This window comes from Xenopus laevis, chromosome 9_10S (assembly GCF_017654675.1).
Source record: "Xenopus laevis strain J_2021 chromosome 9_10S, Xenopus_laevis_v10.1, whole genome shotgun sequence".
Classification (NCBI taxonomy): Eukaryota; Metazoa; Chordata; class Amphibia; order Anura; family Pipidae; genus Xenopus; species Xenopus laevis.
The window spans coordinates 32,686,757-32,830,935 of record NC_054388.1 but is presented as its reverse complement, the minus strand read 5'-3'; the positions used below and the strand labels follow the sequence as shown (position 1 = coordinate 32,830,935).

The following is a 144,179-nucleotide window of genomic DNA, read 5'->3' as shown; positions in this document are numbered from 1 at the left end:
TCACTATTTCATGAGATATTCCTTGGCATCAATTAAATGCTGCATTCATGTTCTCTAAGATACATAACGATGAGTCAATCAATTTGCCTTCATTTATCATTTTTCCTAGTAAAAATCAGTACAGAACCTGAGCACTGTCTGAAATGGCCAAACTTTTAGCTTTTATTTCTTTTGTATTAATAGGGGCATATTTATCAAGGGCCGAATTTTGAATTGAAAAAACGTCGAAATTCGATTTCAAAAAGACCAACTGAAATGAAGTCAAAGGTTTTTTTTGGGTCGAATAGGTCCGTTTTCGATCGAATAGGTCCGTATTCGGTCGAATTCGAATCGTACGAATCAAATTAAAAGTGCCTTCGATCGAATTCGATTCAAAGTTTTCCCACCAAAAAATTTTTTTTTCAAAGTCCTCCAATTGACTCCAAGTAGGTTTTAGGTGGTCCCCCATAGGGTAAAATGGCAATTTGGTAGGTTTAAGATGGCAAATGGTTGAAGTCGAACTTTTAAAGAGACAGTACATGAAAAATTTTGATATTTGAATTTTTACATTTTTTTCAAATTCGAATCGGATTTGGACTATTCCCGATTTGAAGTACACAAAAAATATCTGGAATTCGAATTTTTTTCATTCGAAAATTCACCTCCACCTTTTGCTAAATCTACCCCTAAATGTCATGTCCCTGGCACTTTTCTGCTTTATCATTAAAGTGGAGGTAAGAAAGAGAAACAAGGAAAGACAAAATGAAGTGAAAATGCTTGTTATGCTAATAAATAGTGTGTAAGTCCACCAGTATTCAGACTGCACTAATCAGATTCTGTTGACCCACTTTTGCAGTACAAGTTACTCACAAGCTTTATAGTAACCTGCATGTAAGATCTGGTTCGTTGTAAAAACATCCTCTTACCTTGTAGAAGTTACTGTAGATTCCTGGGTTTCTCTGTCTCAAAGTCAGAAGTCATGTATTTCAGTATCCGTGTCTCATCTATCAGCTTTCCTGTAGCTTCTAAATGACACTTATTCCACTAAGCTTCTAGCACAGCCCATCACTAATGGAGTCAATATTTTATTTATGCTTGTAAATAACTTCTTTCATAACAGAAATGAATTTATTTGAGATTCTCCTTACTATCAGACAAATCAGCATACCAGATTGAAAAAAAACCATTATTTTAACTATAATTAATACAGTATATATTATTTGATTAATAAAGCTGGACATGCATGTAATGCTTCTGTCATTTTGCAAGGTCACCAAACAAGTTCATATCTCACCTGGTCCAATGATAGATCCCAATGAGGGCCTATACAGACCTGATGGGCAAGGGCTACATCACTGAGTTGATAAACAACTCATTCATTAGGGATTTTTTAACATGCCTGATACAGTATCTGGAAACTTTCAGCCATATATCAGTATTAATGGAGAAGGAAAGGTTAACACAAAGTAACTTTATCAGAAAGGTCTATATAAATACACCAGTAAACCCTCGAAATAATGCTGCTCAGAGTTGTCTGTCAAAAGAAACACAGTATTTCTTTCTTCTATTGTTTATACATGGGCTTCTGTTTCAGACTTCCTATTTTCATCTTAAACCTTCAGGGCAGGGCTTGAGCATGCTCAGTTTACTCCTCTCCCCCTCCATCCTCTCCTCCCTGCTATAATCTGAACTCAGAGCTATGCGTAAACAGGGAGAGACTCAGGCAGGAAGTGATGTCAAAGTAAGCTAATATGGCAGCTGCTATCCTAAACAAACAGAGACAGTGTCTAGAGTTGTTTATGGAAAAGCATTCTAATGAATAAAAAATAATAAAAATGGCATTCTAGATTGCACTGTTGTGTCTAATCTATTGGCAATAAACTCCTTTGGTATTAGGTTCCTTCTCCTTTTTTTAAGAAGCTCTCAGTTTGTCCCCATAAATAAGCAAGTTAGCCATTGACTGGTGTTGGGTCAACATTTCAAATAAAAACACTTTGATTAGAAAATAACTGTGGTCCTTTAATCAGGGTTTCCTGTTCAGTTCAATATAAAAATGAAATAAGGGTTACTCCTAGGCAGTGATTTAAGTTGAATGAATGTTTTTTCCCCGCTTAACATTGTAGAAAATGGTCATAGGGAAAGAATTGTAAATAAGTAGGAGAGGGATTAAAGCCTGCCACAAATTCATAAGTATTTCTAAGCAAACAGGGGGTACAATCATCTCTGGGATTGGCTCTATCACAAGTAATTTGTCCCAATACATAGATTTTTCCTTGAAAATATATGTGTGCACATTACTATTATTAGATATACTCTGAATACCATTAATATTATAAATGGACAGACATGGAAGAAGGGCTATATAATGACATGTGATGTAATGTCACTATATACATAAGTCTAGATCATAACAAAAGTTGTAGAGCACTACTTAAATAATGACCCAGGGATAAACCAATTCCAAAAAGAATGTAAACTTGAAGGCATTGCATTTATCTTAAAGAACAACTATTTTTGGTATGAGGGCTAGCGATGGGCGAATCTGGCCCATTTTGCTTCACCGAAAATTCTGGAAATGGTGAAAAAGTCTGCGAAATGCAGGGACAATTATTTGACTGCGCTACACATTTTATCACCCATTAGGCTATACGGGTGTCATTTTAGTGGCAAAACTCGGTGAAAAAATTCACTCATCACTAATGAGGGCTATTTCTATCTCTAGGTGACTGAAACAGTTATGGGAAGTAAATTCACCCCAAGCTATGCCTATCTTTTTATGGGCTACTGGGAGTCTTCAGTTATAACTCTACTATCTCCAGCATTCAATTTGGTCACCTGGAGGTGCTACATCAATGACTGTCTGATTATATGGAACGGCTCCACTGAGGATTTTGAAAAGTTGATAGCTCCTATTAATAGTAATAATTATAATTTAAAGTTTACATACCACTATAGCCCAGTGGAAGTAAACTTCCTAGATCTTAATATTTATGTTTCAAATGGGGAACTTATGACATGACTATATCGGAAGGAAGCCAGTGGATACATAATCATAGACAATTAAAAAGGAACAGCTCAAAAAAAGATTATATTAAATATTCTGAATGATTAGAGGAGCAATTAAAGCCAAAGGGGTATTATACAAATGTGACTTAAAGATGGATAGAGACTCTTTGCTAGTGAAAACAATAAAGGAATAAAGAGAATATAACCAGGTTCAGAAAAGATGGTTACAAAGCTGCCGGCATATTCAGGAAACATAGCACGTGTTAAGAATGGATACAGACCGGAAAGATGGGATATGGGATCGGCCAGCAGTAACATTTAAACACCCTAGCACATTTAGACAACAGCAAGAACCTAGTTTTTTTGAGAAAATAAAAAGCAGTAAAACCATCTACTACAAAAGAATTTGTCAGATGTGGTAACTGTAGTGTTACAAAGCAACAAAGGGTAAGAAACAAAAAAATAAAAGAACTCCTTCAAATCCAATCAAACTGGAAAAGAATATAAGCTCAATGGGCTAATAACAGGCAACACCATTAATGTGGTGTATCTTCTAGAATGCCCTTGCAGCTTCCAGTATGCGGGCAGGACTAAAAGACTGGGAGAGCATGTACAGAACATCAGGAAAGTTTTCAGTACACATTGGGGAAAATGTAATAAAATTAATAAGACTTTGTAAACAAAAATTTGCATCTGGCAATGTAATATTTTTCGTTAGGCTGTTATTGCATTGGGAATCTTACTTGCGCATTGCAAACCATTAACACCTGTTCTGCAGTTTCTTATTTATTTAATTATTCTTAAGCCAAGTGGACCAAAGGACCTTTACCCTCCTACACATAAAAAAAGGAATTAACTTGAAGGATGAAAAAATTATTTTGTCTCTTTATAGGTCACTGGTTAGCCTCACCTTGAGTATGCAGTGCATATCCTTAAGAAGGATAATAATAAACAGTGCAGAGAAGTGCAACTAAACAGATGGAGGATTTAAACTATAATGGGAAGACTGTCAAGGCTGGTGTTGCTTTCTCTGGAGAAAAGGTGTTTGCAAGGTGACATGATTACATACCTCCCAACTTTTTTAAAATAGAGGGACAAAAAGATTTGAAAATGTTTTGACCATGCCCATATTTGTGGCCACCCCCTAATTACCATGTTCATTTTACAAAATTTGGCAGGTTATGAAAGTTTGAACACATTTCTGTGGTTTTTATGCCTCATTACAGTTTTGCTAATGAAGGTGTGTAGTCCTTTAAGCTGTCACAGTTTCCCCAAGAGACCTGCTTATCTTAGATTGTTACAATTGTTTCTTTGCTTATCTTAAACTGTTACAAAAGCATCTAAGTGCACCTGCCACGAATTCTGGGCTCTCTGCCAAAAGCAATTTAGGTTTTAGAAACATTGTATCTTTTTCTGGCTGTTCAGTGCAGAAGATCACAGAGAAAGTCAGGACATTTCAGTAACAATTTGGGACTGCGGGTTGAACTGTCAAAATCCTGACTGTCCCACGCAAAACGGGACCGCTGGGAGATATGCGATTACAATTTACAAGTACATTAGAAGGTATTCTACACAGACCAGGGATGGTTCCCATAAAAAAAGATCAGTGCACCAGAGGCCACCCCTTTAGACTTTCATTTTGAAGCAACATACAGTAGGTGTTTCCCCATGGTCAGGGCACTGAAGCTTTGAAATTTCCTGCTGGGTGGTGTTGTGATGGATTGGATGATTTATTGTAGAAGCATACTGTAATTTCAAAAGCTGTTGTGATCTTAAAGAGATAATGTCATGGGAAAATGCATGTGTTAATAATGCTGCTCCAGCAGAATTGTGCACTGAAATCCATTTTTTAAAAGAGCAAACAGAACACAAGTCATGTGTTCTGATAAACTTCAGTCACTCTTTACTGCTGTGCTGCAAGTTGGAGTGATATCACCCCCTCCCACCCCACCACCCCAGCAGCCAAACAACAGAACAATGGGAAGGTAACCAGATAGCAGCTCCATTACACAAGATAACAGCTGCCTGGCAGATCTAAGAACAGCACTCAATAGTAAAAGCCAAGTCCCACTGAGACTGTTTCAAACGCATTAAGTAGGAGATATAACAGCCTGCCAGAAAGTTGTTCCATCTTAAAGTGCAGGCACAAGTCACATGACTGGGGGCAGCTGGGAAACTGACAATATGTCTAGCCCTATGTCAGATTTCAAAATTGAATATAAAACAAGCTCTTTTGTGAATTGGATTTCAGTGCAGAAGTCTGCTGGAGTAGAACTATTAACTGATGTGTTTTTTAAAAAAAAATGTTTTCCCATGTCAGTATCACTTTAAGATCGACAGCAAGCAGTGTTGGACTGGCCCGGCGGGACACCGGCAAAAAATCCGGTGGGCCCCGACCCTCATGGGACCCTGCCAGGCCAGACCCACTCTCCCGATATGACGCTGTTCAGGCATGAATTGAAAAACTTCGAATTCGAATATCAAACTTTGAATTTGGCAATAGTACGATCGAATAAAAAATGTTCGATCAAACGATTAAATCGGCAGGTTTAATTTGCCGTAGTATTGAAGTCAAAGTTTTTTTAAAGAGACAGTACTTCGATTATAGAATGGTCGAATATTCGAATGATTTTTACTTCAAATTGAAGTCGAAGTAAATTCAAAGTCGTAGTATCCTATTTGATGGTCGAAGTATGCAAAAAATTACTTTGATTTTAAAAAGCCTTAAGCTTGACAACAGGCCTATATTGGGGCCTAAAATATTTCATGTCAGAGATCGAAAAGTTATGTGAAGGAAATAAAGTTTTTTTTTTAAATTGAAATGGAAATTGCGGATGGTGCCATGCTGATTCTTATTCAAAACCAAAAAAGTTATCCCAAAACTCCATATTATATTAAAAATATAGTCTTTATTTAAAAATCATGCTAAAAAGATAGGTATACAGAACACATGGTATTCCGTCCGTGCTGATTCTTACCCTAAATATTATGCCAGCAGAGATATTCCCTGCACTCATCATTATATTACTGTAAAATGTTACTGTACAGTATAGTGACCCTTTAACTCACCAGGACTATGTGTTATTTGAGGAGCTAATAAGCGAAGGCAGAGGATGACAAATATAATTCTTAAACCCTTTAAATAAACATTTACAGAAAGACTTTTCTTTTGCTCTTGGCCACAGTTGAAGACTGTCACATGTCATTATATTTTAAGGTCTGTGTGCACCTTCCAGACTGCCATAGAAGCTGTTGTACGTTTTCCCACAAGTCCCCCACCCATCTCCTCAAAGCTCAGCACTGGTTATGAAACTGCCCAACCTTTATCATACTTGTTTGGTACATAGTCTGAACCTGTCACTAATGACAAAACCAAGCACAATGTTAAAAAATGCAGCCAACACCATCATACAGATCTTTCTGTAGATTCTCTGCTTGGAGCTGCACCAGCGATTTAATTTGATTGTATACAAGGATTTTCTTGTATCTGCAGTGTCGGACTGGCCCACCGGGATACCAGGAAAACTCCCGGTGGTCCCAGGTGTCAGTGGGCCTTTTGCTTCTAACTATGTGGCCAATTTCATGGTCATTCCCTATTTCTTTATGGGGAAAAATGCTTAATAATGGAATAATAGACTAAGTAAATATAAAAGACTAGGAGAATAAAGAGATTGAGTGAGGAGAGGAGGAATAATAGTTTGGAAAGTGGGCCCACGGTCTAATGTTTTCTGGTGGGCCCCTGGCATCCCAGTCCGACACTGACAGCAATATATGTGAGTTTATAGAGGGGGTTATATAGGTATGTTCATATCTGTGCACTGGGGTTAATTTGGAGAGAGTTTTGTCAACCCAACTTAACTACATTAACTGTCTACAATAGAAACCCTGGACTAGAGGATTCATGTCATTTGCTCTGCAGCCCTTTCATAGGAAATAAGTAGACAGGAAGGAAGCAGACACTGACAAAATGATTTCATGCAAATGTAAAGAGAGTTTATTATATTTTAAAAGTTTGCTTGTTATATTTATTCAATATTACAAACTTTTTTAAGGCATTACATACCATAGATACATATATAGGTTAGATTATGTCGCAAAAAAGAATTTAAGGGGCTCAAACACTAACCCCTATATGTAATAAATAAGGTCAAGGTAATAAGTCATTAACAGATAATAATTAACATTAACAGATAATTTAACATTATTCCTCTGTCCCTTGAACAACTTTAATATAGCTTTTTGAAATCAGAAAGTATTTAGCAACTCCATCCGCCTGTTTATTTATGTTGGCTGCAGTAATATTCATCTTAACTATTTGCCGACACCAACCCATTCCTTCTCAGGACTACTGTGTTCAATGAAGGTTTATTCAATATTAAGGGGCATATTTATCAAGGGTCGAAGTGTAAATTCGAATTTTAAAAAAAATTGAAAATTCGAATATCAAAATTTATCATGTACTTAAAAAATTCAACATCGCCCATTTGAAGTTTTTTTTTATTTGAAATTTGACCCTTGAAAAAATCTGACCCTAAGTATTCATTGCTTGGGACAGAAAAACCTTCAATGTTTATTATGTTTAAATGCATAAAGGGTATAGCTGGAAGCAAGATTCATAGCAGTATAGATGACCTTAAGGAGATCCTAACAAATTTGTAATTTCCATATTGTGGTGCAATTTTTTTTTTTGCAAGGTTTGGGAGAATGCCGGGCCCCAGAATCCACTTTAGATGATGGTCAAATATAACAGTTTCCTTACTATACTGCACATTATACTGTGCCCCCCAGACACAGTTTTTTGTTGACTGACACCATTGCACAAGGGTATGAGTACAAGAGAAGGAAATAACAATAGGTATGATTTTTAAGAGAACAGTATATGTCTGCAAAAGTTTAGCTAGTGAATTGAATCAAAGGCAATATATCATCCAGATCTTTGGGTGCCACTTAAAAAAGACAGTCGTGTGCTCATAAAATCAGAAAGAGCTTTCCTAGCCTGTGTGCCAACCAGTACATATATGATGGGGTTTATGCAGCTGTTACTAAAGGCTATGCTGGACACAAGTGGCATCACCCAGTACATTTTATACATCAGTATGACATTCTCACTATAAAGAGCAGCTAGCAAAATAATCTGAGCTGTGATCAGTGGGGTCCATGTTAAGAAAAAGAACAGGACTATCATAATTATAATTCTATATAGTCTGGGGCTCTTCACGGACTGAGATTTCCCCCCTTGCTGAGCAATGATTAGATTGGAAACCAGAATGACGGCCAATGGGATAAAGTAACCAAGAACTATACACGGGATAACAATGCAGCCTGTTGAAAATGCCATATCCCTGGGAATAGGGGTGGAGCTGACCTGAGCAGTATGGCGGTGTGAGCTCGCAACTTGCCTCCTCAACACCTAATGAAAATAGCGGGGGGATCACGCTAAACTGACCCCCAACCTCCCACCCTGAAAGTAGGGAGAATAGGGGAGCCAACCGGCCGGTTGTAAATGTAAAGTTTTTCGAGCTCACGGCACAATCGGACAACCTGCGCAAGATAGTGAGAGGGGAACGTAGCAAGTGAGGAACAGAGAGCGGCCAAGGGAAACCGCAAAGGTAAAACCTATTCCAGACTTACCTCACCTCCGACGCCAAGCTAAGCTGGGCTGAGAACATCCCCCCCCACGACGAACAGACGAGGGGGGCAGGAGGGATCCCTCACACTCCCGCACGCACCCAGTCGGGCAGTAGACGCGGAGGCAGAGAAGAGACTGCCGTCTGAAGAGGGCAGAAAGCAGTGGGGAAGGAAGCGTCCTCCATACCACGTGGACGCCGACAGCGCATTGGCGCTGCTACAACGCTGCCATAACAGTACTACAGAGAGGTACCAAGGGCTGGGTTAAAAGGCTGATTGTTAAATATATTCTTGTAAATATAGAATATTAAAAGGGTATCCACACTGTGTCCCATATACCCATCATATACTACCTCTGAAGCAGAATCGCACTGAAGAGAACATTTATTTGTGGCATATTGACTGTTTTAACGCATATGTAAACGCAGTATATGTAAATGCAGTGAGTTTAAGCAGCAGTACATCTTGAAAGGCTCCGAATCCAAGTGGATCCCACATTTCCCACTGACTGCCTAACTTGAAAAGATTATTGGGGGCTGTGGAGGTGGTTGCAACTAAGGAACAGGGGTTCTGAGCAGGGTGCTAAAGTCTATAATTCTGTAAGCTGACCTCCTGGACTATTTGGTGCTAGCTGGCCTGGCGCTTGGGGGGATTATCGGTTACTGATTGCTATAGGCTGCTATCAATACATCTCGACATTTACTGCTGAACATATATTCCCCACTGCTTAGGTCGCCCAAATATTCATTTACTCAGCTCAGTTATGTTAAATCAAGACTGCTGCAACTGAGAGCAAGATACCCCCCTGGATACCCCTGGAAGGAGTGCTGCGATATATTCTGATGTGGAGAGTGGCCGGTATTGGCTGGGCACTGCTATCCACGGTTACCTAATATTATTTGCTGCCTAGGGAGCAAAAAATCTGCAGGAGGAAAAAAAAAAAAAAAGTGCTGCTCCATACTAAAGCGACTGGGAAAATGGGAAGAAGCTAAAAGCAGAATCGCGAGGAGGCGGATAGTGTAAAAGAGAAGTCAAAAATGCCTGTTAAAAGCCCCCAGGTAACACAAAAAGAGATAACAGCACTATTTAGCCGAAAGACAAAAGAACAAATAGAATCAAAAAGAAGGACATCAATTCAAGAAGCAAGAGGGGAACGCTTAGGAGCCACTAACAGGGCCTCCGCAGATTCGGAAAGTAAGTGAAGATGAAGGAGAGATTGAAGATATACAGGAAAAAATTGCTAATCTACCAACAAAAGCAGAAATTAGAGAAATGCTGATTGAGGTGACAACGCCTATAAGAGAAGATATAAGGGGAATTAAACAGGATCTGGAGGAATTTGCTACTCGGATTGAAGACACAGAGAATAAGGTTTTGGAAATACAGACCAACCAAAAGTCTATCTTTACAAAAATACAACAACAAGATAATGACTATTTTGAAGTACTTAGAAGCATTGAAGACTTGGAAAACAGGAACAGGCGAAAAAATCTGAGAGTCAGAGACATTCCAGAAACAATACAGGATGAACACATAAAATCCTTTTTGCAACAAATATTTAATAATATACTAACAAGGATATAGATAAAGCAATCGAAATACAGATAGAAAGAGCCCACCGGATTCCAAAACCGAAGACGATACCCCCAAATCTACCTAGAGATATCCTGTGTTGTCTTCTGAGTTATGCTATTAAAGAAGAAATACTGCAGAAGGCCAAAGCTGTAGATCATATAGTGTATGAAGAAAACACTATTATTCTTTATCAGGATTTGGCCAAATCAACACTGCGAAAGAGAAGAGCCTTGAAACCAGTAACAGATGCCCTAAGAGAGAAAAAAATCCTATATAGATGGGGGTTCCCGTTTTCATTAACAGTTCAAAAAGATGGGACCTGGGCGGTATTTAGAACCCCGAAAGATCTGGATATTTTTTTGAAAAAAATGAATCTACCCCAAATGGAACTGATGGATTGGCCAGAAGGAAACCAGCGAAAGTGGGAGCTAACATGGAGCCAACAGACTGATTGGACTAAGACTGCAGGACCACTGAAGAAACCAGCAAGAAAAGAAAAATAAAGGAGAAACCCCATGCAGAACTAATATAATGAAAAAAAAAAAAATATATACATTTTGCTGAAAACTTAATTTGCAGGCTTTCCCCCTCTCCTCTCCCCTCCCTGGGTCCCTTCTCCTCCGCCTTCCCCCCCTTCCCCTCCCCCCCATCCCCTCCCCACGTCCTTTTTTTACCTGGACACCCCCTAAAAATTATCAAGCATATAGATGAAATGTGAAATGTGCTACATATCTTTTTGGTGACTGAATGTAATAATGATGGTGGGGGGGGTCGGGGAGGATGGGGGAGGGGGTGTGTGGGGGTGGGGGGGGCGGGAGAGGGGGACAGGTATGGGATGGGAGAAGAATCATGCTAGATTAGATTAGAAGGAGAGAGAGGAGGGCGAGTGAAGGTAAAACAACACCCTCCGGATGCTCAGGCAACTAAAACCACCCAAAAACAGTGGTAATACCACTGGAGCCGCAAAGGGCAACAGCCAATCATGGGGAAATACACCCAAGATATTGGCGCGGCTGAACAAATTTTCTTTTTTCCCTTTCTCTTTTTTTTTTTTTGTTTTTTTTTTTTTTTCCCCTGGAGCGGAGCTCCGGATATCCCATACCCCAAAGGGCAATTTACACCACGATACGCACAAACATTACAACTGGGCAACCAAATATGCACTAGAGAAAACGAGGAAAGTAGGCCATGATCTGCACAAGAAGTAAGAGTAATTAATTTATTATGGAATTTAAGGTCTTATCATTAAACGTTAACGGGATTAACGAACCCATTAAAAGAGCAAAGGTTTTCTACGAGTGTAAGAAAAATGAGGCTAGAATAGTAATGCTACAGGAGACCCACTTTAAGCAAAATCATCTACCACAATTAAATTTAAAGAATTATCACAATATATATATGAGTAATAACCCAGATAAAAAAGCGACAGGAGTGATGACCCCAATACACAAAGACTTACCATTTAAATTAAAAGAATACAAGACGGACAAGGAAGGCAGATATGTAATAGTGATTGGGAGTTTGGCGAACCAAAAATGTACAATTGCTAATGTGTATGCTCCAAATAGTAAACAGACCCACTTCTTAAAAATGTTTTTACAAGACTTGGAAAAATATAGGGAAGGGCTAATAATAATGGGTGGAGATCTAAATATAACAATGAACCCCCTGATAGACTCCTCCTCGGGTAAAACTAATATCTCATATAAAAGTTTAAAAATGGTAAAAAGAGCATTAGCAGAGGCCCAGTTAGTCGATATATGGAGGATTATTAACCCGCAAAAAAGAGACTACACATATTTTTCAAAAAAATATCAAGTTTATTCTCGTATTGACTATATTATGGTATCACAACAATGGACCCATCTATTTACACAACCAAAAATAGCAACATCTATAATATCAGACCACTCGCCAGTAATAGTTAGCTATACGATACCAGGAAATGGCAAAATAGAATATAATTGGAGATTAAATGAATATTTATTACATAATGAAAAAAATAGAGAAACAATATGTAAACTGATAAAACAGATAATAAAGAACAACAACACCCCAGAGGTTTCACCGGCTACCCTATGGGAAACGTTAAAATGTGTGTTAAGGGGTTAGCTATAAGAAATATAAAAAATAAGATATACTATGATACGAAGGGGATTGCAGAAACATTTAGAGAGTACTACCAATCTCTTTATAACATAAAAAAAAAGAACTATACGTTGAAGAATCTAGAGGAGATGGAAAACTTTATTAAAGAAGCTGAATTGAAACCCTTGTCACCAGAAGATGCATTAGAGTTGGAGGCACCCTTTCTAGTTAAAGAAATAGAGGAGGCAATCGAAAATTTGCAGATAGGAAAAAGCCCTGGCCCAGATGGGTACATAGCATCATTTTATAAAATATTTAAGACAGACTTAATACCTTTATTAGACAAATATTTTAATCACATCTCTAGTGATGGGCGAATTTGCGCCGTTTCGCTTCGCCGAAAAATTTGCGTATTTCGCGCGAAATTCGCGAAATGGCGAAAAATTCGCGAAACAGCGCCGGCGTCTCGTTTTTGACGCCGGCGCCCGTTTTTCCGACGCCGGCGCCCGTTTTTTGCGCCGGCGCCCGTTTTTGACGCCGGCGACTTTTTTCGAACGCCGGCGAATTTTTACCGCGAATTTTCACGGGCGTTTCGCGAATTTATTCGCTCGGCGCGAATCGCGCAAATTCGCCGCGAATTCGCGCATGGCGAATAAATTCGCCCATCACTACACATCTCAAAAAGCAATGGCTTTCACAAACAAGCTCAAGAAGCACTAATAACCATAATACCCAAACAGGACAAAGATCCTCAATTATGCTCAAGCTATAGGCCCATCTCACTGATAAATCTAGATATGAAGCTTTATGCCCAGATACTGGGAAAAAGATTGAAACAATACTTACCGCAGTTGATACACAACGATCAAGCAGGATTCATTCCTAAAAGAGAAGCAAAGGATAATATAGCAAAAACAATATCTTTGATACAACATGCAAAAAAATCCCAGATTCCAATGTGTCTATTTTCAATAGACGCTGAAAAAGCGTTCAATAGAATATCATGGACATTTATGGAAATTACACTGGAAAAATTTGGGTTTGGGGAAAGGTTTAGACATAAGATAATGGCCCTATATGATAAGCCTTCCGCTAAATTAAAAATTAACGGAACCCTCTCTCAGACGGTTATGATACATAATGGCACCCGTCAAGGATGCCCACTATAACCTACATTGTTTTTATTAGTGATGGAAACTCTATTAGCGCATATAAGAAACAACAGGGATATTGCAGGGCTGCAAGTAAAGAGCAAAGAATATAAAAGTGCAGCATTTGCAGATGACCTTCTATTATTCACAACAAACCCTAGGGTTACACTACCAAATGCAATGCATCTGTTTAACCGATTTGGGGAAGTATCAAATTTTAAAATTAATCTTTCCAAGTCAGAGATCTTGAATATAAACTTGGATAAAGAGACTGCGAATCAGATTAAAGAAAATTTTTCATTCAAGTGGTCAAACTCTTACATAAAATATTTAGGGATAAAACTGAGTGGGGATCTTGACAGAATGTACCAAGATAATTATGTCCCATTGTTAATAACTCTTCAAAAAACAATTGATAAGTGGAAAAACATCAGGATCTCATGGCTTGGAAGAATTCAAGCTATTAAAATGATGGTAATGCCCAAAGCATTATTCCTCCTACAAACTTTACCAATAGTTCTACCCCAATCCTTTTTCAAATCAATTAAAGCCCTCTTCACAAAATTTATATGGGGAGGGAAAAACCCAAGACTAAGCTTCAAGATCCTAACAAAAACCAAAGAAGAGGGAGGACAAGGAGTTCCCGACCCATATCTATACTACATAGCAATTCACTTAGCCAGAATACTGAATTGGACTTCTAGGAAAGAGAAAAAAGACTGGTGTAATCTAGAACAGGTTTGGGGCAGTATACCTATAGAAAATTTGCTATGGGATGATAAATGGAGGGCAAATAAACAAATAACACAACATCCCCTAATTAATGCATCTTTGAAAATCTGGCACAGAACTTAACTGGAATTTCATTTGACAAACACCCCATATATACTACAACCACTATGCAATAACCCAAACTTCCCCCCTGGAATGGAAAAGGGAGCACTCACGAGGTGGGAGAAAAAAGATGAAAGACTTACTAGAATGCAGGATATGATGAGAGAGGGAAAGTTGATCCCACTAGAGGAGATACAATCAATATGGGGAACACACCCTAGAGATAGATGGGGATACTGCCAACTCAACCACTATAGGAATTTGAATAGAAATAAGAACTGGGACAGAACATCAACATGGTGGGAACAACTAATAGAAGAAGATCAAGATATAATTAAACCAGTATCAAAATTATATAATAGATTACTAATTAGTGAAGGAATTACAACGTGGCCGTTTTGCAGACAATGGGAGGAAGAATTGGGTAAAACCATTCCATATGAGGTCTGGAAAAAGATCTTTAAAAATGGCTTTAAAATAACAAAGGTTATGAAAAGCAGAGAAGCGATATACAAAATGGTAACTAGATGGCACTATACACCTGTTAAACTTAACAAAATGAATTCAGAGACATCAAAGATATGCTGGAGATGTAATCAACAGGAAGGCTCACATGTACATATATGGGTGACATGCCCCATACTTAAAGCTTTCTGGGATTATGTGTTAACATGCATTTATAAAATAACTGAGGTAAAGATTAAGAAGGAGGAGTACACATTAATCCTTCTAAATATAAACCTTGAGAGCTACAAACTATTAGAGAACCCACTTATCTTCCAGTTGATACAAGCGGCTAAATCTATAATTACTAAGACCTGGAAAGCGAAAGATGCGCCTGTACTTATGAACTGGGTCAAAGCTGTAGAGGAGATTAGGGAAATGGAGGAAATTACAGCGATAAAATATAATGATAGCGCTACCTATTGGAAGATTTGGCAGCCTTGGATAAGATATAGACAACTGATGGGAGCAGAAGGTGGTAGATAGATCCCAGATCTGAGGAAGGTAGATACCCATCTATATATAAAAAATAGGATATAGGAAAAGAGGATATGGAAAATGTGTAATGGTTTGCTAATACCTGCTAATGTGAGGTGTAAAATTGCCCTCCCCCAATACCTTTTCCTTTTTTTTTTTTTTTTTTTTCTTTTCTTATGTACCCCGATGTATGAAAATTGCTAAATAAAGAATAATAAAAAAAAAAAAAAAAAAAAATGCCGTATCCCTGAGCTCCCTGAGGTTAACGGTACAATATATTGTTATTGTAGCATTCTTAATTTTCTGAAAAGTATATATGGGATTTAATTTTGTCATTGGAAATGAAATAATGATTCCTGGCATGGCATGTTTGGTTTCACTGCTATTTACCACTCCACTAAAATTGTAGCTATACTCTTTTGATACATGGTAGTATTCCAGGCTGTCATTTAAATCTCTTTTATGAATATTGTGAGCATAGGAAGGTTTAGCAATGACTATTCTGCAATGCATTTTGTCACCGTACTGAATCTCATCACTTAATAGTAACACTGGAAGACTGACCAAAGCTGTTAGTATCCAAATAGCAGCGCAGATCCAGCAACAAAACCTTACAGAGAAATTCTTATGGTGCCATATTGGTTTGGCCACTGATAAGACACGGTCAATAGTCAGAGCTGTGATGATGAAAACACTTACATACATATTACACGTGGAAGTATAATTAGAGATTTTACATAAATATGATCCAAATTGCCAGTTCTCTGTGAAAATATAATGAGCATAAATCCCAAGAAGGAGGGAAAAGCAAAAATCAGCCACAGCCAAATTTAGAAACCAGATTTGACTATTTTTTCTCTTCATGATGAATCCGGTAACAGCGATGACGACAGCATTGCCCACTAATCCTAGGATGCAGGAAAGTGTAATCAACATGAAAGATGTATAACAAACTGCTTCTAAGACTTCAGGTGAGTAAGGAGTGTAATTGCAAAGCTCTTTTGGGACTTCCATCACTTCCATTACTTCCATTGGGTCTTCCATCACTTCTACCTCGTATTCAAATAATTCTATTAATATCATCTCTGTTATGTTCATCACCTCCATTATCAGAACCTGAATCAGATCAGAAATGAGTGGTGAGTGAGACCCAGTAACCAGCACTGGGTTAAATTCCATTTGTTATACAATATGTATTCAGAATTGATCTGTAAACCACAAGGATATCAATCAACTATATAGAGCAACACCTTCATGGGAAGTGTTCAGCATTCATTAAACCAAAAGTATTATCCCTACAGTAACAAACAGATAAATTAAATTTTATCTGAAAAGAGGGCCCCCTAATATATATTGTACATTATCCTCCATTTGATTGTTGTTATTTTTTATTGTCTATTTTCATAGTTTATTTTTCTATTCAGGCCCTTTCCTATTTATATAACAGTCTTTCATTTAACCACACCCTGGTAATTTGAATCATAGCAACCAGAAAACTGCTGAAATTCCAAACTGGAGAGCGACAAGAGAAATAACTAAAAAAACACAAATATGAAAAATGAAGACAAGTTGCAGATTACTTTAGATTATTACATCATACTAAATACTATTTTTATTATAAATGATTTACGACATATTAATGTGTGTGTATATATATATATATATATATATATATATATATATATATATATATATATATATATATATATATATATATATATATATACAGTAGTTATATCGTTAAATTGGGTTTTTAAATATATGTAGATATTATGTCTGTCCAAGAAATCATCGAAGTCATTCTTAAAGGCATTAACTGAATCAGCCATCACAACATCACCCGGCAGTGAATTCCACAATCTCATGGTCCTCACTGTGAAGAACCACCTACGTTGCTTGAAATTTCATTTTTCTTCTAGTCTGAAGGGGTGGCCTCTGGTACAGTGATCCACTTTATGGGTAAAAAGGTCCCCTGCTATTTGTCTATAATGTCCTCTAATGTACTTGAAAATAGGGATGTAGCGAACGTCGGAAAAAAAGTTCGCGAACATATTCGCGAACTTGCGCAAAAACGCGAGCGGTTCGCGAACGGTTCGCGAACCCCATAGACTTCAATGGGAAGGCGAACTTTAACATCTAAAAAAAAAATTTCTGGCCAGAAAAATGATTTTAAAGTTGTTTAAAGGGTGCAACGACCTGGACAGTGGCATGCCAGAGGGGGATCAAGGGCAAAAATGTATCTGAAAAATCTGCCTGTGTGTGCTTGGAAGAGATAGTGTAGGGGGAGAGCTGTTAGTGATTTCAGGGACAGATGATAGTAAGTTTGCTGGCTAGTAATCTGCTTGATACTGCTCTGTATTGGAGGGACAGAAGTCTGCAGGGATTTGAGGGACATTTTAGCTTAGGTAGCTTTGCTGGCTAGTAATCTACTGTTCTCTTTAAACAACTGCCATACGTTGACCTTGTAGGCATTGTTTGCCCAGATTTTTTGGACGCAGCCACTGAAGCACAGTTGCCAGAAAAAATATGCCATATAAATGCTGAAAATAGTAATTTTTCGCCATACGTTGACCTTGTAGACATTGTTTGCCCAGTTTTTTTGGTTGCAGCCACTGAAGCACAGTTGCCAGAAAAAATATGCCATATAAATGCTGAAAATAGTCATTTTTTGCCATACGTTGACCTTGTAGGCATTGTTTGCCCAGTTTTTTTGGTCGCAGCCACTGAAGCACAGTTGCCAGAAAAAATATGCCATATAAATGCTGAAAATAGTCATTTTTTGCCATATACGTTGAGTCAACGTATGGCAAAAAATGACTATTTTCAGCATTTATATGGCATATTTTTTCTGGCCTCTGTGCTTCAGTGGCTGCGGCCAAAAAAACTGGGCAAACAATGCCTACAAGGTCAACGTATACACTACTACAGCGGTGGATACGGATTACGTAAAATATATGAATGCTGCTTGAAAAAAAGTAACTCAAGTGGTTTTTCTAGAGACGATAATATTATCAATATTTAGACAAAATGTGAACAAGCTCACACAGCTAGATGGCGGGTTGAAGAAAACACTGTGCAAATAATGCCTACAAGGTCAACGTATACACTACTACAGCGGTGGATACGGATTACGTAAAATATATTATGGCTGCTTGAAAAAAGTCACTCCGGTGTTTTTTCTGGAGACGGTAATATTATGGATATTTAGACAGAATGTGAACAAGGTCACACAGCTAGATGGCAGGTTGAAGAAAACAGTGTGCAAATAATGCCTACAAGGTCAACGTATACACTACTACAGCGGTGGATACGGATTACGTAAAATATATTATGGCTGCTTGAAAAAAGTCACTCCGGTGTTTTTTCTGGAGACGGTAATATTATGGATATTTAGACAGAATGTGAACAAGGTCACACAGCTAGATGGCGGGTTGAAGAAAACAGTGTGCAAATAATGCCTACAAGGTCAACGTATACACTACTACAGCGGTGGATACGGATTACGTAAAATATATTATGGCTGCTTGAAAAAAGTCACTCCGGTGTTTTTTCTGGAGACGGTAATATTATGGATATTTAGACAGAATGTGAACAAGGTCACACAGCTAGATGGCGGGTTGAAGAAAACACTGTGCAAATAATGCCTACAAGGTCAACGTATACACTACTACAGCGGTGGATACGGATTACGTAAAATATATTATGGCTGCTTGAAAAAAGTCACTCCGGTGTTTTTTCTGGAGACGGTAATATTATGGATATTTAGACAGAATGTGAACAAGGTCACACAGCTAGATGGCGGGTTGAAGAAAACAGTGTGCAAATAATGCCTACAAGGTCAACGTATACACTACTACAGCGGTGGATACGGATTACGTAAAATATATTATGGCTGCTTGAAAAAAGTCACTCCGGTGTTTTTTCTGGAGACGGTAATATTATGGATATTTAGACAGAATGTGAACAAGGTCACACAGCTAGATGGCGGGTTGAAGAAAACAGTGTGCAAATAATGCCTACAAGGTCAACGTATACACTACTACAGCGGTGGATACGGATTACGTAAAATATATTATGGCTGCTTGAAAAAAGTCACTCCGGTGTTTTTTCTGGAGACGGTAATATTATGGATATTTAGACAGAATGTGAACAAGGTCACACAGCTAGATGGCGGGTTGAAGAAAACAGTGTGCAAATAATGCCTACAAGGTCAACGTATACACTACTACAGCGGTGGATACGGATTACGTAAAATATATTATGGCTGCTTGAAAAAAGTCACTCCGGTGTTTTTCTGGAGACGGTAATATTATGGATATTTAGACAGAATGTGAACAAGGTCACACAGCTAGATGGCGGGTTGAAGAAAACACTGTGCAAATAATGCCTACAGGGCAAATAATGCCTAAAAGGTCAACTTATACACTACTACAGCGGTAGTAAAATAAAAAAAAGTAAAATAAAAAAAAATGAATATTAAAAAAAAAAAATTAAAGTTGGTGCTGCTGAACTACTAGGAGCAGCAGATTAGCACACCAGTCCCACTCCCCAACACTGCTAGACTAATAGCACTGGGCTCTTATAGTAGTAGTAGTAGTAGTAGTAAAACAACAAAAAAATAAATAAAAGCAGTCCTTACAAGGACTACTGTTATTGCAGCAGTCAGCAGATGAGATCAGAAGCAGGACAGCTGCCCACTGCAGCTACATACAGAGCACTGCAGTAGAAGGTAGATTACTAGCCAGCAAAGCTACCTAAGCTAAAATGTCCCTCAAACCCCTGCAGACTTCTGTCCCTCCAATAACAGAGCAGTATCAAAACGATTACTAGCCAGCAAACTTTCAACTGTCCCTGAAATCACTAACAGGCAGCAGCTCTCTCCCTACACTATCTCTTCAGCACACACAGGCAGAGTGAAAAAAACGCTGCAGGGCTTCGGTTTTTATAGGGAAGGGGAGTGGTCCAGGGGAGAGCTTCCTGATTGGCTGCCATGTACCTGCTGGTCTGGGGTGAGAGGGCAAAAAAAAGCGCCAACAATGGCGAACCCAAAATGGCGAACGTCGCGCGACGTTCGCGAACTTCCGGCGAGCGCGAACACCCGATGTTCGCGCGAACAAGTTCGCCGGCGAACAGTTCGCGACATCTCTACTTGAAAACAACCCCAACCTTGACAGTCTTCCCTCATAATTTAAGTCTTCGATCCCTCTAACCAGTTTAGTGGAACATCTCTGCTCTCCAGCTCATTTATATCAAAGGAGAGCGAAAGGCAAATTAGAATTGAGGGTGCTAAAAGTTAGGCACCCCAAGTGATTATATTTACTTACCTGATACCCCTGGCCAGTCTTCCAATCAACACAAATCTGCACTGGCCAGGGTGCACATAAAAACAAACAGCAACAATCAACTTCCACACCCATACTATTAACTATACATATGCACAACATCCATATCCATCTCATAGGTTCTACTGTGTGCTCTCCCCTCTCTTTGGCTTTTTTTTTTGGAACAGTGTTTTCTCCCATTAACGTTAGTATTTATTCCCTCTTAATAACCTTTTATGAACTAGCACTTTTTAAAATTTTACTTGGGCAAAGCCAGACTCATTTTCCCAAAAACATGAATAATCCTTTGTTCTTCGTCTTTCATGCAGCATGGACTGAAAAAGTGACTCCCAGCAGTGACACAATCTACTCATCCAGTGTTCAATGGCTACAGATAATAATAGCACTACCAAAAAGAAAATCAAATAACTATGCCTAATGAGAGATGTCCATAGCTATCTTATGTCACTATTTCCTGAGATATTCCTTGGCATCAATTAAATGCTTCATTCATGTTCCCTAAGATACATAACGATTAGTCAATCAATTTGCCTTCATTTATCATTTTTCCTAGTAAAAATCAGTACAGAACCTGAGCACTGCCTGAAATGGCCAAACTTTTAGTTTGTATTTCTTCTGCATTAAGGGGCATATTTATCGAGGGTTGGATTTTGAATTGAAAAAACGTCGAAATTCGAATTCAAAAAGACCAACTGAAATTAAGTCAAAGGTTTTTTTTGGGTCAAATAGGTCCGTTTTTGATCGAATGGGTCTGTACTTGGTCGAATTCGAATCGTACGAATCAAAGGAATAGTGCCTTCGATAAAATTCGATTCAAAGTTTTCCCACCAAAAAACTTTTTTTTCAAAGTCCTCCACTTGACTGGAAGTAGGTTCAAGGAGGTCCCCCATAGGCTAAAATGGCAATTTGGCGGGTTTTAGATGGTTAATGGTTAAAGTCGAACTTTTTTAAATGATAAATTTTGATATTCAAATTTTTAAATTTTTTTCAAATTCAAATTGGATTTGGATTATTCCCTAGTCGAAGTACACAAAAAATATCTGGAATTCGAATGTTTTTCTTTCGAAAATTCACCTCCATCCTTGATTGGCACTTTTCTGCTTTATCATTAACGTGGAAGTAAGAAAGAGAAACGAGGAAAGAAAAAATGAAGTGAAAATGCTTGTTATGCTAATAAATAGTGTATAAATCCACCAGTATTCAGATTCTGTTGACCCACTTTTGCAGTACAAGTTACTCTTACTTTATAGTAACCTGCATGTAAGGTCTGGTTCGTTGTAGAAAACATCTTCTTACCTGGTAGAAGTTATTGTAGATTCCTGGGTTTCTCTGTCTCAAAGTCAGAAGTCATGTACTTCAGTATCTGTGTCTCATCTATCAGCTTTCCTGTAGCTTCTAAATGACACTTATTCCACTAAGCTTCTAGCACAGCCCATCACTAATGGAGTCAATATTTTATTTATGCTTGTAAATGACAACTTCATAACAGAAATGAATTTATTTGAGATTCTCCTTACTTTCAGACAAATCAGCATACCAGATTGAAAAAAACCCAGTATTTTAACTATAATTAATACAGCATATATTATTTGATTAATAAAGCTGGACATGCATGTAATGCTTCTGTCATTTTGCAAGGTCACCAAACTAGTTCATATCTCACCTGGTCCAATGATAGATCCCAATGAGGGCCTATATAGACCTGACGGGCAAGGGCTACATCACTGAGTTGATAAACAACTCATCCATTAAGGATTTTTTAACATGCCTGATACAGTATCTGGAAACTTTCAGCCATATATCAGTATTAAAGCAGAAGGAAAGGGTAAAACTAAGTAACTTATAAGAAAGGTCTATACAAATACACCAGTAAACCCTCCAATTAATGCTGCTCAGAGTTGTCTGTCAAAAGAAATACAGCATTTCTTTCTTCTATTGTTTATACATGGGCTTCTGGATCAGACTTCCTGTTTTCAGGTTAACTTCCAGGGCAGGGCTTGAGCATGCTCAGTTTGTTCCTCTCCCCCTCCATCCTCTCCTCCCATCCCTGCTGTAATCTGAGTTCAGAACTATGAGCAAACAGGGAGAGACTCAGACAGGAAGTGATGTCAAAGCAAGCTAATATGGCAGTTGCTATCCCAAACAAACAGAGACAGTGTCTAGAGCTATTTATGGAAAAGCATTCTAAAGAATAAAAATGACATTCTAGATTGCACTGTTGTGTCTAATCTATTGGCAATAAACTCCTTTGGTATTAGGTTCCTTCTCCTTTTTTTAAGAAGCCAGTTTGTCCCCATAAATAAGTTAGCTATTGACTGGTGTTGGGTCAACATTTCATATAAAAAAAACTAACTTTGATTAGAAAATAACTGTGGGTCCTTTAATCTGGGTTTCCTGTTCAGTTCAATATAAAAATTAAATTACGGTAGGCTTACTCCTAGGCAATGATTTAAGTTGAATGAATATTTTTTCCCCGCTTAACATTGTAGAAAATGGGCATAGGGAAAGAATTGTAAATAAGTAGGAGAGGGATTAAAGCCTGCCACAAATTCATAAGTATTTCTAAGCAAACAGGGGGTACAATCATCTCTGGGATTGGCTCTATCACAAGTAATTTCTCCCAATACATAGATTTTTACTTGCAAATATATGTGTGCACATTACTATCAAATATTAGCTATACTCTGGATACCATTAATATTATAAATGGACAGACATGGAAGAAGGGCTATATACTGGCAATATGTGATGTAATGTCACTATATACATAAGTCTAAATCATAACTTAGTAAAAGTTGTAGAGCGCTTCTTAAATAATGACCCAGGGATAAACCCATTCCAAAAAGAATTTAAACTTGAAGGCATTGCATTTATCTTAAAGAACAACTATTTTTGGTATGAGGGCTAGCGATGGGCTAATCTGGCCCATTTTGCTTCACCGAAAATTCTGGAAATGGAAAAAGTCTATGGGAGACAATTTTTTGACTGCGCTACACATTTTTTCACCCATTAGAGTATACGGGTGTCATTTTAGTGGCAAAACTAATGAGGGCTACTTCTATCTCCAGGTGACTGGAACAGTTATGGGAAGTAAATTCACCACAAGCTACTCCAATCTTTTTATGGGCTACTGGGAGTCTTCAGTTATAACTCCTCTACTATCTTCAGCATTCAATTTGGTCACCTGGAGGTGCTACATCGATGACTGTCTGATTATATGGAACGGCTCCACTGAGGATTTTGAACGGTTTATAGCTCCTGTTAATAGTAATAATTATAATTTAAAGTTTACATATCACTCTAGCCCAGTGGAAGTAAACTTCCTAGATCCTAATATTTATGTTTCAAATGGGGAACTTATGACATTAGGCTGTTATTGCATTGCAAATCTTAATTGCGCATTGCAAACCTTTAACACCTGCTCTGCAGTTTCTTTAAATATTTTTTCGCCAGAAATTGGTTTGCTATTTGCGAAATTAGCAAACTATAAAATTCACAATCGATATCCTACTTTGCAAACATTTATTCCCATTGTGAATTAATCGTGAATGATTTTTGTGCCACCAACATTACCGCATTGTTTTTCTGAACATTTCTCTAAAGTTTACCATTGTGACCCTAGTGGCTTACAATCTAAAGGAATCTCCCAATACATACTGGTGAGATGGCAGTAATGTTAATGTTAATCTCATGTGAAGACAACAAATGGATATAAACATTAAAAACATTATCACCACATGGGTTGAACGTGGGTATAGATATTAACTGCTTTCTAAATGGCTTAATAGTAGTGATGGGTGAATTTATTCGCCAGGCACGAATTTGCGGCAAATTTTTGTGAAAATTCGCCGGCGTCAAAAAAAATGGATGCCGGCATCAAAAACGAGACGCCGGTGCAGTTTTGTGAATTTTTCACTGTTTCGCAAAATTTCAGCAAATCGAAACGCCCCAAATTCACCCATCATTACTTAGGATGAAAGATTAATATATACCTTGATATACACCATGTCAGCGGTGGAACAGTTGTAAAACATTTTTAGATTGTATAGCTTCATTTACATTTGGATTTATTGTAACTGGTTATTTTACACATAAATCACAGAATATAGGTTTGGGCACAAAACTATAATAAAAAAATTATGACGTGCAGAGTATTGTAGATCAACAACGGTGTTCGCTGTCATATATAGAGAACATAAACTACATCAAATGGTCCAGGTTTGAAATTTGTTTCCATTTTAAGGGGGTTATTTATCAAAATCCGAATTTTTCGAATTTCTTAAAATAGGTCAGACCAAACTAGAATCCACGATTGGACCTTATTTAATCAGATCGGGGGGAAATTCTATAAAATGGAGCGAAACCCCTAATCGTATGATTTTTTTCATAGGTTTTTCCTGTATGGTAGGATTTTTTTGGCTTGTGGGGAAAAGCCTGGATTTTTTGGATTTTTGTCTGAAAAGTCCAAAATAGTCGGATTTCCGGGCTAATGCCAGTGCAGACCACAGAAACTTCCAAATAGGATAGGAACCGCTTCCATTGACTTATGAGTCTGAGATGGTGGATTTTCAGATTCAGACTTTTTGCAGCATTAGGGTCTAATAAATCTCCAAAGATTTGAGGCTTTTATTTTTCCAGTAAAATTCCGATTTTATAGGAAAGTAAATTGAATTTTTTGAGTTTTTAGCATTCGGACTTAAATAAATAATAATAAAGATATGAATTTATATTGTCACAAGGTACATGGACTTTGGAACCACGCTTTAACGTAATCCTATTAGCAATGTTTATTGTGTATATAAGTGTAAATAAAAAGGTATTTATTTTTTCTTTTAAATTAACCCTTTAAGTGCCAGCAGAATTTCACATTTTGGTTACGCGAAATGCCAGCCGTTTTTAAGCATTTTGTACTTGTTCAGATTAACAAGGTTTAATTGTAGGAAAACCTCCACGAAACTAGGAAAATTATATATTGTTTTTTTCGTTACAAATTGGGCTTCGACATGCAAGTGGAATTTTGTGACTTTTCAGGAGATTTAATGTATATTTTGGGTGAAATATGTAAAAAAAAAAAAATTTGTTAAAAAATTGTGTATATCTTGAGTTTTTTTTCCACAGAAAAGTTAATTTTACATGAATTTTTTTTCTGTTTCTAAAAGCCCAGATCCTGCCAAGTCCAACGATACCAAATATGTATCAGTAACCCACTTTCTTTGTCCAGGAGTAACCCCCAAACTAAAACAGCAGTTTGTATAATTTTACACCAGAACAAAGTAGATAAGCACACGTGACAGTTAATGCTGCATAACTTATATGTAAATCTAACTTATCCCTTCATGTTTGGTATTTTTAAAAACTACAGACCTTCAGGTTTCTAGGGGTGGTGTAGTTTTCACTCAAAATTCAAACACATTTTACCAGTGCATCATGATATTTAGAGCTTTTTTGTTGCATTTTTAGTTTTTTTCTAAAATGCAAACTAAGACGCAGGAACAAATGTAAATCTGACAAAATAACACCGTTCTAAATGCTATAACTACAGACAATTTGAAAGACAAACTTCTCTTGAATAAAACGATACCCCATATGTATGGATACACATAGAGACGCAGCCCCCAAATACCCCAAAACAGGAGCAACGCATAAGGGCAATTGCAGTTGAAAATCTGGGGCTGCGCTCTATGTGTACTACTTGCAGTTCTTCAGTCTAAACACCCCCAAACTGTGAAATAACCCCCACAAACCATATATGTCCGAAAAGTGCACTTCTTCAGCTATTCAAAGATGCAATTGTTGCTTTTCTACACGGAAAATTGTGGGCGCAGTCATTCGGAGAAGTCAGCGATTTGGTCTGAAATAAATGAAAAAAGAGTTCCAAAGTTAGATTTCTCCCTAAGTTTCCATGGCAACTAACAAAAACCTGCTCAATAACAATCTGCAGGTTCCCCTGAATAGAACGATACCCCATATGTATGGATAAACATAGAGACGCAGCCCCCAAACACCCTAAAACAGGAGCAACGCATAAGGGTAATTGCAGTTGAAAATCTGGGGGCTGCGCTCTATGTGTACTACTTTTAGTTTTTCAGTCTAAACACCCCCCAAACTGTAAAATAACCCCTACAAACCATATATGTCCGAAAAGTACACTTCTTCACCTATTCAAAGATGCCATTCTTGCTTTTCTACATGGAGGATTGTGTCCGCAGTCGTTCGTAGAAGTCAGCGATTTGGTCTGAAATAAAGGAAAAAAGAGTTACAAAGTTCAATTTCTCCCTAAGTTTCCATGGCAACTAAAAAAAACCTGCTCAATGACAATCTGCAAGTTCTCCTGAATAGAACGATACCCCATATGTATGGATAAACATAGAGAGGCAGCCCCCAAACACCCTAAAACAGGAGCAACGCATAAGGGTAATTGCAGTTGAAAATCTGGGGGCTGCGCTCTATGTGTACTACTTGTAGTTTTTCAGTCTAAACACCCCCCAAACTGTAAAATAACCCCTGCAAACCATATATGTCCGAAAAGTACACTTCTTCACCTATTCAAAGATGCCATTCTTGCTTTTCTACATGGAGGATTGGGTCCGCAGTCGTTCGTAGAAGTCAGCGATATGGTCTGAAATAAAGGAAAAAAGAATTACAAAGTTCGATTTCTCCCTAAGTTTCCATGGCAACTAAAAAAAACCTGCTCAATGACAATCTGCAAGTTCTCCTGAATAGAACAATACCCCATATGTATGGATAAACATAGAGACGCAGCCCCCAAACACCCCAAAACCGGAGCAACGCATAAGGCCAATTGCAGTTGAAAATCTGGGGGCTGCTCTCTATGTGCACTACTTGTAGTTTTTCAGTCTAAACACCCCCCAAACTGTAAAATAACCCCTACAAACCATATATGTCCGAAAAGTACACTTCTTCACCTATTCAAAGATGCCATTCTTGCTTTTCTACATGGAGGATTGGGTCCGCAGTCGTTCGTAGAAGTCAGCGATTTGGTCTGAAATAAAGGAAAAAAGAGTTACAAAGTTCGATTTCTCCCTAAGTTTCCATGGCAACTAAAAAAAACCTGCTCAATGACAATCTGCAAGTTCTCCTGAATAGAACAATACCCCATATGTATGGATAAACATAGAGACGCAGCACCCAAACACCCCAAAACAGGAGCAACGCATAAGGGCAATTGCAGTTGAAAATCTGGGGGCTGCGCTCTATGTGTACTACTTGTAGTTTTTCAGTCTAAACACCCCCCAAACTGTAAAATAACCCCTACAAACCATATATGTCTGAAAAGTACACTTCTTCACCTATTCAAAGATGCCAGTCTTGCTTTTCTACATGGAGGATTGGGTCCGCAGTCGTTCGTAGAAGTCAGCGATTTGGTCTGAAATAAAGGAAAAAAGAGTTACAAAGTTCAATTTCTCCCTAAGTTTCCATGGCAACTAAAAAAAACCTGCTCAATGACAATCTGCAAGTTCTCCTGAATAGAACAATACCCCATATGTATGGATAAACATAGAGACGCAGCCCCCAAACACCCCAAAACCGGAGCAACGCATAAGGCCAATTGCAGTTGAAAATCTGGGGGCTGCGCTCTATGTGTACTACTTGTAGTTTTTCAGTCTAAACACCCCCCAAACTGTAAAATAATCCCTGCAAACCATATATGTCCGAAAAGTACACTTCTTCACCTATTCAAAGATGCCATTCTTGCTTTTCTACATGGAGGATTGGGTCCGCAGTCGTTCGTAGAAGTCAGCGATTTGGTCTGAAATAAAGGAAAAAAGAGTTACAAAGTTCGATTTCTCCCTAAGTTTCCATGGCAACTAAAAAAAACCTGCTCAATGACAATCTGCAAGTTCCCCTGAATAGAACAATACCCCATATGTATGGATAAACATAGAGACGTAGCCCCCAAACACCCCAAAACAGGAGCAACGCATAAGGGCAATTGCAGTTGAAAATCTGGGGGCTGCTCTCTATGTGTACTACTTGCAGTTTTTCAGTCTAAACACCCCCCAAACTGTAAAATAACCCCTGCAAACCATATATGTCCGAAAAGTACACTTCTTCACCTATTCAAAGATGCCATTCTTGCTTTTCTACATGGAGGATTGTGTCTGCAGTCGTTCGTAGAAGTCAGCGATTTGGTCTGAAATAAAGGATAAGAGAGTTAAAAAGTTCGATTTCTCCCTAAGTTTCCATGGCAACTAAAAAAAACCTGCTCAATGACAATCTGCAAGTTCCCCTGAATAGAACGATACTCCATACGTATGGATACACATAGAGACGCAGCCACCGAACACCTCAAAACAGGCACAATGCATAAAATTGGGGCTGTGAATTTATGTGCAGTTCTCAACTCTTTTCATTCTAAACTGCCCCTTACCTGTGAAATAACCCCCACAAGCCATCTATTTCCTAAAAGAACACTTCTTCAGCTTTTCAAAGATGCCATTCTTTCTTTTCTACACAGAGAATTGTGGCCGCAGTTCTTTGTAGAAGACAGCGATTTGGTCTGAAATAAAGGAAAAGAGAGTTACAAAGTTCGATTTCTCCCTAAGTTTCCATGACAACTAACAAAAACCTGCTCAATGGCAATCTGCAAGTTCCCCTGAATAAAACGATACCCCATATGTATGGATACACATAGAGACGCAGCCACCCAACACCCCAACACAGGCACAATGCATAATATTCGGGCTGTGAAGTTATGTGAATGCATCCATATTTTATCCTAAACTGTCCCTAACCAATAAAATAACCCCCACAAACTATAGATATCTTGAAAATAAACACCTTCAACTATTCAGAGATGCCATTCCTGCTTTACTACGTGGATAATTGTGGCCACAATCCTTTGTAGAACTCAGTGCTTTGGTCTGAAATAAAGGAAAAGACAATTTACAAAGTTAGATTTATACCCAATAATTTTGGGACTACTCTGATGGATCTGCATCTGGGCCCCACTACCCCAAAAATATATTTCACTCACCCTTTTCGATTTAGTGGAGCGTCTGAGTTTCATCTGTCCTGTTGTGCAACGACTTCATCTGTCCTGTTGTGCTTCTTCCTACACTTCACCAATGACAAAATCTGTACCACATTTGCAAATATATTTACCAACAGAATCCATAGTACTCATGCAAAAAATGTAGGATAGGAAGGAGCATTACAATCCGCAGACTTGGCTGCAAAATACCTTTATTGTCACAACATGTTTCGGATCATCATGGATCCTCACTTGAAAAAGGATCCATGATGATCCGAAACATGCTGTGACAATAAAGGTATTTTGCAGCCAAGTCTGCAGATTGTAATGCTCCTTCCTATCCTACATTTTTTGCATGAGTAAAAGTTTGGCCTGGCTGGTGTGGCCTGAGTAGGAAAGTGAGCTACACAGGTGGAGATCGTTTGGACAAAACTTAATTTTTGCAAGAATCCATAGTACATTTGACCCATAAATTATGCAAGTGTCCTAAGAAGTGCACACCAGAAGTTTGTAAAAAAGCTGGTGCCCTACTGGTGGCAGACATGGCACGTGATAAAAGTACTATTCCTATTCACAGAGCCACTGCAACTTGTCCAACCTAATTACTGCATAAATATTCAATGTGCGCTACAAGTACAAAAAAAATGGATTGTTCCAACCACAACTTTTCGGGAAAAAGATTCTGAATGCCTACACTATAAACAATTCTAAATGGAAGACCATAGTGTTCCGCCACCCTGTGCTCAAAAACCGAAAACTGAAGACATGCTACCCACAAATCCAGAGATGCCTAAATCTACAAAAACAAATGCAAATGTTGCCCAGAAATACAGACAAAACTATAGATAAATGCGCTGATAGAGGAGCTTTTGAGGTGCCAGTAAAAAAAAAACTTGTGGCATCAGCATTAGAGATGCACATCATCCCATGTATTCATCACACACCACAAGTTCTATCGTGCGCCCTCTCGACCAACCAGCACCTCAGTTTGCTATTGCACCAGCGCAATACAAATGCTATCCATAAAACTACAACTGGCCTAAAGCACCATAGCTCAACACAAAAACTGAATGCATAGACTAAGAACAAACCTACATACAATTGTTTTTACTGCTACACTGCACAAAAAAATTGCTCACCCTGTGCCAAATTCTACACCATAAATCACTACCAAGATCACTACTATACAGAAAAAAAAATGCCAACTTTTGCATCGTCAAACTTTTTTTATCAATATCTATAGATTACCAATATCTATAACCTAGTTATAAGCCAAGTAGGTACCTGCCAAAATGTTCAATCTCAAGGGGGGCTTGAATCTGAAAAACCACTGCACAAAACAAAAGAAATGCACATCATTTTGCCAGCACATATAACCAGTTATTGCTAGTTCATGCATAAAAACCTAGAGCGTGAAATGTTAGAACTCGATGGGGGGCTTGAATCCAAAAAACCACTGCACAAAACACAAAAAAGCGCATCATTCTGCCAGCACACCTAACCAGTTATCGCTAGCGTGTGCATAAAAACCTAGAGCGTAAAATGTTAGATCTCAATAAGGGGCTTGAACCTGAAAATAAAGAAAAAAGAAGGACCGCTACTGCTCATCGCTCTTGCCTATATCCAGGTGCTCAGTCAAACAGTGTCCCCACTGTGGACGCTACAAAACTCGACAGACAGGCGGCACTTCTGGAATAGGTTTATTGGGGTTGCTGCTGTAAAAACCTAACGCGTTTCGGGAGTAGATCCCTTAGTCATAGGACCTATGACTAAGGGATCTACTCCCGAAACACGTTAGGTTTTTACAGCAGCAACCCCAATAAACCTATTCCAGAAGTGCCGTCTGTCTGCCGAGTCTTGAACCTGAAAAACCACTGCACAAAATACAAAAGAAAAAGCACATCGTTTTGCCAGCACACCTAACCAGTTTTTGCTAGCGTGTGCATAGACACCTAGCGTGTGAAATGTTATATCTCAAAAGGGGCTTGAACCTGAAAAACCACTGCACAATCACAACTTCAAAAAAACACGAAATAAAAAGCATCACTTTGCCAGCATGTGCATAAAAACAGAGCATGCCAAGTTTACTACATCCTTTTACCACCAACAAACCCAGAGAACCCTAACCTACCAACACAACTCATGGCCTCTCGTAGTGTACCACAGTGTGGTACACCTCAAAACAGGGTTGGAAACACAAAGCAGGCTTGCTAGGACACTTGGGACAAAAATATCGCACATCTTTTCGAACACCCCTGGAACGGCAAACCTTACAAGTTCTCTGGGCATATCTTTTATTAGGAGTTGGTGGAATTTGTGCAATGAAATGCTTACCCACCATTCGGGCAACATTGTCATTGCCAGGCATTTCTGGAACCTCCTGTACATCACCAAACAAAAGGGCAGGGAGCAGTTGCAGCAGATAATTGTATAAAGACAATTTTGGGCCTGGTACTGCCGCCTTGTAAACGACATAGGAATTATAAAGGGCCATTTGAATCATGTAAATTGCTGCTTTTTTGTACCAGGCCCTGGTTTTTCTGGTGGCATCATAGTAAGTTTGAATTTGGTCTGTTTTATCAACGCCACCCATATGCTTACTATATTCTTTACAACAGAGTGGCTTTGATTTTGCGGGCCTGCCACGTCTGTGTTGGACAACTACACTCTCATTGTGGATAGTAGTAAGCATACAAACATTTTTTGTGTCTGCAAATTTTAGTGCCAGGAGCTCATCACTTCTAAGAGCATAAACTTCTCCACGTTTTAATTTCTTTTGCACCAGTTCCTTAGGCAGTCCTTTGCGGTTTTGCCTAACGGTGCCACAGGCTGGGGTGTCCAACCAGTAAAGCGTTCTAAATAAGGGGACGCTAGTGTAGAAGTTATCCACGTATAAGTGGTAACCTCGGCCCAACAGTGGAGATATGAGCTCCCAGACAATTTTACCACTGGCAGTCAAATCAAGGGGACAACCGGGGGGGTCCAAATTAGTGTCCTTTCCCTCATAGAACATGAAAGAATTAGTATAGCCCGTGCTGCTTTCGCAGAGTTTGTAAAATTTCATCCCATAGCGAGAACGCTTACTAGGGATGTATTGGCGGAATCTTAGGCGCCCTTTGAAGAGCAAAAGGGACTCGTCCACACATATATTTTGGGAGGGGGTGTAGACCTCTGCGAAGCGCTGAGACAGGCTATCTATAAGGGGCCTCAATTTGTAAAGCCTGTCGTGACCGGGCTCATTAGGGGGAACAGCCGCTGCATTGTTGCTAAAATGAAGAAACCGCAGTAAAATTTGGTAGCGGTTTCTTGGCATAACGGCTGAAAAAAGAGGGATGGAAAGGACTGTAGTGGTATCCCAGTATGAAGCTAAGGTATTGCGTTCTACGAGTCCCATTGCCAATGTGAGCGCCAGGAATCTTTTGATTTCATTTACAGTAGTGGGATACCACGCCTGGGCTCTTGAATACCCTGGTAAAGGGTGGCTGGCAAGATACTGCTCAGCGTATAAATTTGTGTACTGGACCATGTCCTGTAGGATGGCCTCTGTGATAAAAAGATTGAAGAAATCTATAATTTGAAAGTTAGTGGTGTCCACCTTGACGCCCGCGACTGCAGTGAATGGGGGAATTTCGGGGGCATAATTACAGGGAGGCCCCCACATAGGCGCTCCAACTGCTGCATCATCACTACCCTCACCCTCTTCAACCTCCATGGGTGCATCTGGCACACTGCCACCAGCCTCTGCCTCTGCCTCTTCCTCTGCTTCTTCAGCAGTAAGCGTGCCGCCACTACTAGCCTCTGCGCTAATAGTGCTGCTATCACCAATCTCTGATTCCTCACTAGAGTCATCAGATGGGACATACTCAGAATCGGAATTGCTAAATTCCTCTGAGCTGGAGTCCTCGCAATACCTAGCCGCTTCCTCAGCAGTATAAAACCGTTTGGCCATTGTGCCAGAAATTTACAGACAACTACAAAGCTAAGAATCAATAGGCAAGTCAAACAAATAAAAAAAAAAGCTAATACAATCAACCACAAGAAAAAAAAAAAAAAGCAAGCCAGCAAGATGACTGAGACCCCTGCTAATATAAACAACCAGAAGAAAAAAAAAAAGCAAGGCTGCAAGATATGACCAACAGTTAACCCCTGCTAACAGAAACAACCAGAATAAAAAAAAAAAAAAAAGCAAGACAGCAAGATGACTGAGACCCCTGCTAATATAAACAACCAGAAGAAAAAAAAAAGCAAGGCTGCAAGATATGACCAAAAGTTAACCCCTGCTAACAGAAACAACCAGAAGAAAAAAAAAAAGCAAGGCAGCAAGATATGACCAACAGTTAACCCCTGCTAATATAAACAACCAGAAGAAGAAAAAAAAGCAAGGCAGCAAGATATGACCAACAGTTAACCCCTGCTAATATAAACAACCAGAAGAAAAAAAAAAGCAAGGCAGCAAGATATGACCAACAGTTAACCCCTGCTAACAGAAACAACCAGAAGAAGAAAAAAAAGCAAGGCAGCAAGATATGACCAATACAAACAAGCAGAAGGAAAAAACCTTGAGCTTGAACAAATGAACCTTATGGAATGCTATGGAATAAAGATATGGCACAGTTTACAATCCACGTAATCCCTGACTTTCTGGAACAATCACCTAAAATCAGAAAACAGAATAAGACCACTAAATGGTGTCACAGCAAAGGGAACTATCTTTTGGGGCACTAAACAAGCAATAAAGTGTGCAATAAACAGTGCAAAGAAAACTCCTGAAAAAATCACTAAAATGCAACACTACTCAAAGCAATAAAAGAACAGCGAATACACTAAAATCAGCGGTCAAGGGTCCTAGATTCTCTAGTGACCTACAAAGGGAACTTTTTCGGGGGAACTAAGCAAGCAGTAAAAACAGCTAAAGCAATAAAAAAAACTGTTATTGGAGTGAAATTGGTGGTCAGAACTATAGATCCACCAGCGTCACTGCAAATGGAAAGTTTTTTGGGGAACTAAACTAGCAGCAAAGAACAATGCAAAGGGTAAACGTAATAAAACCACCAAAAGCAATACAGTGAACAGTTATTTGGGTAGGGGAAAACTTTTCTAGAAAACTAAACCAGCAGTAAAGAAAAATATAAAGAATAAACGTAATAAAATCACTAAAAGCAATAAAATGAAGTTATTGGAGTGAAATCGGTGGTCAGAAATCTAGATCCACCAGCGTCACTGCAAACAGAAACGGATGAGAACAAAACAAGTAATAGCGCAATAAAAGTGCAATAAAATCACAAACCAATGATGAAAATGGCCAAAAAACAGTAAAACGCAATCAAATCAGAGCAGAAATAAAGTTTGAGCAACAAATAAAGACAAATGACTAAAGAAAGCAAAGTAAAAAATAAGTAGAGATAAAAAGTAAGAAAGTAAGTGTGTAAGTGTGAGTGTGTGTGTGAGTGTGTGTGTGTGAGTGTGTGAGTGTGGGAGTGTGAGTGTGAGCTTGGTGTTGCCTGTAAGTGTGCTAAGGCCAAAGACAGAAGAAAAAAAAAGAAAAAAAAAAGATTTTTTTTTTTTAGAGAGAATATGTAAAGTAAAGGGTGTAGAGAGGTGCAGTTCAGCTCACAATGTTGAATCCAGGCAATCCAGGCGACCAATCCAGCGATCAAAGCTCAGACAGGCAGCAGGGGGAACTCCAGCAACCATAAGTGCGCAGCAGGAGGGAAGGTGTGACAGTTGGGGGGAGTTATTTATAGGGGGAGCAGTGGAGACGTCATCAGTGTGCTCCTCGTGGTCTCCACTGCTCCCATTGGCTGCCTGGGACGATCGAGGAAGCGATCCGGTAAGTGAACCGCCTCTGCTCGTTGCCTAGGGGGATCTGTGCGTGTTAGAAGCGATGCGCCGGTTTTTTGTGTGCATCGCTTCCTGGCCTGGGGGAAATGCTGCAGAACGTAGAATCTACGTTCTGTGGCATTTCAAGTTACTTTGCCTCAGAACGTAGATTCTACGTTCTGTGGCACTTAAAGGGTTAAGATGTCATAGTTAAGTGTTGAGTGTTCAAAAACTACATCAAAAGAAGTGGTCTAAATACAATTATATATATATATATATATATATATATATATATATATATATATATATATATATATATATATATATATAATGATCAAAGGATGGACCAGCACTCCAGTTCAAATAAATAACGTGCTTTTATTTATCACCGTGCATCCAACGTTTCGGCCCGCATTGGGGCCTTTATCATTGGGGCCTTGATAAAGGCCCCAATGCGGGCCGAAACGTTGGATGCACGGTGATAAATAAAAGCACGTTATTTATTTGAACTGGAGTGCTGGTCCATCCTTTGATCATTATACAATACGTTTTTGACCAAGCACCCGTGAAAGTATAAGTGGTTGGAGTGCAGGTACCATTGGACATATTATATATATATATATATATATATATATATATATATATATATATATATATTCAGATGCAAGCTGCTGTACTCAGATTCGGATTTATTTCTGTGTCTGTGGGTGCAGCGTCAAGTAATATACAGAAATCTTACCATGGACCCACACTCCAGTTTGTAGTAAATCAAATTGCTTTTAGTATATACATCTTATACATCCAATGTTTCGGCCCACATTAGGGCATTTTTCAAGGATAAGTGTATAGAGTGATTAAGTGCATTTATACTCACTCTTCCCCATTTCCAAATTGGCACCAAAAATGACGTCACATATACCAAAGTCTTCCATCACCATTAGTCTTTTGTTAAAAAAAATGTTTTAATAAAGAAACATATATTCTCTCCAGTGGCGTAACTAGAGCCCTAAGGGCCCTGGTACGGAAATTTAAAACTGGGCCCTACCCCCCCCCCCCCCCAAGCATTGGGCTGGAATACAGCATTACTGGGTTGGAAGAGCAAGTAGTAGGGTGAGGATTAGAGTTGCAGGTGCTTGGTCAGCTCCAGTCTATGGAGTCCTGTTCTGTAAAGAGGGACTTGGTGGCATTGCGAAGAGGAGCTATGCGCCTTTTTCACATGGATGGCTGAATGGGGACAGCCATATGAGACTATTATCTCACTGCTACTAAAGGCACCATCTCTCCCTACTATACCTGCTATCCCACAGTCACACAGTCCCTTCCCAGAGACTAGTTTCCCCACTGTTACTAAAGGCACCATCTCTCCCTACTATACCTACTATCTCACAGTCACACGTCCTTCCCAGAGACTATTATCCCACTGTTACTATAGACACCATCTCTCCCTACTATACCTGCTATCCCACAGGCACAGTCCCTTCCCAGAGACTATTATCCCCACTGCTACTATAGGCACCATCTCTCCTTACTATACCTGCTATCCCACAGCCACACTCTCTTCCCAGAGACTATTATCCCACTGTTACTATAGGCACCATCTCTGCCTACTATACATGCTATCCCACAGTCACACTCCCTTCCCAGAGACTATTATCCCACTGTTACTATAGGCACCATCTCTCCCTACTATACCTGCTATCTCACAGTCACACTCCCATCCTAGAGACTAGTTTCCCCACTGTTACTATAGACACCATCTCTCCCTACTATACCTGCTATCCCACAGCCACACTCTCTTTCCAGAGACTATTATCCCACTGTTACTAAAGGCACCATCTCTCCTTATGTTTGCATGTTCCTAAATAGCATGTTTTATTGCCTTGATGGAAAAGGTGAACTGGATCAGTTATCAGATGCGTGACTAGGGTCACAATGCAGCACACACTGGTTTCACCTATCAAAAATCAAACACACTGGAATCATAGGGGGTTGTGCAACATATATGAAGTCACATACGTTGTTTAGACACAAAGTTGGTCCAATTGCTGATCAGCAATTCAGAAACTAACATGCTGTTTTGGCTAAGCAGATGAACCCCCCCCAAGTCAGGTCATGCATTGGGTGCCACAAATCTTCAGGACGATTGGCCAAACTGGCGTAATACATCTGACAAGTGAGAAACTGTATAAAAGAGTCAATGGTCTGGGTAAGTGGACACTCCATGTCCTTAGTGGTGGAGCGGTCCCTAATATTTATAAAGCTCCCCTGCATTTCTAAAGGTGTTGCTCAACTAAAACTTTATTGAGTCCAATGCTGGCAGTTGCAGTAGAATGACAGATAAAGAAATATAGACTGGACAGCTCTGATGCAAACCTGTGGGGTTGCAATGCACAGTCTTTACCTGCCCCTACATTTAACTGTAAAGCAGCTCAGTTTCAGCTCGCCACATTCAATCCCATTTATCATGGGAATCATCAAGAGGTTCTGCAGCAGCTTACCTCATCTATACCCACAACCGTTTTCCTGCAAATTGGAGGCAATGGGGGACTTGTAATCCTCATTGGTCTCACACACAAATTCCCACACACTGATCAGATCTGGCATTGTGAGGGGGTCTGCCTGTGGAGAACGTGGCAGGTCAGACCATAAGTGACCTGGGAAGTGAAGGGTTGGAAGGACTGATGTGCTCCACTCCTCAAGCCAACGCGTCAAAGCGATGCTCTGTCCTCTTCTGGGCAGACGCCGACTGCAGCAGGTGGGGCTTCCTTTCTCTCGCTGCCCACTTCCACTTCAATGGCTGGAGGGGTGGTGGTGCGAAGTGGATCAGACGGGGGAGGGGCCCACCCAGCCAGACACACATCAGCAAAAAAAAAGGCAAAAAAAAAATTGTATAAAATAAAAAAAAAGCCAGTGGAGGAATTAAATTCTGGAAGTGTCACGGCCCGCGGCACAGGATGTGGCGCAATCTCTGGGCTCTGACGAGCCCCGAGGGGGAGCGGACCCTGGTGCAACTGCACCCCTGCTCCCCTAGTAGTTTTGCCACTGATTCTCTCACCACAAATTGTCACTGGTGCACAGTGTTATAGTCCACTGAGACATGAAATCTCTCTTGGGACCTGTAAAGTTTGTGCAAATGGTATACTTAGTGTCAAAAATGACCGTTATATTTAATAACATTGTAACATTGTTATTCTGTATAAAACAAATAAAGTCGAGGTGAATACTAAAAAATGTTTCAGTAAAAGTACTGTAACCTCGTTTTCAATTTTTTTCATTTTTTTTCTTTTTGCATAGATCCATTATCTTATACCGTTTAGTCAGTGTCTCCCAACATTTAGAGTATTTACCATAGAAAACAACTAAGTACTAATTGACCTTTTAATACCCTGGGTGTAACACAATCCAATTCATGTATCCAATATGCTTCCCTCCTGAGTAGGGCCTTAGTGAAATCTCCCCCCAGGGTCTGGTAGAAATATGGTCAATGGGCATGCACCTAAAAGATGCTGGGCAATGTTTGCCTTCTGCCCAATGCTTGGCTACCAGTTGTTGGGCTATGTCCTGTTTCTTCTCTCTTTCAATCCTGGCAGGGTGCTCTAATACTTGCTCTGTGCATTCCCATACGTTCTTTAAGTTTGATTGTTTTACAACAATATATTAGGCCACTCGGACATTTAAGAATGTATACCACCATAGTCCTTGTGCAAGTCATTCTGTGCTTGATGGTACATTTCTTTCCGATTCGTGTGTAGTGATGGGCGAATTTGCGCCGTTTCGCTTCGTCGAAAAATTCGCGAAACGGCAAAAAATTCGCGCCCGTTTTTTACGCCGGCGTTAGGCGAATTTTCGCGGGCATTTCGCAAATTTATTCGCCTGCCGCGAATCGCGCAAATTCGCAGCGAATTCGCGCCTGGCGAATAAATTCGCCCATCACTATTCGTGTGTAAATATACCATTTGTATAAACTTTACAGGTCCTATGAGAGATTTGATTCAATGGACTATTACACAGCGCACCAATGACACCTTGTGGTGAGAGAATATATTTTTATTTGTAAAAAAAATTTTAACAAAGGATAAATGGTGAGGATAGACTTTGGTATGTGTGATGTCATTTTTGCTGCCAATTTTGAAATGGGGAAATGTGGGTATAAATGCAATTAATCACTCTATACACTTATCCTTGAAAAATGCCCTAATGTGGGCTGAAATGTCAGATGTATAATATGTATATAATAAAATCAATTTGATTTACCAAAAACTGAAGTGTGGGTCCATGAGAAGAAACATAATTTTACATAAATGTGTTCACAGGTAACTGATCATTTGGATCATATCATCAAAAAAGGTTGAAGGGCAAATGTGAAGTCCACCACAGCCAAGTTCCGCAATAAATAAGCAAGGGGTTTCCCTGCTAGAAGTAACCCATGCTGTGCCAGTGTTTTCTTGCTTTTCACGTGATATTTAGGTTGCCAAACGCCTCCTTCACTGAGCACCTGGGACTCGTACTGATTAGGAAGGCCAGGGTGTGCGAGGGTAATTTCTTCTTTTTCCAAATGTGAAGTCCACCACAGCCAAGTTCAGGGACCAGATTTTGCTTTTGTTTCTTTATGGTGAATCCAGTGACAGCAATTGTAAAGGCAGGTGAGCACAATCGTCACCAAAGCTGTATAGTGAATCCAGGTGAATAGGCCTGTAGTCACACACAAATTAAAAAAAAAATTCGACCAAACTTCCAAATCTGAATCCCCTTAACTTACCGATAATTTTTCTTGAAAAAAGTGCTGCGACAAAATTAGGCGTCAATTCTAATTATGCGACCTTTTTCAACTTCACAAAAAAAATTATTTGGTTTATCATTCAAAAACCAACCCCAAACTATTGAGAAATTTGAAGGTAAAAAAACATGTTCCAATAGTTAAAGGGACCAATTGCCATTGACTTCTATAAGATTTCTACAGGTTTTAGCTAGAGTATTTTTGGATTCATATTTTTAGCAGCTTCAGAGCATAATATATCTTGTAAAAAGTGTTTTTTTCCTCAGGAAAAAATCAAGGTTTAATTAATAGCCCCAGGAAGTTACATCAATGGTGTGACTGTTAACTTTTTCTAAAGAGTTTTGTGACTAAATATTGAATGAATTCTGTTACAAGAGATGCAAGTAAGCAGGACAAATGGCAATAGAGATAGCACACGTTTAACAGACTCCCCTAAGAACCAAGCACTCATTTTTTTTCTGTTCCATGTAGGAGGGTAAAGATTTTGCTAACCTTTAGGTCTTTTGTTCCCGTGGGCATAATTCAGACACCTTGATTGGGTCCTCAATTACACAAGGGAAGCGGCTTCCTTTGTCCTATGTGAAAATATTCTGCTGGCAGTTGAGTGACTGGCCAGTAGATGTCACTATTATATTTTATAAAAGGGTAAAGGTTTTCTTATACACCAGTGAAAGTGTTAGCCAACTAGGCTGGGTCCTTTTTCTCAGAGGGCAGGGGGAGTAGTTCCCCAGAGGTTATAAAAGGTATGTTGCCATGTGTTCTGCCTCTTTCCAGTGCACCCATTGGAAGTGGGGTGTTGCTGCTAGAGCCTGACATGGAGGTAGGCTTCAGAATAGGTGACGCAAGTGTCAGGTCAGTAAATGTAATTGGTCACTATAGGAGTGACAGATAAGTTCAGGAAAATTAGTGAGCAGCTAAGGCTCCACGAGGAGATTAGTGAAGGGTTAGCACCCTGCGGTGACAAGGAACCAGGTTAGTGACTCAAGTGGTTAAGCTCAGGGATAGAGAGATCCTTTGAGTGTAAAACCAGCTGTGAGGTACCTTCAATGGGGATTGTGCACCAAAGGCAGGTAAAGTTGCTTAATTCACAAAGCTGACTAACAAAGGATCAGGCAGTATCCGTGAGTTACATATTGTATCTAAATGACCTGCTGCCACTATTTGCTTCATGTACCATCTAAGCACATATCTTGATTATGTGACTGAGTATTGAGAAGTGTACCATTAGTTCAATAAATTGTTCTGCTGTTTTAAAGAAGCACTGACACCCACAGTTTATTTGATCAAGAGTGAATACTGTGTGTGCTTATACCAAGTGGTAATCCCTTCCTCCATACCATAAGCGGGGGCCCCACCTGAAGATAAAGAATCTAATCTATTTGTGCCTATCAGTAGTTGCTGGGAATTGGCCCCCTTGCCTGGGTACAGAAACCAGTGGATAGTAACTCAAGGGGAACTCAAGGGGAAGGTTTAAGAAGAACCTGACCCATCCACCTGTTACATCTATAAAATAATCATACAGTTCTGCGCCATTGTCAGGATGAAATGGTCTTACCCCCAGGTGTATGTAGGCACCCATAGGTTTTATATGTTCCTATGACTTTAAATCCCTATACTTCGTTATCTCCCTAAGTGCTGGGCAGATGCCCATGTATCTTCAAAAGATTTATGTTACACAGTTACATAGTAAGTAAGATTGAAAAAAGACACAGGTCCATCAAGTTCACCCCTTTCAACTATTTTAACCTGCCTAACTGCCAGTTGATCCAGAGGAAGGCAAAAAAAGCCCCATTTAAAGCCTCTCCAATTTGCCTCAGAGGGGGCAATCGGACTAGTCCCTGGATCAACTTGTACTATGAGCTATCTCCCATAACCCTGTATTCCCTCACTTGCTAAAAAGCCATCCAACCCCTTTTTAAAGCTATCTAATGTATCAGCCTGTACAACTGATTCAGGGAGAGAATTCCACATCTTCAAAGCTCTCACTGTAAAAAACCCTTCCGAATAATTAAGAGGAACCTCCTTTCTTCTAATCGGAATGGATGACCTCACGTCAGCTGGAAAGACTTATTGGAAAATAAAAAATATTATATATATATATATATATATATATATATTGGAAAATAAATCATATTATATGATCCACTTATATATTTATACATAGTTATCATATCACCCCTTAAGCACCTCTTCTCCAGCGAGAACATCCCCAATTTGGCCAGTCTTTCCTCATAGCTAAGATTTTCCATACCTTATACCAGCTTTGTTGCCCTTCTCTGTACCCTCTCTAATACAATAATGTCCTGTTTGAGTGATGGAGACCAAATCTGTACGGCATATTCTAGATGGGGCCTTACCAGTGCTCTATACAGTGGAAGAATGACCCCCTCCTCCCTTGACTCTATGCCCCTTTTAACACAGCTCTAGACCTTATTTGCCCTTGATGCTGCTGACTGGCATTGCTTGCTACAGCCAAGTTTATTATCTACAAGGACTCCAAGGTCCTTTTCCATAATGGATTTGCCTAGTACAATCCCAATAAGGGTAAGGACACACGAGGAGATTCAGGGAGATTTTGTCGCCTGGCTACTAATCGCCTTGTCTTTTGAGCAACTATCTCCCTGAACTGCCTCAGCGTTTTTCCCCATAGACTACAATGAAAAGTTGCCTGCGTTAATGCACACACGGCGATGCGTTTTCAATAGTTGGCTGAAATTGCCTCACTGAGGCAACTTTGGGCAACTATTGAAAATGCATCGCCGTGCGTGCATTAACGCAGGCAACATTTCATTGTAGCCTATGGGGAAAAACGCGTAGTCAGTTCAGGGAGATAGTTGCTCAAAAGACGAGGCTATTAGTAGCCAGGCGACAAAATCTCCCTGAATCTACTCGTGTGTCCTTACCCTAAGGGTATAAGTAGCTTGGATATTTTTACATCCCAGGTGAATGACTTTACATGTATCAACATTGAATCTCATTTGCCACTTAGTGGTCCAGATTGCCAGTCAAGATCCTGTTGCAAGGATCCTGAATTGAATTAATTGGGCTGGATAGTTTTGTGTCATCTGCAAACACTGATACATTACTTACAACACCCTCCGACACCCACCAACATTAATGAACAACTTAAAGTGGACCCAATACTGAGCCCTGAGGGACCCCACTAAGAACCTTACTCCAAGTAGAGAATGTACCATTAACAACCACCCTCTGTAGCCAGTTTCCCAACAGACCTTAGTTTAGAAAGCAGTCATTTGTGGGCCACTGTATCAAACGCTTTGGCAAAATCCTGCACCCCCACTGTCCAGCATCTTACTTACCTCATCATAAAAAGCAATCAAGTTTGTCTGACATGACCTATCTGACACGAGCACCCAATGGCACATCTCCTCTCTTCGGCACTGGAACTAAAATGGCTTGCTTTATTATTTACTGGACTTTTGACCCTGCCTGAACCTTGACCTTGCTTCTAATCTGCCTGCCTATTGGACTTTTGCCTGGATTTGGACTACAATTTCGCCTGACCCCTATTTGTACCACTAACTTGGACTTTGACCCTTGGGCTTCCTCCTTGGTCCAGACTACTCCCGCTGGGAGCCGATAGGCCCCCTGACACTATCCTTTTTAAAGCCATGCTGATTGCTGCTCATAATACCATTCACTAGGACAACATTTTGAATGTGATCCCTTAAAATGGACCTGTCATCCAGATATGAAAAGCTGTATAATAAAAGTACTTTTAAAATTAAACATAAAATAAAAAGTATTTTTTTAATTAAAGCATTCATAGCTGCTGTAAAGTCATTTGAAAACCTCAGCTGTCAATCAAATATTGCCTGTCCCTATGCCTTAGGCAATGGCATAGAATAAAATGTGAACATTGCCATTTACCCGGTTAATTCACTGAAAGTCCAAAAGCAACGGGCTAAGTTTAACAAAGTAAAGCGGAAATTACGGGAGGAAAAGATTGATTATGCTAAGCTTTACCCTGCCAAATTGCGGGTCACTATGGATGGGAAAGCACATTTCTGTGAATCGCCGCAGGAGGCTGCCACGTGGCTAGAAGGCCACGGCCCACAGTGGGAACGTCGCAACTAAAGCAGCAGACCTGGAGCGACTGGGTATAGAGAAGGGAGTTTGATGGGGCATTGTTCCTCGTCCATCATTCCTATTTTCTTCAATGCTGTTATAAATATGAAGAGGCAATCTAGAGGTGTCAAAACACAGCTACTTACAAACAGTGAAAGATTGGCTATGACTTCACTATGATCACGCACATCAGGAGCCACCAGAGGTCTTTCTCCTCTCACTTGTTTATGGGTTACCTGTGGTATCAGCCAGTATGGCTGAGCTGGTTAATGTTAACATCTGCGCCCCCATGCATCACTGGAAGGATCCCAGTTTACACTGTTCCCCTCACGTTTGGGGTGGTAATTTGGGTACTTTCTGCTTTATGGTTGTTTGTTTTTCTTAAGCAGGAAAGTAAAGGCGGGAAAGGACAGATGGACACAATATTGCACAGAGATTTTATATGGGTAATCCTCAACAGCAGCAATCATCTGAGCCTGGGCTTGTTTATAGTTAGGTTGAAATAGTTTGGATCAGGCAGATGGAGCAGAGAGCAATAAGTAAACAAATAACAATACAAGGGTATACCACGGTGCTAATCAGGAAAACACTACATTTCCAGCTCTTTACACTAAAGTCAGACCCCAAGGGTAAATTTGTATTTATACATTGTCGCATTAATGCCTCAGAATTTGTGCTAGCTAACATGTATATACCTCCTCCTTATGCTTATGAAAGTATTCACCAGTTGATAGAATTTGTAACCCCCATACCGCAAGCAAAAGTAATCTGTGCAGACTTCAACACAGTATTAAATCCTCAATTGGATAGATTGAACAAAAGAACCCCTCATACACACCTACCACCCACTAGACTGACCAGTTTAGACTAAATCTTTTTCTCAAAGGGACTCCTTACTGGCATAAACCAGGTGACCTATCTGCCGCGTGGCATATCAGATCATACCCCTTTACTCACCACTTGGGAAGCTCCCACAGCTAACATAGTCAAGAGGTGGTCTCTAAACCCAGTATGGCTGGATATAATAGATAAAGATGAACAAATAATAGCTGAAATCCAGGAATTCTTTGAATTCAACACTGACACAGAGAATCCATCAATGCTGTGTGCATAATGCGCATTTAATGCGTATACCAGGGGCATGTTGCATAGAGAAATCCCTCAGCAAGCCCCACTGTGGGGAAATCACTGCTTTCCAGGGATGGCCAAACTGGATAAATGTGGGATTGATGTGGCATAGCTGAGATAGGTGATGTATAGTGGGAGGGTGGAATGGTGCCCTTTGAGGAGTTGGCAGGCGTTTACCTGCACACCAATGGTTACAATATGCTCAAATTAAAATATGCTTATGTATACAAAATAGTAAACGTCCTATTCAAATTGTGAAGATTGGTTTGATAGAACAAGTTTCACAAAGTACATCCAAGGGCCTTATCTCTAAAATATACATGTATCTCCACACTAACGTGTTCGAGACCCCTCTGGCCTTAAAGCCAAATGGGAAGGTGACATGGACCAACTAGAGGATGTGGGATGAATTATTGGCCTCTCCGCTTTTCATTCTCCTTGGATTACAGGGATAGACTTATTTAACTGTATTTTATACACAGGGCTTATTATTATCCGGCTAGATTGCATCAAATATTCCCCCTGTGGTTTCTTCCAAATGCACCAGATGCCACGCAAAGCAAGCCTCTTTGGTACATATGTTATGGGAGTGTACAGCCCTATCAGCATTCTGGGCACAAGTGTTCAACACGTTGGACGAAACCTTAGAAGTACAACTCTCTAGGACCATAAAGGTTTGTTTATTTGGAGTGGGACTAAAAGACTTGCTTACATTCCTTCAAAGCCTGGAAAATGATAGCGAGGAAGTGGAAAGATTATCTGCCTCCTTCCGATCCACAATGGGTCATTGAAGTTAAAAATCTTTGTGCCCTGGAAACCCTTATTTATAAGGCTAGAGATAGTTCCCTTAAGCATGAGAAAATTTGGGGTAAATGGACAGACTGGTTTGTCTAATGGATATATTGTAAAACTGCATAATGTATGGAGTAAACTAAAGTGCCTGATATTGTCGCCTTGGGGAATCAATACAACATTTAACAGTTGTAACTGATTTATTGTTATATAATACTAATGTATATGTTCAACCCACAATATACTGTAACCTTGTGATGACTTATGTTGTTTTGTCAATAAAAATGCTTGAAAAGGCATATTTCCATGATATATATAAAAAAAGATATAGTAAAAAGATCGGAAACAAAGCTTGGTATTACTGGTGCACTTCCTTACCGCCAGGCGCCAGGCGCATTCACAATAAAGACTGTAATGCACCCAGGCGCATTTCAATAAAAGAGCTGTTTTGGCTGAAGTTCCTCAGTATTCTGACACCGCTAAAGCCTTTTATTACTTATTCTCATCAGGTTTTTGACTCTTGAGGGAAAGATCATCCTAGAAGGTTCGTGCCACAATGCCCTCTGTGCCTTCCCCAGTAAATGCTCCGCCTTCTGGTCCTCCAGCTGAAGAGCCCATGTAGTTGGGTGCCACACATCTGTCTCCTGAAGAAAGGACTCATAGGAGATCTTTGGGACTTTGTTTGTACTGCGGTCACAGCGGCCATGTTCTCAAGTCCTGTCCTGTGAGACCAAAGTGACATAACCCAACCACTGATTGGAGGTCCGTTCAACTGACTGCTTGGGGGCCCCAGTGCCAATCCTTATGCTTACCTGTTCCTCTTAAGTCTGTGCATGTGTTGTCTCTCACACAAATCCTTTCTCTTCTCCCAGAGTGCTATGCTGAATTCTCTGATGTCTTTGAGAAGAAAGGAGCTGAATCTCTTCCTCCGCATAGACCATATAATTCTCCTCTTGATCTTATTCCAGGTACTTTTCCTCCAAGGGAGAGAACCTTTCCCTTATCCGTTCCAGAGACTTTGGAAATGAGAGAAAATATCCAAGAGAACCTTGCCAGTCTTCATCAGGAAATCTTCTTCTCCCGAAGGTGCGGGGTTTTTTTTATTCAGAAGTAGGATGGTGGTCTCTGGCCATACCGTGGACTGAATAAAATTACGATTAAGAATCATTACCCTCTACTGTTAATTCCTGAACTCTTTGATAGGTTGAAAGGAGCCAAGGTTTTTTCTAAACTTGACCTTCGCAGAGTTTACAACTTGATCGTATTCGCCAGGGGGACGAGTGAAAGACCGCCTTCAATACTTGTGCTGGCCACTATGAATATATTGTGATGCACTTTGGCTAATGTAATGACTCAGTAGTCTTTTAGGATTTTATTAATGACATTTTTCTTGATTTGTTGCAGTTTTGTGTCGTGGATTACTTAGACGACATTTTGGTTTTTTCTCCCTCCCTTTCTGAACATGTGTTGCAAGTCAAGACTGTCCTTCAATGACTCAGAGCTTACAACATCTTTGCCAAGTTGGAGAAATAGGAATTTTTACAATTGAAGAGATCCTTTTTTAGGGTACTTCATTTCCTCCTCTGGTTTCGAGATGGATCCTGCTAAACTTTCTGCAGTCACTGATTGGCCCCCACCCAAGGGTCTGAAGGCTATCCATCACTTTTTGTGGTTTGCCAATTTCTACCAAAGGTTTATTAGGGGCTTTTCGCAAATTATGACTCCTATAACTGCCCTAACTTGTAAAGATTCTAAGTCTTCATGGTCTCCTGATGCTCAAGAAGCATTTGTATCTTTAAAGAAGGCCATCACTTCTGCTCCTGTGTTAATCCATCCAGATAATTCTAGACCTTTTACTCTCTTTTACTGCAGATAATTAACCTCTGGGCTAAAAGATAGGAGACTTGAGCCCATTAGAAAAATATCATGGTTACACCAAGTTTCCCCACAAATATTGGGAATATGTGTGCATGTATTTTAGTTTATTTATTCATTTATAAGTTCACTTGGGTTATGTAGTTGTTATGGTTATGACTTATCCTAGTAGCTCTTTATAGGAGCTGTAAGCACAGGTATTGTACTTGCCATGAGGAACATGTCTATTGCACTGGGTGTATTTTTTCTATTTCCACCATTGCTTTATCTGGATTCTTCAAGATTCCTTCTTTAAACACCATTTTTCTTTGTTTTTCTCTATTCTTTTTTCCTTGACTACTCTTTTCCTATATGCCCTTTCCATATCTCCTTCCCTGCTGTTTTCTTAATGTCCCCTTTTATTTCTCTATGTGGCAATCTCTTCTTTCGCCAAATTGCCATTTTCTGCTACTTTTCCTTCACTATTCATCCTCCATCATTCTATCCTCTTTTTATATGTACCTTTCTGTACACCTTTTTACACCTGTCTTTCCTGTACCATTCTCATTTTTCCATAAATTCCATTTTCTTTTCTATCCTTCTTCTCCCCCATGTTCTATTATCTCCTCTGTCCACTCTCCCTATATGCAAATCATGTTCCCTTAAACTTCTATTTGTCACGCTTCCCTCTTCTCTCACGCCCCAGTCTCTCATGTGTCATGTAGCAAAATGTTTTTTGTCGCAAATATGTTGTAGCGTGCCAATTTTGAGCAAACTACATTAGTGTCTATGGGTGTTTTTTTTGTGGCACCTGTTTCAGCTTTGGGGCTACCAATAAAAATTGGGAAACAAAATCGAATGCATTTTTCGCTCAGTATACTGTTGCACACGTCCTACATTATTAGTGGACTCCTATCCACTATGTACAACTGCTTTTATAATAGAAAAAAAGACTATCATGTTGCCAATTTCTGTCTGTGTTTTTTGACATTAAGGGTAGAACTACACACGTGTTTTGAATCCGATACGTTCCGTTCCGACACGGCGTGAGGGAGCGCTGGCATCACGTCGGATGCGCCAAATCTAAGGTAAGTAATAGGAATGTCGGACGTTGTTGCATCGTGCATCTGACGTGACATGACTATCCGATGCGAACGCTGCATGTTGCGTCTTCATCCAACAGTCATGCCGGATGCATGCTGTGACAACGTCCAACATTGCTATTACTTACCTTAGATACGCCATCCAAGGTGTCGCCTACGCTTCCTCCCGCGGAATGTAGGTATCTGATTCAAAACGCCCTGTAGTTCTACCCATACTCTGGTGAACTGAAAGCAAAAAGTACCATCTGTAGTTTATATATTACTACTAGCTTACAAACACAAACACAGCCTATACCAAATCTGATCACTAGTGGTGGGTGAATCTGTCCCGTTTGGCTTCACCCAAAAATTCGGGAAACTCTGAAAAAATTTGCTAGACACAATGAAGTCAATGGGTATCAAAATTATTTTCATGCTCGACAATTTTTACACGAGCAACGAATTTTCAAGGCAGTTTCGCAAAACAATTTGCAGGTGGGAAAATGCAGAAAGTCACCACAAATCCATGTCTGGGGAATAAATTTCGCCCATCAATACTGACCACCAACAAATAATATCTGGTATCCCACATCCCACATTTAAATGGCAAAATTTTTCATTCATCAGTTATACTGAAACTCAAATTATCCTAACAAATGGCTTCCTGTGACTAGTAAGTCCTGTCTGCTGTGGGGATCATACATTTAATTACTGTATGCGAGAAAACCCAATAGACAGGATGTGGGCATGTTGGGGGTTTTATCTCCCCCATCTTATCAGTTGAGAGGTGAGTTGTGGGGGGCAGTTGCGGAGGACTGGCATAACAGAGTACTGGGGGCAGCCGGAGAGGAAGCAGCCTGGGAGAAGTCAGAGGAGCCATGTGATGGGGGTTCTTTTGCATGTGAAGAAAGCAGGAGTGGGTCAGACTGGAATGAGAGGAGCAGGAGCCAACAGATGACCAACAAAACTATGATGGGTCTGGTGATAACACTGTAGACATTTGTAACTGTAAATACTATAAATATAGTTTTAGTGCAATTGTAAGTGTTTAGTGTAACAAACAATCCATTGATTTAAGGACAATTGGTAAAATCGGTGAACTCCAAACATAAAACTTCTGCCCCCTCATGTTCTAACATAAACTCCTCCTTTATATAAGCTTTTAAATCCTGCCTAACATACAGACATACCCCTCCTCCTTTTCTATTGCCTCTGTCCCTCCGAAACAAAGTATAGCCGCTGATATTAACTGCCCAGTCATGTGACTCATTCAGCCATGTTTCACCCACACCAATCACATAATATTTTCCCTCTACCACCAGCACCTCCAGCTCTCCCATTTTACCAGTCAGATTCCTTCATTTAATACTGGTACCATATTGAACATATGACATGTGGTCCTCCCTATCCTTAACACTTCCCCCGGCCAAATCTCCTCCCAAATTTTCCCTTCCTTTGCCCACTATCTAATTTAACCTGTCTTCCACTGAATCGTTTACTGAACCCCCCCCCCACGCCTAGTTTAAAATCTCCTCCAACCCTCTAGCCATCTTCTCCCCCAAAACAGCTGCACCATCATGAGAGATGTCCCTGTCAGTCTTAGACCCATTGTCAGAAGTTGTAACTTGCATAGCATGCTCCTTTTAGCCAGCACTCATCTGAATGCCTATATCACAGTAGCTCCCGGTTTGAATCAAAGTCTGCCTCTATTGCGCCCCCCTAGTTCCAGCTTTGCTCTACAGAGACCCGTGGTCGTTACTAAAACCTGTATACTTCTACCAAACAATTCATGTGCTGAGGAGCTTTACTGTTACAACCTGTTACTAGTGACATTTAACTTTTTTTTTAAAATAATAAATACACATTGTGGATCCCTTTACAAATAATATTGCATGTGTTCCTATCAGCACCTTAATAGCAACAATAATAGTTAAAGGCCACCCTGCTGGCTATTAACCTCTGTGGTATAGGAGAAGAAGCACATCAGTGATAACAGTGGCTGCAGGCTGTTATCTCCATGTCTAAAATGTTGTTTTTGGGACCCAGAACATTTATAATACAGTTCTACAGTATGACTTACAGATGGCAAGTGTGGTGGAACAGAGAAAAAAAGTAAATTGTTGGAATAAACGGTATGTAAATAATACTGCAAACTGGTTTATTTTATTGTGGCCAGTGGAGAGCTCCATTTCCCTATAGGCTCCACATTTATAATTAGTGAGTTGTGTTGCATATATAGGTTAATTATTCTTTAAACCTGTGTTTTTTCATTGGTGTCCTGCAGACAGCTCATTATCCCTGCCAGATTCACAGTATAACAATATTTATTTATGGTATAATGTCTCCCCTCTCTGTTAGCAGTGTCAGGAAATATAAAAAGTTCAAAAATTCACAAATAGATGCAAAATAGCAAAACGTTGCAAATAGATGGAAAAGTCAGTCCTTTAGTTCAATCTGCTCCTGCCGATCCTACTTCAGTTCTCCCAACTGTAGACTACTTCGCAATATATAGAAAAATGGATCAGCGCCTCTGGCATCAGAGACAAACAAACACCAAGGAAAAAGAAAAAAGAGAAAACAAAAAATATAGTGTAGTAATTTTGTAGTTTTGTAATTAGACACCAGGTGTTGTTATAGGGAAATGGTAATGTGCTGTGTTACTTCCCTTTTAACTCAAATATTTCACGTGCTCCTGTGCCGTGCTTAATCCCCCTCTCAAGTGCCCTTTAATTCTTCTCAGCATGCATGTAAATCCTTCCACCGATAATTGGCTGCAATGCCTACTTACAAGACCCTGATCTTTAGTCTGCTGTAATGATATCCACGCTCCTTTTCTCCTCCGTCCCTCCTTGTCCTCTCACATAGAAAAGAGACTTGTATAGTGTAATTTTGCTTTAATAAAACTTCTAATAAATTTAAAATGATTCACTCACATTTTCATTATTCTTTGTACACATTTTCATGAAAAAGGCTGTTTTGCGCAGGTTGCCCAGTTGTCTCCGTAATGGGAGTAGAAGAGCCGGCTTCGCCTTCTCCCTCGTGGCTGCTTTCCTGCTTTCCTGCAAATTTCTGTTCCATCACCAATGCCTTAGGGCGGTGGGGACGGAACAGAAGTTTGCAGGAAAGCAGGAAAGCAGCCACGAGGGAGAAGGGGAAGCCGGCTCTTCTACTCCCATTACGGACACAACTGGGCAACCTGCGCAACGCCTTAGGGCGGTGGGGACGGAACAGAAGTTTGCAGGAAAGCAGCAACCAGGAAGAAGCTTAGTGAATTTGCCCCTTAGGTGGGTGCTGTTTATAGTCACACAAATGATCAATAAGTGATTCCAACAAATAATCATCCAGTGCATACAAGCTTCAGAATGAGTAGCATTGCCTGACTTTGGTGCACAACCCCCATGCTCCAAGAATCTCGCTATCCCTGAGCCTATTCGAATGAGTCCCTAAGCTGGCAGCCTTGTCACTGCAGGGTACTAAGCCTCCTGGTCTCCTCCTCAGAGCCTCTGGCTCACTAAATAACTCACGATCCTGTCTTTTACTCCTAGATGACTATAACAAAATTTCCCTTGCATTTACTTCACCTATTCTGGAACCTGCCTTCCGCCCAGGTCCTATGGAGCACCATTGTACTTTCTCCATCAAGTGTGCAGCCCAAAGAGACTGAGCACATGGGCCTTTCCCCTTTTAGAAAATAGAAGAGTGACATCTACTGGCCGGTCACTGAACTGCCAGCACAATTCTTTTGCTTTTAAAACTGAGGCCCCAATATAGCTGACTAAGTTATGCCAAGGGGACCAAAGGACCTAAAGGTTAGCAAAACATTTACCCTCCTACACATAAAAAAGGAATTAACTTTCATTACTTTCATTGGGTTTTTCATCACTTTCACCTGGTCTTCTATTATTTTTATTGCCATCATCTCTGTTACGTTCATCACCTCCATTATCAGAACCTGAATCAGTTCAGAAATGAGTGGAGAGTGAGACCCAGTAACCATAACGGGGTTAAATTCCATTTGTTATACAATATGTATTCAGAATTTTTTTTATGTTTTTTTAATTATTTGCCACCTTCTTTTGACTCTTAGAAACTTTTAAATGGGGGTCACTGACCCTGGCAGCCAAAAAAACTATTGCTCTGGGAAGCTACAATTTGATTGTTGCTGTTATTTTTTATTGGTTATTTTTGTATTCAGGCCCTTCCCTATTCATATAACAGGCTTTCATTTAACCACACCCTGGTAATTTGAATCATAGCAACTGCTGAAATTGCAAACTGGAGAGTTGTTGAGCAACAAGAGAAATAACTAAAAAAACAAAAATAATAAAAAATGAAGACAAGTTGCAGATTGCAATAGAATATTATGCTCCATCATACTAGATGGACCAGTAACGTCAAATTTATTTTTTACAAAATTCATTAGTATACATTGAAATATAAACACCAACACACTTTAAAATTTTAAATTGCAACGCCTTTATTAAAAAATAACTTACTGAAACTCCACTTCCTGTCATCTTCAGAAACGGCGACACAGCGACCATCCATCCTGCAGCAGTTGATTTCTTCTCCCTGGCTATCTCTCCTGGCCACCCTATGTCTGCCGCGCTCTGCTCTGCCAGAAAGATTGACAGCCTGCTTCTTCTTCTCCTCCAGTCACTTCTTGATGCAGCCGTACTGGTCCTGGTGGTGATCATCTATGGGGCAGTTGTGGTTGGCACGAAACCCGCGTGCGCTGGCCTTCTCCCTGCACACTCGGTGTGCTGCTGCTGCTGACTGAGCCCTGCTGCCCCTTGTCTCCACTGAACCCTGTATTATGGAGGTCCCTGCTGGTGGTCTGCGACAGAGAGCACTTGTTGTTGCTCCCACTGACGGCCTGTCACTCCTGATCGCTGCTCCCATTAATAGTAGCGCCATGGAGAGCCTGTCCCGCAGTGCTGCTGCAGATTCCATTGCTGTACTTCTCCACCGATAACAGCTTCAGTTCAAGCGGCAGCGCCTGGGACAGCGCCACGCTGACAGGCTCTCCTGTCAGATCCATGGCGCTCTCCACCGATAACTGCCGGCCTGTCACTCCTGATCGCTGCTCCCATTAATAGTAGTGCCATGGAGAGCCTGTCCCATAGTGCTGCTGCAGATTCCATTGCCGTACTTCTCCACCGATAACAGCTTCAGTTCAAGCGGCAGCGCCTGGGACAGCGCCACGCTGACAGGCTCTCCTGTCAGATCCATGGCGCTCTCTGCCGCCCCCCACATGCTGCAGACCCCCTGTCAGCAAGAACTAATGAAAAAATATAATCTGAGCACGTTGATAAATAAAAGCGATGAAGAGTTCTGTATTGTCCTAATGAGAGCCTGTCAGCGTGGCGCTGTCCCAGGTGCTGCCGCTTGAACTGAAGCTATCGGTGGAGAAGTACGGCAATGGAATCTGCAGCAGCACTGCGGGACAGGCTCTCCATGGCGCTACTATTAATAAACGTGTGTCTTTTTTCAACTTAACTTACTATGATTTTATAAATGACACAAATTAACTGATTATAAAAGATAAGGTTTGCAACAAGACAAAGGACCAGTGCATACTACAAATTGTAGATAGAAATAAAGAGAGAATGGGAAGATATGGTACGGTAGGGGTAAGATGTAACAAAATAGTAAGGACTGGGAATGGCAATAGAGGTAATACGCCATGCACTAAGCCCATTATATTTGGATTTGGAACAAAAGATTAGCCAAATACTGAACTAAACCTATTTCACATATTCAAATTTGAACAAAGTCAAAAAACATTCATCGGGTGAAAAATTATCACCTTCAACTCTTCGGTGCTTTAAAGTCGTCGTGACCTTCAGGCTATAGATTTGGTTTGCTGAACACTTTAAGGTTTGGATAAATCAGAATCCTGAAAAAAAAATGGTTGTATTTTCCATGGAATAACGGATTTGATTTGCAAAAACTAATAATAGACTATTCTGTAAGTGAATGGCCTTGCCCACACTAGAGATGAAATTGTTGGTCAGAACAATAAACATATCAGATGTTCAAGTAAGTGTTTACTAAGTGTATTAAGGAGGAGTAAGAGGCATTCAGCCAAATCTTACTATAATTAACCTTATGTGTGTATCTATATATATATATATATATATATATATATATATATATATATATATATATATATATACAGTAGTTATATAGTTAATTTGGGTTGAAAAAAGAACAAATGAAACCCAGCATCCATACACACACACTGACCCCTCTGTACATTCACATAAACTATATATACCCATATCTTTACTAACAAAAGAGTTTAGTATCACAACAGCCTTTGATATTATGTCTGTCCAAGAAATCATCCAAGCCATTCTTAAAGGCATAAACTGAATCAGCCATCACAACATCACCCGGCAGTGCATTCCACAACCTCACTGACCTCACTGTAAAGAACCACCTACGTTGCTTCAAATGAAATTTTTCTTCTAGTCTGAAGGGGTGGCCTCTAGTACCGTGATCCTCTTTATGGGTAAAAAGGTCCCCTGCTATTTGTCTATAATGTCCTCTAATGTACTTGTAAAGTGTAATCATGTCCCCTCACAAGCGCCTTTATTCCAGAGAAAACAACCCCAACCTTGACAGTCTACCCTCATAATTTAAGTCTTCCATCCCTCTAACCAGTTTAGTGGCACTTAGTCTCTGCACTCTCTCCAGCTCATTTATATCAAAGGAGAACGAAAGGCAAATTAGACTTGGGGGTGCTAAAAGTTAGGCACCCCAAGTGATTTTATTTACTTACCTGATACCCCTGGCCAGTCTTCCAATCAACACAAATCTGCACTGGCCAGGGTGCACATAAAAACAAACATCAGCAATCCACTTCCACACCCATACAATGTCATTAACTATACATATGCACAACATCCATATCCATCTCTTTAGCTTTTCAGATTTCCTCATTACTCTACGTGTTCTCTGCTTTTTATTTATTTTTTGCTGTTTGTCTGATTTCTAGAACGGCATTCTGCATGTACTGACTAATTGTTGGAACAGTGTTTTCTCCCATTAACATTAGTATTTATTCCCTTTTAATAACCTTTTATGATCTAGCACTTTTTAAAATTCTACTTGTGCAAATCCAGACTTACATTCCCAAAAACATGAATAATCCTTTGTTCTTTGTGCTTCATGTGGCATTGACTGAAATAGTGACTCCCAGCGGTGACACAATCTACTCATCCTTGTAAGTCATCCAGTGTTCAATGGCTTCAAATAATAATAGCACTGCCAAAAAGAAAATCAAATAGCTATGCCTAATAAGAGATGTCCATAACAATCTTATGTCACTATTTCCTGAGATACTCCTGGGCACTGCCTGAAATTGCCAAACTTATAGCTTTTATTTCTTCTGCATTAAATGTCATGTCCCTGGTACTTTTCTTAAGTTGAGGTAAGAAAGAGAAACAAGAGGACTCTTAAAAAACAAAACGTTAAGTGAAAATGCTTGTTATGCTAATAAATAGTGTGTTAATCAACCGGACTGCACTAATTCCGATTCTGTTGACCCACTTTTGCAGTACAAGTTACTCACAAGCTTTATAGTAACCTGCATGTAAGGTCTGGTTCTTTGTAGAAAACATCCTCTTACCAGGGAGAAATTATTGTAGATTCCTGGGTTTCTCTGTCTCAAAGTCAGAAGTCATGTACTTCAGTATCTGTGTCTCATTTATCAGCTTTCCTGTAGCTTCTAAATTATACTTATTCCACTAAGCTTCTAGAACAGCCCATCACTAATGGAGTCAATATTTTATTTATGCTTGTAAATAACTTCTTTCATAACAGAAATGAATTTATTTGAGATCCTCCTTACTATCAGACAAATCATCATACCAGATTGGAAAAAAACCAGTATTTTAACTATAATTAAAGGACAAGGAAAGTCTAAAATAGAATAAGGCTAGAAATGCTGTATTTTGTATACTAAACATAAGCATGAACTTACTACACCACAAGCCTAATTAAGCAAATGATTTATGCTTTCAAAGTTGGCCACAGGGGACTGTCATCTTGTAACTTATCTTTGCCTGACCCTGACCCTGCACATGCTCAGTGTGGTCTGGGCTGTTTAGGGATTGTCATAAACAAAGCTGCTTGAGTTCTGCATGGCTGGGAAGTAAGGCAGGAGCTCCCACTGCTGTTCATAAGTATGATTGTTTGCCTGTTCAGCATTTAGAGACCATCTGACAATTCCTATCCACAGCAGTAAATGAAGGGAGAATTTCACTGCATACAGTTAGGTACACATTTTTTTATTAAAGTATATTGGAGAAAGTTTTCTTTTTCATTAAAGAAAGTAAAAATGGGATTTAATTTTTTTGCCTTTCCTTGTCCTTTAATACAGTATATATTATTTGATTAATAAAGCTGGACATGCATGTAATGCTTCTGTCATTTTACAAGGTCACCAAACAAGTTCATATCTCACCTGGTCCAATGATTGATCACAATGAGGGCCTATACAGACCTGACGGGCAAGGGCTACATCACTGAGCTGATAAACAACTCATTCATTAGGGATTTTTTAACATGCCTGATACAGTATCTGGAAACTTTCAGCCATATATCAGTATTAAAGGAGAAGCACAGGTTAAAATGAAGTAACTTTATCAGAAAGGTCTATATAAATACACCAGTAAACCCTCAAATTAATGCTGCTCAGAGTTGTCTGTCAAAAGAAACACAGCATTTCTTTCCTTCTATTGTGTATACATGGGCTTCTGGATCAGACTTCCTGTTTTCATCTTAAACCTCCAGGGCTAGGGCTTGAGCATGCTCAGTTTGCTCCTCTCCCCCTCCCTGCTGTAATCTGAGCTAAGAGCTATGAGCAAACAGGTAGAGACTCAGGCAGGAAGTGATGTCACAGCAATCTAATATGGCAGCTGCTATCCTAAACAAAAAGAGACAGTGTTTACTGTTTACTCAGGTATGGAAAAACATTCTAAAGAATAAAAATGGCATTCTAGATTGCACTGTTGTGGCTAATCTATTGGCAATAAACTCCTTTTGTGTTAGGTTCCTTCTCCTTTATTTAAGAAGCTGTCAGTTTGTCCCCATAAATGAGCAAGTTAGCTACTGACTGGTGTTGGGTCAACATTTCATATGGAGCACGTTAAAATCAGGGTTTCCTGTTCAGTTCAATATAAAAATGAAATTAGGCTTACTTCTAGACAGTGATTTAAGTTGAATGAATGTTTTTTACCCACTTAACATTGTAGAAAATGGGCATATGGAAAGAATTGTAAATAAGTAGCAGAGGGATTTCTTGGGGAAAAATATTCCCAAAAAATACCAGTAATAAGCCTGCCACAAATTCATAAAAGTATTTCAAAGCAAACAGGAGATCCAATCATCTCTGGGATTGGCTCTATCACAAGTAATTTGTCCCAATACATAGATTTTTCCTTGCAAACATATGTGTGCACATTACTATCAAATATTAGATATACTCTGAATACCATTAATATTATAAATGGAGAGACATGGAAGAAGGGCTATATACTGACAATATGTGATATAATGTCACTATATACATAAGTCTAGATCATAACCCAGGGATGAAACCCATTCCAAAAAGAATTTAAACTTGAAGGCATTGAATTCATCTTAAAGTGCAACTATTTTTGGGGGCCAGCGATGGGCGAATCTGGCCCGTGTTGCTTTGCCAAAAATTCGGGAAATTGTGAAAAATTCGGCAAAATGCACTGAAGTCTATGGGAAACAATTTTTTGACTGCGCTACACATTTTTTCACCCATTAGAGTCTATGGGTGTCTGGAACTGGAACAGTTATGGAAAGTAAATTCACCACAAGCTACTCCAATCTTTTAATGGGCTACTGGGAGTCTTCAGTTATAACTCCTCTACTATCTCCAGCATTCAATTTTGTCACCTGGAGGTGCTACATCGATGACTGTCTGATTATATGGAACAGCTCCCCTGAGGATTTTGAAAAGTATATAGCTCCTATTAATAGTAATAATTAGAATTTAAAGTTTACATATCACTATAGCCCAGTGGAAGTAAACTTCCTAGATATTAATATTTATGTTTCAAATGGGGAACTTATGACATGACTATATTGGAAGGAAACTGATTCCCTTCACTAGTTGTTATTATAGACAACGGTTTAAGCACATCCCTAAAGGTCAGTTTGGTAGATTAAAAAGGAACAGCTCAAAAAAATTATATTAAATATTGTGAATGATTAGAGGAGCAGTTAAAGACAATGGGGTATTATACAAATGTGATTTAAAAAGCCAGTGACCCAGTTGAAAAGATGGATAGAGATTCTATGCTACTTAAACAAACAATAAAGGAAGCTGTTCAAAAAAAGAATAATGTTCCATTTATAATCAGTTTCAGTAAAGACGGTTACAAAGTTTCTAACATAATTAGGAAACAATGGCACATGTTAATTATGGAAACAGACATGAAATATGTGATAGGGAATCGGCCAGCAGTAACATTTAAACACCCTAGCACACTTAGACAACAGCAAGCACCTAGTTTTTGTAGAGAAAAAAAACCCAGTAAACCATCATGGCTATCTACTACAAAAAGATTTGTCAGATATGAAAACTTTTAAACTTAGTGCGGTCAGCCCCATAGTTTGGAAACCTTCCCTTTAAAGAGATGAAAAGGCTATTTATTGCTACCATGAGCAGTCCATTAATTGCTACTTATAAAATCCGTTTTTTAAATTTAAATTTAAGTAAATTTCCTAGAGAAGCACAAACTGATCCCATGATGATCACTAGACAAATCTGTGTTCTGGTTTAAAGGGAAACTCCATGATGCAGGATCCTACTTTTTCTTGATTGTAATTGTATTTATGTATTCATTATTTAATTTTTTTATGGTATTAATCATTGCCTGCTCTATTATTGTTTTGTTTTATTGTGCAGAAATTCGCACCATTTGAATACATGTAATATGCAAAACATACATACATACAACTGTTATATATCTAACAATAAACACACACGTATCTCCAATACACAGGTAAAAGAGGACATGCACAATTTGTTTAGCATTTCCTTGCTATCCTGTTAGTGCAGACCCCATGGAGGAGACTCTGGTCAGTTTTGCTCTTCCGTACAATGGAACACACAGAAAATCCATCACATGGAAATGTAGTTTAAAATGCCTGTGTCTATAAGAGCCCTAAAGACCAAGGGGAATACTAAAACACAGGAAAATTCAAATCCACCATATCAAGTCTCACTGAAATAAGTAAAGGGGGAGTGCACCATCTACCTAGGCAACATATAATGTATGAAAGAGCTCACGCTTTTAAAATAACTGATTCTGATGAAAATCTTCTCTCTCTCTCTCTCTCTCTCTCTCTCTCTCCACTTTCCACTGCATCAAACGGGAGCCTTTAGCTAGTATGCCACTTCTGGACCAACCAGGCACAACTGCTATTTTGAGGTACTTGCTACTAAATCTTACATACAGTTGTAATCAATCACTGTTTTGGAAGAAATTATATTTGTACATGGCAAATAATTTACTAGTCAGTTCAATGTCCCTTCCCTTAGAGCTCTTATGTGCCCAGGTAGCGCTACCTGCCCCAAGGTATCTTTCCCTTTGAAAGTAGTAGCCGCTCCCATGTGGCAGGTACACGAGCAAGACCTGTTCTCACCCTGGTGAAACACACTGGCCAAAATATCCACAGGCAGGAGACAGAAACTAGCTCTCTCTAATGTTCAAATACTTCTCCAGCAGAGCAAAATGCAGCCTTTTCTTCTTTCCCTGGCCCTTCCAAGCTCTGTGGGAAACCCTGTACATTTGGCTCCAAAGTCAGGCATTCCCCCTCTCCCAAGGATGCACTGGGGCGCCCAGCCAATCTGATGGCTCTCCAGCCTGTAACTGGGCTGGATAATGTCACAGACAGAAAAGCAGGGGAAGGATTTGTCTGATCCCCTACATTATGCTCAAATATCTGTTCTGCAAAAAAATGCAACCAATACGAAATAGTACTTTCAATGCCCACCTCCAGGTCATTAATAAACTAGTTGAAAAGCAAAGGACCTAGTACAGAGCCCTGCGGTACTCCACTAACAACACTGGTCCAATTAGAAAATGTTACATTTACCATCACTCTTTGTAATCTATCCTTCAGCCGGTTATCTATCCAAGGACAAATACTATGTTAATTTAACAATTAACATTCTGTGTGGCAATGTATCAAAAGTTTTAGCAAAGTCCAAGTAGATCACATCCACTGCCATTGCAGAGTCGAGGTTCCTGCTCACCTCCTTATAAAAGGCAATTAGATTTGTTTGGCAAGATCAGTTACGCATAAAACCAGGCTGGCACAAACTCATAGTATTATGAATTGAAATGTCAAGTGCTCTAGACCGCCAACAGGAGATCTATTTTTCCATATAATGGATATAATCGGGCCAGAGGCTACCCTTTTGAACTAGAGGAAAATAACTTTTATTTGCTTTTATTAGTTTATGTGAGTGTGTTTGAAAGGGTGCGGTTGCAGTCATATGCCTGCAGTTTGCCATGGTTTTACCCACAATGCAGCATCTCTCTCCACTAATTTTCATGCAGTACTTTCGACTGATGCTCTGGGCTCCACGCGTGGAGAGAGACCCACAAAATTATCCTCTTTCATTTCTGCTGAAAGCCACAAGTGGAAAGTCCTGCCAGAATGTAATGGATGTTAGCATTCTTCTTTGTTAGAATACAAGCCCAATGGCAGAAAATAATATCAAATTTGTAACTGATAGCCACAGACCCCATGCAGCTGTCATGCAACCAACATAATATAGAAATAGCAGGTGAAATGTAATGTGATCAAACAGAATGATCAGAACAGATAGAAAAAAATCAGAGATGCAGTATGTCCAAGGCTTAAGTAAACAAACTAGTTTGTGGTTTTAAAGGTGCAAGTTGGCAACCATCTCCTCTGTTCTATGTCAGTTGAACTTCCTTGTGACTCAGTAAGTATGTTAATGACCCTTTATGTCTTTTTTTTCTAATGCCTGATATATAACCTGTATTTCCTGGCCATCCCCCGTCAACATGAAAATTCACTAATGATTAATCTCCTGCTACTCCCAGCCTGGACAGAAGATAGTTAATTTTAAGAACCCATAAAGCCCACCCCTCCTGGCTCACATCAGTCTTTTTCTTCTGTCCCAGCCTGGGCATAGTGTGAGAGGGTTAACAGTTTAAACTAACTCTCTTTTCTTTATTTTACAGGACAAGAAAGTACTCACTTATTTGCCAAGTTGTAGATTACCGGGTGCAGTTTTGTTTGGAGGTTCTTTCTCCACCCGAAGCCCCTGTTCCGTATTGACAACTGCGTTGTCAGGAAAGGGACCCTGTGCGGCCGGGGTATTATTGCTGCTGCTTTGCAGTGCCTGCTGGTGCTTTGCACACCCTGAATGGAAAGCTGTTTGGCGTCAATATGGATTTTCCTTGCTGCTGCTGCCTACATGTGCACTATGAGGATCTGGCTGCATCTAAAAGAGCCGCTCCAAACACTGCCGAGTGAGTACCATGCTTTGCACTTCGAAAAAATAAGAACCTCCAGAGTGTTATGCTTATTATGCATTCTCTTACTGTTTTAAGTGCCTCTGCTCCTTCTGAAGAGCCCAGTAAAAGTGGGTAAGTGAGATTCAGAAGCATTTAACAAGTCTGCAATGAAGGGCATAGAATTCGTAATACATTTTCATTGAATATCTTTCTAAGAAGGTGAATTGTTTCACATTATGCAGCCATTCCTCCTTGCCAGATCAGGAGTCTTTAATTAAGAGAGAGCAGTATCCCAAACTCTTAAAGAGACAGTGCTTCTGCTTAAGATCTCTCTGTGCCTATCAAGGTTTTCTCTATCTAGGAAATTTCCTTTAATATAGGGCCAGTAGCTAAGCTCAGTGACATGGTCAGCTATTAAAGAAAGCCTACAGCTGTACTCATTTGCCTTGTAGAAAAATCAAAGATGTACCTTTTATACAGCTTCAGAAGGGGGGCTGAGAGAGATCTTGCTATTTGACAAAATGCGTTTAATCCCCTTATTAAGACTGTTAAATGTACCCTCAACCTGGAGGAGTTTGACCAACTAACCACTTCTCTTCTTTTTCCAAGGGCTCAGACCTTGTGGCACAGCACCTGGTTTACGGCTGTGGAGCTTTGAGTTTGAATAACGGCTGTGATCCTTTGATGAATACTTAAGTGCCAGATTTTATTCAGGCAGAGTAGTTTAAAATCTCCAAAAGAGTTCTGGTTGAGAGATAAGTGTAAGAGCTGTATCATCTTTTTCAGGTGAGACGAGTGGATCTGATGGCAGACTCCAATGGCTAGATTAGCTAAGAAGGCGGCTTTGCCAATAGATGACATTTCAGCACTGAAACATCCCAGGAATTAAAGAAATGTTATATGTCTTCTGGATGGCCTATAGCCTACTGTAGCTCTGTGGCAGTTACAAGGCCCGTTCTATGTGGGCAAAGAATCTGGAACAAGTCATTGAGGATTACGTTCCCAGAAAAATAAATAAATAAATATTTAATAAAACTTAAAAGGTCTGGATGACTTCAGAATAAGTCTCTCTAGAGCTTGTCCAGCTGTCAGCTTGCTCTTTGTCATTGAAGTTGCAGCGCAGCGCCCTTTGGGTTAAAACATGGTTTGTAGATACTGGCTCCAGGAATTTCTTTGCAAGATGCCTTTTGTAGGGAAAGGATTATTTGGGAAAGCCTTAGGTGACATGGTCTCCAAGTATTCAGGGGGAAGAGTACTTTTCTTTCCCAAGCAAGACAGTTCCATGACAATTCCAGGAACATTTGTAGGTCTTCTCCAGAAGAAGGCAGGAGAATAATTTAGATTTTCATCTTGGCAGAACCATCCCAGTGGCTTAAAGGCTAAATCACTCGTTGTTTCCCAGAGGAGGCCCAAGTTCAAATCCCCTTGTGCAAACTTTCCCAGACCCTTGAGGGCTGTCATTTTCGATCAGGACAAGTTTCTTTCAGGTCCAGAGTTGGAGTCCCAAGATCTCCCAAACCTTCCTCAAAAGCTCATTTACAGTCAATCCGTCCAGCCTACCCCAGGTTGCTCACCTTTCATGAATCTTGGCTAGAAAGGTTCAAGATTCAGGCGTGAAAACTTATGTATCTTTCAATTATTTGTTCCTACTGCAATTCCTCAAGACGTAGGGGAAAAGGACATTTCTTGCCAGTGTTTCCAGGGCTGTTGTTAAGAGAGCAATTTCAGTGGTTCCATCTCCGAAAGAAGGAAGAGTTTTCAATTCTCTGCTATTTGCTACTGGAGACTTATGTCCCATATTAGACCTTGAGGAATGACAGATTCCCGAAGAGCCAAACTTTAACTTTAGATTAAAGATGTTTATTTGCATGTGTCCATTGCTTTAGAACATCACAGATTTCTACAATTTTGTCTCTAATGTCCATTGCTTTAGAACATCACAGATTTCTACAATTTTGTCTCTAAGACCAACATTACCAATTTTGCGGTCTTCTCATTGACCTTGCTACTTCTCCCAGAACTTTTACCTTCGTTCTTGTTGTGATAATAGCCAAGCTAAAGGGCAGGAGAACACAGAGATCTACCATTACCTGGATGATTTACTTAAGGGGTGTGTGATCCAGCCACATCACCATCCATCTGATAAAAAGGAAATTTTAGAGAAGTTTGGCTTGATCATAAGGGTAGCCAAAAGTCAGATGATACCATGCCAGAAAATGGCATACCTTGGAGCTCAAATTGACACCTGTCCTTCAGGTAACGCAATTTTGTGAGAGGTCATTCATATCTGCGAAGTAATTCGTGATCATTCTAGGCCTTCTGATTTCAACTATAAACTTGGTGAAATGGACCAAATGGAGGATGAGGTTTATTCAGTTATTTTCTCAGGCAGTATGATCCTATAGTTTGAAACTGGCAATTCGGATCAACACAAGAGTGCAAGAGACATCTAGCCTGGTGGAAAATACCCAGCAATCCCTGCAAGGAGTTTCCCCTCGGGAAACCAGCTTGAATAGAGGCGTTCACAGATTCCTCATGGAAAGGTAGAAGACCTTTTTCCTAGATACTGACCAATATCCTGGAGCTCAGTGTGGTTCTCCTAGGGACTGCAGTGAAGATCAGTCAAGGCAGCGGTTGCAGCTTATTTTAGGGGAACAAGGAGCAAGTTCTTGCTCAAAGTGACTGTCCCAATCATGGAATGGGTTTAGACCCACCTTCAAGATTTAACTGTTCTGTACATTCCAGGAGTGCAATATCTTGAGGCAGATTATCTCAGCCAGCATCTATTGGGACTGTCCGGAGCTGAATATGATGGCAATAGATCTGAACTCCAAGCTTCGGATCTTCCTCTTCAGAGTCCCTTGTGTGGGACTGTGGCAGGGGATGCCTTCTCCCAGAGTTGGGAGGGACTGTTTGTTTACATCTTTCCTCCAGTACGGATAATATTGAGAGTCCTGCAAAGGATCTTATTGTCAAGGATGGACATGATGACCATTCTTCTGCTTGGCCCAGAAGACCTTGGTATCTACTCCTGAGAAGACTGTCAATTGTGTTTGTTACTACTTCCACAAACCAGAGGTCTCCTTCTCCAGGGCAGTTGGAAGCATCCAAAACCAATCACCAACTGATGTGGAGGTTAAAAGGAGAATCCTAAGAATATGAATAGGAGTATGAATGTTGTGATCAGGTCAAACCCTTATCAATGCCAGTAAATTCAATACAAATTGTAAATATTATAAAACATGGCATATATTCTCTTAATGGGCTGTTGAGCTGCATCTCAATCCATAACACCATCTGCGATGGATATCCTGAAGTTTCTTAACACAGGGCTACAAAAGGGTCTGATTCTCAGCACTCTAAAAGACCAAGTCTCTGCATTGTTGGCGATTTGGAGAAGAGGTGGTCGAGAGATCCATTAGTAGATACGTTTTTCCAATCAAAACTCAAAATACGTCCACTGTTGAACTGGTCTATTTGTCCAACCATGGGTCTTCCTCTTGATCAGAGATCCCTCTCTACTGCACGACTGAGCATTTAGATCAAGTTCTTTGTGGTTGCTTACACCTAGTTAGCTGTGAAGTCAAACTTTTGACGTCAGCTCTTCGAGGGCCAGGCCCTTCGATAGATGCTCCTTACAGGATGTTCCATGAGGAGAAAATATTTCTCAGACTGTAATCAGTATTCTGCCTTAAGTTGTTTCTAAGTTCCACATTAATTAACCAATTGTATTGCTGTCCTTGGAGTCTCCAGCATCCTCTCGGGATGAGGATTCAAATATAGATATAGTCTTACAATGTTTTGAGATTTATTCAGAAGAAGAGAAGACTTCAGAAAGTCTAGAATACTGTTTGCTGTGCCAGCAGGAAGGAAAAAAGGGGAACTTGCCTCCAAGTCTACTCTTCCTGGATAGTCAAGACCATATCAAGGGCTTGTAAATAGCAGGGCAACTATTTGCCTAGGGGAGTAAGGTACATTAGACACTTGGTGTGGCAGTCTCTTTAGAGGCATCAGAGGCAGGAGTGTCTTCCGAAATGATCTGCAGTTACCCCTACTACGTTTCTTTTTAGACTCTACAGATTCGAGGTTTTGTCTTCATCTCAGGTCCTGTTTGGACAGTTAGTTCTCTTATTTTTTAGCCTGTTGGGCCATATAAATTGAAGTATAATTATTTTCCCTCCCTTGTGGTTTAATTGCTTGGGTATGACCCATTAGTGAATTTTCATGTTGACGGGGGATGGCCATGAAAAGAGAAAATTCATATCATACTTACCGGAATTTTCTTTTCCTGGCCATCCTCCCCGTCAACATGCCCTCCCTATGGTGACTTTATAAACAGACTGATGTGAGCCAGGAGGGGTGGGCTTTATGGGTTCTTAAAATTAACTATCTTCTGTCCAGGCTGGGAGTAGCAGGAGATTAACCATTAGTGAATTTTCATCTTGACGGGGAGGATGGCCAGGAAAAGAAAATTCCGGTAAGTATGATATGAATTTTCTCTTATCTATGTGTAACTGATATAGGCCTCGCATCTATCCCAGTGGCACAAGTCTGCCACTCACTACTGATTATTGCACCTTAGACAGTGAATGCCTGAAAGGGATCCAAATGTTGCTTTTATAATGTCTGAACTCACGCGCTGCTTTCTTCGTTCACAACCGAGTCGTGTCGTGTCGGATGTAATGTAGTTATTACCTGCGATTTTTCATTGAGTCCAATTATATTTTGCCACCTGCGATTGCATCTGACTTGTCGTCTGCGTTTCGTCGGCCCATGCCGATCCCAAAAAGAAAGCCTGTGAAGTTCAGCCCTTAAGGTGGAAAGACCTGCCTGCCTCCTGTGAGCAAAAACATTCCTGCTAACAGTTTATGCATAGGTACTTGGTTTCTCAAATGTCCTAACCCCTGTGTTATAGAAATCTGCTCAAGTAACACCACAGATTGCTTTATGCAACCATACGCTCATCCCCAAGTTATTTGTCTGGGTTCACCTTAAAGGGACAGTAACACCAAATTGTTTTACAACTTAATTCCCCCCCAAAACAGCTATAATAATAGGTAACGCTTACATCCCCTTTTTCAAATATTCAGCTTGCATTTCACTTCTAAAGTGTCCAATAGGAGAATGCCAAAAAGGCGACATTGGCTAAAATTCCTCTGAGCTGGAATTCAGCTTCACTCAGAGCTTTTTCTCAGCATCTGCATCTTAAATATATGCTCACATCATTAACCCCAAAGCTGTCTGAAGGAATAGAAACTTAAGCTGCAGACGCTGAAAAAAAGATTAGGTGCTTTAGATCATCGGTGCGAAGCTGACTTCTGGTACAGCACACACTGCCATAGCCTTTTCATCTTTCTCCAATGGGGCACTTTGGAAGGGAAAGTCAAGCCTAAGATTTGTAAAAATCCAAGGCAAAGTAAGACTTACCTATAATTATAGCTGTTTTGGGGGGAATCCAGTATTTAAAAAATTGGGTGTTACTGGTCCTTTAAATACAAGCACAAAGCACCACATTTGTGGCCAAACCACTTCAATGCCCTACATAAGAACTTTTGGAGGGTCAAATATGGAAAATGTCTTGTTCCCAAAGATTTTGCTTTGATTTAAATGGAGTCTATGGGAAATGGACTTCCTGTTGTTCAGAGCTTCCTGGGTAATAGGTTTCCAGATAATGGACCCCAGAACTGTTTTAACATTCATTTTTTGTTGGCCATTCAAAAAATGTCAGAAAAAAATAGGGAAACTGGAAGGATGCTGCTCCCACAGCTGATACTGATGAAGCTATAGTTCCAATTCCCTAAAGTCGCTTTCCCCTCTCTTCATGCCTTGCTCCCCACACCACAGTATTCCGCTACCATCGATCTCACTCCCCCCTCCTCAGGGGTCTATGGGAAGGACCTATCTTTCTTGTTCTAGTATGGCATTCGGACTTGTATTTGGATCAACATTGGACAAGATGTAAATGGTTGGAGTTTTTTCTTAAATCTATTCAATGCACCTAATGCCAGTATAACTGCTCTAGTTTAGACAGTTCCTCTGCCTCAGTGCTTCTGATTTAAAAATATATATTTCTGAGAGATTTCTGCAGCTGAATAAAATACCTTTTTCTTCTAAGGAAGACTTTGTGTTCTTAGGGTAAGGGCTATTTGTGAAACAGTTAAAATTATGCAGTTTCATCCTGTGGCAGTGGTGTGATTATAGAGGAAGCAGACCCTTCAGTCGCAGGGGGGCCTGGTGAAAAGGGGATCCTGGACTGAAAGAAAGCACCCTCACCTTCCCCAGCCACTCTCTTACCTGCGGTGAGGAAGTAGAGCGCAAGTCGGCACTGGGCAGTGAGTGGGCGGAGTCTGGGTGAAGGAATGAAGTGGGCAGGAGAATGGGGATCGGGGTACCCTGGCCCCTCTGAAGGTTTTTTTTGCAGGTGTGACCAGCGCACTCTAGTTATACCACTGTCCTTTCGACTTGATTTCCTGGGTATCTCACTTCTTTCTGTGCAAATTCCTTCACTTTGGTGCTGCAGCATCCTGAACTCCCAGGCCCAAGTCACTATGGAGAACCTTAAATAGGTCTGACTGTATCCTGACTGCATTTTGCTTAGGCCTTTAAGGCTGCATTAATTCTGCCTGTTGACTCTGGCTGCATTTATTTCATAATTTTGTCAGTACCAGTTCAAGTGCTTCCTTCTGAGATCATCCAGTTAATCTCCTTTTATATTTCAGCCTTTTACTTAAAGTTACATAGTTAAGTTGGTCGGGTGCTAGGACCGATCGGCCTAGGGGCATAATCATGTCCCTTCGCAAGCATCAAATGGTGAACTCCACTGATAAATATGATTCTAAAAAATCCCATAGGAATGAATAAAACTGTGGTGAGTTCTAGTTTTGATAATTCTGCCCCTTAGTGTATAACATTTATATTATTTCTGCCAAAGTGCATAACCTTGCATTTACTGTATCAGCCTCATTTTCCAGTTTGCTGCCCTGTTTTCCAATTTAGTCAAATCACTCTGCAAAGTGGCAGCATCCTGCATGGAACTTATAGTTCTGCACAATTTAGTATCATTAGCAAAATAGAAATAGTACTTTCAATGCCCACCTCCAGGTCATTAATAAACTAGTTGAAAAGCAAAGGACCTAGTACAGAGCCCTGTGGTACTCCACTAACAACACTGGTCCAATTAGAAAATGTTCCATTTACCATCACTCTTTGTAATCTATCCTTCAGCCGGTTATCTATCCAAGGACAAATACTATGTTAATTTAACAATTAACATTCTGTGTGGCAATGTATCAAAAGTTTTAGCAAAGTCCAAGTAGATCACATCCACTGCCATTGCAGATTCGAGGTTCCTGCTCACCTCCTTATAAAAGGCAATTAGATTTGTTTGGCAAGATCAGTTACGCATAAAACCAGGCTGGCACAAACTCATAGTATTATGAATTGAAATGTCAAGCACTCTAGACCGCCAACAGGAGATCTATTTTTCCATATAATGGATATAAACGGGCCAGAGGCTACCCTTTTGAACTAAAGGAAAATAACTTTTTTTTGCTTTTATTAGTTTATGTGAGTGTTTGAAAGGGTGCGGTTGCAGTCATACGCCTGCAGTTTGCCATGGTTTTACCCACAATGCAGCATCTCTCTCCACTAATTTTCATGCAGTACTTACGACTGATGATCTGGGCTCCACATGTGGAGAGAGACCCACAAAATTATCCTCTTTCATTTCTGCTGAATGCCACAAGTGGAAAGTTCTGCCAGAATGTAATGGATGTTAGCATTCTTCTTTGTTAGAATACAAGCCCAATGGCAGAAAATAATATCAAATTTATAACTGATAGCCACAGACCCCATGCAGCTGTCATGCAACCAACATAAAATAGAAATAGCAGGTGAAATGTAATGTGATCAAACAGAATGATCAGAACAGATAGAAAAAAAGCAGAGATACAGTATGTTCAAGGCTTAAGTAAACAAACTAGTTTGTGGTTTTAAAGGTGCAAGTTGGAAACCATCTCCTCTGTTCTATGTCAGTTGAACTTCCTTGTGACTCAGTAAGTATGTTGTCAGTTATAATCTTTTTCTCTTAAATAGATTGGAGGTTCTATCCCAGAGATTGATGATGTCAGTTGTGTACAAATGACTGGCCCAGTTCATGGACTCCAATTAATGAATAAGTGCAGCGTTTATGTAAATAGTACATATTGTACATATTACATAAAGAGTATGTTGTAATGATCATACGTTGCAATTCTGTTTATAAGAAGCCTGATGTACTATATTATTTATTAGAACTTTATAAACATCAGTGCTGACACACCCAGAAATGGGATGTTGTTCAATTAGTATTCATTGCATGTTTTTGAACCCACCGTCACGGGGTTGTTCACCTTTAGGTTAACTTTTAATATGCTATATGCTAAGAAACATATAAATCTTTGAATGCGGACAGTGGGAAATACAAACGCTATTAAGAAAAAAAAAGTTAGAGATCAGGTAAAGGAAAGGGAGGTCTTTATAATGTCGTTGTCTAAACTTGAACCCTTACCTTGTCCTTTAATTCACGCAGCTTTCCCCACAAATATGGTCCACCCACCACATTTTAGCAACTTGGCTGTTATATTATCACTACCAGCCACTTTATTATTCTTTGGTTTTATTATGGTTATTATGATTTCTTCAGACTCATTAAGACGGGTATTTTACCATGTGAATCTACTGACTCCACATTTGATTTTCCCTCACTTTAATTTTCTAGGTGGTTTTAAACATTTTTGAGGGCATCTGTTAACTATGTCCCCTTTTTCTAAAAGGGACTCACTGTCTTCTTTAAGGCAGATGGTATTTATTAGTTGTTTTTAAGTAACTTTCTAAACTCATTTTTTATATGATTCCTTTGTACCACTTCAACCAGCATCTGAACTTATAGACAGGCTTTTTTTCTTCTCAGCACCCTATGTAACAAACCAATCTGAATATTAAGATGGAATCTCTTCTTCTAATAATGGGCATCATGAAATCCTTGCTGTTCTGATATGTGACAATAATGATGTACCCACATTAGCATTCTTTCTACTCTTCATAGAAGAGGTCTATAATCTTCTCTGAATCGTCTGTGTGTGCATAGGCATAAATTACATTTACAATAAAGAATTGCCCTTTATTCTTATTCTGTCAAGCCTCTCATTAACAGATTTAACTTCCAAACTCAAATCCTACTTTAATACTGGCACCAAATCCTGCTGCATAATGGGCTTTCCTAAAACTGCAGCTGTTGTAACATAGGGTATAATCTTTTTTATAGATGGTCCTGCTGTATTTCTTGCAAGACTTTTAATTCTACTTGCTTTTTCAGTAATTCTAAAGCTATTTCTTGCATATTGCTGGCTTTCAGCATAGTCTGAACTTTCCAGTTGCCAAATTTCAAACCTGGTACTGATCTCTTATCCTGAAAACCTTGGCTTGTCCATCCTTCCATCCTGCAGCTTGGAAGACTAGGCTTTATCTTCAGGGTGTTCTTCCATAGACTATTGCTTTTGAGAGCCCCCCTTCTGCTCACAGGGGTCTTCTAACTTTGCTACTTGACTTGCCCGTCATTGACTATTCTTAGTTGTTCCACTGCTGCACTTGGAAACAACAAAAAATAAATGAAAAGCCAATAACTTAGTGCTGCAAATGGGGTGATCCTAAGCTGGCGTGTGGTTTGGCTAGTGTTAATACCTGCATTTCCCATTGCGAATATTTATATTGTTTTACACAATTATCCACCAAACATCAGTTCCGAGGGTAAAAAAAGTTTTTTTATATAAGCTTTATCCTCTTAGTTTATATAGGTATTCCATATGCTTTGGTTCGCTCACCGTTCAGATGTGGTGGTTCGGGTGCGATATGCCCCGAACCATATCGCACCCGAACCACCACATCTGAACGGTGAGCGAACCAAAGCATATGGAATACCTATATAAACTAAGAGGATAAAGCTTATATAAAAAAACTTTTTTTACCCTCGGAACTGATGTTTGGTGGATAATTGTGTAAAAGGGTTGTTGAATTTGTGCTAAGGAACCAGCATCAGGAGGATTGATTAAGCAATTATATTGAATAAGGAGTTTCCCAAACTTACATAAAAATGTCTGAAACATATACTGAATTGATGAAGGAGAGGCGAAGGAAAGCAGATGCAATGTTTAACCTTGATATATCAAACCTTACTCACCGCCCAGATATGAACTCTTATTGGAAATTAGGCAAACTTATGATAAAAGAATTAAAAATCTGGTGGGATACCATAACATTGGAAAAATATTTAACCTTAAAAATGGTGCCGAGAGGCCTGCGAATTAGAAAATTTCCAGCATATGAAGTAACTGATATGGATTTTTTGAAACGGTGGAATGAGGTGCTGTCGGAGTGTTCACTTAAATTGATGCAGCTGCTTGTGGAGAGAAACCAAAAAGTTTTGGAAGAGATTAACATGAACATATACGAGTTAGAAGAACAATTTAAGGCTCCACAGGCGGGTGCGAATAGAGAAAGTAGTGAATATGATAGATGGGAAATAAGTATTAAACAGAAGCTAGCTGACATAGAAACCGAATTGATTAATACTAAAACATCCAAATTTAACCGTGACAGTGCTGATTATGAACAGGATCGGGTGTATGTGAAAATAGACAGGAAGTATAAAGGAAAGCGGCCTAAGTCTATACTAAAGGGAGGTAATAAGAAAAAACATGTAAGTTTTAACAATGAAGACATGGAATGTACCGAAGTTTTTGAGCAGTCCAGTGTTTCCTCGTTGTCCTCTTCTTCCTCCCGTAGCGTACAGGACTGTCGGAACGAACGAGCGATGGAGGTTTTTTCTCGGGTAAAACAGAGCACACCGGAAAGCGACAGAACGAACGGGGGGATGAAACAATTACAAGCCGGCCGCCAAGATGCAAATCAACAAGGAGAGGCGGGAGCAAAGAAAGATACAGGAAATCGCAAGTACACACTGAGGGAACGAGGAACCGGCAAGGGCCAGAGAATGTACTGAACCTATCTGATGTGGACTTTACTACAGAACAATTGACTTTACTAGGTAAAGGCTTATCCTTTAGTCCTACCACGAATTTTGAACTGTTGAATACCATAATAGATATAAATAAATTTGTACGTAAATTAGTACTTCGAAAACACTTTTTGAATAGTGACAATACACAGGGTGTTATAGGAGAATGGAATAGTGAATCATCACAGGGTGAGCAAAATGTTGTGGGTATAACAAATTTGGGAATACAGGAAAATTTTGGCGAATCAAGTCTATTCACAGAACAGCGGGCTGCCTTTATATTGGAATCTTTAGAAACTGAAAGTGGGGAGGGAGCAAATAAGGTTGATGTGGATATGGAGTCAATTAGGAGAATTAAAAGCCAATCAGTTTTTTATCCGGTCAACAGCCGAGGTACACTGACTGATATTTTTCAAGAGCTTGTGGAACAGGATTTAACTAAACTTTGGCAGGAACAGAAGCGATTAAATGTGGGAAATTTATCAATTGGTCAGAGAAAAGCATTAAAGGAATTACAACTAAATAAATCCCTAGTATTTAAACAAGCTGATAAAGGGGGTCTCCTGGTGATACAAAATGCAAGAGATTACGAGCATGAAGCATTGAGACAATTGGGGGACCAAGTAACCTATGAGGTTCTTAAAGGGGACCCGGTGAAAAGATTTAAAAAGGAACTGGAAAGTATAGCACTATTTGGCAAACAGGTGGGCATTATTAATGATAGTATGTGGGGAGCAATAGTACCGGAATATCCGCGAATCCCCATATTCTATCATTTGCCCAAAATACACAAAGAGGAGAGGCCGCCAAAAGGCAGACCTATCGTCTCAGGCATAGGCTCACTGAATGAAGGTTTATCGGAATTGATTGATGTTATGTTACAACCCTTGGTCAAACGGTTAGGCTCATATATTAAGGATACACGAGATGTCTTACAGGTGCTGGAAGGTCTAGAGTGGCAATCGACGTATAGCTGGGGGACAGCTGATGTAGTATCACTATATTCCAGTATACCACATAATAAAGGTATGTTAGCGGTAAAGTATCATTTGGACAAATATAGTCAATATCCCGTACAGATAAAGGAATTTATTTTGGAAGCAATCTGGTTTTTATTGAATCATAACTATTTCTCTTTTAATGGAATATTCTATCTCCAGAGACGAGGGACGGCCATGGGGGCGCGGTTTGCGCCAACATATGCAAATTTATATCTAGGATGGTGGGAGGAGACCCACATACTTGGAGCTGATGCCCCATATTTGGAGTATATAGTTATGTATCGTCGTTTTATCGACGACCTGCTTTTTGTATGGAACGGAAGTGAAGGGGACTTTAATGATTTCCTACAGGGTCTGGGGAACGTGGAGCTCAATCTCGCATTCACAGGCTGCTTTAGTAGAAGTGATATAGTGTATCTTGACTTACGCATTTACACCGAGAAAGGAGGAATAGCCACAACAGTGCACACGAAACCAAGTGCAGGGAACTCTTTACTGCGAGCAGACTCATGTCATCCGAGTCACTTTAATAAAGGGATACCCAGGGGGCAATTTCTTAGACTGCGGAGAAATTGTAGTTCTGATGCTAATTTTTTGATGGAGTCCTGTAGATTGCGGGATAGGTTTTTGGCCAAAGGATACAATCTAATGACATTACAGGAAGCATTTAAGCATGCCTTGCTGGCTGATAGAAGCACTCTACTAAAGGATAATAGTAAAAAAACAAGGAGATTAGAAAGGGGTTCCCAAAGCGCTCAACCAGTAACTTTATGTACGAAATATAGTAAACAGTTCACTAGAATCAGGAGCATAGTAGATAAGTATTTACCAATACTACATGCGGATAGGGATTTCAAAGAAATCCTCCGTACAGGGTATAGAATGGTAGCAAGGAAAGCTCCCACAATTGGATCCATGTTAGCACCCAGTTTATACTCACGTGCACCAAAACCTAAAACATGGCTTCGGAGCACGGGCATGTTTAAATGTAACGCTACGAGATGTGTGACATGCTCAGTGGTCCATGTAGCGGATAATTTTGAGTGCAGTGTAACACATGAAAAATATAAAATAAATGAGTTTATAAACTGCAATACAAAGTCAGTCGTGTATCTTTTAACTTGTAGAGCCTGCTATAAACAATATGTAGGATGTACCATTAGGCCAATGAAAGAGAGAATACGGGAACACATTAACACCATAAAATCAGGTGGTGAAACTACAGTAGTATCTAGACATTTTAAAATGTGTAACAAGAGTAATGTGACAATGTTGAAAGTACAGGGAATAGAACATATAACTTTGGATGTGAGGGGTGGTGACCTGCGGGCTAAACTGCTGCGAGCGGAAGTGAAGTGGATACACAAATTAATTACTAGACAGCCGCAGGGACTAAATTCAGTATTTGACATTAGTTGCTATATATAATGAAGTTTGGGAAACGATTCTAGGGTCGCTGAAACTTGATTAAACTAATAAAATACATATAAATTATACATATATATAAAAAAAACAGAAGCTTTGTAATGTAAACGGTACCCATTGTGATTGGAAGCAAAATAGAAACATAAAATAATATTTATTTAACAGCAGTATTGCTAAGTGATAAACTATATGGGAAAGTTGAATGAACTGCTTTTTGCAACTTTTTTACTGTTTTACTGTTTTATTGTAACACTGTTGACCATACCAATTTAGACAAAGAAACAAAGTATAAATAAATCTGAATTTATTTTAACATTGAATGAACTAGTAGAAACATCGTTTAGATATGGATTTATCAAGGATTAACTATTAACATATGAATGTAGTAAATGTTGTAACATTTCCATATTGAACATAGAAATATTCATGCAGAAAGATACATCAGCAATTTGAGCTCAGGAGTGAGCGTAGTAATGTTTTTAAAAATCTGTTAACTATTAAGACTTTTTGTGTGCAGGTGATACTAATCAGTGAATTAACTGGTGTGTTGCATCATAGGGGGTTGGTCATAAGTGTGGGTATAAATGGTAGACACGATGGTAGTTTGATTAGGTCTCCGATGAAGTATGTTTATACGAAACGCGTCAGACCAAATGCTGATGTAATTCTTTTTTAACAATGTCTAAATAAAAGTAATTTTTTAAGAAAACTGAAGCGACCTATTTGTGACCTTGGAAGTGCGCTCCCACACCTTTGAATATTTATATTGAACTTAGAAACGCAAACTGCAGCGACTGCATTCAGTCCTTCAAGACTATCAACAGGTCGCTGCAAACTGCTGACGCTAAGATTTCATATTTTAGTATGAACTTTGCCTAAAACATTTAAAAAAGGTGTAGCCTGAGAATTATTACATTGACGTAAGTTTTATGATTTCCCTTGGGTGGATTGTGAAATGTATTGCTCTTACCCAATGCACTGTTTAGAATCAGAATATAAATTAAGATGAACCATAACAGAGCAGCACAGACTGATATCATGATGATCACAGGAAAAATCTGTGTATTTGGGCTGCTGCTGCTCTTCACAACTGTTTTAAGTACATCAGTAGCAGGTATGTACCACCAGCCTGGGCTGGCGCAAAATGCATATGTTTAATAGAGGCAGAGAAGAGAGATGAAGTATACAATGATAAATGGACATTGACAAACACTATTAGACTACTATTAAAATGTAAAAATGTGGTGGTGGTGGTGGTGGTATAGATGTGCTAGGAAAATATGAAGATGACAGTTTAGAGCTTAAGACAAGAGCAACAATAAATTTGACAGAGCATTTATGGTGGTTTTATAAAAATAATAATATAATCAAAATATATAAAATATAAATTTGTAACATCAGACAAACCAGGAGAATGCCCATCAGTGAGGTTCTTGGCAGAAACGTTTTGGTCCCGCTATAACAGATGTGAATGTGACGATAATTGTGAAGGAAACAAGAAGTGTTGCATGGACAATGGTGAAAAATTCTGCAAATCTCCAGCACAAGGTGAGTTTGGACCATATAGAAAGTCTTGGGGAACTTCCTGCAGTGGATCTCTTCTTCACCTGTTAGACCTGGGAAGGTGACCCATGCGTATCCCTCTATACACTAACATTATAAATGATTGCCTTATAACCCATAGCAATGAATGCAACAGAATATTGAAAACAGGCATTTGGCACCCCTAGCACCCCTTGTGCCCTGGTGAATAGAAAGTAACCCCTACCATCTTTCTTGTGTCGGCTATAGATACTCCATTAATAATAATCTTGATAATGCTCATAGCCTATAAGAAAAAGAGTACAGAATGCATTTTAAGACATCATCAGGAGAACATATGCTCCTGCGTGCGCTTTCCTAACAAAGAAGTATGCAGACTAGCCTCTTATTGTATTCACTTATCCCAAGAGGCTGCAGTCACACCTCCGTGCTGCCCACATATGCTGTTGCAATCAACCCCATCGTGGCTCATTCTTTAGCCTTCCCTCCTTGGTCCTCAGCCCTCAGTACAAAACTCTCCGTCCTCATCCCTCCCTCCTCAGCATTCAGCCCTCCCTCCTCAGACCTCAGCTTCTAAGCCAGGCTGATGGCTGAGGAGGGAGGCTGAGGACAGAGAGCTTTTGTACTGAGGAACAGGAGGGAGGGCTGAGGAGGAAAAGCTGAAGGCTGAGGAGGGAGGGCCGAGGACCCAGGACGGAGGTGCAACGGCAGCCTTTCAGGATGGATGAGAGAAAAAGCAGGCAATTATGCATTCCTCTGCCTTAGGAGATGCATGCAGGAGAGTGATTTCCCCTGAGGATGTCCGAAAATGCTATCTGTATAAGAGCAACTTGTCACTGTCTGTGATGATCTAAATTTTCAGTATAGTTTGCATTAATTCTGTATCACTGTGTCACAGAAACAGCCAATGCAGCTTTCCCAAAGTCACTAACTTATCCATGTGTAACTGACAGAGAGACCAGGCACCTGTCCCAATGGTACAAATCTGCCACGTGCTACCGATTTCTGCACCTCCGACAGTGAATGCCCTGATGTATCCAAGTGCTGCTTCAATGAAGGTGGAAAGACCTGCCTGCCTCCTGTGAAAGGTAATAAACCTACAAACACTTTAAGTACTTGTTTTTACCTTCTCTATTGTCCCTACTCCATGTTCCACTGTATTCACATTCTCATCTATTCATTTACAAACTTGATCCAGCAAATTAACTTAACTGTTGGAGTTGATGACAGGGGGTGAAAGTGGAAGCCTACTAAGATAAGGGTGCCAGTATTGATTGAAATACCTGAGATCATCTAGTTAATCCCCCTTTATATTCCATGCCTTCTTTACTCAATTACTTTGCCTTTATCTTCATTGCCTGGCTTAAATCCATCCACCTATTGCAGAAAAGATGGGCTCCTGCCCTCCTAAAGAAGTGATCAATTGCTTTGTTCCGATGAGGAGCACTTGTGAATCTGACTCCACGTGTCCTGGTGATGATAAATGCTGCCCATCTGGATGTTACAAAGAGTGCCTGGTATGTAGTTCTGATGGGAGAAGAAAATTAAGTGAATACATGCCAACGATCATATAGGAAATGTAGGGGCTCATTTATAAATGTTGTGCCGCATTTTATCATGGCACATTAGTGTATTGATTCTGCATCTTGTGTACTAGACTATATCTTACTGCTTTTAGATAATGTGCAGGACAGGTCATGTATGTACAGTATAATGCCTACCAGTGGTAGAGTAACCATTACAAATACGAGCGGTAAACTAGCGCCACCACCTGGCATTCCAGGAAGTACTATGATGCACAGTGTTAGAAATAGAAATTGGCATGCTTTGCTTTGTGGCTGTGAAGGAGTCCTGACAAACGCACTAACAAGGGTGCGGTTAATCAGCTACATAGTACAGGTATGGGACCTGTTATCCAGAATGCTCAGGACCTGGGGTTTTCAGGATAAAGGATCTTTCTATAATTTGGATCGTCATACCTTAAGTCTACTGGAAAATCATGTAAACGTTAAATAAACCCAATTGGCTGTTTTTGCTTCCAATAAGGATTAATTATATCTTAGTTTGGATCAAGTTTTAAGGGGATGTAAAGGCAAAAAAAAAATAAAATCCCATTTTTACTTTCTTTAATGAAAAAGAAACCTATCTCTGAAATTCTCCCTTCATTTACTGCTGTGGATAGGAATTGTCAGATGGTCCCTAACTGCTAAGCAGGGAAACAATCATACTTATGAACAGCAGGGGGAGCCCCCACCTTACTTCCCAGCCATGCAGAACTCAAGAAGCTTTGTTTATGACGACCCCTAAGCAGCTCAGACCACACTGAGCATGTGCATAGTCTTGGTCTTGCAAAGATTTTTAACAAAGTTCCAAGATGGTGACCCCCTGTAGCCAACTTTGAAAGCATAAATTATTTGTTTGATAAGGCTTGTGGTGCAGTAAGTTCATGTTTATATTTAGTATACAGCATTTCTAGCCTTATTCTATTTTAGACTTTACATGCCCTTTAAGCTACTGTTTTAGTATTACAGAAGAAAAGGAAATCATTTTTAAAAAGCTTTATTATTTTATTATAATGGAGTCTATGGGAGACAGCCTTTCCGTAATTCGGAGCTTTCTGGATAACAGGTTTCCGGATAGCAGATCCCATGCCTGTATTACAAAACATATGGAAAATATCACTTTGGCGGTGTCTTACTAAAGAATATATCTGAGCTGCAACTGCAAAAAGGATAAGAGGGGTCATTTTTATTTCCCCGTGATGCAAGAGAACACCCTTTAGTGCTTATCAAGCATTTGCACCCCCGATCAAATATCCAGAGTAAAGTAATAGGATAATTGAGGATAACTTTGGAAGTGGTCCTGGTCTATTATGGTCTATATGTAATAGGAATAACATGTAATATATGTAAAGGAAATATACCTAGATCATCGAGACACATACTACACAGAAATATGTAGACGTGTTATATACAGTATGTATTGTGCTGAGCTGTTAATTATGTTTTTTTTTCTTTCTTTTCCTTCTAGAAATCAGTACAATAGCACCAGAATATCCATCTTTTTTTTTCTTGCCTCCAGAACATGATGTAGTTCCTGTAACAAAAAGCACATCCAGGTTAAAATAGAGTAATAAAAGATTGAACTTGATGAACATGTGTCTTTTTTCAATATAACTTACAATGTTACTATATAACACTACTTGGCCTCACAAACCAAAATAAACTGAACTTAAGTACCCCAAGGAATAGTAACAATGCAGCTGCCTTGTGACCAACATGCACCTGATTAGCAAATATTAAAATGTACACAGAAGACTCCTCTTGGCAGTCTTGCAGAATACTGGAATAGGTCATAAACCTATGAATGTTGTGCATGTCTGTATGTCTTAAAGGGGAAAGTTGGTAGTCACATCCATGTCCTCCATTCAGTGTTACTTGATCTGCAATGCTACCCCATTATAATGAAAAATATCTGGCAGGCGGCAGGGACGCCCGGGCCTGTATGATTCTGCTCGGAATCCTGTTCTTCCGGGTTGCGTGGCGCTTTGGGGAAATCTAGAAATACCCGAGCGCTGCGTGATGTCATTGTGCAGTCATACGAAATTCAAATATTTAAAGGCACTCTGTCTAATCTGCCTAATGAAAAGGTTCCTTCCGTGTTCCTGGGTGCTTTCTCGTTTGGTTTCTGTGTTTTCTTTGTATTGACACTTGCCTGTCTTCGACATTGTTTCTTGCTGCCCGAAGTGCCCCCCTGCCTGGCTTGATGAATCTCCTGTTTCTGATTTGGTACTGCGTTGGATTCTCTCAGTGCTCCCACAGCTGATACTGATGAAGCTATAGTTCCAATTCCCTAAAGTCGCTTTCCCCTCTCTTCATGCCTTGCTCCCCACACCACAGTATTCCGCTACCATTGATCTCACCCCCCCCCTCCTCAGGGGTCTATGGGAAGGACCTATCTTTCTTGTTCTAGTATTGCATTCGGACTTGTATTTGGTTCAACATTGGACAAGATGTAGATGGTTGGAGTTTTTTCTTAAATCTATTCAATGCACCTAATGCCAGTATAACTGCTCTAGTTTAGACAGTTCCTCTGCTTCAGTGCTTCTGATTTAAAAATATATATTTCTGAGAGATTTCTGCAACTGAATAAAATACCTTTTTCTTCTAAGGAAGACTTTGTGTTCTTAGGGTAAGGGCTATTTGTGAAACAGTTAAAATTATGCAGTTTCCTCCTGTGGCAGTGGTGTGATTATAGAGGAAGCAGACCCTTCAGTCGCAGGGGGGCCTGGTGAAAAGGGGATCCTGGACTGAAAGAAAGCACCCTCACCTTCCCCAGCCACTCTCTTACCTACGGTGAGGAAGTAGAGCGCAAGTCAGCACCGGGCAGTGAGTGGGCGGAGTCTGGGTGAAGGAATGAAGTGGGCAGGAGAATGGGGATTGGGGTACCCTGGCCCCTCTGAAGGTTTTTTTTGCAGGTGTGACCAGCGCACTCTAGTTATACCACTGTCCTTTCGACTTGATTTCCTGGGTATCTCACTTCTTTCTGTGCAAATTCCTTCACTTTGGTGCTGCAGCATCCTGAAGTCCCAGGCCCAAGTCACTATGGAGAACCTTAAATAGGTCTCCTGACTGCATTTTGCTTAGGCCTTTAAGGCTGCATTAATTCTGCCTGTTGACTCTGCATTTATTTCATAATTTTGTCAGTACCAGTTCAAGTGCTTCCTTCTGAGATCATCCAGTTAATCTCCTTTTATATTTCAGTCTTTTACTTAAAGTTACATAGTTAAGTTGGGCGGGCGCTAGGACCGATCGGCCTAGGGGCATAATCATGTCCCTTCACAAGCATCAAATGGTGAACTCCACTGATAAATATAATTCTAAAAAATCCCATAGGAATGAATAAAACTGTGGTGAGTTCTAGTTTTGCCCCTTAGTGTATAACATTTATATTATTTCTGCCAAAGTGCATAACCTTGCATTTACTGTATCAGCCTCATTTTCCAGTTTGCTGCCCTGTTTTCCAATTTTGTCAAATCACTCTCCAAAGTGGCAGCATCCTGCATGGAACCTATAGTTCTGCACAATTTAGTATCATTAGCAAAATAGAAACAGTACTTTCAATGCCCACCTCCAGGTCATTAATAAACAAGTTGAAAAGCAAAGGACCTAGTACAGAGCCCTGTGGTACTCCACTAACAACACTGGTCCAATTAGAAAATGTTCCATTTACCATCACTCTTTGTAATCTATCCTTCAGCCGGTTATCTATCCAAGGACAAATACTATGTTCCAGGCCAATATTATTTAATTTAACAATTAACATTCTGTGTGGCAATGTATCAAAAGTTTTAGCAAAGTCCAAGTAGATCACATCCACTGCCATTTCAGAGTCGAGGTTCCTGCTCACCTCCTTATAAAAGGCAATTAGATTTGTTTGCCAAGATCAGTTACGCATAAAACCAGGCTGGCACAAACTCATAGTATTATGAATTGAAATGTCAAGTATTCTAGACCGCCAACAGGAGATCTATTTTTCCATATAATGGATATAATCGGGCCAGAGGCTACCCTTTTGAACTAGAGGAAAATAACTTTTATTTGCTTTTATTAGTTTATGTGAGTGTGTTTGAAAGGGTGCAGTTGCAGTCATATGCCTGCAGTTTGCCATGTTTTTACCCACAATGCAGCATCTCTCTCCACTAATTTTCATGCAGTACTTACGACTGATGCTCTCTGGGCTCCACGTGTGGAGAGAGACCCACAAAATTATCCTCTTGCATTTCTGCTGAATTCCACAAGTGGAAAGTTCTGCCAGAATGTAATGGGTGTTAGCATTGTTCTTTGTTAGAATACAAGCCCAATGGCAGAAAATAATATCAAATTTATAACTGATAGCCACAGACCCCATGCAGCTGTCATGCAACCAACATAAAATAGAAATAGTAGGTGAAATGTAATGTGATCAAACAGAATGATCAGAACAGATAGAAAAAAAGCAGAGATACAGTATGTCCAAGGCTTAAGTAAACAAACTAGTTTGTGGTTTTAAAGGTTCAAGTTGGAAACCATCTCCTCTGTTCTATATCAGTTGAACTTCCTTGTGACTCAGTAAGTATGTTGTCAGTTATAATCTTTTTCTCTTAAATAGATTGGAGGTTTTCTATCCCAGAGATTGATGATGTCAGTTGTGTACAAATGACTGGCCCAGTTCATGACTCCAATTAATGAATAAGTGCAGCGTTTATGTAAATAGTACATATTGTACATATTACATAAATAGTATGTTGTAATGATCATATGTTGCAATTCTGTTTATAAGAAGCCTGATGTACTATATTATTTATTAGAACTTTATAAACATCAGTGCTGACACACCCAGAAATGGGATGTTGTTCAATTAGTATTCATTGCATGTTTTTGAACCCACCGTCACGGGATTGTTCACCTTTAGGTTAACTTTTAATATGCTATATGCTAAGAAACATATAAATCTTTGAATGCGGACAGTGGGAAATACAAACGCTATTAAGAAAAAAAAAGTTAGAGATCAGGTAAAGGAAAGGGAGGTCTTTATAATGTCGGTGTCTAAATTTGAACCCTTACCTTGTCCTTTAATTCACGTAGCTTTCCCCACAAATATGGTCCACCCACCACATTTTAGCAACTTGGCTGTTATATTATCACTACCAGCCACTTTATTATTCTTTGGTTTTATTATGGTTATTATGATTTCTTCAGACTCATTAAGACGGGTATTTTACCATGTGAATCTACTGACTCCACATTTGATTTTCCCTCACTTTAATTTTCTATGTGGTTTTAAACATTTTTGAGGGCATCTGTTAACTATGTCCCCTTTTTCTAAAAGGGACTCACTGTCTTCTTTAAGACAGATGGTATTTATTGGGCAGAAGGTTTCGGTTGTTTATAAGTAACTTTCTACACTCATTTTTTATATGATTCCTTTGTACCACTTCAACCAGCATCTGAGCTTATAGACAGGCTTTTTTTCTTCTCAGCACCCTATGTAACAAACCCATCTGAATATAAAGATGGAATCTCTTCTTCTAATAATGGGCATCATGGAATCCTTGCTGTTCTGATATGTGACAATAATGATGTACCCACATTAGCATTCTTTCTACTCTTCATAGAAGAGGTCTATAATCTTCTCTGAATCGTCTGTGTGTGCTATTAGGAAAAAAAAGTTAGAGATCAGGTAAAGGAAAGGGAGGTCTTTATAATGTTGGTGTCTAAACTTGAACCCTTACCTTGTCCTTTAATTCACATAGCTTTCCCCACAAATATGGTCCACCCAACACATTTTAGCAACTTGGCTGTTATATTATCACTACCAGCCACTTTATTATTCTTTGGTTTTATTATGGTTATTATGATTTCCTCAGACTCATTAAGACGGGTATTTTACCATGTGAATCTACTGACATCTACCACATTTGATTTTCCCTCACTTTAATTTTTTTATGGTTTTAAACATTTTTGAGGGCATCTGTTAACTATGTCCCCTTTTTCTAAAAGGGACTCACTGTCTTCTTTAAGGCAGATGGTATTTATTGGGCAGAAGGTTTTAGTTGTTTTTAAGTAACTTTCTAAACTCATTTTTTATATGATTCCTTTGTACCACTTCAACCAGCATCTGAGCTTATAGACAGGCTTTTTTTCTTCTCAGCACCCTATGTAACAAACCCATCTGAATATAAAGATGGAATCTCTTCTTCTAATAATGGGCATCATGGAATCCTTGCTGTTCTGATATGTGACAATAATTATGTACCCACATTAGCATTCTTTCTACTCTTCATAGAAGAGGTCTATAATCTTCTCTGAATCGTCTGTGTGTGCATAGGCATAAATTACATTTACAATAAAGAATTGCCCTTTATTCTTATTCTGTCAAGCCTCTCATTAACAGATTTAACTTCCAAACTCAAATCCTACTTTAATACTGGCACCAAATCCTGCTGCATAATGGGCTTTCCTAAAACTGCAGCTGTTGTAACATAGGATATAATCTTTTTTATAGATGGTCCTGCTGTATTTCTTGCAAGACTTTTAATTCTACTTGCTTTTTCAGTAATTCTAAAGCTATTTCTTGCATATTGCTGGCTTTCAGCATAGTCTGAACTTTCCAGTTGCCAAATTTCAAACCTGGTACCGATCTCTTATCCTGAAAACCTTGGCTTGTCCATCCTTCTATCCTGCAGCTTGGAAGACTAGGCTTTATCTTCAGGGTGTTCTTCCATAGACTATTGCTTTTGAGAGCCCCCCTTCTGCTCACAGGGGTCTTCTAACTTTGCTACTTGACTTGCCCGTCATTGACTATTCTTAGTTGTTCCACTGCTGCACTTGGAAACAACAAAAAATAAATGAAAAGCCAATAACTTGGTGCTGCAAATGGGGTGATTTGGCTAGTGTTAATACCTGCATCTCCCATTGCGAATATTTATATTGAACTTAGAAACGCAAACTGCAGCGACTGCATTCAGTCCTTCAAGACTATCAACAGGTCGCTGCAAACTGCTGACGCTAAGATTTCATATTTTAGTATGTACTTTGCCTAAAACATTTAAAAAAGGTGTAGACTGAGAATTATTACATTGACGTAAGTTTTATGATTTCCCTTGGGTGGATTGTGAAATGTATTGCTCTTACCCAATGCACTGTTTAGAATCAGAATATAAATTAAGATGAACCATAACAGAGCAGCACAGACTGATATCATGATGATCACAGGAAAAATCTGTGTATTTGGGCTGCTGCTGCTCTTCACAACTGTTTTAAGCACACCAGTAGCAGGTATGTACCACCAGCCTGGGCTGGCGCAAAATGCATATGTTTAATAGAGGCAGAGACGAGAGATGAAGTATACAATGATAAATGGACATTGACAAACACTATTAGACTACTATTAAAATGTAAAAATGTGGTGGTGGTGGTATAGATGTGCTAGGAAAATATGAAGATGACTTCTAATATCTTTTAAAGTGCATTACTGAGCCATCTGACAGTTTAGAGCTTAAGACAAGAGCAACAATATATTTGACAGAGCATTCATGGTGCTTTCATAATAATAATAATATAATCAAAATATATAAAATATACATTTGTAACATCAGACAAACCAGGAGAATGCCCATCAGTGAGGTTCTTGGCAGAAACGTTTTTGTCCCGCTATAACAGATGTGAATCTGACAATAATTGTGAAGGAAACAAGAAGTGTTGCATGGACAATGGTGAAAAATTCTGCAAATCTCCAGCACAAGGTGAGTTTGGACCATATAGAACGTCTTGGGGAACTTCCTGCAGTGGATCTCTTCTTCACCTGTTAGACCTGGGAAGGTGGCCCATGTGTATCCCTCTATACACTAACATTATAAAAGTTTGCCCTATAATCCATAGCAATGAATGCAACAGAATATTGAAAACAGGCATTTGGCACCCCTAGCACCCCTTGTGCCCTGGCGAATAGAAAGTAACCCCTACCATCTTTCTTGTGTCGGCTGTAGATACTCCATTAATAATAATCTTGATAATGCTCATAGCCTATAAGAAAAAGAGTACAGAATGCATTTTAGGACATCATCAGGAGAACATATGCTCCTGCGTGCGCTCTCCTAACAAAGAAGTATGCAGACTAGCCTCTTATTGTATTCACTTATCCCAAGAGGCTGCAGTCACACCTCCGTGCTGCCCACATATTCTGTTGCAATCAACCCCATCGTGGCTCATTCTTCAGCCTTCCCTCCTTGGTCCTCAGCCCTCAGTACAAAACTCTCCGTCCTCATCCCTCCCTCCTCAGCATTCAGCCCTCCCTCCTCAGACCTCAGCTTCTAAGCCAGGCTGATGGCTGAGGAGGGAGGCTGAGGACAGAGAGCTTTTGTACTGAGGACCAGGAGGGAGGGCTGAGGAGGAAAAGCTGAAGGCTGAGGAGGGAGGGCCGAGGACCCAGGACGGAGGTGCAACGGCAGCCTTTCAGGATGGATGAGAGAAAAAGCAGCATTAATTCTGTATCACTGTGTCACAGAAACAGCCAATGCAGCTTTCCCAAACTCACTAACTTATCCATGTGTAACTGACAGAGAGACCAGGCACCTGTCCCAATGGTACAAATCTGCCACGCGCTACCGATTTCTGCTCCTCCGACAGTGAATGCCCTGATGTATCCAAGTGCTGCTTCAATGAAGGTGGAAAGACCTGCCTGCCTCCTGTGAAAGGTAATAAACCTACAAACACTTTAAGTACTTGTTTTTACCTTCTCTAGTGCCCCTACTCCATGTTCCACTGCATTCACATTCTCATCTATTCATTTACAAACTTGATCCAGCAAATTAACTTAACTGTTGGAGTTGAAGACAGGGGGTGAAAGTGGAAGCCTACTAAGATAAGGGTGCCAGTATTGATTGAAATATCTGAGATCATCTAGTTAATCCCCCTTTGTATTCCATGCCTTCTTTACTCAATTACTTTGCCTTTATCTTCATTGCCTGGCTTAAATCCATCCACCTATTGCAGAAAAGATGGGCTCCTGCCCTCCTAAAGAAGTGATCAATTGCTTTGTTCCGATGAGGAGCACTTGTGAATCTGACTCCACGTGTCCTGGTGATGATAAATGCTGCCCATCTGGATGTTACAAAGAGTGCCTGGTATGTAGTTCTGATGGGAGAAGAAAATTAAGTGAATACATGCCAACGATCATATAGGAAATGTAGGGGCTCATTTATAAATGTTGTGTGCATTTTATCATGGCACATTAGTGTATTGATTCTGCATTTTGTGACCTAGACTATATCTTACTGCTTTTAGATAATGTGCAGGACAGGTCATGTATGTACAGTATAATGCCTACCAGTGGTAGAGTAACCATTACAAATACGAGCGGTAAACTAGCACCACCACCTGGCATTCCAGAAAGTACTATGATGCACAGTGTTAGAAATAGGAATTGGCATGCTTTGCTTTGTGGCTGTGAAGGAGTCCTGACAAACGCACTAACAAGGGTGTGGTTAATCAGCTACATAGTACAGGTATGGGACCTGTTATCCAGAATGCTCAGGACCTGGGGTTTTCCAGATAAAGGATCTTTCCATAACTTGGATCGTCATACCTTAAGTCTACTAGAAAATCATGTAAACATTAAATAAACCCAATTGGCTGTTTTTGCTTCCAATAAGGATTAATTATATCTTAGTTTGGATCAAGTTTAAAGTGCATGTAAAGACAAAAAAATATAATCACATTTTCACTTTCTTTAACGAAAAATAAATCTATCTCTGAAATTCTCCCTTCATTTACTGCTGTGGATAGGAATTGTCAGATGGTCCCTAACTGCTAAGCAGGGAAACAATAATACTTATGAACAGCAGGGGGAGCCCCCGCCTTACTTCCCAGCCATGCAGAACTCAAGAAGCTTTGTTTATGACGACCCCTAAGCAGCTCAGACCACACTGAGCATGTGCATAGTCTTGGTGTTGCAAATTAGGTGTTTAACAAAGTTCCAAGATGGTGACCCCCTGTAGCCAACTTTGAAAGCATAAATTATTTGTTTGATTAGGCTTGTGGTGCAGTAAGTTCATGTTTATATTTAGTATACAGCATTTCTAGCCTTATTCTATTTTAGACTTTACATGCCCTTTAAGCTACTGTTTTAGTATTACAGAAGAAAAGGAAATCATTTTTAAAAAGCTTTATTATTTTATTATAATGGAGTCTATGGGAGACAGCCTTTCCGTAATTCAGAGCTTTCTGGATAACAGGTTTCCGGATAACAGATCCCATACCTGTATTACAAAACATATGGAAAATATCACTTTGGCGGTGTCTTACTAAAGAATATATCTGAGCTGCAACTGCAAAAAGGATTAGAGGGGTCATTTTTATTTCCCCGTGATGCAAGAGAACACCCTTTAGTGCTTATCAAGCATTTGCACCCCCGATCAAATATCCAGAGTAAAGTAATAGGATAATTGAGGATAACTTTGGAAGTGGTCCTGGTCTATTATGGTCTATATTTAATAGGAATAACGTGTAATATATGTAAAGGAAATATACCTAGATCATCGAGAAACATACTACACAGAAATATGTAGATGTGTCATATACAGTATGTATTGTGCTGAGCTGTTAATTATGTTTTTTTTTCTTTCTTTTCCTTCTAGAAATCAGTACAATAGCACCAGAATATCCATCTTTTTTTTTCTTGCCTCCAGAACATGATGTAGTTCCTGTAACAAAAAGCACATCCAGGTTAAAATAGAGTAATAAAAGATTGAACTTGATGAACATGTGTCTTTTTTCAAAATAACTTACAATGTTACTATATAACACTACTTGGCCTCACAAACCAAAATAAACTGAACTTAAGTACCCCAAGGAATAGTAACAATGCAGCTGCCTTGTGACCAACATGCACCTGATTAGCAAATATTAAAATGTACACTGAAGATCTCCTGTTTCTGATTTGGTACTGCGTTGGATTCTCTCAGTGTTTGACCTCAACCTTGCTCTTGCTACTCTCTTTGATACTGCGTTGCCTGTGTGGTTTGACCCAGCATGTTCCTTGACTCCATTAACTGCTGCAATAGTAAGAGAGACAAGGTGCCCCAGTATATACTGTAGATAGCTCACCAAGTAGTAGATGTGGTCTGGGTGCACAAGCCCCAGTCCCACAGCTTTAGGGAGCGGCACGCCAGAAAGTTAGAAAAATAAGCAGGGCTGTCCAACACTCAAACATGTTGATCCCTGTGGTTGCCCAGAATGCTCTCCTTAGTTCTCCCGCAATAAGACCTGGCGGCATCTGAGTAGTGGAGGGCTACACCTGAAGCCAAAGGCAGCTGCTAAAGGCAAAGGAACACACTGAGACCGGAACCTTGGAGTTAGTACACCCATGACTTAAATATGAAAGATTGCTCAGTGTACCCTGTCATTATATCTTCTTGTCCAAAAAGGAACTTCCTTGTGACTAACTCAATAAGTATGTTATGGATTTTAATCATTCTCATAAAGAGGTTAGTTGAACTTTCCCAGAGAATGATGTTGTCAGTTATGTACAGATGACTTGATGGATTCCAAATAATAATTACGTTTAGTGTTTAACATATAAATTGTACATATTGCACAGAAGAATATGTCAATATTGACCGGCCCTGTAAGCTTGGGTCACCTTGGATTAAACACAGTGACCGTGTTTAAAGCAGCGATTTCCAGATACAGTATTTTCAAGCCAAGACCCCCTCTGAGACATTTGCCCATTTCATAACAAGGCTATAGACATATTTTATCAGTTGTTCAGTCATAGTTCCAAGAAAAGTTGCAGATACAGTTCTTGCAAGTATCTATGGACTCATACAAACAGGTGTTATTTCACGTGTTTCCTCTGTAGTGGCTTATTTTCCATTACACTGAAAAAGCAACACTTGAGTTAATACAACCGATTATTTTCTATTATGCCTGTACCTATGGCATCTGATGAACCACCAAACATTTACAGTCCACTTCAGTGTTGTGCCAGCAAAAGAGTGGGCTGTGTAACTTCATGTGTCACCATGAGGCCCATGGGAAGGCATGTAAACATGCACATGCCTAAGGGATAAAATATACAAAAATTATACCTTCTTGTCTATCTAAACTCAAAACTGGATGTGCCTGTCCATTTCATGCCATTACCAAGTGATTACAAAATAATAAGTGACTCTAAGATTCCACCTATATGAAAATTACTTAAAACCAGTAAAGGTGCAGACTGGGTTTTTTTATTTTGGTGCAAACACTATGATTTCCTTTGGGCGTATTGTGAAACTCATGGTTCTTACCCAATGTTCAGTTTAGAACCAGGATATAAATTGAGATGAAACATCCTAGAGCAGCACAGACTAATCTCATGATTCTGTGTTCTTGGGCTGCTGAAAACTGGGTTAATGTAATTGTATAGGAACACCACTTTGTGATAATATTTGTTTTCTTAGTTCTTGCCTTTGGCCCCAGGCCAGTCTGCATGCACATTAGAGTAAACTTTCCTCTCTATGACACTTGGGGGCACATTTACAATGAGTCAAATATCAAGGGTTAATTAACCCTCGATATTCGACCATCAAAGTAAAATCCTTCGACTTCGAATATCGAAGTCGAAGGATTTACCGCATTTAGTTTGATCGAACGATCGAAGGAAAAATCCTTCGAATCGAATGATTCATAATAATTTTAATCAATCGATCGAACGATTTTCCTTTGATCAGAAATAACTTAGAAAGCATATGGGGAAGGTCCCCATAGGCTAACATTGGTTCTCAGTAGGTTTTAGGTGGCGAAGTAGGTAGTCAAAGTTTTTTTTACAGAGTAAGTACTTCGACTATTGAATGGTCGAATAGTCAAACAATTTTTACTTCGAATCGTTCGATTCGAAGTCGAAGGTGTAGTCGAAGTTCGAAGTAACCAATTCGATGGTCGAAGTAGCCAAAAAAAACTTTGAAATTCGAAGTATTTTTCATTTTAATCCTTCACTCGAGCTAAGTAAATGTGCCCCATAGTGATGGTATAGACTTGCTAAAATATGAAGGTGACTTCTAATTTCTTTTTTATTTTTACGTCTAATTTTTTTTTATTGTAATGTGTGTTATTGAGTCATGTGACCCAGTCAACCTGGTAATGGCTTGGGGCCTCAATATATGTATTAAGGACCAACAGTTATACATGTATTTGATGCTTTCAATAGCAATTATATTTACGAATTATTTTAAAATCAATCAAAAAATATTTAATGTAAGTTATTTACAATTCCATTTGACTTCCATGGAATGTTGTTTGGAAGACCATTTTCTTTCATTATGTAAAACCCTAGTATTTGGCTGGAATTCCCCAGCATCAAGGGAAGGACATATAGGACTAAATGTGGTCATTTGTAACATACTGTAAATACTTAGACGGCAGCATAGAAAACTGGTGCATACACCGTGGGGTTATTAAAATTGCATTTTGTGCAAATGACCACAGGTTTGTGATCTAATTCATAGGCCCTAGAACACAGCGCAAACGGATTAGTAAGGGGTGGGTGGAATAGGTACCTTGTTGCCCCCACTTACCACTTAACCCTCTACCACTTGTGTGGTACACAACGCAACGTCTATCCGAGCTTCCCTTGGCAGACTTTTGAGAGGAACATCAGCTGGGGGACCCCGGCCAGGTACAGTGAACTCTCAAAGCCAGATCAATCGGGCAAGGTTGCTACACAACACGTCTGCTTGTAGATAAAGTCCCAAAGCCCCCTCTGCTGAGTTCCTTTTTATATTAATGTAATAACAAAGTAATAGATGGCTACACGCCTAGAACTGTGACAGTGAGAATGACCATGTTAATATGTTTACGAGTTAATTAACTCAACTTCTGCTGTTCCCTTATTCCAACTAATGCTAATACATCCATATAACAACTAGGGAGCCATATTGGATACACTTGATCACACTCACATTTATACATGGCAGACATTTCACATTTGTATCACACAAGATAAGCTGGAAGTGTAGTCTCTTCTACATGTATGACAACTCTGTGTTCTGGTCACCTCCATGGAAACTTCCTACATTAATTAGAACCTACTGTAAGTCTCTTCTCATTTTAAACCCTACACTTGGTATGTGTCCCTTGGGGATTAACCCCACACTGTTTCTACTTGGTGGAGTTTAGACTTGCTTTTGACAATTTATCCCACCTGTCTAACACTCTAACCCCTATATGTAATAAAAGGTAACATGTTGCCTGGGTGCAGCAACCCATAGCAACCAATAAGATGTAAGCTTTTAAACAAGTGGTCAGCAAATGCTACCTACAAATTGGTTACTATAAGTGACTGCACCTGTAGCAAACTTTGCACCTTTTAGTGCATAAGCCCCTAGTAGTGTTATATAACCAGTTAGCCTGTCACTATCTGAGCCTCATTCATAGGGTCCCTGCTTTCTGACTTCACAAAGAGATGGTTACAGTAGGGCTTGAACTATATGGCGAACTTCCACCAAGTCACGCCTTCAATCACATCCACCTCCATGCATTACAGAAAAAGAAATATTCACACTCCACCTGGGCCATTGGGATGTTCCTCCCTACCTAGGACATTGGTACCTGAACAGTGTGGTGAATTCACAATATGACATCCCCTACACCAGTGGTCCCCAACCTTTTTTGGCCAGGGGACCGGTGTAGTGGCACATTTTGGGGGAGGGGTCGGGAGGAGGTCTGCGTCCAATTCTGTCACGGCGGCGTCCAATTCGGGGGCTAATTCACTAAAATGCGTAGTTGCGTCCTGGGTGCCAAACACTGGCGACTTTTCGCTAGCGTTACTACGGCAGTGCGAGCATTTCAAATCGAAATTACGCTAGCGATCACTTCTTCCTAGCGAAACTTCCTTAGTCCTCTTACACTTAGGTCAATTTGAATGGGGCTGGTACATTAAAGTCGTATGACGTCTTTATTAGAGATGTTGGTGCAAATGCTTGAAGTGGCCACTTTTTATTACAAGGAACCTGAATAAAGACAAAATAGATCCTCTAATGCCCTACACATGAGCCCACCCTAAAACAAATGTTCCATGCCCCTCAAATGTCTGAGTAAAAATGTTAACCCAAAAAAGTTTACTAGTTAGGACTTTTGCAAGCAATCCTGCTTAAAAAAAGGACAAGTTTAGACAACTCTAATGCATTTTCGGCAGACAGGATATGATGTAACTGACATAAGATTGAGGAAGATGTAGCTAAATTTTAGCAGTTCGCCTGGTCTGTGGTGGCGAATTCAAGTCTGGCGAAAGAGGTAACGTTCAGTAATATTCGCAATTTGCTGAATTTGCGAAGTAATGACCTTTTGTCAGAGCAAAAAAGTCAACTGGCGATAGAGTGCGAACGAATGCTAGCGACGGTCCTGCTCGATAGCGAATTTTTGCTTACACATGTTATTAAATTGCAAATGTCCCTATGGATAGGATTCTGGTGAAATGTCGCTAGCGTTAGCCACTTTGTCCTTGTGAATCTGCCCCATTGTGTGAATTAGTCTGACTGCTCCTTGACTGTTCCCTGCTTAGGTCTGCTGTTGTGTTAAGAGATCACCCATCTCCATGTTTTGCTTTTCTGCATCTAGATATTAATAAGCTTTCCTCAATTTCCTCAAAATCTATTTCCCATTAGAGTAAATTATTGACATCTTTATTTCTAGCTGCTTCCAGGAAAGCTTTATTTAATTATTAGCTACAAAAAGAATCTCCTTCATTATCGGACATCATATCTTATATGGATCAGCTTGGTTGGCAAGAAGCCTTAATAGCTAAAACAAAAGGAAATAATTCCAAAGAGTTTTTAGACTTATATGGTACTTTGAGATTTGTAATTCCAGTACTAGTGGTCAAATAACTCGGTTTCTTCAATTGTAAAAACGAATGTTTATCGGGAGGCCTGACATTCCAGATGACAATGGGCTAAGGGAGCTAGTGCACGGGCAGATTCAGGGAGATTTAGTCACCTGACGACTAATCGCCTCTTCCGCGGGATGACAATCTCCCCAAACTGCCTTCCCCCTGGCTTCCGTCTGCTATAATGAGAAAACGCCAGCGCCAATGCACTTGCAGTTGCCTCACAAGGAAACTTCGGGTGGCTTCAGAAATTGAAGCGCCGCAAGTGCATTGGCGCTGACGTTTTCTCATTATAGCAGGCGGAAGCCAGGGGGAAGGCAGTTTGAGGAGATTTTCACCCCGCAGAAGAGGTGATTAGTCGCCAGGTGACTAATTCTCCCCGAATCTGCCCGTGTGCTAAAGCCCTTATTCTTTCTTTTTGATTGTAATTGCATCCAGTATCTTAATTAATTTTAGTAATTTTTTTTTTGTTTTAATTTATCTCTTCGTTGAATGTTATATACATTTTTGCTAATAACATACTATTGTGTTTAATGGAGCATATTTTCTTAGTCTGCAAAATATTTGCTGTCATCTTGATTTTATTTGTTTGATTTAAAAATCAAATTAAATGTTTCAAATCTAAGATATCACCCAGTATATCTTCTTTAAATTACTTCACCTTTATTTTTATTGCTATTCTTAAACCATCCATGTAATGCAGAAAAGAAGGGCTCCTGTCGTCATTGCTTCATAGCCTTCTGCCTTCTTCCAATGAGGAGCACCTGTACATCTGACTCCACATGTCCTGGAGATGATAAATGTTGCCCATCTGATGTTGGATGTTATACTGAATGTCAGGTAGTTGGGATGGAAGGACGTAAGTTCATTATATGTGCTTTATACCTGGTGGTGAGCACAGACAGGACCTCAGCAGTACTGGTGAAGCTGAATAAAAAACATAGTGTTTTTTTATTTGTTTGTTTGATTTGTTTTTATTTTGATTTGACTGGATTATTTTAGCAGAATAAATCAAGATAGAAGCCTGATCTACGGTATATGTAGAGTGAAAGAATATATACTAAAAAGAGAAGGAATGGTAAAATCACTGAGGGTTGCTGAATAGTAGGCAGCATCCAATCATAATAATCATGCTCCTGGTCACTGAAAACTGCACCAGTCCAGGGTACAAATGTAGGAACCACATAGCAATCATCTCCTTTTTTAAAATAGAGTGAAAAAGCTGACTTTTTGCTTAAAGTTTGGCTTATTACTCTACTGTAAATCCCCTTGCCCAGAAGAGAAGTGCAAAAAATGCATGCACTGCTCCAATAGAAGTACTTCACAGTTTTCACCAACCAGTACTGGCCCCAGTTATCAGGTAAGTGATTATTTTATCTGAGGAGTTCCTAACATTTGGCAACCCACCCCTTTTATTTCACCTTTCATAATATTTCCAAGGCACAGAATACACAGAATTACATAGTATGTAGAGGTACTGTATATGTATTATAAAGCTGTTCATTACCTTGAACTTCTAGAGACCAGTGTAATAACCCAAGAAAATCCATCTTCATGTTCAGAACTTAATCTATTCCCTGTAATATGAAGCACATCAATGATCACATACTGTATAAATGGTGTCTGTGTGAGTACAGATGGGCTTGTCTCTATATGTGGATTTCTGGGTACCCTCAAAATCTGCATATGTATAGACTGTATTTGGATGAAAGCAAAACAAAATGATGACGTTTAAGAAAAAAGAGGAGATTTGCTTGCTGGCTTATTTAGTGAAAAACAAAAAATGTGTACTCTGTAAAGTGGGGGCTGCATTTCAGTTCTAAAACTAAAAAACACTTTCATAAACATTTTTACAATAGTAGTCACATGGCCCAGTTTAAATTTATTTACAAAAAAATTGAAACCTTAAAGGGAAAGATTCTTCAGCAGGTTTCTGAACCATATGTAACATCCTCAACAGGGTTTTTCTTTTTTTGCCAGTTGTAGTATTTAAATGTTTTTTATTATATTTAAGGTATGGTAATACAAATTTTGTGACAACCCCATTATCTGGAAAACTTACAATAAGTCTAAATAAATGGAAGGTACCTTCAGGCCTTGGGTGTAGTGACTGAAGGGGCGCAGTTGGATGGGGAGGGTATTGGTAGAGCAGCAGAGGAGTTTGTGCGGATGGAAAGTGGATTTATATAAGCTTGATGTGTGGACTTAATGGGAAGATTTGGCCTATGAGCGACAGGGCAGGAAAGGAATGGGGCCTATTAACATAGTTAGTTAGGTTGAAAAAAGAAACACATCTGTCAAGTTCAACCTTTAATGTCTATATATAACCTGCCTATTTTCTAGTTGATCCAGAGGAAGGAAAAAAACTCTTCTGAAGCCTCCCCAATTTGCCTCAGAGGGGCAAAAATTTCTTCCTACTCCAAGATGGCAATTGGACTAGTCCCTGGATCAACTTGTACTATGAGCTATCTTCCATAACCCTGTATTCCCCCACTTGCTAAAAAGCCATCCAATCCCTTCATAAATCTAATGCATATGCCGCATGTCAACTGGAAAGACCTACTAGTAAATAAAGCATTAGAAAGATTATTATATGATCCCCTTATATATTTATACATAGTTATCACCCCTTAAGCACCTCTTCTCCAAACATAGCTCATAGCTATTAAATGTTCCATACCTTTTACCAGCTTAGTTACCCTTCTCTGGACCCTTTTCCAATTCACTGTCCTGTTTCAGGTGGGGCCAGGAGTTGTCATCTTGGACGCCGTCGCCATCTTGGACGCCGTCGCCATCTTGGACGCCGTCGCCATCTTGGGAAGAAACCTCTATTTCCATTACAGTACCCCCTTCCTTAGGGGGGGCCTCAGGACCGCCATGACTAGGACTGGATGGAAACTGTTTGTGAAATCTTCGGATAAGAAGGGGAACATGGACGTCCGAACTTTTCACCCAGGAGCACTCCTCAGGACCAAACCCCTTCCACTCAATCAAATACTGTAACACACCCCTGGAAATCCGAGAGTCCAGAATCCTCTTGACTTTAAACTCCTGGTGCCCATCAACAAGAACAGGAGTAGGAGAGGAAGAAGAAGATTTGTTGCAGGCTTGAGGAGAGACACATGGAAGACATTAGGAACCCGCATTTCGGGGGGAAGCTGAAGACGAACCGCCACAGGATTAATAATCTCAATAATAGGAAAAGGACCGATGAACTTGGGGCCAAGTTTGGGGGTAGGGACTCTGAGACGGATGTTGCGTGTAGAAAGCCAGACCTTGTCACCAAGGTTATATTGAGGAGACGAAATTCTTTTCTTGTCAGCGAATTTCTTCTGAGAAAGAGAACTCCTTTCCAAATTAGCCTTAGTGGCGACCCAGATAGCGAGCATGTGAGCGGCTTGATCATTGGCTGCAGGAACGTCTGTGAGAAGAAGGTCTTGAGGAAATGCTAGAGGATTCAACCCATAGACACAAAAGAATGGGGATTTCTCAGAAGAAGCGTGCATAGCATTATTGTGAGCAAATTCCGCCCAAGGGAGAAGATCTGCCCAGTCGTCCTGGCACAAAGACACATGGCAACGAAGAAATTGCTCCAAAGCTTGATTGACTCTCTCTGCAGCTCCATTGGATTGAGGGTGGTACGCAGAGGAAAACTGGATAGAGATATGAAGTGCTTTACATAAGGATCTCCAAAATTTGGAAACGAATTGGGAACCTCTGTCGGATACCACTTCAGCCGGGAATCCATGAAGGCGAAAGATATGCTGAATAAATAATTTAGAAAGTTCTTGAGCAGAAGGCAGCTTGCGTAGAGGAATGAAATGGGCCATCTTGCTGAATCTATCAATCACGACCCAGATGACCGTATGACCGAGGGAGACAGGTAAATCCACAATGAAATCCATCGCCAAATGAGTCCATGGACGGGAGGGAATGGGCAAAGGTAGAAGCAATCCCTTAGGAGGAGAGTGACCGGACTTGGAAGCAGCACAAATGGAACAAGAAGAGATAAAGTCTTTGACGTCCTTTCGAAGAGAAGGCCACCATACCAGGCGAGACAGAAGTTCAGTAGTCTTCTTGATTCCAGGGTGGCCGGCCTGTTTGGAATTATGGGACTGAGAAAGGATGGAGTGATGAAGATCTGGAGGAACAAATGCGACTCCCAAAGGAGTATCCCCAGGAGCAGAGGACTGTGCAGATAACAACTGGGAAGCCATGGTAGGAAATAAGGCAGCAATAATCTTGATGGGAGGCACAACGGGTTCAGGATCTTCGGAACTAGTATCTTCGGGAATGAAGCTTCTAGAAAGAGCGTCTGCTTTCTTATTTCTGGACCCTGGACGAAATGTGATAATGAAGTTGTATTTAGAGAAGAAGAGTGCCCATCTAGCTTGCCTGGGATTAAGACGTTTGAGAGACTGGATGAATTCAAGGTTTTTGTGATCAGTAAAGATAGACACAGGCACAGAAGAACCTTCCAACAAATGTCTCCACTCTTCAAGCGCCAGTTTGACAGCCAACAGTTCACGATTTCCCACGTCATAGTTCTGCTCAGGAGAAGAAAACTTTTTAGAAAAGAAAGCACACGGATGCAATTTCCCATCATGTGAGGACCTTTGGGATAATACGGCTCCAGCTCCGACATCCGAGGCATCAACTTCAATGAAGAATGGTAGAAGAGGATCATGGTGTCTGAGGATAGGAGCAGAAGAAAAGGAATCTTTGAGGGTTTTGAACGCTTCCAAGGCTTCAGGGGACCAACATTGAGGTTTCCCACCTTTCCGGATAAGGGACAGAATTGGAGAGATCTTGGATGAAAAGCCTTTGATGAATTGTCTGTAATAATTGGCGAAACCAATAAATCTCTGGATAGCTTTGGTGCTGGTGGGGAGGGGCCATTCCTGGATCGCTGAAACTTTTGCTGGGTCCATCTTGAAGCCTTGTTGGGAAATAATATACCCCAAAAAGGGGATTGAAGAAACTTCAAAGGAGCATTTTTCCAGTTTAGCGAAAAGATTATTCTTCCTCAATCGAGATAAAACCTCCCGCACCTGGATCCGATGTTCCAAGAGATTTGAAGAGAAAATTTAAATATCGTCCAGGTAAACGACTACACTCTGACCCAACAAGTCCCGGAAGATCAAGCTTAGTGAAAATGCTGGCACCCTTGAGCTGATCAAATAACTCGGATATGAGAGGTAGAGGGTAGCGGTTCTTTACAGTGATCTTGTTCAGGCCACGGTAGTCGATGCAAGGTCGAAGACTGCCATCCTTCTTTTCAACAAAGAAGAACCCCGCACCAGCAGGAGAAGAAGATGGACGAATGAAGCCTCGTAGGAGATTTTCCTAGATGTACTCTTTCATCGCTGCAGTTTCGGATGGAGAGAGCGGATAAGTACGTCCTCGGGGAGGCATAGTGCCAGGAAGAAGTTCGACAGGGCAGTCGTACGGCCGATGAGGAGGAAGCGTTTCCGCAGACTTCTTATTGAATACATCAGAGAAGTCTTGGTAAGCAGGAGGGATGGAGGGATTAGGAACCATGGAAGAAATCTTGACAAGGGGCTGGGCCGGAAGACAGTTCTGTTGACAAAAGAAGCTCCAACGACAAATTTGAGTTGCGGACCAGTCAATGACAGGATTATGGATGCGCAACCAGGGAAGTCCTAGGACTACTGGAGTTGACGGGCAATCAATCAACAGAAACGAGAGTCTTTCAGTATGCAAGGTGCCCACTTTGAAAGATAATTCTTGCGAAGACTTGAAGATGAATGCAGAAGAAAGTGGCCGGTCATCAATGGCTAGGACTCGGAGAGGAACAGCCAGGCTTTGTAGAGGAATGGAATGACGTTCTGTGAATGCTTTATCCAAGAAGTTTCCAGCAGCGCCGGAGTCACGGAAGGCTTGAGAAGAAATGGTCTTGGAAGCAAACTGGAACTGTACTGGAAGAAGAAAACGATGAGCAGAGGATTGGGGAAGATGATCAATTTTGCCCAGGTAAGTTTCCCCAAACTAACCTAGGCATTGGCGTTTCCCGACTTCACAGGGCACTCATGGGCAAAGTGGGATTTGCCCCCGCAATATAAACAAAGTCCTGCAGCCCTTCTCCGCAATTTTTCCTGTTCAGAAAGACGAGCACGACCAATCTGCATAGGCTCTTCAGTGGGAGTGGGGGAAGAAACTGAAGTTGAAGAAGAAGACGTAGCAGTGCTGGGGAGGATAGGTCTCTGGAAGCGAGGAGCCAGGGGAGGTTGAAACCTTCTTACTCATTCTTTAACAGCTTGGTGTTCTCTTTGTCGAGTATCCACCTTGACTGCCAGGGCAATAAGATCCTCCCAGCGTGTAGGCAACTTACGAGAGACCAGATCGTCCTTGAGGCGCATAGACAACCCATTGTAGAAAGCGGCATGGTAACCGTCGTTGTTCCAGCTAGTCTCGGCAACCAATGTGCGGACTTCTATCGCATATTCGGGCACTGAGCGTGTTCCCTGACGAATCTGGAACAGACGTGAGGAGGCGGACGCCGCCCGGCCGGGAGCATCAAACACAGTGTGCAGGTCTCGGATAAAGGCCCTGGAGTCGTCAATTAGGGGATCCTCTTTCTCCCACAGCGGGGATGCCCATTCCAAGGCTTTACCAGTCAGGCGAGTAATGATGTATCCCACCTTGGCACGTTCCGAAACATATTGATGGGGAAGTAGAGTGAACTGGATCTCACACTGTTTAATGAACCCTCTACAAGCCTCAGAATTACCACTGAAGAGTCGAGGTTCTGGAATACGAGGTTCGGAGACATGAACCGGCGCCACAGGAATAGTGGCCGAAGCAGAGGCAGGAACCTGGACCGTAGGCGTGAGAGCAGACAATTTCTCCAAAATGGCTTCAAGAGCTTGGCCAAAGTGAGTCTGCTGGGCTTCATAGGCCTCCATGCGTGAGGCAATTCCACCGAAGGCTCTTCCGAAGTCTGGCTGAGCAGAGGCCTCCTCAGATGGGTCCATGGCCCAAGTATAATGTAAGGGCCCGAAGGCTCAGTTGGAGTGCGGACCAAGGAGGAGGCAGGTAGTAGCCAAGTTCGTGGTAACAGAAGGATGAGGCAAGAGAATAGTCGAGGTTCAGGCAAAAGGTTCAATCCAGGCAGCGAAGGGTCAATCCGAAATAACAGGCAAGGTTGGTACACAGGAATCAGTCAAATAACACACCCAGGAATTCACGAAGATAAACCTATACTTGGGCAATGTCTGTAATATCCAGAGGGCTTTATATAGGCCAGGTTTAGCGCCAAAGTTTGGGCGCAATGGCGTCATAACGCTGACACTGGCATCCTGGCGCTGACGCTCTGACGCCGGCGCCCATTCTGACGCCGGCGACCATTCCGTCGCCGGCGACCAATCGGCAAGCGGGAGGACGCAGGCGTCATAGTGCTGCGACCAGCAGGATCCACATGGTGGGGCCAGGAGTCGCCATCTTGGACGCCGTCGCCAACTTGGACGCCGTCGCCATCTTGGGAAGAAACCTCTATTTCCATTACACCTTTTAAGTGTCTTATAAATCAAATCCCCTACGATTTGTATCCCCTATACGAATCAGAAGAATCAGTATCAGAAACATTTCTCGCCCTTCTTCATTGGGAATTCTGATGTTCCTTTCCACCCGTGCCTACCACCATCTCTTACTGCATCAGAAGCTGATGTCCTTTGTTTTGCTGTGTTGAATCTTTCCTCCTGATGATCCGTTCATATTGCGCTGTTGCTTAGCTTGAAACTTGAATTCTTCCTTACCAACCTTTTCTTTCCACAGTAGCCTCACAGCTATATGTGTGACAACTCACCCTGGTGGTCTAGTGGTTCGAGGGAGGGACGCACGCCACGCTGTTCTTCTTCCTCCTGAGGCGCCGGTTCCATTAGGGTGCAAGTGGCGCGCAGCTGCTGGCTTTATAGGCGCATTCATGCTGACGTGTGACGTCAGCACGCAATGGCGCAAAATTCAAAGGGGTATTTATTTAAAGAGACTTCAATCTGCAGATCATTGCCCGTGATAGGTTCATTCTTAGTGAGTTCCTGGTGCCTTTCTGAGTTATTCCTGTCTGATTTCTGTTACTTGTTGTGATTCCTGCCTGTTTTGACGATCCTGACCCCAGCCTGGTAATCGACTCTTCTGTATCAGTATCCCCTCTGATTGATCTACTGGTTTGACCCCTGCCTGTCTGATTCCGCTTGTACTCTGCCTGCCCTGATCCGGCCTGATTTGACTACGCCAACTGTTTACTCCTTGTACTGTGACCTTCTGCCCAAAGTAATTTGCTTTACCTTCGTGCCCCTTTGCTCGTCCAGAGCCCTTCGCTTGGCACCTCTCTTAATAAGACCTGGTGGCATCCGATTAGCCGAGGGCTCCTCCCGAGGTGAAAGGCGGCTGTTAAAGGCAGAAGCAAGAGCCGAGAACAGGGTGCTTAGCATTGGTTCTGGATTTAGGGTGCCGACCGGGACAATATGTTATTGAACTTGATCTTGTGTTTGCTGCCAAGATGATTCTGCATGTTGCCTTATATTGTCCACCTGCCAGTCTTGTTCTCACTCTTAGAGAAAAAATGCTGGGGCCCTATAACCCCTGTGTGTTCTAACCTGTATCAGCCTACTTTCCAATCTGCTCTCAGGTCTAGCTGACTTGTTATTGCTGCTGAACTGCATACTATGTACCCTGTTGTGAGTCTGCCTGCTCCTGTAATAATGGGGTCTGTGCTGTGTAGGTGGGTTGCTGTAAATAGAACATCATCCTTTGAGTGCCCTATGCTCCCTGTGTGTGCCATACTCTGTCTGCCCTATGCTTCCTGTGTGCCATACTCTGCCTGCCCTATGCTACCTGTGGGACATGAGCCTGGTCGGGTTTGTTCTGGGGGTGTGTTAGCATTTGGAAATTGTTGTTAGGGGCCCCTAAGGTGTTTAATTATGTGCTGGGGGTACAGTGGCATCCACAGGAAAGGATAAAGCATATGAATTTTTTAGTATGATTTAATTTGACAAATTTTTCACATATGAGCCATATCCCTCATATTTTGGTCTGCTACCACTACTAATGTGGACATGGTCTTGTGGTAACAAGGGTGTGGTTTAAAGTGGATGTGGTTTAAAAACAGGGAGTGGTCAACACTGGATTCCATTATCGCCCTCCACAATGTAGGCCAGAATAATTCTTCCCCTTGGTACCGCAGAAGTTTGACAGCACTGCCCTATGTGTATTAAAGGCCTGTTTGCAGGTCCTCTAACTGCTCTGTAAGAGCACTGGGTGACAGTTCAGGGAAGCCTGTGGAGTCCAGGAGGAGATGCTTCCATGCTTGGGCTGGGTAGACAGAATGTTGGAAGGGGGGAAGATGCCACACTGTTAGATTAAGGTCTGTGTGCTGCTGCATACCGAATAAACTATATTCCTGGCCAGTTATACTGGGGCTGGTGGCTGAGGATGGAAAATTTGTGGTGAGAGGGTGAGTGGAAGCTGGGGCACTGTTGGTAGGTAGAGCTGAAATCCTGAAGGATTAGATTGTGACTTACTGGCTGTCTTCTGTCCATCTTATTCACAGTTCAAATGTACTGCTGCCTCAGGGCCCCTGCACCCACCAAGGGGCCCCACACCCCCCTTCAGAGGCTGCCTTCAGTGCATCGGGGGAGGGCAATCAGCGGCCTGGGAGAGCACCGGAGGGGATTGGGTCTGAGCCAGCAGCCCAGTCCGATCCTGAATGTAGCTGAGATTTGAAGACAGGGCCTCTTGTTTACTGCCGCTTTTCAGTAACCACTGGACCAGGAATGCAGCAGTTTAAAGTAGCTCTGCACCTAAAAACAAGCCCTGACTGTAAAAAAAACTCACCTGAAAGTGGAACCTATAATATCCCATTTAAGCATTGAAGACCAACATTGCTATGTATTTTCCAGATGGGGCATTACTAATGCTTTGTGAAAGTAAAGAAATACTCTGTCTTTCCATTAATCTTTACCCCTTTTAATACAAGACAATACCTTACTGGACCTTCTTGCTGCTGACTGCCATTACTTGCTACAACTCCTGCTTATCATCCAACCCCAGGTCCTTCTCCATCACAGATTTCCCTAAATTTATTGTTTAGAGATGTAGCAGACTCCTAACGGAACACTTCAAACCATGCTTTTAAAAGTATAAGTATGCACACATGAAGCTCTGTGTTTCATTCTGTACTTTATCATAGGCCATCTTCTATCATTAAAGGAGAAGGAAAGGTTAAAACTAAGTAAGCCTTATCAGAAAGGTCCATCGAAATATACTAGTAAACCCCCAAAGTAGTGCTGCTCTGAGTCCCCTGTCAAAAGAAACACTGCATTTCTTTCCTTCTATTGTGTACACATGGGCTTCTGTATCAGACTTCCTGTCTTCAGCTTAAACCTCATTGCCCTGGGCAAGAGCATGCTCAGTTTCCTCCTCCCCCCTTCTCTACTGTAATCTGAGCCCAGAGCAGAGATAGACTCAGGCAGGAAGTGATGTCACACCATGTTAATACTGCAGCTCCTATCCTAAACAAACAAAGAGTTTCTAGAGCTTTTTACTCAGGTATGGTAAAACATTCTATAGAATAAATATAGCATTCTAGCTTGCACTATTGCAGCTAATCTATTGGCAATAAAATGCCTCCATAGCTTTCCTTCTCCTTTAAATTCAGACAAACTAGGGAAATCAGACAATGTAGAAAGAATAGATCAGTGGTTGTTCTCTCCTCTCTCTTCCTCCTCGTAACTTGGCTCATCCACGTTACTTAATGTCCTTAATAAAATACACAATTTATGCTCTTTCATTTTCTATAGAAGTATAGACCAACTGAAAAATTGGCATCCAGCGTAAAATGATAAGCAATATTCAACTATGCATTAATAAATACTGTAACATAATATATTTTTTTAAATATTGTCTGAATACTCAGAGCATGAGATACCGCAGACCAAAGTTCTGGGCTCCACGTGTGGACCAGTTATGGTGACTGTTCCCACTTTGGAGCAATTGCCCACCTGTGCTTCAGATGGATTCTATGAGTGGGAAGTCTGAATCTGATGATGATAGCATTCTTCCTTGTTATAAATCAAGCCTTTTTGGCAAGAAATAACGTCAAATATCACAAAACTGAATGCAGGGTAGCCATACGCATAATCCTGTTATCCAACCAACATACACTAGAAATGGCACGTAGATCACAATGTCAACAAATCAAAACAGATGAAAAAACATAGATATGCACAAGGCTTCCAATACAAAAATGAAAACTGCCTTCTAAATAGCAAAACATTTAATTTACAGTCCATACAACATTTCTCACTCCAGTCTTGCAGAATACTTATGAACTAATTGGACATAAATAAAGGTTTTAAAAGGGCAAGGTCTGTAACCATGTCCTCCATTAAGTATAATTTTTGCGCCATGGCTTGAAATAAGATTGCTGTGGGTACCTGTCATCATATAACTTCCTTGTCCTTCAATTAGAATGTTGTTGTTTGTAATCATAAAGAGATTGGATGAAGTATCCCAGTGATTGATGAGGTCAATTATGTCCAGATGACTGGTCCTTCTTATGGATATAATATGCTCTGTGTTTAACATATAAATAATACACATTGCATAAAAGTGTATGTTGTAACCATCATATACATATATTTCCAATCTGTTGCAATAGTAATTTAGTGAACTATTATTCATTAGAATCTTTTTATAAATGTCAGTGCTAACCCACCCATCTTAATTGGTCCACAGTGTTTATTCATTGTTCATATTTACTGTATGGTAGGGTTTTATAGGCATTTATTTTTTTATTCATTTGTCCAGGGCCCTGCTTAGTTCCTGAAAAGGCAACAGACATATGTAATCAGCTGATCCAATAAAATGTGCAAATATACATGACAGCAAGTAAGTGTTTACCCTGAAATCTTATGCTAAATAACATTCAAACTGAGTTTCCAGTACTATCTAAGGGCTCTTGCCCACAGGTGTTATCACAGCCTATTATTTTCTTTTGTTTCTAGTGTTGAGTGTTGTGTCTTCCTGCATTATGCCATTGAGTGTTGTGCCATGGATGCAAGAGAATGGCCTGTGTTCACTTATGTGTTCCCTTGGGGTATAATGCAATAAAAATCCACCCGATGGGAACACATGAAAACAACCACGTGGAAGAGCCCCAGGAGAGGAAAAAAATCATTCTCAAATATCCCCTGACTGGTGTTTAGTCTTGGGGCTCTGACCCACAGTTTGGGAACCACTGGTTTAAATGAACGCTAAGTTGAATTTTAAAATCTACTGCTAACATAAGCATAATGCCAGTAGCTTGGAACTGTAGGTTAACACAAGTATTAATGATGTGACTGATTCAGTACTATAAAACACAACGGGTGCTTCCCATTAGAGAGTAAGTAGATTTCTACAGCCCAAAACTGGAAGCACCTGTCTTTCACCAGGTGAAAACAAACTAATAGCTAACGCTAACGTTCCACCTGAGGCTCAGGTGCATCACAATTTAGTATGGACATTACCCAAAATTAGGAAATAAAGGTGGAACCTGAGAAATGTAATAAATTCATTACTGGGCAGATTGTGAAATCCACAGCTCTTGCACATTGTATTATTTAGAACCAGGATATAAATGAAGATGAAACATCCTAAAGCAGCACAGACTGGTCTCATGATGATCACAGGACAAAGCTGTGTTTTTGGGCTGCTGCTGCTCTGCCTTGCTGTATTAGGCACATCAGTACCAGGTATGTACCACCAGCCTTGTTTATTTTCAATGCTAAGATAAATATCAATAGAGATAAAGAATAACATTGCTACTGATACATGTACATACACAATAAGACTACTATTAAAATGTCAAAACATGGTGGTGGTGGTATGGACTTGCTAGGAAAATATGAAGATGACCGAAAACCTCCATATTTTAAAGTGAATTGTTGAGTCCTGCGACCAGAATGACCGCACTATGCACAGTTTATAACCCAAGACAACATCAATAATAGAATTTACAGGGCATTCATTGTGCTTTAATAATAAAAATAATATATATTATGTGTATTTGTAACAGCAGGCAAACCAGGAAAATGCCCATCTGAGAGGTTTTTGACGGAAGACTTTGTGTCACACGATACCAGATGCAGATCTGACAATGATTGTAAGGGAACCAAAAAGTGTTGCTCAGACAATGGCGACAAATTCTGCAAACCTCCAGCACAAGGTGAGTGTGGTTGGGGCATATAGAAGGGGGGCTTTTCCAGTAGTGCATCTCTGGGAAGGGAAGGTGTCCTTGGGAAGGTGTCCTTGGCCCATGTACTACCTCCTATGTGTGTCTCTCTCAGAGGCATTATTTGCCACCAAACATTAGAATTATACACAAAAACCGTGAAAGTTTGCCCCATAACCCATTACATTTAATACATTTGCAAATTATTTGTAAAAAAAAATTTGATTACTGCACATTGGAAAGTTGGTTGTATTCTTTTTTCTTTTATTATGCAAAATCTTGTTTTTGGGTATTTGGCTGATTTTCCCAAGTAGAGGACAAGATTGAATATATTTGGTCATTTGTGAGTACACACCAGGGCTTATTTTCAATGCAGTAGGCAGTGCACAAAGTGCAAAAAAAGGCACTGCAAGTTATGGAGCGTCGGCTCACAACAAGGCACTATTATCATGACCTGCTCTAAGGTGGCACCTTTAAACAGTTTCAGACTGGGATGCCAGAGGACCACCAGAAAACCTTAGAGCATGGGCCATTTGAAAACCTAAGACTGTGGTCCTACTTTCCAAATTATTATTCCTACTCTCCTAACTCAACCTCTTTATTCTCCTAGTCTTTTGTATCTATTTACTATAATCTTTTCTTACATTATTAAGTATTTTTTCACATAAAGAAATAGGGAATGACCATGAAATAGGCCAAATGTTTAGAAGCAAGAGGCCCACTGACACCTGGGGCCACCCCGGAGTTTTCCTAGTATCCTGGGGGCCATTCCGACACTGACTCCACTACGCAATATGTTGGCGCTATATAAATACATGTTAATAATAATAATAATAGGTTGCTGGGGCAGTAAAAAGCCGCTCCTGGTACCTTTAAGGTCTAGATTTCCATTTCTTAAACCAGAAATTCGGCTTCCATAGTGCAAGAGAGTGCAATTGTGCTTGTGTTGTGGCCTCCCCCCAGACAGGCATTTCAGGAGCTGCCTCTGTCTCAGAAATGGCTCTGGCTCTGCGCTGTACTACTCTTAACACTTGTGCCACGTGGAATATAAAATGACTCCTACTATGTTTCTTCTGTAGCTACCCCACTAATAATAATTTCCCATATGGATTTCATCATTACACGGGAAGAGCAACTTGTCCCTGTAGCAGATAATCTAAATTTTTTGCATTTATTCTGCATGACTGTTTCACAGAGACAGCCAGTGTAGCTTCTCCAAAGTCACTGATTTTTCTGTCTATGTGTAACTTATAGAGAAGCCCGGCACCTGTCCCCGTGCTACACAAATGCCACGTGTTACAGATTTCTGCACCTCAGACAGTGAATGCCCTAAGAGATCCAAGTGCTGCCTCTATAATGGGGGAAAGACCTGTGTGCCTTCTGTAAAAGGTAAGAAACCTACTTATGTACTTGGCTTTTTTTCAAATGTTCTATCCCCAGTGTTATAAGGCTCTGCTCAGGCACATCCATTGTGTTCATACATTCCTTTACCTTACCATACTTCCACTGCCGGGGTTGAATTCTTTCCTTTCTGACCACAGCCACTGAACAGCTTTGTTACCCTCTTTCTCAACTGATGGAAGTGTCTGGAGGAAAGCTGTTGTAGCTGAACTATAATTTTGATACTGTGCCTAGGGTTGCCACCTAGCCAGTAAAAATGTTAGCTGATCCCAATATTTTTAATAGGGAAAAAAGATAAATATATAGGAAGGCCGCTATGATACCTCCAGTGTCGGACTGGCCCACCGGGATAACAGGAAAACTTCCGGTGGGCCCAGATGTCAGTGGGCTTTCATGCTGTTAAACATTTGGCCTATTTCATGGCTATTCCTATTTCATTGAGAACAAAGAGGCTAAATAAATGGAATAATAGATTATAGTACTATAGTATGTAAATAAAAGAGACTAGGAGAAGTTGAGTGAGGAGAGGAAAAATAGTAGTACTGAGAGTGTGCCCTGGTGTTCCAGTCAAACACTGGATTCCTCTGTGCTCTGGTCACCTCACTGAAAGCCTCCTAGAAATAAATATAGCCTGGGTCTTCTTACCACTTTAAGGCCTATCCTTGACATGTGTCCTCTGGGGATAATAAACCCCACATGATTTCTCCTTTGTGAAGCATAGGACTGCTCTATGTATATATAATAAAAGGCAATGGTGCCAGTATCTGTTTAAGTGATCTTTCTCTCTGAGATCGTCCAGTTAATCCCCCTTTATATTCCATGCCTTTTCTCTGAATGACTTCACCTTTATCTTTGCTGCTGTTCCATGTATTGCAGAAAAGTTGGGTGCCTGTCGTCGTAAAACTGACATAATGTGCATTGCTGCAATGAGGAGCACTTGTGCATCTGACTCCACTTGTCCTGATAATGAGAAATGCTGCCCATCTGATTTCGGATGTTACAGAGATTGCCAGGTATGTGGTTGGGATGGCAGAATTAAAGTGAGTTCATTATATGTGCTTTGTACATGGTGAGCAAGACGCTTCTCCTCAACAGAAGGCTCATTGTATTATAACTACAGCAGTGTTTATTTATATGAATTTTCAGCAGGTCTTAGACCTTCTTCACCTGAATAAAGATCATTCAGGAAACATGGAGGCTCATTCATTAAGATGGTGCAGCATGCCAAGACGGAATATTGCTGCATCAATTTTGCCTCCTGTGGCCCAGGCTGGATCTAATTGTTTTAGATAATGTGCTGGATAGGGCACGTACAGTATGTATCATGCAGAAATGAGTCTGGCAGAGAGCACTATATACTAGAGAAACAATACATTTGTATCCTTACAGAGCATTTGGTTTTTTGGATGGAGTCAGTTACGCCCTATTTGAAAGCTGGAAAGAGTCAGAAGAAAAAGGCAATAATTTAAAAAAAAAACTGTAAAAAATCAATAATGAAGACCAATTGAAAAGTTGCTTAGAATTGACCATTCTATAACATACTAAAAGTTAACTTAAAGATGAACCACCCCTTTAAAGGAAAACTGTAACCCCAAAATGAATATTTAAGCAACCGATATACTACATACTACAACTACATATACTACATACTACATACTATATATACTACAACTGTAACAGGAAGAAGTGTGGAAGTAAAAGACAGAACTCTGTCTGTTAATTGGCTCATGTGACCTAACAAGTATAGTGTTTGGTTTGTTTGTGTGCACCGTAAATCATTAGATCCCATGGGGCGGCCCTTATTTTTTTAAAATGGCAATTTTTTATTTCTGATTAGCCAATGGCACATACTACTAAAAAAGTATTTTATTATGAATATGGTTTATTTACATGAAGCAGGGTTTTACATGTGAGCTGTTTTATGCAGTATTTGTTTATAGAGACCTACATTGTTCAGGGGGTATAGTTTTCCTTTAAAGGAATTTTAACCCCAAAATAACATATTAAAGAAGATGTAACCCCCCTCATTGAAATCATTAGATAACTGCCACTCTGATTGTTAACAAGGTTACATAGTTACATAGTTACATAGTTAAATTGGGTTGAAAAAAGACAAAGTCCATCAAGTTCAACCCCTCCAAATGAAAACCCAGCATCCATACACACACCCCTCCCAAACAGAAAGGCTGCAGCATCCCCTTAATCACTTAGAAATCATTCTCCAACTCTAACCCACTTGGCCCCTCCCTCAGGGATTTGCTTTGTTGACTTATGAGCATGCTCAGTTCTTCCCAGCTCAGATTACTAAACACACCCTCCAGTCTAACAGCCAATGAAGAGATAGCATTGCTGTTCCCATAGAAACTCTGCTCTAGTTGTCTGATCCATTTTTTTTCTCCTAACCACCTCTCCTGAGCTCAGCTTAACCATTACAGTGTTCAACCCCAGCAGAACTTTTTATCAAAGTATGTTGTGTCTGTGTAACTCTGCATTCTGCTTTGCCTGAACTTTACAGCATACATGTCCTGTTTGCAGATGTCAATGTTATTGATGATGTGTCAGAGGGAAAATGGCCGCTGGGTGAAAGGTGCTATTTGTTTTAGGAAGCCGGAGGGTGCTGGTAAATGGAGGGGGTATATGTGGTACAAATTATGTGGCTTGGGTGGGGAAGATATGCCAAACTTATATACAGGGTAGGAAAATGTAGGCTTTACATGTCCTTTAATATGTAGGTGTTTTATATATGTATAACACAGAACTGTTCATTATTCTGTCCTTTTTCTCTCCTTTTTTTCTAGAAACCAGTATAATAACACCAGAAAATCCATCTTTATGACTCTAGAACATGATCTAGTTCCTGTAATAAGAAGCACATCAATGATCACATATAAATGGTGTCTGTGTGGGTGCAGTTACATTCTGGAGAGCTGTTACTTCTGTATGTGGGTTTCTGGGAACCATCAAAGTCTCCGTATGTCTCTTTCTATGTTTGGGGGAAGGCAATAACCAATTAATGAAGATGTATAAGAAATAAATTACTTGCTTAGTCATTAAAAAACAAAGTAGTTGTATAGAGTAGAAAAAAAATTGTGTTTAAGTCCTTACAAACTGACACAAATTGGATACTATAACGCTGACACTAGTTCAGTTGGTGTCTCTTTGTGTCAGCACTCAGTCCTTTTGAAACAAGTGCGCTGCCCCTATTGACACAGGTAGGGTCAGACTGGAGCATTGGGAGCCCACCAGGGCTACAACACCAAGAGCCCGCCTAGCAGTCCCCAGGGGCCCCCTCCCGACTTCCTAACCCCTGCAAACCCCCCCCCTTGCGCATGAGTTTAATGCCGGACCGTCGCACACCTGACTGCCACACATTACATCACATCATATTTTTCTTTGGGGGGGCAGCTGGAGGGGCCCATGTGGGCCAGGGCCCACTGTTTTTTTTCCCCGTTGTCCCGCCAGCCCAGTCCAACCCCTGGACATAGGACATTATGGGGACTCTGGAGTGACCACTTGATTCAGAAGTGCCAGTAGCTACAGGGTTCCCCGTGCACTCAATTTGGAACAAAAGGCAGGAGAATGGCAGCTTCCTATATGGAAGTGGATGGAGATTTCACCTGAGGCTCGGATGCATCGCGGTTTAGGATGAACAATACCCAAAAGCAGAAAACAAAGACAGAACCTAACGATTTTTATTTTGATAGAAGGTTTATGATGTCCCTTGGGCGTATTGTGAAATTCACAGCTCTTACTCAATGTGCTGATTAGATTGAGGACATTAAAGGGGTTGTTCACCTTTGAGATACCTTTTAGTATGACGTAGAGAGTGATATTATGGGGGATTTTTGTATTGAAGGTTTTTGAGTTATTTAGCTTTTTATTGAGCAGCTCTATAATTTGCATATTAACCAATCTGGTAACTAGGGTCCAAATTACCCTAGCAACTATGCATTGATTTGAATAAGACACTGAATATGAACAGGAGAGGGCCTGAATAGAAGGATCAGTAATAAAAAGTAACAATAACAACACATTTGTAGCCTTACAGAGCATTTGTTTTTTAGAAGGGAGTCAGCGACGCCCATTTGAAAGCTGCAAAGAGTCAGAAGAAAAAAGGCAAAACTATAAAACTATAAAAATTAAATAATGAAAACCAACTGAAAAGTTGCTCAGAATTGGCTATTCTATAACATAATATAAGTTACCTTAAAGGTGAATCACCCCTTTAAATTAATATGAACATCCTAGAGCAGCACAGATTGCATCTGTGTGGCTGTATTATGGACATCAGTACCAGATATGTACCACCAACCTGGGCTGGGAGCTAGATGCTTATGTCCAGTGTCAGACTGGCCCACCAGGAAATACCAGGAAAACTCCCGGTGGGCCCAGGTGTCAGTGGCTCTCATGCTGCTAAACATTTGGCCGGATTCATGGTCATTCCCTATTTCTTTGAGAACAAATAGGATAAATATATGGAATGATAGATTATAGTATTATAGTATGTAAAGAATAGAGACTAGGAGAATAGAGGTTGAGTGAGGTGAAGAAGAATAATAGTACTGAAAATGGGCCCCTGGTCTATGGTTCTTTGGTGGGCCCCTGGTGTCCCAGTCCGACACTGCTTATGTTTACTTTTAAGGCAAATTTAAACAGAGCCCAAAATGTTTTTGTGGTATCAGCCATAGGATTATGCACAAGCAATATGAAAGTTTACCCACATAAATGTGGCAGTTGTAAGCTACAGTCAAATGCCTGCTTTCAGGGCCGCTCCGGCCATGAGGCAAGGTGAGAATCTTGCCTCAGGTGACACAAAGCGGCCAGTTACCAAGGGCGGTAAAAAGCCACCTCTGGTAACTTTAAGAAACGAATTTCCGTTTTTTAAAACGGAAATTCGGCTCTTTTAGTGCAGCGAGCCGAAGAGAAGAATCTAGTTATTTTGTCCAGGCTGGTTTTAGGGCCAGGGGTATAATTGCCCTATTCCAATTGCAGCCCTGGGTCATGCATTCAATTCTAACCTGAGCATGATCTGCAAGGGTTCTCCACTGGCACTAGGGTGGGTACAATAAATTAAGCATGTTTTTGCAGGGTGGGCCAGAGTCCACCCATATACACTCGGAAAACATTCAAACGCCAGGCCTGACTGAGGCCCCCACATGACACAGCATCCAGCTGTTATTTTTCTTGGAATGCCCTAGAACACTGCTCCACAGCAGCACTAGCTCATGTACTGCACAATGTAAGCAGCCATACGCTTTGCAGATAGAGCTTAGACTGCAATTTAACTCAGGACTCAAGTATTGCTACGTAGCTGCACTAACCAATGTGCCACCAGGCTGCACAGGATTTAAACTGTTATTCTTTATTTATATAGTATCCATAAGTTCACATAGTACATAAAACATCGGAGCAAACTACACCACACTAGAATAAAACTCTAGCCGACTTCATTCAGAGATAGAGGTATGAACCACCAGGCCACCACAGCTCTCTATTGTCAGACTATATACAGAGATAACTTCATGCTGGAGTATATTAAAAGGAGAGGCTAAGGATCAAGTGCAGCGAGAGAGCATGGCTTGGTAGCTATTATAGTTGTTTTGCACATTTTGGGTCATGAGTTTGATTCCCTCCTAAAGCTCTGCTTAAGCATGTTAATACTTGTATTGAATAAGCAAAGCTAATCTAGCAAAGCAATGGCTTGATGGTTAGGGCTGCAGCCTTGCAAATCGCAAGGTCCTCAGTTCTTGTTTTGGTCATCTGCAAGGCAGGGGCGTAACTATAGAGGAAGCAGACCCAGCGGCTGCAGGGGGGCCCAGGAGGTATAGGGGCCCCATGAGGCCCTAATTCATACATAATTTCAATAAATATTGGAGAAACACGTCAACCTCTAAATATTTTGGGGTCCTGAAAAATAATTTGCTGTGGGGCCCAGTAATATCTAGTTACGCCACTGCTGCAAGGAGTGGGCAATCTCATCAATGGTGCAATGTAACCATTTTATACTGTTTATAGCTATATTAAGAGTCATATTCATGTGTAAAGAATCTGCATACAAATAATGCCAGCCACAATGAAAGGTGCAGCCATAATGAAAGATGTGGTATCACTCAGCATATACATATGAAGTTTCAGCACTTGGGGATATATGCATGATTGTTATTTCACATGGTGATATAGCATTAGTGATGGGCAAATTCGCAGCAAATTCCTGCGATTCGCCCCTGGTGAATAAATTAAAAAAACTGACATGAAAATTTGCAGACGTCAAAAAAATTGTTTGACGTTTCGCGGATTTTGCAGGAAATTCATGAATTCTTTGGCGAAGCAAAATGCCCTAAATTCGCCCATCACTATATAGCATCAATCTGTTTTTTCAACCCCATCTGGGGACCTTTCTCAAGAATCCATAGGGAACAGGGGGTCTTTTCTAGTCCTGGGGTCAGTTGCACAAATCTGGGGAGTGTTTGCTTAATGAATAGGTGCCCCTCATATCCGCTGGAAGGATGTACTGGGCAATAACTCATTATTACTATTTATTTATAGACTGTACAATAGATGGGTATATACACTGAACATGCTGATTACAAACTAAAAGCAACCACAAACTTAAATGCAATGCATTAGAGAGTATATTGTATGGTCTCCTTGTACATTTATACATAGGTATATAGGTGCAGAAAGTTGGTGATAGGGGCAACATGTAAGCATTCCTGTCCTACACGTATCACAGATCCTTCCCTTCACTTTCTCCAATCACACACAACACAGCATACATGTGAATGTTATAGGTTCTACAGCTGTAGATAATGCAGCATGCTCTTAGATTTCCATATATAAGCCTTCTAAAAATAATTGAAATATTAACTAGGTGATTTATCAATGTTCAAATTAGAATTTTTGGCACTATTCAAATTTTATTGAACAAAATCTCACAGATTCCAATTTTGATTTTAAAACTTGAGTTTTTTGTGCTTAATAAATACCAAACATTTGACTGTAAAATTTCTACATGAACTCGCAAGCTTTAGGTGCCAAAGTCAATGGGAATAGTCCTAGGCACAACTCACGATTGTTTTTTAAAATTCAAGGTTTCAGCTTTTTTTTGAGCTTGTAACCTCACAATTCAAGTTTTTCAAGTTTTCTTCATGACTGATTTAATCGAGGTTTTTAGATTTAGATTTTTTAATAAATACACAAACATTCAAGCTTTTCTAAATTGTCGGTTATAAGTAGACAACTTTCTTCTAGTCTGAAGGGGTGGCCTCTGGTACGGTGATCCCATTTTTTGGGTAAAAAGGTCTCTTGCTATTTGTCTATAATGTCCTCTAATGTACTTGTAAAGTGTAATCATGTCCCCTCACAAACGCCTTTTTTCCAGAGAAAACAACCCCAACCGTGATAGTCTACCCTCATAATTTAAGTCCCTCTAACCAATTTAGTTGCACTTAGTCTCTGCACTCTCTCCAGCTCATTTATATCCCTCTTAAGGACTGGAGTCCAAAACTGCACTGCATACTCCAGATGAGGCCTTACCAGGGACCTATAAAGAGGCATAATTATGTTTTCATCCCTTGAGTTAATGCCCTTTTTTATGCAACACAGAACTTTATTTGCTTTAGTAGCCACAGAATGACACTGCCCAGAATTAGACAACTTGTTATCTACAAAAAAAACCCCTAGATCCTTCTCATTTAAGGAAACTCCCAACACACTGCCATTTAGTGTATAACTTGCATTTATATTATTTTTGCCAAAGTGCATAACCTGCATTTATCAACATTGAACCTCATTTTCCAGTTTGCTGCCCAGTTTCCCAACTTAGACAAATCACTCTGCAAAGTGGCAGCATCCTGCATGGAACCTATAGTTCTGCACAATTTAGTATCATCTGCAAAAATAGAAATAGTACTTTCAATGCCCACCTCCAGGTCATTAATAAACAAGTTGAAAAGCAAGGGACCTAGTACAGAGCCCTGCGGTACTCCACAAACAACACTGGTCCAATTAGGGATGTACCGAATCCAGGATTCGGTCGGGATTCGGCCAGGATTCGGCCTTTTTCAGCAAGATTCGGATTTGGCCGAATCCTTCTGCCTGGCCGAACCGAACCCGAACCCTAATTTGCATATGCAAATTAGGGGCGGGAGGGAAATCACGTGACTTTTTGTCAGAAAACGAGGAAGTAAAAAATGTTTTCCCCTTCCCACCCCTAATTTGCATATGCAAATTAGGGTTCGGATTCGGTTCGGTATTCGGCCGAATCTTTCACAAAGGATTCGGGGGTTCGGCCAAATCCAAAATAGTGGATTCGGTGCATCCCTAGGTCCAATTAGAAAATGTTCCATTTACCACCACTCTTTGTAGTCTATCTTTTAGCCAGTTCTCTATCCAGGTACAAATACTATTTTCCAGGACAACATTCCTTAATTTAACCAGTAACCTTTTGTGTGGCACTGTATAAAATGCTTTAGCAAAGTCTAAGTAAATCACATCCACTGCCATCCCAGAATCGAGGTCCTGCTTACCTTCTCATAAAAAGAAATTAAGTTAGTCTGGCAAGATCTGTTTTGCATAAAACCATGCTGGCATACACTCATAGTATTATGATTTGCTATGAGGTCCAGTATCTTATCCTTTATTAACCCTTCAAAAAGCTTTCCTACCACAGACGTAAGACTAACTGGCCTTTAGTTTTGAGGCTAAGAAAGGCTTTTTGAAGTTTTGAATAGAGGCACCACATTAGCAATTCGCCAGTCTCTCGGCACTATGCCAGACCTCAATGAATCCTGAAAAATTAAGTAAGGAGGTTTGGCAATCACAGAGCTAAGCTAAGCTCGCTAAGTACCCTACCATTTTCTGCAAAAAGTTTGTGGCTCGGCCTGATAGAAAAAAAACATCCAAAGTTAGATTTCTCACCAAGATTGCCATGACAACAAAAACAACCTGCTAAATATCCATTTGCCACATCTCCTAAGTAAAACGATACCCCACATGTATGGGTGTATGGAAATAGCCCCATAACTATATATTCCTTGAACGTTCAGCTGCAGCTATTCAGTGGTGCCATTCTTGCTTCTCAACATGCAGAACTGTGGATACATTTGCAGTTTGTCCTGACATAAAGGGAAAAAAGATCCATAGTTAGATCGCTCCACAGAATTGCTATGACAACTAAAAAGCCTGCTAAATATCAATCTGCAACTTTCCTGAACAAAACGATATCCTACATGTATGGGTGCACCTAAAGACCCAGCCTCAAAACACCCCAAAGCAAGGGCAATAGCTAAATTTGCCCTTGCAGTTTTTCAGTCTAAACAACCCCCTTACCTGTAAAATACAAACTATAAATCCCTTCAAAGTTTATACCTGCAGCTATTCAGCGGTGCCACCCTTGCTTTCCTACATGCAGAATTTTGGACACAGTTCTCCATAAAAGTTTGTGGTTTGGCCTGAAATGAGGAAAAACACTCAAAATTGGATTTTTTGTTAAAATTCCATAGACAAGTAATAAAGACCTTCTGAATAGCTACTGAATATTCTGCTTACCAATATATATTTAGTGGAGAACCTTTGGACCCTTTTGTGCCATCTGTATCTGTGGTATCCTTCGTCTTTTGTCTTTTTTTTTGTTTTTACTTTTAGAACACCAAATAGAAAATCTGCACAAATATGGACAAAAATATTTGCCAACATATATGCATAATGTCAAATACAGCTGTGTCCTTTAACTACACTGAAAGGTGAGCATTAAGGTGCCAACTATAAAGTGTATAGCAAAGAGGAGAAATCTAAATCCTAAAGAGGAGAAATCTACTGATGAATTCACCCCAAAAGTGTGATCCTCTCCCTGTTAGCCCCCTAGCACATCATTAGACTATAGCAACATGGGATAAATACTGAATTTGTGGCATGAGCAAAAAAACCATAGGTGTGCCAACTACAATTCTACAAAAAAAACTGAATGTCTACACAAGAACAGAATATATATTGCCCAGAAATAGAGTGTCCTATTTCTCTCCAACCATCTTGGCTATGCCTTCAGCATAATACTAACGACTATCCATAATAAAGAGAAAGACTACAATTAGAAAAAACTTTTGAAATACAAACTGTTCCCATCTACCAGCAAACCATGGCAAATTAGTGGCACGGTTGGGTATGTACGTAACAAACGACTGTATATAAGCACGTGAAGGTAAATAGAGTTGTAGTGGCAATTGTAGCTCAACTAAACTTTTAGATATAATGTGGCCATCAGAGGGTGTGGGAAGTTCTAGTTCAGCACCTGGTGAGGCTTCCATTGCCCATGGCTGACATAAAATCATAATGAAACAAATAAAAAGCCAGCAGCCTTACCTGACCCAGAAGCCCCTCTGCTAAAAAAAACAGTTGTGAGACTGTCAGTCCCCAGAGTCAGTCCCCAGAGATAGAAAAGCTAGAATAGGTTCAAATGCATAGTCCACAAGCTAGATCAAGGTGTCTTTTGACCAAATGTAAAAGATCATTTCCTGGCATGCAATGTGAGTCAAAACTTTTCCCTCCATAAGCAACAAGTCTGTCTTAATCATTCTGCTAGGGATAAGGAACTGCTTTACCTGACTCCTGCTGCAATTGCCAGCGCTCAGCATACTGCCAGTTTTAGCCACAGCCCTCTGCAGTAATCAGCTTGTTGAGACAGCTACACCCAAGCACACCAGTAGCCAAGGTCCTTCATCCAATGTGGTATACATGATTATATGTACTAGGTGCTCTAAATGAGGCATATACAGTACATTGGTGAAACAGGACAAACATGGCGCACAAGGATGAACCATCACAGATATAACACCAAATCATGTGATAAACCAGTGGGGCAACATTTCTGCAGTCAAAATCAAATCAGTCTTCAGGACATGCAGGTCTTAATTCTAAAAGGGAACTTTAAAACTGAACGGGAAAGGAAGATTTATGAATTCAAATATATGGAGTTATTTAACACATTAAGACAGGGCCTTAATTTATGGTCAGGTTTCATGTCACACTATGTGACCTGACTGAATCCAGACTCCTGGACTATTTACAACCCACCCTAATTCATTGTATTATCTCTACATTTGATCTCTATCTGTAACTTCCTAATTTACTGCCCATGAATACCTTTCACTGATCTAACAGAATATATGTTGTGCCTTTCTAGCTTTCATTTGTATTTTGCCTGACGAAGGGGTCTTAGTGCTTCTACAGTACAGTACAGTACTTTTTGTATTTGTTTGTTTTTTTAATTGTTATTTTTGCTACTGGCTAACACGGTACCACCATTTTTGTTTCATTTAAATGTCAAAACTGGCAATTATTTGATTTAGCACTAGATGGCAGCATTTAGCAAAAACAAATGTGAACAGTATAATCATTGTCATTATTATTATTAGGGGTTATAAAAAGCAGGTTTACAAATAAACTGATCAAAATCCTTAACTTTTAAGAAAGGAAAAAAAATTCTAAGTTGTACAATATTCAAAAAAGGAAGATTTTGGTATTTAATCAGGTACACATGGAACAGTTTCACATTGGCAAATAGGTTTGATACAAACCAAGACATTAAGGGGGTTAACAAAATCTGAATTTTTCTGATTGTCTAAATAAAAAAAGTCAGACCAAACTAGAATCTATGATTTGACCTTATTTATTATTTAAAAAGCACAAATGAATCGGTTTAGGGGAAAAACCTGTCACGGTCGGCACCCAACACCAGAACAAATGCCAAGCACCCTGGTCTCGGCTCGTGCTTCACCTGTAGTGTGACCGCCGTTGGCCTCGGGAGGAGCCCTCAGCTACTTGGATGCCACCAGGACTTAAAGGGGAAGGAAACCTAGTCGGCGCAAACCCAATTTATACAGCAGAGACGCACCGCGCGCGCCATAACAGTTCGGCGCAGGAGGAAGAGGACGCGGCAGCGTCCCCGCCGAGGGGGCAGCAGGCGTCCCTGCCGTCCCCCCACTAGACCACCAGGGTAAGCCCTCACAAAACCCCAAAAAATTGTACGAAAAATCGTATTGTATGTTTTTTTCTGAGGGTTTTCCTGAATCTCTTGATTTTTTCAGGATTTTTGGATTCAGATTTTTAGCATACCCGGGGTATAATAAATCTCGTAAAATTTGAGGGTTTTTTTTCCCACTAAAAATTCGGATTTTATAGTAAAAAACACTTTGGATTTTTCTAGTTTTTGGCATTGGGACTTTAGTAAATAACCCCTGCTCCACTGCAGCAAGATTTGGTGTGAATGGGATATCTTCTATCCCAGGGATAGTTAAAGGGATACAGTCATGGGGAAAAAACATTTTTTAACACACATCAGTTAAAGGGGAACTCCACAAAAAGTAGCTTTTTTAAAAGTAAACATGATTTCAAGCAAATTGAAGCTCAAAGTCAGACAGTCAAAATCATACATAATCAGGTGTGATCCTGCCATGATGCATGGATAATGCAATGAGCACTATAGCTTAAAGTTACAGGAAGGGCTATTTGACACCCCTTGTAACTGCCCGCATACTGCCGCTTGAGTGTTGCTAGATCACAACACTCTGGGACACACTAATTCACAGAAAGAACCTGTTAATAAGAAACCTCCTTCCAAAACTGATTGGAGGAGGCCATTTAGCAATTAAAGGAAAACTATACCCCAAAAATGAATACTTAAGAAACAGATTTTATATCAAATCAAATGGCATAAAGAATCTTACCAAACTGGCATACAGTATATATTTAAGTAAAAATTTACCTTTTTCATCTTCTCCCCGTGAGCCTCAATTTTAATAATATTCTCTGTGCTGCCTCAGAGATCACCTGACCAGAAATATTGCAGCACTAACTATGAAAGAAAGAAGGGTGGAAGCAAAAGACAGAACTCTGTCTGTTAATTGGCTCAAGTGACCTAACATGTACGATTTGTTTGTGTGCACCTTGAATCCCAGGATCCCTGGGGGCAGCCCTTATTTTTTAAAATAACAATTTTCTATTCATCATTACCCAATGGAAATTGTTTTATTTACTGTATATGAAGCACCGTTTTACATATAATCTGTTTTATGAAACATATTTTTATAGAGACCTACATTGTTTTGGGGGATATAGTTTTCCTTTAACCTGTGTCCTGGATGGAAACATCCTAACAAGGTGACCATACACAGTGTGATAAAAGCTGCTGACTTGGTATCTTCAGACAAAGTTGGCAGCTTACTAGCAGAAATAATAAGGTTCTTCTACAGTCTGGGGGAATGTGTTTCTATGCATGACAAAGTAATATGTATAATATAGCCAATTATATGGGTTGATAATAATAAAATAACAAATGTGATCCTTTAAGAATGGCACTAACAAGCAGCCTTAAACACTATAGCTTAAAGTTACAGGAAGGGCTATTTGACACCCCTTGTATACTTCCGCTTGAGTGTTGCTAGATCACAACACTCTGGGACACACTAATTCACAGAAAGAACCTGTTAGCTCAGGCAAAGACTATAAGAAACCTCCTTCCAAAACTGATTGGAGGAGGCCATTTAGCAATTAAAGGAAAACTATAACCCCAAAATGAATACTTGAGTAACAGATAGTTTATATCAATTTAAGTGGCATATTAAATAATCTTATTAAACTGGAATATATATTTAAGTAAATATTGCTCTTTTACATCTCTTGCCTTGAACCACCATTTGGTGATGGTCTGTGTGCTGCCTCAGAGATCACCTGACCAGAAATACTGCAGCTCAAACTGTAACAGGAAGTGTGGAAGCAAAAGACACAACTCTGTCTGTTAATTGGCTCATGTGACCTAACATGAATGGTTTGTTTGTTATGTTTGTGTGCACTGTGAATCGTATGATCCCAGGCGAAAATGGCAATTTTCTATTTATTATTACCCAATGGCACATACTAATAAAAAAGTATATTATTACCGGGTAACGTCCCTCTGGTTAATTATGATAAATTCTTTAGTGACCTAGATCTCCCTAGATTGACAGAATACCAGTCTCAACGAATGGACGAGGACATTACACTTGAGGAAGTTCAATTTGCGATTAGAGATTTGGGGTCGGGGAAAGCTCCTGGCCTAGATGGGCTCTCCAATATTTATTACAAAAAATTTCTCCCAGAGGTAGGGCCTTACTTAACCAAAATGTTCAATGCTCTGAAAGTTAATCCTCTGGTTAATTATGATAAATTCTTTAGTGACCTAGATCTCCCTAGATTGACAGAATACCAGTCTCAACGAATGGACGAGGACATTACACTTGAGGAAGTTCAATTTGCGATTAGAGATTTGGGGTCGGGGAAAGCTCCTGGCCTAGATGGGCTCTCCAATATTTATTACAAAAAATTTCTCCCAGAGGTAGGGCCTTACTTAACCAAAATGTTCAATGCTCTGAAAGTGGGTGGGTCATTTCAAGCTGAGACCTTGAAGGCTCAAATATCTGCGATTCCCAAGCCTGACTCCAATCTATCAGACTGCAAGAATTATCGACCGATTTCAGTGTTAAATACGGATGTTAAACTTTTAGGGAAAATACTAGCTATTAGGATCAACTCCTTTCTACCTCAAATAATCCACAGGGACCAAGTGGGGTTTGTTCCTGGACGTCACGCCGGGGATGCTATCAGACGTTTGATCCTATTGACTCAGCATGCTAAATCTTCAGGGGTTAAATCAATGCTGCTTAAGTTGGATATTCGCAAAGCCTTTGATTCCATATACTGGGACTATCTGTATTTTTCTTTGAGCAAATGGGGATTGGGTGATAAATTTAAAACTTGGATTCACTCGCTTTATCATGGCCCCTCCGCGTTGGTTAATATAATGGGTTTTCTGTCTGAACCCTTTATGATTTGTAGGGGGACCCGTCAAGGGTGCCCTCTTTCTCCCATCTTATTCAATTTAGCTATAGAGCCCCTAGCGGCCGCTATTAGATCTAACTTAAATATTAAGGGGATTGAGGTCGGCGGAGCTCAACATAAAGTCAGTCTATTTGCTGACAATTTATCACTTGTAATTTCACATCCATTAACCTCCCTCCCTAATTTATTTAATTTATTAGAGACATTTAGTCGAATATCTGGCCTTCATATTAACCATAACAAAACTGAGGCCCTTAATATCAATCTATCCCTGGAAGCTGTAAAGTTGTTACAACTTAACTTTGAATTTGTTTGGCAGCCCCACTTTATCTCCATATTGGGGGTTAAGTTAACTCGGAATTATGACTCCCTGTACAAATATAATTATCCCCCGATTTATAAGTCCCTGTACGCTTTGTTGGATAGATGGCACTGTTATCACATCTCGTGGATAGGGAGGATCCATTCCATTAAGATGACTATTTTGCCCAAGATCTTATACCTTTTTAGAACGCTTCCAATTCCTTTAGCTGATATGTCCCGATTTAACACTAAAATCTTACAGTTTGTTTGGGCGAAGAAACACCCTAGAATACGCCATTCTGTATTAACTTATCCTAGGAATAAAGGAGGTCTTGGCTTACCTAATTGGCACTATTATTATAAGGCAGCTCAGATCTCCAAAATCTTAGCTTTACACTCTATCCATGATTGCCCTCATTGGGTTGCCTTGGAAAGATCATATACCCTACCATATTCTCCGGCAGCATTGGTATGGTGCCCCCCTAAACAGCGACCATTAACGGGGAGTGTATGTCTGACTCACACCTTGAAAATTTGGGACTCGGTCAGTTTGAGACATAATTTACAAACAGCTTGCACACCAGCTATGCCTTTTCTAGGGAACCCCCTCTTTCACCCAAGGTTACAGCCTTCAGCTTTTCAATGGTGGACCTCCGCTAATATACGCTATTTGGGACAGTTATACACTGGTACAGGACCATACTCCCTTCAACACCTCATTGATAAATATCTCGTTCCTCCTTCAGAGTATTTCCGTTTGCGACAAGTGTTACATTTTGCCCGGTCTCAATGGATCTCTGAAGGAGGGGGTGAATGCATCTCAGTCATTTTTTGAACTATGGTGTTCCCGCAACCCCTTGAGTCGGAAAGTAATTTCCTTGCTGTATAGAAATTTTTATGACAATATTGCGCCAGATCAGATGACATACGTACAATCGTGGCATCGGGATTTGAACTGTCAATTAGATGGTGACGAATGGGAGTCGATTTGGAGCAATGTCATGCGATCCTCTAAAAATTTTTCTTTGCTCGAGGCTAACTACAAAGTTTTATTCAGGTGGTACCTGGTTCCAGCCCGGATTGCTAAATTTGCCCCATCTGCAGACCCTAGATGTTTTTATGAGTGTGGACAAGTGGGTTCTATGTTCCATATATGGTGGGAATGCCCGAGTGTGCGTCGTTTCTGGATTAGAGTTTACACTATGACACACTCTGTGTTCCAAGTTGCAATTCCTAGACGTCCTAATACGGCTTTACTGGGGCAAAAACCTGGCCAACTCACTCGGACACAATTCCAACTTTTTACGGCCATTACAACTGCTGCTAAAAGCACTATTGCAAAAGCATGGAAGACAAAAGTATTGTCCATTGAGATCACTAAGCATAAGATTGACTGGATCATGACTCAAGAAAAAATTACCAGTATCTTAAATGATTCCCATAGCAGATTTCTAAAAATTTGGGGTCCATGGTTGGAATACAGGTACGGGCCTGGATATCACCTGACATTGCTTAGTATTTGAATTCAATTTCCTATACCGGTTGACCGGTGCCCTTTGTGGGACCATCATTCACTGGGACCATAGGATGATCTGTCATTTAGTTTGTTACTTGTTATTAAAATATACCTTGTGTTATTAATATGCTTAATCACGCAGGACTGGTTATATTCTGTTAGCTACTGTGTTTGGTCTATTTGTACAGATGAGATCCTTTGTATCCTATTACATGTTATCTGTATGTACCATGTGACAGTATTCTTGATTTTACATCTGTATAATGGCCGTCATTTACATTTTACTGCTGTATGCTAACTATGTATCCTAAAACACAATAAAAAATTATTGAAGTAAAAAAAAAAAGTATATTATTATGAAAATGGATTATTTACATGAAGCAGGGTTTTACAAATATAGAGAGACTTTTCCTTTAATAGTCATTTTCCCTCACAGTTCAATGTTATTTTACCAAAAAAGATGTCTTCATGCAGAAAGCTCGTCAATTGAATGTGTTTTCAAAATGTACCACTGGGTCATCACAAGCATAATGTCATTGAACGAGTTTCCTTATTTGTCCTAAACAGTAAGACCAAAGTAATGAAAAAATAATGGAGTGTTGTACTGCACTGGTAAAACCAGTGCGTTTGCTTTAGAAACTCTACAATGTTTTATTTAAGCAAGCTGTTGTGTAGCCATGGGGGCAGCCATGACAGATAAGCTCTGCAGTATACAATGCAATTCTGCAGTGCTTATCTGTTATCTACTATGTGCCCTGTGCTAAAATGGCTGCTCCCATGGCTACACAGCAGCTTGTTTATATAAAATATAGTTGGGTCTCTGAACCAAACACACCAGTTTTACCAGTGCAGGACAACACTACATTATATTGCCATTCCTTGGCTCATTTTTTGCTGTTACTGTTCCTTTAAAGAAAGTGGGTCTGGAACCAGTAAAATCCATATTTTGCTGGTGTGAGTCTCTGGCAGCTATAATTTTCAATCAGACAGCACCAAAAAAAATTGAAGTTTCTTTAAAATGCCTTTATTAAAAAAGGGCTTTTCTTGGACAGATATAAAGCGACGTTTCAGGCTAGCAACAGCATTCCTCAAGCTACTGAGTACAAATTAATGAGCACATTTTATACCTTTCAATATAGCGGCATTTAACATTTAATGGCAGCTTCACTGAATTTCCTCAAGACAATGAAAGTGCACAATGTTGCAAAATTGACATACGTAAGACATTGTATACATCTTGTAACAAGTTCTTCCTTCTATATCACTGGAACACATCCATAAACAACACATCAGTCCAAGTGTCAAATATCTGGAAAAATGTATACTACAACACATTAAACACTAACATTTTGTGAAGTTCACACTCCCTATTCAGAACAAAAGGTGTAAGAGTACCCAATACTCCCTTTTAAGCAATTATTTTGTCCTATTCCCTCTGCAATGTAATTTTGGAACCCCATCAACCACCGGATATTTTAATTGGTGGACTCCATGTCCTTTCTCAATAAAATGATGAGCCACTGCTTGTTCTACTTATGCTCACGTATACGATCCTTAACCATGCGGGAGGTCTGTCCTACGTATTGTAAGCCGCATTGGGCACTTTGTTACATAACAAACAAATGTGGAAGAACAAGTTAAATAACCCTTAATCCTTATAGGGGTACCTTTGTGTGAATGATAGATTACATTACCTTGCTGACAATTAGAGCAGCAATTACATGTTAGACAAGGGAAGGTACCCTTTTTCACTGGTCTCAACGCCTACTGTATTTCATTGGTACCCCCTAAGATAGATGTGACTAAAGTCCAAACATTCTTTTTGTATGACATCGTCTATGGTAACTGGAACTCCTGTATATTAGGTTTATCATCTTTATATCATCTTTAAGGAGCCACCAATGTCTCTGGCAGCTATGACACGTGACTGCCCTTATATACAATATTGACACAGTAATTAGTATTTACTGGGTGTGTCTAACGTTTCCTTATTATTATTTTATATCAACTTTCATCAAATATTTCTAAATTTAGCTAAATCCCTTATAAAATATCCTCTGTATTTAATCTACTTGTATGGTACAATAATAACTTGGGTTACTAGGGTTGCTGAACCTATGAAATTGTACACCAGCATGAAGACATAAATGCATAAACTACAGAGCAAGGTTTTTGAAGGCTTTAGTTTTGTATGAAATCAGTGAAGAAAGAAGATCCTTGGCAAACCTGATTATTCATAAGAAATAATAAAGTGAGAGAGATTACATAAATCTGACCATTAACATGAAAGGGTTTATATTGTTTAAGAGAGTTAGTCAAGGCAAGGGCATTGAGAGAGTGAAGTCAATCAGGGCATTGAATCTTGGATCCCTCTTCTATTCTATTTTGACTTTCACGTGATATAGACATAGTGAAGAGCTGTAGAGTTTGACACCATGTTGACACGTTGTTATACAGAATAGTTATACAGCTCCATAGTTGTTCATACTCCTGAGTGGCTGCATGTTTGCCTATGGGTTTATTGAAGGATAAAAAGGCATAGGTCATGTGGAATAAAGGCCAGTAGGGATGTCGCGGACTGTTCGCCCGCGAACTAATTCGCGCGAACATCGACTATTCGCGTTCGGCGAATGTTCGCGAACGTCGCGCGACGTTCGCCAATTTGGGTTCGCCTTAGCTGGCGCTTATTTTTGCCCTCTCACCCCAGACCAGCAGATACATGGCAGCCAATCAGGAAGCTCTCCCTCCTGGACCACCCCCACACCCCCTGGACCACTCCCCTTCCATATATAAACTGAAGCCCTGCAGCGTTTTTTCATTCTGCCTGTGTGTGCTTGGAAGAGCTAGTGTAGGGAGAGAGCTGTTAGTGATTTGAGGGACAGTTGATAGTAACTTTGCTGGCTAGTAATCTACTTGATACTGCTCTGTATTGTAGGGACAGAACTCTGCAGGGATTTGAGGGACATTTTAGGTTAGGTAGCTTTGCTGGCTAGTAATCTACCTTCTACTGCAGTGCTCTGTATGTAGCTGCTGTGGGCAGCTGTCTGTCCTGCTGCTGATCTCTCATCTGCATCTGTTCTTCAAACAACTGCCACCTAGCTGTCTAAATATCAATAATAATACCGTCTCCAGAAACACCACCCGAGTGACGTTTTTCAAGCAGCAATAATATATTCCGTATCCAACGGCTGTAGTGTATACGTTGACCTTGCAGGCATTATTTGCCCAGTCTTTAACCAAGTGCCACCTAGCTGTGTGAGCTTTTTCACATTCCGTGTCCAGAAACATCACCTGAGTGACGTAGTGTGATTTCTGCCCTTTACAGCACAAAACGCAGCGCTGTGTCAACAATGGATTTTTCAGATACATTTTTGCCCTTGATCCCCCTCTGGCATGCCACTGTCCAGGTCGTTGCACCCTTTAAACAACTTTAAAATCATTTTTCTGGCCAGAAATGTCTTTTCTAGCTTTTAAAATTCGCCTTCCCATTGAAGTCTATGGGGTTCGCGACGTTCGCGAACTATTCGCATGTTTTGTCGCAAGTTCGCGAATATGTTCGCGAACATTTTTTCCGCCGTTCGCTACATCCCTAAAGGCCAGGCCAGTAGGAGTATTAGAAGATCAGACACTACTCTTTGTATGCTTCCACACACGTCTCCATCCCAGAAAGTGCTGTCTAGTCTAAAGCATTTCTTCTGAAGACTTCATGGTGAGAATGTTCAGTTAGGGCTGGAAGCTGCGATATAGGCGAAAGCTTGACAATGAAGAAAATGCCAAAGTCCAGAAATGAATCATACAAAAGGTTAATCGAGTTTATGGTCGGATTCAGGATCAGGTCAGGAAGCAATCAGAATAATCAGGAACAAAGCCAGAAAGCTTCAAGAGCTCTAGAGTTGTTTATACTCCTGAATGGTTGGCTGGAACTATGAGTTTATTGCAGGACAAAATGATGTAGGTCAGGTGGAATAAAAGCCAATTTACAATTCAATTATTTTTGAGTGTGGAATTATAGGTCTTGATCATCGCTTGCCATATAGAAGTTCTGGAAAGGGCTTCTGTCTTTTATGTGTGGATGATAAATGATAAAACTGAATTGATAAAAGAGGAGGAACCACTGAGTTAGTCTAGGTCTGATGGCACTTTCAATACAATGACAAATAGGTCTTCATTGTCACTATCATAATTCTGTTCAGAAGGTAAGAACTTCTTTGAAACATAGGCACAAAAATACGGATTTATGCTGTGCTCTGTTCTGTCTATTTTTCTGTATATACTGTATCTGGGGAGCTTCCAGGTGACCCCAGCAGTGAGAACCACCAAATGTTGATTTTTTTGGAGTGCAACACCAATTTATTGTGCATGGTGGTATAGATAGAGGTGGCATTGAGCACCTATGGAATTATGAGGACCAGTTTAAATTGTCCATCAAGATATTTCTCTGCCTGCCATTCATCGAGGTGGGTATCAACTTTAACATTAAAAGCAATCAAGTCCTCCAGCTGTTTAGGCAATTTTCTGGATAGTAGGGGGCAGATTCACTAACGGGCTTCGCACCCCTCGCACCACTTTGGCAGGCGCAAATTCGCTATGAATAAGTTTTGTCCCGGGCGTTGAAAGCTGGTGACTTTTCGCTAGCGTTATTTCATAGCGAAGTTAAGTTGCACTAGCATTCATTTCAGGTCTTTATTATAAATGTTGGTGCAAATGCTTGAAGTTTCCACTTTTTATTATACATGTCCAGGGAACCTTAATAAAGACAAGAGAATTAATATAAAGCCCTACACATGAGCTCACTGTAAAATTAATGTTCCATATTTTATAAAATGTGTGGAGAAAAACGGTTACCAAAAAAAAGTCTAAGTTAGGACTTTTACAGCCAAACCCGCTTAAAAAAAAAGCATTCCAGTCGCCAGAATTTTTTAAACGTTAATGCATTTTCGGCACACAGGATATGATGTAAGTGACAGAAGATTGAGGAAGATATAGCTTCTTTTTAGCACTTCGCCTTGTCTGAGGTGGCAAAGTCAACTCTGGTGAAAGAGGTAACGTTCAGTGAAATCCGCACTTTAGTGAATTTGCGGAGTAACGATCGTTGCCTGGTGATAGAGTTTGAATGAATGCTAGCGATGGTCCAGTTCGCTAGCTAATTGGTGCCTGCGTCTGTGAATTGGCGACGTGCGGTGGCAACGCTGGTGAAAAGTCGCTAGCATTAGCCACTTCACCCTTTAGTGAATCTGCCCCTAGGTCTTTATTTTTTTCTGACAGACGCTGCCTGCTGCATTAAAAGCTGTATGACAGCAAAATGATGCAGCCCACCTTGGTTCACTCTGATACAAAGTGGGATAACTAAAGCTCAAATTATATAAGGCATATGTTGAAAATGTTACATTTGCAGACAAAAATGTGTTTCTGAATACGTCTCTGTACACTTGATATCTTTAAAAGGAGAATTGTAAAACTAGAGGTCAGAACCCAAAATGTATTCCCCAAGCTGTTCATGGTGGGTTCCTTTAATAATGTGAAATGTATTTATACAACAGAAAATAATTAAAATTATTAATTACATTTTGGGTCGTGAAGCTGATCCTGCAACTACTACTGGCCAAAAAATGCTGATGGAACACCAATGTGCCCAAACCAAGTGCGCATTTTTGGTTAGAAATTCGCCTCCTGTGCACACTAACAGGCAGATGTCATTGATGTCAGTGTTTAAAGATGGCAGGATGGTAATTAGGTTCTCTCTCTGATGATATTATTCCGTCAGTTAGTTGCATTAGCCAAAAGGTAATTCTATTACATGGCCTACTGTTTTTTTATGGTGAATACATACGTGAATCAAGAAAGAAAAGGAGGCAGCTGATAAAGCAGGGTGGTGTGTGGCAGAGGATATTTCCTACTGCTCTATATAAACCTTCTGAATGACTTCCTTTTAATTCAAGAGGAATTTCTTGGCAGAAGTTGAAAGGCAGCACATTCCATAGGCTTGGAGAAATCCAAGAGATAGCTTGCAGGTGAAAGTGGGCTCGTGATCTGACTGTAGTGTATAGGAAACAATGGTAAGTAACTGGACACCGAACTACAGACACTATGTTCAGCTAAAGCAGGACTTCTTGCAAATCACAGATAAGGACTGAATCAATTGCAAACATAAGGGCTCAGTTACAAAAAGGGTTGATGGGTGCAAAATAAATAGACATAAAACCTTGCTCCCCTGTGTTTTACCCTCTGTTGCTGTCACATGCCCAAAAATCTGTGTGCAAAGATTTGTGGTCTTCTGTAAGTGGCACACTGGTAGGGTCAAGTGTGAGGGGCTACACCATCTTGGGATGCAAGCCCTGCACGGATACCTGCACAAGGTGCAACGTGTACTTAGAAGTGCATGGACATCAAGGGCTAAGTTTGTTCCCCTTAGTGCGACAATATCTTCACCTTGGTAAATAAGCCATATCTTCAATAAACTAAATTTACAGCATGTGATTATTAAATATAGTTCCTTTTTGTCTACCTGACACTTAAAAGGTGTTGCTCAACTTTAGATTGATAGTCTGAGACAATTTCCAATTGGTTTTCATTTTTTATTATTTGTAGTTTTTGAGTTATTTAGCTTTTTGGTCAGTAGTTCTCCAGTTTGCAATCTGCCTAATCTGGTTGCTATGGTCTAAATTACCCATGCAACCATGCAGTGATTTGATTTATAATATAAATATTAGAGGCCTGAATTGAAAGATAAGTAATAAAAAGTAGCAATAACAATAACTTTGTAGCCTTACAGGGCATTTGGATTTTAGATGGGTGTCAGTGATCCCCGTTTTAAAGGTGCAAAGAGTCAGAAGAAGGCGGCAAATAATTCAAAAACTACAAAAAAAGGCGAATTGAAAAGTTGCTTAGAATTAGCCATTGTATAACATGTTAAAATGAAGTGATCCACTCCTTAAAAGCAGATGTTATGCCGGACAAAGGAATAGTGATTTACATTTATGCTAAGGTTTAGGGTGGTGGCAGACGGGGAGATTAGTGGCCAAAGGACAAATCTTTGCTATTGCAGGCAACTAATCTCCCCAAATGCCTTTCCGCCGGCAAGAATATGAATCGCTAGTTGGATGGCATACGTATCATTTCAATTTTCTGAAGTCGCCTCACGAGGAAACTTCGGCGACTTTGGAAAACAAAGCTATATGTATGCGGCGATTCACATTCTTGCCGGCAGGAAGGCATTTGGGGAGTAGAGTAGTTTTGTCGCTTGACATCTAATCTCCCTGTGTGCCACCACCCTTACCAGACCTTTGGCAGAGAAGACAGAGACCTACACAGTTGAACGCAGTTCAATATCTGTTCCAGTGCTCTGTATATGCTCGCCATGCTCTGGGCTGCCCCAGCAAAGCAAAGCTGACAGAAAAGCTGATCAATAAGCTGCCAACTTAGTCTGGAGTGGTCGAGTCAGTAGCTTTTACCAGCCTGTCCTTGGTCACCTTAATTTTAGATACATGACTAACTATTAATGAGCACAGTCGTGCAACATGCATCCAATTCAATTTCTAATAAGCCATGCAGGTAATCACCACCCTGAATCACGCAGTCAAGTGACAACACGCAGTGACCCAAGTTGGTCAGATATACAGTAGTAAGCTTTAATTTAGGTGAATATATTTTAAATATCAAATGAATCTGGGGCTTGTGCAACATACATATTGTATATTATTATATTTCCTGGCACTGACTGCTGACACTCTATCTGACCAATTTGGGTCACTGGGTGCGGTCACTTGACTACGTGATTCAAGGAAGTCCTGGTGGTGATTACCAGCCCAACTGGTTCTGTAATCTCAGCTCATCAGCTATATTCGATTGAAACTTCCTCTACCAATACAGTGGATGTATACTATGTGCCACATAGAGTAGATGGCGATCTCTTTTTCTAATTTGCCTCTAAGATCTAGTTGACTGCTGGTAACTTACAAAGCAAGAGAGGGGCTAATGGATTCACTAAGCAAGGTCAATTATCAGTATGGAGAAAATATATATGTGGAGATGATGCCAGCAAAGGTGGCCATACATGCGATAATTTATCTGACCAAACGTCCTGTGGAATCTGAGCCTTAGGGGTCCCAACCATCCTCCGAGAGGGGGCATTGCCGGACAAGGTTCTCACTCTGGACAGACAAATGGAATTATAATATAGGGTCAGAGGGTGGTCTTGTCAAACGGAACCCTAGCAAGGTACTACACATATTCAGATGGTTGGTAAAAAATGAAGCAAGCTACACTAACAAATCTGGCCCACCTTAAACTGGTTTTGAATTCCTGTTTTGTTTGTATTATTGAGCCCAAAGAATAATATTGTGCTTCATAAATAAATGCTAATTGAGCCCTGATCATGATTCCCTTTCTTGCCAGGGATACGGTTGTGCAATTAGTGATGAGGCAACCCTGTGCTTTCACTCTCTGTGTAACTGCACCCGTAACACTACTGGTTATCATTCATGAAACACCCTAATTGCACAACTGTCCTTACAAATGTGACAGCACCCTTGTTTCCTTTAAGGAGTCCAAGCCATTTTACCATTGATTAAGGTCACTGCGTTTTTCTACTACTGCTACAGTTCATGGTGGTAGATATCAACGCAATTTTGACCTGTAAGTACAGGTATGGGATCTGTTATCAAAAAACCTATTATCCAAAAAGCTCCATATTACAGAAAGGCCTTCTCCTATAGACTCCATTTTTTTAAATGATGTAGTTTTTTTCTGCAATAATAAAACAGTACCTTGTACTTGATCCCAATTAAGATACGATGAATCCTTATCAGAAGCAAAACCAGCCTATTGGGTTTAATATTTATGTGGATTTTCTAGTTGACTTAAGGTATGAAATTACAGAAAGATCTGTTATCCGGTGCAGTTTTCTGCTGATAGGAGCACCAGCCCGGTGGTTTCAAGTAAGTAAATACAATCACTTGGGGGTGTCTAAGATTTGGCACCCCAAGCAGGGCCGCCATCAGGGGGGTACAGCTGTACAGGGCCCGGTGGTCTTAGAAGCATGAAGGGGGGCCCGGCGGTTCTAAACTTCCTGGATTGCCCGGCCCCCCTAAGTCGTGAATATTAAAAAGCCTCTGCCGCAGCCAAGTCCCGAAACCGTCGGAAGGACCCAAAGGCTCCGAAAGGACCCGAAGCTGACGAATCGAGCCGAACAAGAGGAGAATGAAGAAGACCTTTAAAGGTAAGTTCCACTGAACACAAATGATTTTTTTTTTAACCCCCCTAACCACCAATGTTCTTTATGTTACTTTCATGGGGGACCCTGGCCACCAATGTTTTGTTTTTTTTAACTTAAGGGGGCCCTGTTCACCAATGTTTTTTTTTTTTTTAATTTAAGGGGGGTCCTGGCCACCAATGACTTATTTTAACTTGTGGGGGGTCAACGCCACCAACTTTTTTTAAGGGATGCACCGAATCCACTATTTTGGATTCGGCCGAACCCACGAATCCTTTGTGAAAGATTCTGCCAAATACCAAACCAAATCCGAACCCTAATTTGCATATACAAATTAGGGGTGGGAAGGGGGGAAACAATTTTTACTTCCTTGTTTTGTGACGAAAAGTCACGTGATTTCCCTCCCCACCCCTAATTTGCATATGCAAATTAAGATTCTGATTCAGGATCCTGGATTCGGTGCATCCCTTGTTTTTTTATAACGTGTGGAAGGGGGGCTGGCCACCAATTAATTTTTTTTAAATTGTAGGGACGCCCTGAACACAAATGGCTTTTTATAACTTTTTTTTATAACTTGGGAGGGGGTTAGCTCAGATGAATGTGTGGCTTTTTTAAATTTGGTGTGTGGGCGGGATCTGGGGTGGGGCTTTGGGCCGTGCTAGGACAAGGGGGCCCAGAAAATGTTATTGTACAGGGCCCCGTGATTTCTGATGGCAGCCATGCCCCCAAGTGCAAGACTACTTTCCTTCTCCTTTAACAACAGATGTACACGGCACAGACACAGGTCAGCATGAGCGATTACAGGACATTCCATGACCTGATAGATGTTAAACGGGTGAATAGATACAGAATGAGTTAACAAAGATGTTACATTTCCCCAGAGGCCAAGCTTAATGGTACATATAGAATGAATAATTCTGTGCCCTACATGACACCATACATAACTTCTGTATCTTAAAATCAAAGTACTTCAAGAAGAAAACAAACGTGCCTTCCAATATACCTGCTTTAGTATAAAAACAATATATGTTTACAGATATACATATTTTTACATCAGTTCCAGACTCAGTGAAGCTCATGATCTACGTTCTCTATCACATTCATGGTGAATATTATCAGAAGCCCATTGAAAGCAATAAATATGAGATCTGTTATCAGCAATTCTTGGGACCTGGATACAGGGTTATTGTACCGTGCCATATAGCTTCCAAAAAAAAAAAGGCATTTTGTGCAATAATTTTACATGCAGATTACGTTTTCCGAAAACCCACAACTTAAACACTCATCATAAAATATGCCAACAGCATTTCACGTCTGACATATACTGTAAACACAAACATTACACGGTTGTAAACGGATACATTACATCATTTGTCCTTGATATGATGCGTACAAGCTATTGATTTTGCGCCAGGTATTTCAGTGCATGGGCACAATAATGTACTGTTCATGACCTGACACAAACCAAACCTTACTGAATCCATCCCTCTCCTCCGCCTTTATCGAGTATTGAATTCCTTTACCCTCCCCCGCCTTCTCTCTTGCAATATGCCCTGTGATGTGGGATGTGTCGCGGTGCCAAATATCTTTTGTCATTAGTAGATTATTATTTTTTTCTTCAGCAGGTAGGAGGGGGGAGAAAGTGTGCCTCTCCCAGCCTCACCTGGATAAACTCATATCTAGTGTTAGAAGCAGCTCAGCATGGAGGCGCTGAAGTATCTGACACTTTTCCTGCTGCTGGCAGTGTTTGCAGAGAGGATGGAAGCACAGGTGGCAGGTAAGAGCTGGCAGTTAGTGGAAAGGAGAATACGAGGAGACAATTGTCTTATGTGGGAACAGGGGTGCTTCGCCAATGAGGCGAGTTGAGGCTGTCGCCTCAGGCGGCAGCGCCCCACTAGGTACCAGGGGCAGCAAAAATGCTGCTCCTGGTACTTTAAGAGCAAATTTCCGGGGGAGGGGGGCAGCAGCCTCAGGCGGCGGAGGGGCCAGGATCGCCCCTGTGTGGGAACAGTTAAAGTGTTTAACAAATCGTGCAAGTTAGTGCACAAGAAAATATTTGTTATCTCTGTACACTCTTTGCTAACAGAGCCCAGAATAGCTGTATGATGTATAGAATGATAAAGCTGCTCTTAGGTTATATGTACGGTGAGACAAGGACAGGCTATTTGCTATTTAGTAGACACTTAATTATGTAGGAGATAAAGGACAGGAAAACTGATCTGAGTTTTCTGTACACAGTGCCTTAATTCTCAAAGGGAAAACGTGGTCTGTTATGAGAGCTTTTCCAAACAGATGGGAAGTCGGGGAATAACGGGCAACGCTGGGCAGGTCTAGTAACTCATAACAACCACTACAGTGTCTGCTTTCATTCTCCTACTTGCACTAGAATTGTGGCTGCTCATTGGTTGCCACGGATTAGTAGACCTATGTAAACTTTGCCCATTATTTCATAACACAACATTTTGCAGAGTTCTCCCAAGCTGGAGAAACAGTTTGTGGGTGATGCATAGTTCAAGAGTTTCTGAAGCGGCAAGTAAGCATTTGGAACCTTTCAGCATTTTTGACTTGTTCGACAGTAGAATATCACTGCGGGCACAGACAAAAATATATACTTAAACGGCACCTGTTGGGTAAAAATGTTATCCCCAACCAATGGTGATAGAGCATGCATTCCGGTTGGGGTAGGTTTTTTTTTTTAAAAATGCCCCCACCACCAGAGGGAGCTCCTGGTACGAGCAGCCATGTTGTGTCACTCGCATTGTGACGTCACGCGCATAATGAGCAATCTGTGGCACATTTTCATTATGCGCATGAGAGTCACCGGACATGGTTCGGGTAGCCTAGCGATGACGGGGGACATTTTTTTTAAAAAAAAAAACACTACTGTTATACCCAACCGGAAAGCGGGGTCTATTAGCCAGCACCTTTGGTTGGGGATAACATTAGCCAACAGGTACCCTTTAAGTATCTCACATGACATGGGTCGTTGAAATCTACTGGAGGGTTTGTATATACGTAGGAGTTCATAGGGATTCTAGCCTTTCCAGTTGACTAAGGGGCAGATTTATCAAAGGTCGAATTTCGAAGTTACAGTACATGAATAAAATCTATGTACTGACAACTCGAATGGGAGGTTATATATGAAAAAACTTGAACGTCTAATATTCGATCGAATAAGAACGACCCGAAAATTCAAATCAATTGAAATGGAAGAGAGTTTTCCTGAAACGTCAGAAAGGCAAAATGGTTCAACGGACCTCTGCCATTGTCTTAGGTTTCGAATATTCCAATTAGAACTATTTCCAGGGTGTGATACAACAATACAATCTAGGTGTGATACATCAATACATTTGAATTCAAATTGGAGCTGGTGATTTAAAGGAGAATTCAACCCTTTAGCAAAAAAATAAAAAAACCATACTCCCCACCCCACGTAGAACCCCCTCCCTCCTCCATAACTGCCCCCCCCCCAGGAAAATGCTCCTAGCTTTTTACTTTCCCCTCGGCGCAGATTCAGGCATCGTTCACTGCAGCCATCTTCCGAGTCTTCGTGTCTTCTTCCGGCACTTCGGCATTTCCTGTCCATTTCGGCGCATGCGCAGTTGTCGCAATTCAGTAATTTGCTCCAACTGCGCATGCACAGATTTACCGAAGACGCGGAAGATGGCTGCGTGGAACTCCGATGCCTGAATCTGCAGCGAGGGTAAGTAAAAAGTTAGGGGCGTTTCCCCGGGGCGGCAGTTAGGCTGGGGGGTAGGAGGAGGGAGGGGGGGTCTACGTGGGTTGGGGGGTAGGGGTTTTTTTTTTGCTAAAGGGTTGAATTCTCCTTTAAAATTCAAAGAGTTTTGACTGGAAAAAAAAAAAATAAAACATTCAAATTTACCATTTGAACCTTAATAAACTGAAGCTGAACTGAATCCTAATTTGCATATGCAAATTAAGGGCAGGGTGGGAAATTACATGGCTTTTTGCCAAAAAACAAGGAAGTAAAAAATGTTTACCCCTTCCCACCGAACCGAACCAGATTCGGTTCGGTATTCGGCCGAATCTTTCGCAAAAGATTCGGGGGTTCGGCTGAATCCAAAATAGTGGATTGGGTGCATCCCTAATTGTAGGTGACTCACAGCACTATACAAAAGTACAATAAATATGCTGGAGGTAGCATAGGTATACAGAGCATTCCATGCATCAGCTAGTGGGCCAAAGCAGTCCTTTAGATGGTACTGCCTGACCAATAGAAAAGGTCATTTTGAATGGTAACAAGCCGTTCTGGATATTTGTACATTATAGGAATATGACTGTAATGACAGCATTAGATGCATTGACCTAATAAATCTGAAAATCCTTTTTTTGGTATTGGTCTCTGGATCACTGGTGTCTATGACTGAGGTGGTTCCTTCAGAAAATACCACGGTGCTAAAAATGCTCTCTGTTTTCATATTGCACAGATCTCCCATAGACACTCCAGCAATTGCAAACAATTAGGACTCCGCGCAGAGATGTTTTTCTAGATTTAGACATGTTTCCTGGTAATATTCCTAATAATAAGGGTGTTGCATTCTTTCAACCCTTCTGCCCAGGAAACACCACTTCCTGCCCTGAAGTAAGAGATGGCATCCTTGGAATTTGTGGTAGGGAATGCACAGCGGAAACAGACTGTGAACAGGGATGGAAGTGCTGCCCAAACGCCTGCGGAAAATTCTCGTGTATGAATCCAGGTAATGCATATGTCATTTTATAGATCACCACTGCTACAACACAGAAACATTCTCCTGGCTTTAACTCTCACTTTGCTCTCATCCCACACAGTAAGAGAAGCAAGAGGACAGCGTATTAAAGAATGATGTTTCCTGATGCAGACCCTAAGGGAAGAAAGCGTTTGCAATAAATAAACCTATACTAATAATGTCTGTGGACTATTGTCCATTCAAAGCTGGTGTGTAACACCCAGTTTGATATTTTCCTCTGTGTGTGTGTCATTCTCTAATGCCTTTTCTGGGTCACAGGGTAAATAATATGTGTATCTGATCATAAAGTTTAGTGAAGTCCCAACCTGCTTTCCAAATATCAGCACAATTATTTAATGGATAGGAACGCCAGAAAAATTTGACAACATTGAAGAACTGGGAGGTAAATGGACATCAAGGGGCACATTTACCTAGGGTCGAATATCGAGGGTTAATTAACCCTCGATATTCGACCGTCGAAGTTAAATCCTTCGACTTCGAATATCGAAGTCAAAGGATTTAGCGTTATTCCTACGATCAAAGGAATAATCGTTCGATCGAACGATTAAATCCTTCGAATCGAACAATTCGAAGGATTTTAATCCATCGATCGAAGGATATTCTTTCGATCAGGAAATTGTTAGGAAGCCTATGGGGTCCTTCCCCATAGGCTAACATTGGCCTCGGTAGGTTTTAGGTGGCGAACTAGGGGGTCGAAGAATTTTTTAAAGAGACAGTACTTCGACTATCGAATGGTCGAATAGTCAAACGATTTTTAGTATAAATCGTTCAATTCGAAGGTCGTAGTCGAAGGTCAAAGTAGCCCATTCGATGGTCGAAGTAGCCATATTCGACCATTCGAAATTCGAACTATTTTTCCTCTATTCCTTCACTCAAACTAAGTAAATGGGCCCCCAAGGGTCGAATTTCGAAGTGATACATTTCGAATGGCTTTACTTTGACTTTGAATATCAAATTCGAAGTTTTTTTCACCGAATTTGACCGTTTTGCGGGCGAAGTAAAATCGTTCGATCGAACGATGAAGAAAAAATGCTCTAGAAGGTCCCCATAGGCTAACATAGCACTTCGGCAGGTTTAATTTGGTGAAATATTGAAGTCAAAGTTTGTTTAAAGAGACAATACTTTGATTATCGAATGGTCGAATATTCAAACTATTTTACTTCTAATCGAATTCGTAGTATCCTATTCGATGGTCAAAGTATCCAAAAAATTACTTCGAATTTTTTTTTTACGAAAATTCCCTCGAATTCACTTAGACCCTTGATAAATCTGCCCCCTGATGTTCAATGTTGATATATGCAAGGTTATGCGCTTTCGCAAAATGAATACGAATGCTAATTATAAACGTAATTCAATTATATTGGGAATCTCCTATATTGGTGTGTGTGTATATGGATAAGACTTGATGGATTGCAACTCTAGGCAGTCTCAATCAGTGTCTATTAAAGCAAATAAAAATACTCTTTTCTACAAAAATAGGTTAAAAATATATTTTTTCCTCTTTATAGGTCTCTGGTAAGGGCTCAGCTTAAGGTATGAGCCCACAGAAGTATAGTATAGGGCTGGAATGGAAAAAAATTAAAACTATTTGGTTATTTTCTCTGGAGAAGTGTTGATTGCAAAAGGACATTATTACTCTTTAGTATGATAGATGATATACAAAGAGGGGATCTTTTTCATATAGAAAAGAACAAGGGCAAGAGTCTACAATTTCAGTTAAAGGAGAACTAAACCCCCATTAATCAAAAAATCCCCATCCCCTTCCCTCCATTGTCCCCTTTCCTCCCTACTTTCTCCCTCCATAGTACATTACTTGAAAAAGTGTCCCTGGCATGAATGTTGGCATATTCATGTAGAGTAGGGTGGCGGAGCTCATGGGCGCCATCTTGTATCAGTATCTTTGAATTCCTCGCGGAAGTGAGCGCCGACACAAAGTTTTTCGCACATGCGCAGTTGGAGCCAGTCTGGTATTCATGTCTACTGGAAAGTTCCGAAGATTGCCAAAGGAAAAGAAGAGGATCAAAGATACTGAATATGGCACCCAAGAGCTCCACGGCACTATGCTACATGAATATGCCAACATTAATCCCAGGGACACTTTTTCAAGTAAGGCACCTGTATAATGAAGTGGAAAGGGGCCAAGGGAGGGAAGGGGTGGAGGGGTTCAATTAACAGGGGTTTAGTTCTCCTTTAAGGAACAAATTTTTCCTCTGACACAACAATAATTATTCTTCACAGAAAGTCTTGGGTGACTTCTTGGACAAGCACAATATTCAGGGCTACAGTAATCTTAAACACTACGGTTAATTTGTAAATGTGTATTAGTTTTCTATAATATATATATATATATATATATATATATATATATATATATATATATATATATATATATATATATATATAATATATATATATATATATATATATATATATATATATATAAATATATATAGGTTTTGCTAATGCTGTTTGTACCTGCCTTGATTACTATCTACAGGAGCAAGTAAAATTGGTGTGGTCAATGGTACTTTCTCTACTTGGAGCTTAATGGGTGCTGCAGGGTTGGGTCCAAGGGCATGGGGTATAGTTTTACAGGAAAGAGAGGATATTTCTTCCCTTTTAAAAAGCACTGGTAAGGTCCCATCTAGACTATGCACTGCAGTTTTGGACTTATGTTTGAAGGGATATTAATTAAATAAAAAAGCTTAGAGAAATAGAGAAGATCTACTAAGCTGATGAATAGAAGGTCTCAGTTATGAGGAAAGGTTGGCCAAGTTGAGAGAGGTTACACTGGAGAAGAGGTGCTTAAGGGTAGAAATGACAACTATGTCATTACAGTAAAACATTATTAAGCCACACAAACAGCACTTATACGAAAATAACCGATCCTTCTAAATTTTAATTAGGATAACGGTCTTTCACAAATCCAGAAAAGCACAAGTGCCCATAAACAAAGGGCAGGACGAATCACAAAGTTTGAACCGTTAAACCCGGGATAAAAATCCAGCTGGCCAGAAGCCAAATCAGAGGAGTCTTGTCAGTTATCACTGCTTAGTATTAGTCATAGCACTGGTCAGAGAGCCATTATTTGCTCAGGACATGCTACAGTTAAAATGTAACATAAGGAGATCCAAAGGTTTTGCAAGAGTCTATTTATAAAAGAGCAGAGAGAGAGGCCAGCTCTGGCAGTTACACTTATAATCACATCCTGTTTCTCTAATCCCCTGCTGGGCAGTTTAATTCATTACTGTATCTTCTAACAGGTTATTCCTGTTATTTGAAAAGCAAGGGTGTTTTAGGATGGATCTGTCCCTCCTCACTGTTTGAGACAGGCCACATTAGGTTTTCATTAACCCTGGACAATCTCAGAGGTAGTTATTGGTAATCAGCACATCACTGGCATCCAGTGGATATACACCTGTCCTTTTATTGACTGTCATGTCTCTTCCTCCTCTTCATCCTCATGGCCTCTAAGCAAAAGCTCCATGTCTGCAGTCGGTAATTCTCTGCCCTGTTTGTGAGCCTCTCCTCCTGTGTAAATAAACACACAAAAGAATTGCTGTTCTCTCATTCATAAAGCAGGTGCCCACACTAAAGATGGCATATACTGTAGCCTGCTGCCAATCCCATATCTGCTTAATTATAGGGCCCATTTTGACCATGCCTTACCTCTGGAGTGGGTCGCTTTAAGTGCAACATGAAGAGCAATGCCAGCAATACAGACTGCAAATCCCAGCCAATTCAGGATGTTTAACTCATCACCAAGTAAGTGGGTTGCCAGCAGGAGAACACAGAGCTCCTGGTAAAAA

At 40.3% G+C, this 144,179-nt stretch overlaps 6 protein-coding genes and 1 long non-coding RNA gene across 9 annotated transcripts in view; 4 read left to right on the top strand and 3 right to left on the bottom strand.

The window, feature by feature from the left end:
* Positions 1 to 7,909: 7,909 nt before the first annotated feature.
* Positions 7,910 to 16,274, bottom strand: LOC121399080 (chemokine-like receptor 1). Its single transcript, XM_041578906.1, has 2 exons — positions 15,484 to 16,274; positions 7,910 to 8,321 (listed from the first exon to the last, which is right to left on the bottom strand). Exons 1-2 carry the CDS (start codon positions 16,272 to 16,274, stop codon positions 7,910 to 7,912), a joined length of 1,203 nt encoding a protein of 400 aa, XP_041434840.1.
* A 12,791-nt stretch (positions 16,275 to 29,065) lies between these two features.
* On the bottom strand, positions 29,066 to 29,721 carry LOC121399022. Its single transcript, XR_005964688.1, has 3 exons — positions 29,583 to 29,721; positions 29,387 to 29,469; positions 29,066 to 29,105 (listed from the first exon to the last, which is right to left on the bottom strand). It is a non-coding gene; the product is annotated as an uncharacterized LOC121399022 (long non-coding RNA).
* Positions 29,722 to 77,131: 47,410 nt separating this feature from the next.
* Positions 77,132 to 80,833, top strand: LOC121399180 (WAP four-disulfide core domain protein 5-like). Of its 2 annotated transcripts, XM_041579137.1 has the most exons (5): positions 77,132 to 77,255; positions 77,543 to 77,689; positions 78,637 to 78,771; positions 79,070 to 79,200; positions 80,714 to 80,833. In XM_041579137.1, the coding sequence occupies exons 1-5, from the start codon at positions 77,147 to 77,149 to the stop codon at positions 80,726 to 80,728; spliced, it is 537 nt and encodes a 178-aa protein (XP_041435071.1). In that variant the 5' UTR covers positions 77,132 to 77,146; the 3' UTR covers positions 80,729 to 80,833. The 2 variants fall into 2 exon arrangements, with proteins under 2 accessions (XP_041435071.1, XP_041435070.1); XM_041579136.1 differs by lacking the exon at positions 80,714 to 80,833 and having other exon boundaries at positions 79,070 to 79,638.
* A 5,545-nt stretch (positions 80,834 to 86,378) lies between these two features.
* On the top strand, positions 86,379 to 89,981 carry LOC121399103 (perlwapin-like). 2 transcript variants are annotated; one of them, XM_041578960.1, is made up of 5 exons: positions 86,379 to 86,502; positions 86,823 to 86,969; positions 87,786 to 87,920; positions 88,219 to 88,349; positions 89,862 to 89,981. In XM_041578960.1, exons 1-5 carry the CDS (start codon positions 86,394 to 86,396, stop codon positions 89,874 to 89,876), a joined length of 537 nt encoding a protein of 178 aa, XP_041434894.1. In that variant the 5' UTR covers positions 86,379 to 86,393; the 3' UTR covers positions 89,877 to 89,981. The 2 variants fall into 2 exon arrangements, with proteins under 2 accessions (XP_041434894.1, XP_041434893.1); XM_041578959.1 differs by lacking the exon at positions 89,862 to 89,981 and having other exon boundaries at positions 88,219 to 88,784.
* Positions 89,982 to 107,708: 17,727 nt separating this feature from the next.
* LOC108702744 (WAP four-disulfide core domain protein 3) lies at positions 107,709 to 112,792 on the top strand. The gene is made up of 5 exons (XM_018238390.2): positions 107,709 to 107,841; positions 108,165 to 108,314; positions 109,575 to 109,709; positions 110,598 to 110,734; positions 112,520 to 112,792. Exons 1-5 carry the CDS (start codon positions 107,727 to 107,729, stop codon positions 112,529 to 112,531), a joined length of 549 nt encoding a protein of 182 aa, XP_018093879.1. The 5' UTR covers positions 107,709 to 107,726; the 3' UTR covers positions 112,532 to 112,792.
* Positions 112,793 to 137,258: 24,466 nt separating this feature from the next.
* LOC121398988 (waprin-Rha1-like) lies at positions 137,259 to 140,532 on the top strand. The gene is made up of 3 exons (XM_041578704.1): positions 137,259 to 137,399; positions 140,203 to 140,340; positions 140,432 to 140,532. Exons 1-3 carry the CDS (start codon positions 137,324 to 137,326, stop codon positions 140,464 to 140,466), a joined length of 249 nt encoding a protein of 82 aa, XP_041434638.1. The 5' UTR covers positions 137,259 to 137,323; the 3' UTR covers positions 140,467 to 140,532.
* Positions 140,533 to 143,249: 2,717 nt separating this feature from the next.
* slc35c2.S (solute carrier family 35 (GDP-fucose transporter), member C2 S homeolog) overlaps positions 143,250 to 144,179 on the bottom strand; it is an 8,035-nt gene continuing 7,105 nt past the window's right edge. Inside the window, 2 exon segments of the mRNA NM_001092876.1 lie at positions 143,250 to 143,901; positions 144,040 to 144,169. Coding sequence (NP_001086345.1) covers positions 143,807 to 143,901; positions 144,040 to 144,169 — 225 coding nt within the window. The 3' untranslated portion in view covers positions 143,250 to 143,806.

What these genes read in the sequence shown, in the direction of transcription:
- LOC121399080 (XM_041578906.1), bottom strand. Translation starts at nt 16,274, where the DNA reads ATGGAAGTAATGGAAGTGATGGAAGTCCCAAAAGAGCTTTGCAATTAC. An exon ending in CTCAGGGAGCTCAGGGATAC is followed by an intron (nt 8,322 to 15,483) that starts GGCATTTTTTTT and finishes TCCCAGGGATAT; the next exon opens with GGCATTTTCAACAGGCTGCA.
- LOC121399180 (XM_041579136.1), top strand. Translation starts at nt 77,147, where the DNA reads ATGAACCATAACAGAGCAGCACAGACTGATATCATGATGATCACAGGA. An exon ending in CTGCAAATCTCCAGCACAAG is followed by an intron (nt 77,690 to 78,636) that starts GTGAGTTTGGAC and finishes TGTAACTGACAG; the next exon opens with AGAGACCAGGCACCTGTCCC. An exon ending in CTGCCTGCCTCCTGTGAAAG is followed by an intron (nt 78,772 to 79,069) that starts GTAATAAACCTA and finishes CACCTATTGCAG; the next exon opens with AAAAGATGGGCTCCTGCCCT.
- LOC121399103 (XM_041578959.1), top strand. Translation starts at nt 86,394, where the DNA reads ATGAACCATAACAGAGCAGCACAGACTGATATCATGATGATCACAGGA. An exon ending in TTTAAGCACACCAGTAGCAG is followed by an intron (nt 86,503 to 86,822) that starts GTATGTACCACC and finishes TTGTAACATCAG; the next exon opens with ACAAACCAGGAGAATGCCCA. An exon ending in CTGCAAATCTCCAGCACAAG is followed by an intron (nt 86,970 to 87,785) that starts GTGAGTTTGGAC and finishes TGTAACTGACAG; the next exon opens with AGAGACCAGGCACCTGTCCC.
- LOC108702744 (XM_018238390.2), top strand. Translation starts at nt 107,727, where the DNA reads ATGAAGATGAAACATCCTAAAGCAGCACAGACTGGTCTCATGATGATC. An exon ending in CTGCAAACCTCCAGCACAAG is followed by an intron (nt 108,315 to 109,574) that starts GTGAGTGTGGTT and finishes TGTAACTTATAG; the next exon opens with AGAAGCCCGGCACCTGTCCC. An exon ending in CTGTGTGCCTTCTGTAAAAG is followed by an intron (nt 109,710 to 110,597) that starts GTAAGAAACCTA and finishes CATGTATTGCAG; the next exon opens with AAAAGTTGGGTGCCTGTCGT.
- LOC121398988 (XM_041578704.1), top strand. Translation starts at nt 137,324, where the DNA reads ATGGAGGCGCTGAAGTATCTGACACTTTTCCTGCTGCTGGCAGTGTTT. An exon ending in GATGGAAGCACAGGTGGCAG is followed by an intron (nt 137,400 to 140,202) that starts GTAAGAGCTGGC and finishes CCTTCTGCCCAG; the next exon opens with GAAACACCACTTCCTGCCCT. An exon ending in ATTCTCGTGTATGAATCCAG is followed by an intron (nt 140,341 to 140,431) that starts GTAATGCATATG and finishes CATCCCACACAG; the next exon opens with TAAGAGAAGCAAGAGGACAG.